Source organism: Pecten maximus, chromosome 12 (genome assembly GCF_902652985.1).
Source record: "Pecten maximus chromosome 12, xPecMax1.1, whole genome shotgun sequence".
Lineage (NCBI taxonomy): Eukaryota > Metazoa > Mollusca > Bivalvia > Pectinida > Pectinidae > Pecten > Pecten maximus.
The window spans coordinates 37,688,237-37,810,132 of NC_047026.1; the positions used below are offsets into that span (position 1 = coordinate 37,688,237).

At 37.3% G+C, this 121,896-nt stretch overlaps 2 protein-coding genes across 2 annotated transcripts; one reads left to right on the forward strand and one right to left on the reverse strand.

Moving 5' to 3' along the window:
* Nucleotides 1–39,012: 39,012 nt before the first annotated feature.
* LOC117339392 (probable E3 ubiquitin-protein ligase HECTD2) lies at nt 39,013–105,162 on the reverse strand. Its single transcript, XM_033900954.1, has 20 exons — nt 104,875–105,162; nt 96,382–96,788; nt 95,632–95,734; nt 81,533–81,622; nt 78,212–78,273; nt 67,255–67,300; nt 66,789–66,898; nt 63,831–63,979; nt 63,470–63,593; nt 62,568–62,664; nt 58,601–58,708; nt 58,126–58,258; nt 56,874–56,962; nt 56,325–56,486; nt 55,242–55,316; nt 54,731–54,818; nt 51,249–51,355; nt 49,010–49,125; nt 48,277–48,417; nt 39,013–47,338 (listed from the first exon to the last, which is right to left on the reverse strand). Exons 1-20 carry the CDS (start codon nt 105,085–105,087, stop codon nt 47,218–47,220), a joined length of 2,541 nt encoding a protein of 846 aa, XP_033756845.1. The 5' UTR covers nt 105,088–105,162; the 3' UTR covers nt 39,013–47,217.
* Nucleotides 105,163–105,424: 262 nt separating this feature from the next.
* On the forward strand, nt 105,425–120,956 carry LOC117339480 (DNA cross-link repair 1A protein-like). Its single transcript, XM_033901090.1, is given in 11 exon segments — nt 105,425–105,913; nt 107,439–107,567; nt 109,603–111,021; nt 111,349–111,482; nt 112,663–112,781; nt 115,999–116,142; nt 117,175–117,320; nt 118,644–118,696; nt 118,698–118,799; nt 119,616–119,757; nt 120,105–120,956. Coding segments are annotated over 11 exon segments (3,042 nt in total). The 5' UTR covers nt 105,425–105,480; the 3' UTR covers nt 120,326–120,956.
* The last annotated feature ends 940 nt before the right edge of the window (nt 120,957–121,896 follow it).

Consider the following 121,896-nt stretch of genomic DNA (forward strand, 5'->3'; position numbering starts at 1 on the left):
ACCGATAAACCTACTATCCGGAATGTTTTACCTGTATACCGATAAACCTACATCCGGAATGTGTTTTACCTGTATACCGATAAACCTATATCCGGAATGTTTTACCTGTATACCGATAAACCTACATCCGGAATGTTTTACCTGTATACCGATAAACCTACATCCGGAATGTTTTACCTGTATACCGATAAACCTACATCCGGAATGTTTTACCTGTATACCGATAAACCTACATCCGGAATGTTTTACCTGTATACCGATAAACCTACATCCGGAATGTTTTACCTGTATACCGATAAACCTACATCCGGAATGTTTTACCTGTATACCGATAAACCTATATCCGGAATGTTTTACCTGTATACCGATAAACCTACATCCGGAATGTTTTACCTGTATACCGATAAACCTACATCCGGAATGTTTTACCTGTATACCGATAAACCTACATCCGGAATGTTTTACCTGTATACCGATAAACCTACATCCGGAATGTTTTACCTGTATACCGATAAACCTACATCCGGAATGTTTTACCTGTATACCGATAAACCTACATCCGGAATGTTTTACCTGTATACCGATAAACCTACATCCGGAATGTTTTACCTGTATACCGATAAACCTATATCCGGAATGTTTTACCTGTATACCGATAAACCTACATCCGGAATGTTTTACCTGTATACCGATAAACCTATATCCGGAATGTTTTACCTGTATACCGATAAACCTATATCCGGAATGTTTTACCTGTATACCGATAAACCTATATCCGGAATGTTTTACCTGTATACCGATAAACCTACATCCGGAATGTTTTACCTGTATACCGATAAACCTATATCCGGAATGTTTTACCTGTATACCGATAAACCTACATCCGGAATGTTTTACCTGTATACCGATAAACCTATATCCGGAATGTTTTACCTGTATACCGATAAACCTACATCCGGAATGTTTTACCTGTATACCGATAAACCTACATCCGGAATGTTTTACCTGTATACCGATTAACATATATCCGGAATGTTTTACCTGTATACCGATAAACCTACATCCGGAATGTTTTACCTGTATACCGATAAACCTATATCCGGAATGTTTTACCTGTATACCGATAAACCTACATCCGGAATGTTTTACCTGTATACCGATAAACCTACATCCGGAATGTTTACCTGTATACCGATAAACCTACATCCGGAATGTTTTACCTGTATACCGATAAACCTATATCCGGAATGTTTTACCTGTATACCGATAAACCTACATCCGGAATGTTTTACCTGTATACCGATAAACCTACATCCGGAATGTTTACCTATCGGAATGTTTACCTGTATACCGATAAACCTACATCCGGAATGTTTTACCTGTTTACCGATAAACCTACATCCGGAATGTTTTACCTGTATACCGATAAACCTACATCCGGAATGTTTTACCTGTATACCGATAAACCTACATCCGGAATGTTTTACCTGTATACCGATAAACCTACATCCGGAATGTTTTACCTGTATACCGATAAACCTATATCCGGAATGTTTTACCTGTATACCGATAAACCTATATCCGGAATGTTTTACCTGTATACCGATAAACCTACATCCGGAATGTTTTACCTGTATCCAGAATGTTTTACCTGTATCCGGAATGTTTTACCTGTATCCGGAATGTTTTACCTGTATCCGGAATGTTTTACCTATATCCGGAATGTTTTACCTATATCCGGAATATTTTACCTGTATCCAGAATGTTTTACCTATATCCGGAATGTTTTACCTGTATCCGGAATGTTTTACCTGTATACCGATAAACCTACATCCGGAATGTTTTACCTGTATACCCATTAACATATATCCAGAGTGTTTTCCCCTTTTACCGGAATTTTCTGCTCGTTTACCAGGGTTTCAATGGCGACATGGCCACAGCTACACTATACAACCAGCAGTTTCCGTCCTGTCACTCAATGCCTTTGAAGCCAGTGTTTTCTGTAAAGTTTACCAATAAAATCCGTTACCATGGTCCCATTCTGTAAACGTATTGCTACGAGGGAAAACCCAGTCAGACACTCGCGACGCGCTTATATCCGGGCCAACAAGAGTGATTTATACAAGTTGGTATAACTTGTTTCGCAATTTGTTTTGTAAAATAAATAATGTTTATATTTTAACGGGAACCTTGACTACTACATGTTGATAAATTTCAACAGGAGGTAAACAATTGTCGACTTTAAACGAAAATCCCCTTCCGAAAAACTTTTCTTTTATCACTCTTTACACAGCCATTCCGCATGCCAAACTTAAAGATCGCTTTTGTTCTTTTAGGATGGAAGCTTCCTATTCCAAGAAAGGCGAACGGTGTTATATACGGGATCAGGTTTCGATAAACATACGACTAGGACCCATGGAAATACACCAGAAACATTCATCGCTTACCTCCATCTTTATTTACAACGTAATCAGCAGACAGAGGTGTTTATTTTAATTTCTAAATTGTTAATTGTCCATGTCTAGATAGTAACAGCCCCTCTTTCGCTGCCTACAGTGTTAATATGTCCGAGTAGTTTTCGATATTAAAAGATTTGTTGCTATGATGACAATTTCTGTGACATTGTCGACTACTGACGGGAAATAATACAAGGTTTCAAGAGATACAGTTTGATAAGACCATGAGACCGTTTTTACGTTCGACAAAGTAGAAAGTAGTCACATTTGGGGGGGGGGGGGGGGGGGGGGTCTATTTCTTTATGCGATATGAAGTCAGACACACTAGATGCTTGATATGCATATTGGTTCGGTTGCCATCATGCTAATTATCATTTTAAGAATGTGAATTTACCCGCATTTGTCCTAAAATCAAATGACGGATGCTGTCGATGAAGCAGAAGACGCTTGACTTTCCGAAACGCCTGATCCTATCCCCCTTGTACTATTCCAGGGGTCTCCATGCCAACCCATACGTTCGTAGTTCCATCGATGATGTAGAATAACGGTTTCATTATTAGGTCGTTATTATGTTTTTTTTATGTTGACCATAAATCATGTACAACTTGTTATATTGGTTTGGTAGTTACATTTCCTCGTTTTCACGATAATATGATTCTGTAAATCAAGTTGTAAAAACAAATATCGAAATTCAATAACGCAATATTTTCTCTAAGAAATTCAATCAGATCCTAGGTTTTTTTCAGAACGTTTTTGATTAAAAAGGAGAAGTATATTTTGTTTTTAGGTGGGAGGTCATTTTGTTGTGTGTCTGCGTGGTTTGTTGATCACTGAACGTTTTAATTTTGCCGGCCTTAATACGTCTCAGAATCATGTCCTTTTATAATTTGGAATAATGCCATACTTTCTATACATTCACCTATTGGTATGATATACACCAATGGATAAAAAACAATACATGTTTATAGCATTATTATGGAATTATAAACAGTATTCTATGACGATACACAAGGAAGCTGCAAGATTACTGTGATTTAAGCTTTTAATTAAGACTTGTCAAAAACCAACTGTAAAAATGTCACCACTGCTAATGACAGATGCTAATCAACAAGTCGTGGCTGTATTTCGTGTCTCGTTCTCGACGTGTAAAATATGCCCGCGTCTGGGTACGGGTTGTAACTACGCTACACATTCTCATTCCGGGATAACATAACGCTGTCAACAACAGCATTCGCGCGGCAGTAATTGGTGTTATACGGGAGAAACCTTGAGCTAGTTTGGTTTTCAACCCCCGCTATTAGCGTTTTAAATTAATTTACAGGTAATAGAACTGCCATTTTTAAGCGTCTGCATGACCGTGAGCGGAACTTGACGACAATTACGTAAACAGATGTGCAGGGATTATGCGACTCGTTAGGAGATCTGTCGGAGTAAAAGAGAGGAAATGAAAGTGAAAAGACTGTTAAATCAGAAAGGGACCCCCGTGTGAGGCTACATTGTGCTAGAGATGAACCCATGGCTCCAAAGTCTGATATTTCTCAAATGATTTTAAAAAGGGCAATACAATTGTCATATTTAACCCTCCCGGTAACCATTCGCGGAAATTGCAGTCGTCAACACTCATCACCGATTTGACAAAGTAGGAAAATCAGGGTTTACGAGAAGTATATTTGGTCTATCATTGTCGAATACGGCAGGCGTACATGTACAGATAATTAACCTTCCCGTTTGTTATAGCATTGACATGTGTATTTATTTGGAGTATTTCTATTGGCATGAGCTATTTTTAATTAAAAAATAGATTCCTCGATGAAACGCACCAGTCATGTCTAATGTGGACGACTTTGTTTTAATATTTTCTGACAGAGAAAGGTTTCTATTTTGAAATATGCATCCTATCAAATTATATATATATATAAATATGTGTGTGTGTCAAGTAGTAATAACGACAGTACAGACAAGTAAATTGTCGAATTTTCGAGGCAATCTGCCCCTTTATCAAGACACAGGTAAATTACATACGATCACATATAGACATAGAACACGGAACAGTTACACAAATATCGTAGGTATAAACAACAAAAATATCGTAATGTTGTAAAAACGGTCCCCCTCGGCCGATACTTAATTCGGTTATACATATATCGCTTTGGTTTATGGTATATTGGTATATTGATTTGATTTGTTTTTGTTTTTTATTTTTCATTTTTATATTTCAGTAACACTAAGATAATAAAAACAAATCCGGTTCTGCTTTATACTGGTTAAACGATACTGATTCTATACAAACATTACTCCAAAACAATAGACAGAAATACACGGACTGCAGTAAGTGGCCCAACTCAATACACACAATTCAAATAAACAATTTTGGGTTTCCTTTCAAATAAACAATAAAACTGTTTGCTTTATTCATTGTGCTTCTTTCGTTCCATTACCAGAATGATAAATAAATATATTACATGTAACAACGTCTGAAAACGTCATTATAATTCAAAACAATACCGGGATAGTCATGTTAGACCCTTTAAATGACGCAAGGATAATTCGGTTTGCTTAGAATACCGCAAAATGGCGCTGATCTGACTTTACTTCTGGCCAGGGAGAAGTGGATCCATTCATGTTCACGAGACAATTTTTTCACGGGTATCCTTGATCCTAATTTGTGCCTGTCGGTCCTTTCAGGTTCAGCCAGTTGAAGCGATTGAAGCAGAATCATGTGATTGTATCCATTGGCCCGAGTCACATCACCAGTCATGTGTGGAGCGAGCGACTCGTGTAGTCGTGGTTCATTCCCTTTGGGATTTAGCGCATTCTGAAAAACATTTCAAATAACGTAGTTATAGAAAAATAACACAACACCAGTTCAATGGAACGGATCAAAGAATAGACAGGCCCGGCCCCCGGGACTTGGCTGAGAATGGGATATTTATGGTAAAGCAATAAGTCTAATTACTCCAGTCCTAAAACACTCAGCGCTATAGGTACAGTGACCCCGGTCATTTCACGACAACCAACACTTAGGTTACCCTGTTGGGCAATTAAACAAATGAGTGTACACAGATATACCACTTTATCTCATTGCTGTGTTTATCCATATCCGGTAATCTATGTACCAATGAGTGTACACAGATATACCACTTTATCTCATTGCTGTGTTTATCCATATCCGGTAATCTATGTACAAATGAGTGTACACAGATATACCACTTTATCTCATTGCTGTGTTTATCCATATCCGGTAATCTATGTACCAATGAGTGTACACAGATATACCACTTTATCTCATTGCTGTGTTTATCCATATCCGGTAATCTATGTACCAATGAGTGTACACAGATATACCACTTTATCTCATTGCTGTGTTTATCCATATCCGGTAATCTATGTACCAATGAGTGTACACAGATATACCACTTTATCTCATTGCTGTGTTTATCCATATCCGGTAATCTATGTACCAATGCCCGGATGTCACAATGTTATGACACTTCCTGTATTCTCTGTACCGATTTATACCAGCGTGTTCGGCTCACACATGGAATCTGGTCGGACAAAATGTGTCAGCGTCAGAATGTGACTGTATTCTATGGCTTTAATATTTCGTGCGGTGTACAATGAGATACGTTTAAAAGAAAATACATGTCATTTTAAACAAGAGATAGACATACAGAAAAAAAATAACTTGGTACTATATCACTATATTAATTCTATTTTGAGAATTGAGCGCTTTGGAGTGTTGGCACATTGAAATATCATGTTGGCACTTTTGTGTGTTGGCACGGTAAAATGTCACATTTGCACTTTGGCGTGGTGAAATTGTTTTGGAACTTTGGCGTGTTGGTGCAGTAAAATATCATAATGGCACTTTGGTGTGTTGGCACAGTAAAATGTCATATTGGCAAAGTAAAATAAAATAATGGCACTTTGCTGTGTTGGCACAGTAAAATGTCATATTGGCACAGTAAAATAAAATAATGGCACTTTGCTGTGTTGGCACAGTAAAATGTCATATTGGCACAGTAAAATAAAATAATGGCACTTTGCTGTGTTGGCACAGTAAAATGTCATATTGACACTTTGGTGTGTTGGCACAGTAAAATGTCATATAGGCAGTTTGGTGTGTTGGCACAGTAAAATATCATATTGACACTTTGGTGTGTTGGCACAGTAAAATATATTGGGAGTTTGGTGTGTTGGCACAGTAAAATATTATATTGACACTTTGGCGTGTTGGCACAGTAAAATGTCATATTGGGAGTTTGGTGTGTTGGCACAGTAAAATATCATATTGACACTTTGGTGTGTTGGCACAGTAAAATGTCATATTGGGAGTTTGGTGTGTTGGCACAGTAAAATATCATATTGACACTTTGGTGTGTTGGCACAGTAAAATATCATATTGGGAGTTTGGTGTGTTGGCACAGTAAAATATCATATTGACACTTTGGTGTGTTGGCAGAGTAAAATAGCATAATGGCACTTTAGTGTGTTGGCACAGTAAAATGTCATATTGGGAGTTTGGTGTGTTGGCATAGTAAAATATCATATTGACACTTTGGTGTGTTGGCACAGTAAAATGTCATATTGGCAGTTTGGTGTGTTGGCACAATAAAATGTCACAATGGCGCTTTGCTGTGTTGGCACAGTAAAATGTCATATTGGCACTTTGGTGTGTTGGCACAGTAAAATGTCACAATGGCACTTTGGTGTGTTGGCACAGTAAAATGTCACAATGGCGTGTTGGTGTGTTGGCAGAGTAAAATGTCATAATGGCGCTTTGGTGTGTTGGCACAGTAAAATGTCACAATGGCGCTTTGGTGTGTTGGCACAGTAAAATGTCATATTGGCACTTTGGTGTGTTGACACAATAAAATGTCACAATGGCACTTTGGTGTGTTGGCACAATAAAATGTCACAATGGCGCTTTGGTGTGTTGGCACAGTAAAATGTCGCAATGGCGTTTTGGTGTGTTGGCACAGTAAAAAATCACAATGGCGTGTTGGTGTGTTGGCACAGTAAAATATCATATTGACACTTTGGTGTGTTGGCACAGTAAAATGTCATAATGGCGCTTTGGTGTGTTGGCACAGTAAAATGTCACAATGGCGTGTTGGTGTGTTGGCACAGTAAAATGTCATAATGGCGCTTTGGTGTGTTGGCACAGTAAAATGTCACAATGGCGCTTTGGTGTGTTGGCACAATAAAATGTCATATTGGCACTTTGATGTGTTGGCATAGTAAAATATCATATTGACACTTTGGTGTGTTGGCACAGTAAAATGTCATATTGGCAGTTTGGTGTGTTGGCACAATAAAATGTCACAATGGCGCTTTGGTGTGTTGGCACAGTAAAATGTCATATTGGCACTTTGGTGTGTTGGCATAGTAAAATATCATATTGACACTTTGGTGTGTTGGCACAGTAAAATGTCATATTGGCAGTTTGGTGTGTTGGCACAATAAAATGTCACAATGGCGCTTTGGTGTGTTGACACAGTAAAATGTCATAATGGCGCTTTGGTGTGTTGGCACAGTAAAATGTCACAATGGCGCTTTGGTGTGTTGGCACAGTAAAATGTCATATTGGGAGTTTGGTGTGTTGGCATAGTAAAATATCATATTGACACTTTGGTGTGTTGGCACAGTAAAATGTCATATTGGCAGTTTGGTGTGTTGGCACAGTAAAATGTCACAATGGCACTTTGGTGTGTTGGCACAATAAAATGTCACAATGGCGCTTTGGTGTGTTGGCACAGTAAAATATCATAATGGCGCTTTGCTGTGTTGGCACAGTAAAATATCATAATGGCGCTTTGCTGTGTTGGCACAGTAAAATATCATAATGGCGCTTTGCTGTGTTGGCACAGTAAAATATCATAATGGCACTTTGGTGTGTTGGCACAGTAAAATATCATAATGGCGCTTTGCTGTGTTGGCACAGTAAAATATCATAATGGCGCTTTGCTGTGTTGGCACAGTAAAATATCATAATGGCGCTTTGCTGTGTTGGCACAGTAAAATATCATAATGGCGCTTTGGTGTGTTGGCACAGTAAAATGTCATATTGGCAGTTTGGTGTGTTGGTAAAGTAAAAAGTCACAATGGCGTGTTGGTGTGTTGGCACAGTAAAATATCATAATGGCACAGTAAAATATCATAATGGCGCTTTGCTGTGTTGGCACAGTAAAATATCATAATGGCAGTTTGGTGTGTTGGCACAGTAAAATGTCACAATGGCGCTTTGGTGTGTTGGCACAGTAAAATGTCATATTGGCAGTTGGTGTGTTGGCACAGTAAAATGTCACAATGGCGCTTTGGTGTGTTGGCACAGTCAAATATCATAATGGCACTTTGGTGTGTTAGTACAGTAAAATGTCATATTGGCAGTTTGGTGTGTTGGCACAATAAGATGTCATAATGGCACTTTGGTGTGTTGGCACGGTAAAATATCATAATGGCACTTTGGTGTGTTGGCACAATAAGATGTCATATTGGCAGTTTGGTGTGTTGGCACAATAAGATGTCATATTGGCGCTTTGGTGTGTTGGCACAGTAAAATATCATAATGGCAGTTTGGTGTGTTGGCACAGTAAAATATCATATTGACACTTTGGTGTGTTGGCACAGTAAAATGTCATATTGGCAGTTTGGTGTGTTGGCACAATAAGATGTCATATTGGCAGTTTGGTGTGTTGGCACAATAAAATGTCACAATGGCGCTTTGCTGTGTTGGCACAGTAAAATGTCATATTGGCACTTTGGTGTGTTGGCATAGTAAAATATCATATTGGCACTTTGGTGTGTTGGCACCGCAAAAATGTCACAATGGCACTTTGGTGTGTTGGCACAGTAAAATATCATAATGGCACTTTGGTGTGTTGGCACCGCAAAAATGTCACAATGGCGCTTTGGTGTGTTGGCACAGTAAAATGTCACAATGGCGTGTTGGTGTGTTGGCACAGTAAAATGTCATAATGGCGCTTTGGTGTGTTGGCACAGTAAAATGTCACAATGGCGCTTTGGTGTGTTGGCACAATAAAATGTCATATTGGCACTTTGGTGTGTTGGCATAGTAAAATATCATATTGACACTTTGGTGTGTTGGCACAGTAAAATGTCATATTGGCAGTTTGGTGTGTTGGCACAATAAAATGTCACAATGGCGCTTTGGTGTGTTGGCACAGTAAAATGTCATATTGGCACTTTGGTGTGTTGGCATAGTAAAATATCATATTGACACTTTGGTGTGTTGGCACAGTAAAATGTCATATTGGCAGTTTGGTGTGTTGGCACAATAAAATGTCACAATGGCGCTTTGGTGTGTTGACACAGTAAAATGTCACAATGGCGCTTTGGTGTGTTGGCACAGTAAAATATCATAATGGCGCTTTGCTGTGTTGGCACAGTAAAATATCATAATGGCGCTTTGCTGTGTTGGCACAGTAAAATATCATAATGGCGCTTTGCTGTGTTGGCACAGTAAAATATCATAATGGCACTTTGGTGTGTTGGCACAGTAAAATATCATAATGGCGCTTTGCTGTGTTGGCACAGTAAAATATCATAATGGCGCTTTGCTGTGTTGGCACAGTAAAATATCATAATGGCGCTTTGCTGTGTTGGCACAGTAAAATATCATAATGGCGCTTTGCTGTGTTGGCACAGTAAAATATCATAATGGCGCTTTGCTGTGTTGGCACAGTAAAATATCATAATGGCGCTTTGCTGTGTTGGCACAGTAAAATGTCATATTGGCAGTTTGGTGTGTTGGCACAATAAAATGTCACAATGGCGCTTTGCTGTGTTGGCACAGTAAAATATCATAATGGCGCTTTGCTGTGTTGGCACAGTAAAATATCATAATGGCGCTTTGGTGTGTTGGCACAGTAAAATGTCATATTGGCAGTTTGGTGTGTTGGTAAAGTAAAAGTCACAATGGCGTGTTGGTGTGTTGGCACAGTAAAATATCATAATGGCACTTTGGTGTGTTGGCACAGTAAAATATCATAATGGCGCTTTGCTGTGTTGGCACAGTAAAATATCATAATGGCGCTTTGCTGTGTTGGCACAGTAAAATATCATAATGGCAGTTTGGTGTGTTGGCACAGTAAAATGTCACAATGGCGCTTTGGTGTGTTGGCACAATAAAATGTCATATTGGCAGTTTGGTGTGTTGGCACAGTAAAATGTCACAATGGCGCTTTGGTGTGTTGGCACAGTCAAATATCATAATGGCACTTTGGTGTGTTAGTACAGTAAAATGTCATATTGGCAGTTTGGTGTGTTGGCACAATAAGATGTCATAATGGCACTTTGGTGTGTTGGCACGGTAAAATATCATAATGGCACTTTGGTGTGTTGGCACAATAAGATGTCATATTGGCAGTTTGGTGTGTTGGCACAATAAGATGTCATATTGGCGCTTTGGTGTGTTGGCACAGTAAAATATCATAATGGCAGTTTGGTGTGTTGGCACAGTAAAATATCATATTGACACTTTGGTGTGTTGGCACAGTAAAATGTCATATTGGCAGTTTGGTGTGTTGGCACAATAAGATGTCATATTGGCAGTTTGGTGTGTTGGCACAATAAAATGTCACAATGGCGCTTTGCTGTGTTGGCACAGTAAAATGTCATATTGGCACTTTGGTGTGTTGGCATAGTAAAATATCATATTGGCACTTTGGTGTGTTGGCACCGCAAAAATGTCACAATGGCACTTTGGTGTGTTGGCACAGTAAAATATCATAATGGCACTTTGGTGTGTTGGCACCGCAAAAATGTCACAATGGCGCTTTGGTGTGTTGGCACAGTAAATATCATAATGGCACTTTGGTGTGTTGGCACAATAAAATGTCACAATGGCACTTTGGTGTGTTGGCACAATAAAATGTCACAATGGCGCTTTGGTGTGTTGGCAGAGTAAAATGTCACAATGGCGCTTTGCTGTGTTGGCACAATAAAATGTCACTATTGCGCTTTGGTGTGTTGGCACAGTAAAATGTCACAATGGCGCTTTGCTGTGTTGGCACAGTAAAATGTCATATTGGCACTTTGGTGTGTTAGCACAGTAAAATGTCACAATGGCGCTTTGGTGTGTTGGCAAAGTAAAATGTCATATTGGCACTTTGGTGTGTTGGCACAGTAAAATGTCACAATGGCACTTTGGTGTGTTGGCACAGTAAAATGTCACAATGGCGCTTTGCTGTGTTGGCACAATAAAATGTCACAATGGCGCTTTGGCGAGTTGACACAGTAAAATGCCGTATTGGCACTTTGGCTCTTTGGCGTGTTGGTGCAGTGGAATGCCGCTTTGACACTTTGGCGTGTTGGCGGAGTGAAACGCCGAATTGGCACTTTGGCGAGTTGACACAGTAAAATGCCGTATTGGCACTTTGGCAAGTTGACACAGTAAAATGCCGTATTGGCACTTTGGCGAGTTGACACAGTAAAATGCCGTATTGGAACTTTGGCTCTTTGGCGTGTTGGTGGGGTGAAATGTCGGATTTACACTTTGACGTGTTGGCGGGGGTGAAATGTCGTTCTGGCGTGCTCTGTGTGTTGATGCGGAGAAATGTCATAATGGCACTTTGGAACTTTGGCGTGTTGTTGTGTTGTCGTGTTGGTGTAGTTGAACGTCGTATTGGCACTATGGCGTGTTGGCGTGATGGCATGTTGTTGTGTTGGCGTGTTGTTGTGTTGGCGGGGTAAAATATTGCATTGGCACTTTGGTGTGTTAGTGCCTTGTCGCGGTTTAAAAACGTGACAAGACAACATTTTATCTCTTAAACGGTTTGAGAGTGCGCCAAAGCGACAGCACGCCAAGAAGCCAAAGTGCCAACACGAGATGATCAGTCACCATATTAATTGTTGTCGAGATTGTCGTATTGTCTTCATTCGTCGCGATACTCTACCTCCGTGCTGATTTTTTCATATAAGCATCGTGCATTAAATATCTGTTTGTTTAGATATGTTACATTATGTAAATCCCACATTCTATTAGTTTTGTTGTTAACACCACTTATCAAGTATGTAATGTAAAAAATGTAAGGTTTATGGCACATGATAGCGACATCTCGGTAGTGGCAAGGTCGGTAAAGTTGGTAAAAGAAAATCCATATGATTCGCTAATACAGTGGTAACACATGTTCCTGATATGGGTATTCCGCAGTTAAAACCACCAGGGATCACGGACATTTTGCTAGAGGTACCCAAATCGTTCTTTCACTCTCTCCGTGAAGCAGGGAAGACTTTGATCGATCGGCGGTCATTCACAGAATTGTCGTAAAATGTGTTCCTGGTTTCCCTTGTACCAAAGAGGGTATTATTTCTTTCGATCCCTAAGGTTGAACATATAATATGGAAACCAAATTAATGGTGACAGTGAAATGATGATAAAACATTTCGATTGGACTCCCTAAAGTTAAAGTGCGGAAGAGAAACTTCAATCCTAGGTATAAAATTAAACGTCTAACTCTCATACTTCTGATGGTCTTCGTTACTCTTCTGTCATATTTAGACAAGTCTCTATATACAGTATTAACTACGAATACATTTTAGGAACAGAAAATGAACGAAATGGTTTATTTACTATTTGACCTCAAGTAAACAGTACCTTCTATAACTTGACTGTTTGATCTATGTTTGTGTCCTTTCTGGACATGTATTCTGTATAGTGTATCAGGACCTACCACAGGGACTTGGTGCGAATGTCCAACCCATGGTCTATATATATGCATAATACTCTAATACACATACATCTATATACACTATTGTATTTACATTTGTCTGGCATTGTCACTATATAGCCTGTTTGAGAGCTCTGGCATTGATATACGTTTAAATGCCATCCATCACGCGCTACACTTATCAGCGTATTAATACAACACAAACCGGAACTACAATATCCACGATAAACAAATTTAACGACTATTTTTTTTGTCTACATTATTTGTTATAAAAAATATGCCATTTGCGCATTACGTTGATAATAAAATGATTAACAAAATTGAGGTATTTTTTTTTTCTAATTTTCCATGTACTATTTTGTTTGCCAAAAAACACGCGACCATGTTCCGGCTATTCCAACGACTGCCAAAAACCTGCTGACTGTCGGTAAGGCGGGAATTATGAATTTTAAATATGAATTTTAGCATTTAAAAAAAAAATAAAAAAAGTAAAGGGAATGTAAATATAAGCGTTTAACGCACACTATGTTGTTTGCTTGCAAAGCTCTGACATTCAAATATATCATAAATACCATACAAAAACATGAACTGCTTAAATATATAGAAATGTATCAAGCTGACAAAACCTATATTATCACTGTAGTCATGAGCAATGGAAGTATCAGATTTCGTAGTGAAAATATATGAAGGTTTTGCCGGAACTACTTTCAATGATGCAGTCGCTTCGGCATGGGCGCAGTAATACCGGACGGATTACGTTTTATTATCATTACATATCTGTATCAAACTACACTGTTTACATAAAAAGGGATAAAATATTGTTTTAGGAGTTAATAAACACGAGCTGGAATCGATAAGTGTCGTTTATGATTTTTAATATATCTTTATATGTGAAACTATTTTGTAGCGTATTAGTATCTTAAAATGCGCACTTATCCCGATCAGCTGACTCGAGCAGTTATTTATATATTATTGATATATGTCGAGCAGTTATTTCTTTCCAGTAGGTAGTTAAAGAAACATTAATAAAAACATTTATTTAAGGTCCCATTTGAAATGAAATAAAAAGAAAATTCATTTGTTTGCCGTTTGTTATCAAATGTATTTCACGAGTATGACAGATTTTTTATTGGCACTAGTGAAAATATACGTGTATATATATAATAAAAAAAGTATATCAAAAACGAAAAACAATTGAATACCTTCTATATATGTAGGCTGTATGTTGGATACTTGTGCCAAATACCTATGTGTCAAGCTGATTGAACAAAATAAACCAAACCAAACCAAACCCTAATGGAGTACAGCGAGTTTTGTAAGAATATGTTAATTTGCCATTAATGGGGTTAATATATAAAGGCATATCCGATATCTGATAAGTCGTTGTTTTGTTTCTGATATCTAAACATTGAACAGAAATCCTACAGTGATCCTTTACAGAGATTTAAAATGCTCTTAAAGAAAGCAAGTTGATTACAAACGATAGTGTTTTCAATCCCAGCGAGGAAAATACAGGAGCCATGACCCCGTTACGTGATGTGACTTCAAGTGTTAGATAGATTTCCATTGTTTTATATATAGGTATATCTATACTCTACGTGGCCGTGTTAGTGTTAGAGTGCCGTACATTAAACCTCACTCACATAACCAGGAGAGGACGTGTGTGTCATCAGTCAGTATACCCCGGCCACTAATGGCGGATACTTGACTCTCTAGTGGACCCTGATTTCCTCCATATCAGATGTTTTATCCAATTCTCTCTGTATCCTCTCAAACATGGCCGGGGATCCAATCTCTCTAATGTGCATCAACATGTTTCCCGTAGAAAACGAGTTCACGTGATGACAGAATCGGAACTGTCAGCGGCGGTAAGTGACTGAAGAGTGAAACTCGTACGACAAACAGCCCAATTCTGTCGTGATTTCTGTAGTCCTTGAACGACTCCTTCCATTTTGGGTTATATTTGCACTCACAATGCGGAATTCCATAAAGGACGTCTGCCAGCTATCAACTACTCACAGCTCCGTGGTAAATGTTTCCTATGGATATCAACCACCATATCTGTGTCAGGGAACGATATATAGGTTACAATCAAATCTAGGTCAATTCCGGGTTAATTGGCAGTATCGAAATGAGAACTAGGGTGGTGAAAACAAGACATGCCAACAGTCATAGCAACAGTCATAGCAACAGTGCAACAGTCATAGCAACAGTGCAACAGTCATAGCAACAGTGCAATAGAGTTATAGCAACAGTGCAACAGTCATCGCAACAGTTATAGCAACAGTGCAACAGTCATCGCAACAGTCATAGCAACAGTGCAACAGTCATAGCAACAGTGCAACATTCATAGCAACAGTGCAACAGTCATAGCAACAGTGCAACAGTCATAGCAACAGTGCAACAGTCATAGCAACAGTGCAACGGTCGTAGCAACAGTGCAACATTCATAGCAACAGTGCAACATTCATAGCAACAGTAATAGCAACAGTGCAACAGTCATAGCAACAGTGCAACAGTCATAGCAACAGTGCAACAGTCATAGCAACAGTGCAACATTCATAGAGCACGTCTGACTTCTTATTGAGATAATTGCTGAATGATATCGTTAAATCAATCACAAAATGTCCCCATGGTCGTCACCATCCAGCATCTCTCGTAACCTTATGTTGTTGGTTTTTCCGTCAGTAATCGACATCTGTCCCGGAAATCGTGATGACGTTTTAGGCCACAATACTGTAGCATCTTCACGTTAGTATGGGATTCCAAAAACGACAATGTCCAACTGCCCACTGCTTCCTGGATACTGCTTTCTGTGTATACCAACAGACCAACCACCATATTTGTGTTTTCCATGAAGGCGGGGCAATATCTTTAAGAGGCGAGTAAATTTGGGAGTTGCCCTTCTTCCTAGACAATTTCCTAGGAGGTTTATGTCCCCTTGACACTGCCTTGCCTTTGGCCTTGAGTGAGCGTTCATTCTTGTGAGGAATGTTTTGGGTTCTGTCTCCTGTCTGGTTTATACCAGACTCTCTAGAAATGGCAAATTAAATTCCTTTTTAGTTCTCAGCATTTTTGGAAGCAGGAAATGCTGGTTCACTTGTTGTCCACTTCTTGTTGTCGTCTGCTGTTTAGCTTCAGTAGGGTAGCACTATAATGTCGGTATCTGTTTCGCGTTATCAAAATTAGATCAACACGTACATATTTAAAAATGTACCTCAGCGTTGCATCTTACACACAAAGGATGCCGTCCTTACGTGACCATAGCTGTTGGTAGGACGTCACAGTGCAAATCAAATGTGAGCACGATTTCTTGTGGTGGTGCATTGCGCGATCATCACACAACTTTAACCCCGACGGGTAAATAGAAATGTAGTTTAGACCCGTGTCAATTACATCGATGACGTGTTTAATGGTAAATCGTGCTTTGTGTCTAAGTCAAAATCCAAGTTATGTAACGTTCTCAAAGGAAAAACCGAGGTAACACCGATATACAATGTATATGTTGATATGGGTACAAAGACACATGGAGGAGTTTTCTTTTCAAACATGAACACGCTGATATACTTCATAAGTTACACTGATGATGTCCTTGTTGTATTTGAGATTTGTGGTGCTGATTCTAGTAAGCAAGAAGAGGATGTCTGCTTGTGAACTACATGATTTATACTGCAAGTTGTTTAATTGATACACCATCGAAAATAAACCATGTGTACAATATTGTGAATTTGATGATATACCATAAGTAGAACAGTTGAAAATCATATTGAAAGTTTTTACTCTATAAAAATACCCTTAGTTTTACAGATGATTCTTAAATATTGTAGTCAAACAGTCAAATTTGCCTATAAACTCCAATAAAGGAACTACATGTACAGAAGAAATGACATTTTCATTTGCTATGTACCACAATACCTAATTTATAGACGGGTGATTGACAGGCCTTAAACACGAAAGCTTACAGATTATGTATAGTACTATGGTGGTCTGACATATAGGTCTAGAGTGGTCCTCGGAAAGCTTACAGAATAAGTATATAAGTGTGGTGGTCTGACATATAGGTCTAGAGTGGTCCTCGGAAAGCTTACAGAATATTACAGAATACGTATTGAACTATGGTGGCCTGACATATACACTATAGAGTGGTCCTCGGAAAGCTTACAGAATAAGTATAAGTGTGGTGGTCTGACATATAGGTCTAGAGTGGTCCTCGGAAAGCTTACAGAATAAGTATATAAGTGTGGTGGTCTGACATAGGTCTAGAGTGGTCCTCGGAAAGCTTACAGAATAAGTATATAAGTGTGGTGGTCTGACATATACATGTAGGTCTAGAGTGGTCCTCGGAAAGCTTACAGAATAAGTATATAAGTGTGGTGGTCTGACATATAGGTCTAGGGTGGTCCTCGGAAAGCTTACAGAATAAGTATATAAGTGTGGTGGTCTGACATATAGGTCTAGAGTGGTCCTCGGAAAGCTTACAGAATAAGTATATAAGTGTGGTGGTCTGACATATAGGTCTAGAGTGGTCCTCGGAAAGCTTACAGAATAAGTATAAGTGTGGTGGTCTGACATATAGGTCTGACAAAAAATCTGCTGACTGTCGGTAAGGCGGGAATTATGAATTTTAAATATGAATTATAACAATTAAAAAAATAGAGTGGTCCTCGGAAAGCTTACTGTATAAGTATTGAACCCTTGATGTTTAGTGACACATTTACATCACTTGTTACTGAGGCTGGAGTGTGTTTTCCTCTGATCAGTCATTCAGTTGATTTAATATCTTAAGATCAGGAACCAGTTAATATATATGTATTTGGACATTGCATCGTTTGTAGTAACATTAATATTTATCTAAATCAATTTTGCTCAGAACATTAAAATTTGTTTTAATCGGTTGTATATTGCCAGGACCCGTGCTGGAACTTCAAAGTAAACACATGGCGGAACGCACGAATTTTAAGTAAATCGAAACTGCACGAGTAATTGTATGGTATGTTTCCAATCTAATAGTGTGTGGGCATGCTAGGTCTACACTGACATGCCTGCAATTACATTGCATGAAATGTGGACACTCTATTTGAATAACACACATAAAAAAGAAAATTAAATTAAATGGAAAAAGAACAAAAAATTATCAGCATCCAGACGGAATTGGCACATTTGGCTTTCTCGTACTGTCGTAAACGACAAGTTAAACATGTATAGCAGGAGGAATGTGTTCCTATCAGATTAAAATATTCCCCCACTTTACCGGGTATTTACTTTCATAGTTCCCGCATCGTATCATTATCCAGAGGACAATTGTTAAATACATCAAATACCGTACCGATATACAGTACTCATAAGATATAGTACTCCCCACATCGTACTCGTTAGATATAATATTCCCCACGTCGTACTCATTAGATATAATACTCCCCACATCGTACTCATTAGATATAGTATTCCCCACATCGTACTCATTAGATATAATATTCCCCACATCGTACTCATTAGATATAGTATTCCCCACATCGTACTCATTAGATATAATATTCCCCACATCGTACTCATTAGATATAATATTCCCCACATCGTACTCATTAGATATAATATTCCCCACATCGTACTCATTAGATATAGTATTCCCCACGTCGTACTCATTAGATATAATATTCCCCACATCGTACTCATTAGATATAGTATTCCCCACATCGTACTCATTAGATATAATATTCCCCACATCTTACTCCTTACATACATGTATAATATTCCCCACATCGTACTCATTAGATATAGTATTCCCCACATCGTACTCATTAGATATACTATTCCCCACATCGTACTCATTAGATATAGTACTCCCCATATCAATACCCCGTACTCATTAGATATAATATTCCCCACATCGTACTCATTAGATATTATATTCCCCACATCGTACTCATTAGATATAGTATTCCCCACATCGTACTCATTAGATATAGTATTCCCCACATGGTACTCATTAGATATAATACTCCCCACATCGTACTCATTAGATATAGTATTCCCCACATGGTACTCATTAGATATAATACTCCCCACATCGTACTCATTAGATATAATATTCCCCACATCGTACTCATTAGATATAGTATTCCCCACATCGTACTCATTAGATATAGTATTCCCCACATCGTACTCGTTAGATATAGTATTCCCCACATCGTACTCATTAGATATAGTATTCCCCACATCGTACTCATTAGATATTATATTCCCCACATCGTACTCATTAGATATTATATTCCCCACATCGTACTCGTTAGATATAGTATTCCCCACATCGTACTCATTAGATATAGTATTCCCCACATCGTACTCATTAGATATAGTATTCCCCACATCGTACTCGTTAGATATAATATTCCCCACATCGTACTCGTTAGATATTATATTCCCCACATCGTACTCGTTAGATATAGTATTCCCCACATCGTACTCATTAGATATTATATTCCCCACATCGTACTCGTTAGATATTATATTCCCCACATCGTACTCGTTAGATATAGTATTCCCCACATCGTACTCATTAGATATAGTATTCCCCACATCGTACTCGTTAGATATAATATTCCCCACATCGTACTCGTTAGATATAGTATTCCCCACATCGTACTCATTAGATATAGTATTCCCCACATCGTACTCGTTAGATATAGTATTCCCCACATCGTACTCATTAGATATAATATTCCCCACATCGTACTCATTAGATATAGTATTCCCCACATCGTACTCATTAGATATAGTATTCCCCACATCGTACTCGTTAGATAAAGTATTCCCCACATCGTACTCATTAGATATAATATTCTCCACATCATACTCGTTAGATATAATATTCCCCACATCATACTCATTAGATATAATATTCCCCACATCGTACTCATTAGATATAGTACTCCCCACATCGTACTCATTAGATATAGTATTCCCCACATCGTACTCATTAGATATAATATTCCCCACATCGTACTCATTAGATATAATAATCCCCACATTGTACTCATTAGATATAGTATTCCCCACATCGTACTCATTAGATATAATATTCCTCACATCGTACTCGTTAGATATACTATTCCCCACATCGTACTCATTAGATATAATATTCCTCACATCGTACTCGTTAGATATAATATTCCCCACATCGTACTCATTAGATATAATATTCCCCACATCGTACTAGTTAGATATAATATTCCCCACATCGTACTCGTTAGATATAATATTCCTCACATCGTACTCATTAGATATAGTACTCCCCACATCGTACTCATTAGATATAATATTCCCCACATCGTACTCATTAGATATAATATTCCTCACATCGTACTCGTTAGATATAATATTCCTCACATCGTACTCATTAGATATAATATTCCCCACATCGTACTCATTAGATATAGTATTCCCCACATCGTACTCATTAGATATAATATTCCCCACATCGTACTCATTAGATATAATATTCCCCACATCGTACTCGTTAGATATAGTATTCCTCACATCGTACTCATTAGATATTATATTCCCAGATCGTACTCATTAGATATAATATTCCTCACATCGTACTCATTAGACATAATATTCCCCACATCGTACTCGTTAGATATAATATTCCCCACATCGTACTCGTTAGATATAGTATTCCCCACATCGTACTCGTTAGATATAGTATTCCCCACATCGTACTCGTTAGATATAATATTCCCCACATCGTACTCATTAGATATAATATTCCTCACATCGTACTCATTAGATATAATATTCCTCACATCGTACTCGTTAGATATAATATTCCTCACATCGTACTCGTTAGATATACTATTCCCCACATCGTACTCATTAGATATAATATTCCCCACATCGTACTCATTAGATATAATATTCCCCACATCGTACTCATTAGATATAATATTCCACACATCGTACTAGTTAGATATAATATTCCCCACATCGTACTCGTTAGATATAATATTCCTCACATCGTACTCGTTAGATATAATATTCCTCACATCGTACTAGTTAGATATAATATTCCCCACATCGTACTCGTTAGATATAATATTCCTCACATCGTACTCATTAGATATAATATTCCCCACATCGTACTCATTAGATATAGTATTCCCCACATCGTACTCATTAGATATAATATTCCCCACATCGTACTCATTAGATATAATATTCCCCACATCGTACTCGTTAGATATAGTATTCCTCACATCGTACTCATTAGATATTATATTCCCAGATCGTACTCATTAGATATAATATTCCTCACATCGTACTCATTAGACATAATATTCCCCACATCGTACTCGTTAGATATAATATTCCCCACATCGTACTCGTTAGATATAGTATTCCCCACATCGTACTCGTTAGATATAGTATTCCCCACATCGTACTCGCTAGATATAGTATTCCCCACATCGTACTCATTAGATATAATATTCCCCACATCGTACTCATTAGATATAGTATTCCCCACATCGTACTCATTAGATATAGTATTCCCCACATCGTACTCGTTAGATATAGTATTCCCCACATCGTACTCGCTAGATATAGTATTCCCCACATCGTACTCGTTAGATATAATATTCCCCACATCGTACTCGTTAGATATAATATTCCCCACATCGTACTCATTAGATATAATATTCCCCACATCGTACTCATTAGATATAATATTCCTCACATCGTACTCGTTAGATATAATATTCCTCACATCGTACTCGTTAGATATACTATTCCCCACATCGTACTCATTAGATATAATATTCCCCACATCGTACTCATTAGATATAATATTCCCCACATCGTACTCATTAGATATAATATTCCACACATCGTACTAGTTAGATATAATATTCCCCACATCGTACTCGTTAGATATAATATTCCTCACATCGTACTCGTTAGATATAATATTCCTCACATCGTACTCGTTATACATACTATTCCCCACATCGTACTCATCAGATATAATATTCCCCACATCGTACTCGTTAGATATAGTATTCCCCACATCGTACTCGTTAGATATAATATTCCCCACATCGTACTCATTAGATATAATATTCCCCACATCGTACTCATTAGATATAATATTCCTCACATCGTACTCATTAGATATAATATTCCCCACATCGTACTCATTAGATATAATATTCCCCACATCGTACTCGTTAGATATAATACTCCCCACATCGTACTCGTTAGATATAGTATTCCCCACATCGTACTCATTAGATATAGTATTCCCCACATCGTACTCGTTAGATATAATATTCCCCACATCGTACTCGTTAGATATAGTATTCCTCACATCGTACTCATTAGATATAATATTCCCCACATCGTACTCATTAGATATAATATTCCCCACATCGTACTCGTTAGATATAGTATTCCCCACATCGTACTCGTTAGATATAATATTCCCCACATCGTACTCATTAGATATAGTATTCCCCACATCGTACTCGTTAGATATAGTATTCCCCACATCGTACTCATTAGATATAATATTCCCCACATCGTACTCGTTAGATATAGTATTCCCCACATCGTACTCATTAGATATAATATTCCCCACATCGTACTCATTAGATATAGTATTCCCCACATCATACTCGTTAGATATAATATTCCCCACATCATACTCATTAGATATAGTATTCCCCACATCGTACTCATTAGATATAGTATTCCCCACATCATACTCGTTAGATATAATATTCCCCACATCATACTCATTAGATATAATATTCCCCACATCGTACTCATTAGATATAATACTCCCCACATCGTACTCGTTAGATAAAGTATTCCCCACATCGTACTCATTAGATATAATATTCCCCACATCATACTCGTTAGATATAATATTCCCCACATCATACTCATTAGATATAATATTCCCCACATCGTACTCATTAGATATAGTACTCCCCACATCGTACTCATTAGATATAGTATTCCCCACATCGTACTCATTAGATATAATATTCCCCACATCGTACTCATTAGATATAATAATCCCCACATTGTACTCATTAGATATAGTATTCCCCACATCGTACTCATTAGATATAGTATTCTCCACATCGTACTCATTAGATATAGTATTCCCCACATCGTACTCATTAGATATAGTATTCTCCACATCGTACTCATTAGATATAGTATTCCCCACATCGTACTCATTAGATATAGTATTCCCCACATCGTACTAATTAGATATAATATTCCCCACATCGTACTCATTAGATATAGTATTCCCCACATCGTACTCATTAGATATAATATTCCCCACATCGTACTCATTAGATATAGTATTCCCCACATCGTACTCGTTAGATATAATATTTCCCACATCGTACTCATTAGATATAGTATTCCCCACATCGTACTCATTAGATATAGTATTCCCCACATCGTACTCATTAGATATAGTATTCCCCACATCGTACTCATTAGATATAGTATTCCCCATATCGTACTCATTAGATATAGTATTCCCCACATCGTACTCATTAGATATAGTATTCCCCACATCGTACTCATTAAATATAGTATTCCCCACATCGTACTCGTTAGATATAGTATTCCCCACATCGTACTTATTAAATATAGTATTCCCCACATCGTACTCGTTAGATATAGTATTCCCCACATCGTACTCATTAGATATAGTATTCCCCACATCGTACTGATTAGATATAATATTCCCCACATCGTACTCGTTAGATATAGTATTCCCCACATCGTACTCATTAGATATAGTATTCCCCACATCGTACTCATTAGATATAGTATTCCCCACATCGTACTCGTTAGATATAGTATTCCCCACATCGTACTCATTAGATATAATATTCCCCACATCGTACTCATTAGATATAACATTCCCCACATCGTACTCATTAGATATAATAATCCCCACATCGTACTCGTTAGATATAGTATTCCCCACATCGTACTCATTAGATAAAGTATTCCCCACATCGTACTCATTAGATATAATATTCCCCACATCGTACTCATTAGATATAGTATTCCCCACATCGTACTCATTAGATATAATATTCCCCACATCGTACTCATTAGATATAGTATTCCCCACATCGTACTCATTAGATATAATATTCCCCACATCGTACTCATTAGATATAGTATTCCTCACATCGTACTCATTAGATATAGTATTCCCCACATCGTACTCGTTAGATATAATATTCCCCACATCGTACTCGCTAGATATAGTATTCCCCACATCGTACTCATTAGATATAGTATTCCCCACATCGTACTCATTAGATATACTATTCCCCACATCGTACTCATTAGATATAATATTCCCCACATCGTACTCGCTAGATATAGTATTCCCCACATCGTACTCGTTAGATATAATATTCCCCACATCGTACTCATTAGATATAGTATTCCCCACATCGTACTCGTTAGATATAGTATTCCCCACATCGTACTCATTAGATATAATATTCCCCACATCGTACTCGTTAGATATAGTATTCCCCACATCGTACTCATTAGATATAATATTCCCCACATCGTACTCATTAGATATAGTTTTCCCCACATCATACTCGTTAGATATAATATTCCCCACATCATACTCATTAGATATAGTATTCCCCACATCGTACTCATTAGATATAGTATTCCCCACATCATACTCGTTAGATATAATATTCCCCACATCATACTCATTAGATATAATATTCCCCACATCGTACTCATTAGATATAATACTCCCCACATCGTACTCGTTAGATAAAGTATTCCCCACATCGTACTCATTAGATATAATATTCCCCACATCATACTCGTTAGATATAATATTCCCCACATCATACTCATTAGATATAATATTCCCCACATCGTACTCATTAGATATAGTACTCCCCACATCGTACTCATTAGATATAGTATTCCCCACATCGTACTCATTAGATATAATATTCCCCACATCGTACTCATTAGATATAATAATCCCCACATTGTACTCATTAGATATAGTATTCCCCACATCGTACTCATTAGATATAGTATTCTCCACATCGTACTCATTAGATATAGTATTCCCCACATCGTACTCATTAGATATAGTATTCCCCACATCGTACTCATTAGATATAATATTCCCCACATCGTACTCATTAGATATAGTATTCCCCACATCGTACTCATTAGATATAATATTCCCCACATCGTACTCATTAGATATAGTATTCCCCACATCGTACTCGTTAGATATAATATTTCCCACATCGTACTCATTAGATATAGTATTCCCCACATCGTACTCATTAGATATAGTATTCCCCACATCGTACTCGTTAGATATAATATTTCCCACATCGTACTCATTAGATATAGTATTCCCCACATCGTACTCATTAGATATAGTATTCCCCATATCGTACTCATTAGATATAGTATTCCCCACATCGTACTCATTAGATATAGTATTCCCCACATCGTACTCATTAAATATAGTATTCCCCACATCGTACTCGTTAGATATAGTATTCCCCACATCGTACTTATTAAATATAGTATTCCCCACATCGTACTCGTTAGATATAGTATTCCCCACATCGTACTCATTAGATATAGTATTCCCCACATCGTACTGATTAGATATAATATTCCCCACATCGTACTCGTTAGATATAGTATTCCCCACATCGTACTCATTAGATATAGTATTCCCCACATCGTACTCATTAGATATAGTATTCCCCACATCGTACTCGTTAGATATAGTATTCCCCACATCATACTCATTAGATATAGTATTCCCCACATCATACTCGTTAGATATAATATTCCCCACATCATACTCATTAGATATAGTATTCCCCACATCATACTCGTTAGATATAATATTCCCCACATCGTACTCATTAGATATAGTATTCCCCACATCGTACTCATTAGATATAATATTCCCCACATCGTACTCATTAGATATAGTATTCCCCACATCGTACTCATTAGATATAATATTCCCCACATCGTACTCATTAGATATAGTATTCCTCACATCGTACTCATTAGATATAGTATTCCCCACATCGTACTCGTTAGATATAATATTCCCCACATCGTACTCGCTAGATATAGTATTCCCCACATCGTACTCATTAGATATAGTATTCCCCACATCGTACTCGCTAGATATAGTATTCCCCACATCGTACTCATTAGATATAGTATTCCCCACATCGTACTCATTAGATATAATATTCCCCACATCGTACTCATTAGATATAGTACTCCCCACATCGTACTCATTAGATATAGTATTCCCCACATCGTACTCGCTAGATATAGTATTCCCCACATCGTACTCATTAGATATAGTATTCCCCACATCGTACTCATTAGATATAGTATTCCCCACATCGTACTCGTTAGATATAATATTCCCCACATCGTACTCGTTAGATATAATATTCCCCACATCGTACTCATTAGATATAATATTCCCCACATCGTACTCATTAGATATACTATTCCCCACATCGTACTCATTAGATATAATATTCCCCACATCGTACTCGCTAGATATAGTATTCCCCACATCGTACTCATTAGATATAGTATTCCCAGATCGTACTCGTTAGATATTATATTCCCAGATCGTACTCATTAGATATAATATTCCCCACATCGTACTCATTAGATATAATATTCCCCACATCGTACTCGTTAGATATAATATTCTCCACATCGTACTCATTAGATATAGTATTCCCCACATCGTACTCATTAGATATAGTTTTCCCCACATCAATACCCCGTACTAGTTAGATATTATATTCCCCCACATCAATACCCCGTACTAGTTAGATATACCGGTAATATTCCCCACATCAATATCCCGTACTCGTTATATATCATAATCCCCACATCAATACCCCGTACTAGTTAGATATACCGGTAATAATCCCCACATCAATACCCCGTACTAGTTAGATATACCGGTAATAATCCCCACATCAGTACCCCGTACTCGTTAGATATACCGGTAATAATCCCCACACCAGTACCCCGTACTCGCTAGATATACCGGTAATAATCCCCACATCAATACCCCGTACTAGTTAGATATACCGGTAATAATCCCCACACCAGTACCCCGTACTCGCTAGATATAGCGGTAATAATCCCCACACCAGTACCCCGTACTCGCTAGATATACCGGTAATAATCCCCACACCAGTACCCCGTACTCGTTAGATATACCGGTAATAATCCCCACACCAGTACCCCGTACTCGCTAGATATACCGGTAATAATCCCCACATCAATACCCCGTACTCGTTAGATATACCGGTAATAATCCCCACACCAGTACCCCGTACTCGCTAGATATACCGGTAATAATCCCCACATCAATACCCCGTACTAGTTAGATATACCGGTAATAATCCCCACACCAGTACCCCGTACTCGCTAGATATACCGGTAATAATCCCCACACCAGTACCCCGTACTCGCTAGATATACCGGTAATAATCCCCACACCAGTACCCCGTACTAGTTAGATATACCGGTAATAATCCCCACATCAATACCCCGTACTAGTTAGATATACCGGTAATAATCCCCACACCAGTACCCCGTACTCGCTAGATATACCGGTAATAATCCCCACACCAGTACCCCGTACTCGCTAGATATACCGGTAATAATCCCCACATCAGTACCCCGTACTCGCTAGATATACCGGTAATAATCCCCACACCAGTACCCCGTACTCGCTAGATATACCGGTAATAATCCCTACATCAATACCCCGTACTAGTTAGATATAGCGGTAATAATCCCCACATCAGTACCCCGTACTCGTTAGATATACCGGTAATAATCCCCACACCAGTACCCCGTACTCGCTAGATATACCGGTAATAATCCCCACACCAGTACCCCGTACTCGCTAGATATACCGGTAATAATCCCCACATCAATACCCCGTACTAGTTAGATATACCGGTAATAATCCCCACACCAGTACCCCGTACTAGTTAGATATACCGGTAATAATCCCCACACCAGTACCCCGTACTAGTTAGATATACCGGTAATAATCCCCACACCAGTACCCCGTACTCGCTAGATATACCGGTAATAATCCCCACACCAGTACCCCGTACTCGTTAGATATAATATTCCCCACATCAATACCCCGTACTCGTTAGATATAATATTCCCTACATCAATACCCCGTACTAGTTAGATATACCGGTAATAATCCCCACACCAGTACCCCGTACTAGTTAGATATACCGGTAATAATCCCCACACCAGTACCCCGTACTCGCTAGATATACCAGTAATAATCCCCACACCAGTACCCCGTACTCGCTAGATATACCGGTAATAATCCCCACACCAGTACCCCGTACTCGCTAGATATACCGGTAATATTCCCCACATCAGTACCCCGTACTAGTTAGATATACCGGTAATAATCCCCACACCAGTACCCAGTACTCGTTAGATATAATAATCCCCACATCAGTACCCCGTACTCGCTAGATATACCGGTAATAATCCCCACACCAGTACCCCGTACTCGCTAGATATACCGGTAATAATCCCCACACCAGTACCCCGTACTAGTTAGATATACCGGTAATAATCCCCACACCAGTACCCCGTACTCGCTAGATATACCGGTAATAATCCCCACACCAGTACCCCGTACTCGCTAGATATACCGGTAATAATCCCCACATCAGTACCCCGTACTCGCTAGATATACCGGTAATAATCCCCACACCAGTACCCCGTACTCGCTAGATATACCGGTAATAATCCCTACATCAATACCCCGTACTAGTTAGATATAGCGGTAATAATCCCCACATCAGTACCCCGTACTCGTTAGATATACCGGTAATAATCCCCACACCAGTACCCCGTACTCGCTAGATATACCGGTAATAATCCCCACACCAGTACCCCGTACTCGCTAGATATACCGGTAATAATCCCCACATCAATACCCCGTACTAGTTAGATATACCGGTAATAATCCCCACACCAGTACCCCGTACAAGTTAGATATACCGGTAATAATCCCCACACCAGTACCCCGTACTCGCTAGATATACCGGTAATAATCCCCACACCAGTACCCCGTACTCGCTAGATATACCGGTAATAATCCCCACACCAGTACCCCGTACTCGCTAGATATACCGGTAATATTCCCCACATCAGTACCCCGTACTAGTTAGATATACCGGTAATAATCCCCACACCAGTACCCAGTACTCGTTAGATATAATAATCCCCACACCAGTACCCCGTACTCGCTTGATATACCGGTAATAGTCCCCACACCAGTACCCCGTACTCGCTAGATATACCGGTAATATTCCCCACACCAGTACCCCGTACTAGTTAGATATACCGGTAATAATTCCCACATCAATACTCGTACTCGCTAGATATACCGGTAATAATCCCCACATCAATACTCGTACTCGCTAGATATACCGGTAATAATCCCCACACCAGTACCCCGTACTCGCTAGATATACCGGTAATAATCCCCACACCAGTACCCCGTACTCGCTAGATATACCGGTAATATTCCCCACATCAGTACCCCGTACTAGTTAGATATACCGGTAATAATCCCCACACCAGTACCCCGTACTCGCTAGATATACCGGTAATATTCCCCACATCAGTACCCCGTACTAGTTAGATATACCGGTAATAATCCCCACACCAGTACCCCGTACTCGCTAGATATACCGGTAATATTCCCCACACCAGTACCCCGTACTAGTTAGATATACCGGTAATAATCCCCACATCAATACTCGTACTCGCTAGATATACCGGTAATAATCCCCACATCAATACTCGTACTCGCTAGATATACCGGTAATAATCCCCACACCAGTACCCCGTACTCGCTAGATATACCGGTAATAATCCCCACACCAGTACCCCGTACTAGTTAGATATACCGGTAATAATCCCCACACCAGTACCCCGTACTCGCTAGATATACCGGTAATATTCCCCACATCAGTGCCCCGTACTAGTTAGATATACCGGTAATAATCCCCACACCAGTACCCCGTACTCGCTAGATATACCGGTAATAATCCCCACATCAGTACCCCGTACTCGCTAGATATAATAGTCCCCACATCAGTACCCCGTACTCGCTAGATATACCGGTAATAATCCCCACACCAGTACCCCGTACTCGCTAGATATACCGGTAATAATCCCCACACCAGTACCCCGTACTAGTTAGATATACCGGTAATAATCCCCACATCAGTACCCCGTACTCGCTAGATATACCGGTAATAATCCCCACACCAGTACCCCGTACTAGTTAGATATACCGGTAATAATCCCCACATCAGTACCCCGTACTCGCTAGATATACCGGTAATAATCCCCACACCAGTACCCCGTACTCGCTAGATATACCGGTAATAATCCCCACACCAGTAACCCGTACTCGCTAGATATACCGGTAATAATCCCCACACCAGTACCCCGTACTCGTTAGATATACCGGTAATAATCCCCACACCAGTACCCCGTACTCGTTAGATATACCGGTAATAATCCTCACATCAGTACCCCGTACTCGATAAATACAGCCCACACTCGGTACTGTAACAGTATTACTTTCGTTAATTTTACAACTTCGAAGTAACATCAACTTATGTTAATCACTCTTGTTGACCTAAATAGAAGCACGCGATGGGTCTTATAATTAGTTTGGGAGTATCCGGAGTACCCAGTGAAAACCCACGTTCGTGGTCCGGAAGGTGAACCCATATCTTTTTACATTGTATCAATGTATCGAGGCCGTCCAGGTGAATGGCTTTGTGTCGGCCGTACACGCGTATCCTGTACCAATTAGACAGTACTGCAACGGTATGATATGTACAAAATTTGTATTTCACTTCTTCGAAATGGTTAATTAGCTTTCTGCATGTTAATCCGTTCGGAATAATTAACTGATTATTCCCTACCAGTAGGGCTTAATGGTCACTACGTTGGTAGTGATAAACTGATTAAGCTCGTTACAATTGCGTGTGGTCGGGCCAAGGTGTGGATATCCATGCAGTAAGAACGATAACTCGTTTAGAAACAGCAAACTGAACCAGTGTTACCGACGACGCCTGTATGAATGTCGATACATATTACATGAACCTAAAATTGGTCATGCAAGAAATATCTGTAAAATGATAGCCGGCGCAGAACAGATTAAACTGTTTGCATTATGAAATATTTTACATAACTAGAGACCCACGGCGTTGTGGGAGCCTGTCGTTGGTTCGAGTTCCGTTTAAGTAAAAACGTAACTCGGAACCAACTTCAGGCTCCCCGGCGTTGTCTGATATAACATATCAACAGATTTATGTATACTTGCGTAATCCCAATACGAGGAAGGCCTCAGAACTCATCGGCCGTTCTTCACGCAACCCCTGTGCACAAAAATAAAGATTTTCTTCACCTTAATATTTCCCAGAAGACTCGTAAGAAAAAATACATATCTAATCCTCGATATTCCAGGAGTTACGTCATATCTCACCCTCGATACTCCAGTAGTGACGTCATATCTCACCCTCGATACTCCAGGAGTGACGTCATATCTCACCCTCGATACTCCAGTAGTGACGTCATATCTCACCCTCGATACTCCAGGAGTTACGTCGTATCTCATCCTCGATACTCCAGGAGTGACGTCATATCTCATCCTCGATACTCCAGTAGTGACGTCATATCTCACCCTCGATACTCCAGGAGTGACGTCATATCCCATCCTCGATACTCCAGGAGTGACGTCATATATCATCCTCGATACTCCAGGAGTGACGTCATATCTCACCCTCGATACTCCAGTAGTGACGTCATATCTCATCCTCGATACTCCAGGAGTGACGTCATATCTCACCCTCGATACTCCAGGAGTGACGTCATATCTCATCCTCGATACTCCAGGAGTGACGTCATATCTCACCCTCGATACTCCAGGAACACGAGTAGTTGTTGTGTCGTTAACGTTGCTTTGCTGTCGGCACATTTTTTCTGTGTGTCCGACTTTAACCAACAAGAGTCCCGTCCCAACCTTGACCCTTACACTAACTGGAGCTTATCGATACGTACACGGTACTTAGGAAGCTTTCATATGTTTCCCATTATCTAATATATATATTGTTTTGTGTACCGGGATTTTAATATAAACAGTTATCGATAATGTTTAGTTATGTGTATGTAAGATGTATGTTAACTACATTTCAAGTAAAACCGAGATGTGTTACACAAATCTGAAATACTGGGTCCCTGCGTCATGTATTCACAGTATATCATATTTATAGAATTCTGGCCCTACCGTGTGGTAAATCGGAAGCATATTTTATCGCCGTACTGAAAAGCTCGCAAGAGGAGACCAACTCGAAATTGTATATTGAACTGTGCGACTCGTGTGTTCGGTCCATGTGTTACTGTGTATGGATTAGGAAAAAACGCGAACACTGCCCGAAAATAACCTGATGGCTTTGACGAAATGAAAATAGAATTTCTGTTTTAAAATTGAAAAAAAAATACATCAGGGAGGAAAGACTTGATCAGTACGGACATATACAAAGTGTACATTGTTTGTGGGTCAATTACTTCTGGACCAACTATATGCCTATACTGTGTGCTGATGATGTAACCGTTCTGACCACCAGTGCTGACGACCACATCAGCGCTGACGACTTGCAGACCGTTCTCGACCTGTCGGTCGACCAAAGCGAAAAAGAGAGACGTATTCTTCAGCCAAATAAGTTTTGCCATACTACATGTAACAGTACAAACTGGAAGAAGGCAGAGTACAACTTATTTGAACACTTTCAGTACCATATAAGTAACAGTGAAGTCGAGATTGATTACGATGCTAAATGCACAAAGAGTTAGGAATAAGATACAAAAGGCTAGAAGCAGACTTTGTATAGCTTGAAGCTTGGACTGTCAGAGAAAATGGATTAGACCAAGCCACGGTTCTGCATCCTCGTCAGAGTGTACTTAAAGTGTGTGTCTCAAGAAGTGGGGTCATGAAGCGCCTTTGAATTTCCAAACATCTGCTGCCACTGCCATTGAATACTGCTGATGTACATACATGTAACTGTTCGTATTCTATCGGGTATACTCTTATTTGAACCATTACCAGAGTGACTACGATGTCTACGGAGTCACAGATTACATACAGACAGCTCAAATATCTCATGGTTCGCGACGAATCCCGATTGCGTACGATTTGCCAAGCCCGAAATTTTTCTCCAAAAAATATACGTACCCTCTAATAGGGAACAGCTAGGACTTTCGAAATAAGATCACGTGATCAACACACTTCACTGATTAACACACTTCACTGATCAACCTCGGCATCTCCGGTTCCATCCAGACTCACCACACGCCCCGTTGCCGTTGACCACCGCAGATTTCAAAGTTTGGTTTTGAATTGTTTAATGTCCTATCAACAGCTATGGTTATTTTATAACGGTCTCCTCCGTGTGAGAAACATGAGTGTGGTGGGTGGGTGCGGTATGAGAAACTGTGGTATGTTCCCCGCCTTGTAATAGTACGAAACTGATGCCTACTTTGTAGTGCTACCTCACTGAAACATACTCACAGTGTGCACCCTCACAATTGGGGATGCGGTATTGTGGGATATATGGGGTGTCGGCACCGAAGCGGCAGGGTGACCAAGAAGGGAAGCAAAATTATTTATATCTTTTTTCTAAACGTACCTATTTTACTTAAATGATGTGCACGGGTTGAGGGAATGTTTCGGTGACTTAATTGTCTAAAATAGTTATTACAATTCCCTGCTGAATCATAATGGGCTAACACTCACGGACAATGTCAGTATCTATACTAAATTTTTGTTGTACATACGAGCATTTTCTTCAAATACATATCTATTACATGTCTGTAGAATAGGATTTCCCGCATCTTAGGAAGTAATTAGAGTTATGCGATATAATTCAAGTACACTGTTATGGTTTTATGTTAATGTCGCCTTTAAGAAGTAAAATGTGATTTTTATGGCGAAATATCAATGTGGGTAATGGGGTTTCGTCACTATGAATGTAAAAATGTTATGTAGACTTACAAGGGTATCTATTTATCTCACAATTACTGGTATATGTTATATAATTATGTTTTTGGTGCCTTTACGGCAATAGTATGTATTAGAATTCATTCATTAAATAATCATGATTTTGTTATGCATTTTGAACTCATTCTGGTGTTTTTTGATTCTGGAAAACACATCTACATTTATGTACATTCGTTCACATCCTAATTCAGAAAATCAACTTATTTTACAATGTACATTATGTAATTAATTCATTCATTCATTTATTATTTCATTCATTCGTTTATTCGGTAACTCATTCATTTATTAGCCCACCATCATCCGTCCGTCCGTAAACAATTCTTGTTATCGCTATTTCTGAGAAAGTGCTGAAGGGATCTTTCTTAAATGCAGATTGCATTTTGGGACCGATCGGAAAACAACATGGCCGACAGGCAGACATTATTGCTAAATCTCAAATTTCATATATATTTTCCTCTTGTTTGAAAGGACTGGAGGGATGTTTCTCAATTTACACAGATTAGTAAGAGGAAGGGAAAAGTAGAGAAAAGATCAATATGACATGGAACCTATAAAGATCATTCAATGGTGGGCGCCAAGATCCCTCTGGGATCTCTTGTTTTGTAATTCGTTCATTCTGTACCAATCAATAGTAAAGAAAAATGTTTTAAATAACTGTTAAAGATCATTATACTATCAAAAACCTTTATAATAATATGGTCATCTTTACCCTTCCACTACTCAACTTTACTGTCGGACTCTTGTATTCCTTGTGGAATCCGTCGGCTGGGTAACACAGAACCGTACCGTCGGCTGGGTAACACAGAACCGTACCGTCGGCTGGGTAACACAGAACCGTACCGTCGGCTGGGTAACACAGAACCGTACCGTCGGCTGGGTAACACAGAACCGTACCGTCGGCTGGGTAACACAGAACCGTACCGTCGGCTGGGTAACACAGAACCGTACCGTCGGCTGGGTAACACAGAACCGTACCGTCGGCTGGGTAACACAGAACCGTACCGTCGGCTGGGTAACACAGAACCGTACCGTCGGCTGGGTAACACAGAACCATACCGTCGGCTTGGTAACACAGAACCGTACCGTCGGCTGGGTAACACAGAACCGTACCGTCGACTGGGTAACACAGAACCATACCGTCGGCTGGGTAACACAGAACCGTACCGTCGGCTGGGTAACACAGAACCATACCGTCGGCTGGGTAACACAGAACCGTACCGTCGGCTGGGTAACACAGAACCGTACCGTCGGCTGGAGAACCGTACCGTCGACTGGGTAACACAGAACCGTACCGTCGGCTGGGTAACACAGAACTGTACCGTCGGCTGGGTAACACAGAACCGTACCGTCGGCTGGGTAACACAGAACCGTACCGTCGGCTGGGTAACACAGAACCGTACCGTCGGCTGGGTAACACAGAACCGTACCGTCGGCTGGGTAACACAGAACCGTACCGTCGGCTGGGTAACACAGAACCATACCGTCGGCTGGGTAACACAGAACCGTACCGTCGGCTGGGTAACACAGAACCGTACCGTCGGCTGGAGAACCGTACCGTCGACTGGGTAACACAGAACCGTACCGTCGGCTGGGTAACACAGAACTGTACCGTCGGCTGGGTAACACAGAACCGTACCGTCGGCTGGGTAACACAGAACCGTACCGTCGGCTGGGTAACACAGAACCGTACCGTCGGCTGGGTAACACAGAACCGTACCGTCGGCTGGGTAACACAGAACCGTACCGTCGGCTGGGTAACACAGAACCGTACCGTCGGCTGGGTAACACAGAACCGTACCGTCGGCTGGGTAACACAGAACCGTACCGTCGGCTGGGTAACACAGAACCGTACCGTCGGCTGGGTAACACAGAACCGTACCGTCGGCTGGGTAACACAGAACCATACCCAACTGTTGAGGGGACGTTGGATCTCCCACCTCCCGTATATTCTTTATAATAGCTATTTTTGTTAAACGACATTATCCTATCAAATACCGAGAGGTAGCATTAGAATTCCGAACACATAAGATATAGTAAAGCATGAGGGATATTTTTGTACTATGGATGATTCCGTAATAGCCGCCATACAAAAACAGGTTGCGCATGGTACCAGAAATCTGGTATATTAAATCCGTGGATATTTGTAGGGAGTACTATATAGCATTGTTTAGGTTTTAAGCAATAACAGGAAACAAATTGTAAACCAATATATTTTATTGCAAGGATACTGTTGAATGTTCCGAGCTCTCTATACAAGTGATCAAACAATATTGTAACACAGTAACATAATCCTAATACTGAAAACACATAACAGTAATATAATCCAGGACAGGGGTAGTGAACTTTAACATATATATATTTTCTTAAACATAATGTTTATCTTTTGTACAAGTGCAAGACATCATTTCATATTTTTGCCATGGTGATTCTGCTGATTCAGATTTAAATGAACTATTCTAATATTTTTTATTCCTCAAAATATTACATAGTTAGACTCTGTATATGCAGGATACACAAACATGTACAGAGAAGGATATCAAAAACAATTATTTGTCATAGAGGTGAAGTGTGAAATAAAATGTTACGTTTTTATGTCCCAAATAGCCAGGGTGATATGAGTACGGGTGTCTAGGGGACACCAACAACCAGGGTCATACGGGGACAGGTTTCTAGGGGACACCAACAACCAGGGTCATACAGGACAGGTTTCTAGAGGATACCAATAGGCAGGGTTATACGAGGACAGGTGTCTAGGGTACACCGACATTCTAGGTCGTTTTTCATTGAGCCTGAAATCAAAACAACAGACAATACCCACATAATAATGAATGTTTTGTGGTAATGTTTTATAGTAATGTTGTTGCAGTGTAGTGATGCCATGTTAACGTTTTGTGTCAATGTTGTAATGTTTTGTGGCAATGTTGTAATGTTTTATGTCAATGTTGTAATGTTTTATGTCTATGTTGTAATGTTATGTGTCAATGTTGTAATGTTATGTGGTCAATGTTGTAATGTTTTGTGTCAATGTTGTAATGTTTTGTGTCAATGTTGTAATGTTTTGTTTCAATGTTGTAATGTTTTGTGTCAATGTTGTAATGTTTTGTGTCAATGTTGTAATGTTTTGTGGCGATGTTGTAATGTTTTGTGTTTTGTTGTAATGTTGTAATGTTTTGTGTTTTGTTGTAATGTTGTAATGTTTTGTGTCAATGTTGTAATGTTTTGTTTCAATGTTTTAATGTTTTGTGGCGATGTTGTAATGTTTTGTGTCAATGTTGTAATGTTTTGTGTCAATGTTGTAATGTTTTGTGGCGATGTTGTAATGTTTTGTGTCAATGTTGTAATGTTTTTTGTCAATGTTGTAATGTTTTGTGTCAATGTTGTAATGTTTTGTTTCAATGTTGTAATGTTTTGTGGCGATGTTGTAATGTTTTGTGTCAATGTTGTAATGTTTTGTGTCAATGTTGTAATGTTTTGTGTCAATGTTGTAATGTTTGGTGCCAATGTTGTAATGTTTTGTGCCAATGTTGTAATGTTTTGTGGTGATGTAATGTTTTGTGTCAATGTTGTAATGTTTTGTGTCAATGTTGTAATGTTTTGTGGTGATGTTGTAATGTTTTGTGTCAATGTTGTAATGTTTTGTGTCAATGTTGTAATGTTTTGTGTCAATGTTGTAATGTTTTGTGGCGATGTTGTAATGTTTTGTGGCGATGTTGTTATGTTTTGTGGCGATGTTGTAATGTTTTGTGGTAATGTTGTAATGTTTGGTGCCAACGTTGCAATGTTTGGTGCCAATGTTGCAATGTTTGGTGCCAATGTTGTAATGTTTTGTGTCAATGTTGTAATGTTTTGTGGTGATGTTGTAATGTTTTGTGGCGATGTTGTAATGTTTTGTGGCGATGTTGTTATGTTTTGTGGCGATGTTGTAATGTTTTGTGGTAATGTTGTAATGTTTGGTGCCAATGTTGTAATGTTTGGTGCCAATGTTGTAATGTTTTGTGGTAATGTTGTAATGTTTGGTGCCAATGTTGTAATGTTTTATGTCAATGTTCTAATGTTTTGTGTCAATGTTGTAATGTTTTGTGGTACGATGTTGTAATGTTTTGTGTCAATGTTGTAAGGATGTGTGGTAATGCTGTGTGGCAATGTTGTAATGTTTGGTGCCAATGTTGTAATGTTTGGTGCCAATGTTGTAATGTTTTGTGTCAATGTTGTAATGTTTTGTGTCAATGTTGTAATGTTGTGTGGCAATGTTGTAATGTTTGGTGCCAATGTTGTAATGTTTTGTGTCAATGTTGTAATGTTTTGTGTCAATGTTGTAATGTTGTGTGGCAATGTTGTAATGTTTTGTGTCAATGTTGTAATGTTTTGTGTCAATGTTGTAATGTTTTGTGTCAATGTTGTAATGTTTTGTGTCAATGTTGTAATGTTTTGTGGTAATGTTGTAATGTTTTGTTGTAATGTTTTTGTAATTTTTTGGTAAATGTTTCGTGACAAGACCTTTGATCCATTCCTAGCTTGTGATGAGCCTCTCATATGTAGTAAGTGCTGCCACCTACTATAAAAAAACATCCCTTCATAATGACTCTGGCTGTTGATGTGGCAATAAACCCGGCAAACAAATAAACAAAACAACTAGTTAAATGGACACCAGGGCACACACATAATTTATATCAACAAGTTTAACAGTGAAAATTAACATGCAGTTTTACCCAGTTATGTGACTAGTTAGGCATCCATTGAGGTTAAGAAACAAACTGGATTTAAAACAACATATTTGAGAAATGTTTATGACATAAACACAATTTTTACTTACAACTGAGTAAGATAACTGTAACAATGGTTCAATAATGTACGCTACAGCTCAAAAGTCTGTTTTCAACTTAAAGATCTTGCATTAAAAAGAATCAGGATACTAAACAGGAAACAACCTGGAACACAAGTTCTTACAAAAATGGGAGCTATTATATAAATAATGAAACAACACAAAAGTGATCCCTTCGTTTTTTTTCATGAACTGACTTTGATTGTTAATCAAAAGTAGTTACTATGTACCGAGCTCATCTGAGAGAACTGGAGACAGATTTCAATTCTAATTAGGTTAATATTTTAGGCTTACCTCTAGTAAAATATGTTAATTAAGATACATGAACTTAATGTTTTACATATGCAGTTGATTGGTAGTAATATGTGATATTGATTGACTGATTACGTTTAACGGCCTGTCAACAACTATGGTCATTTTGGGCATAACAATATTGAACTAGTAATAAAGGTGTCTATGTACATGTCAAATGGGAGTTAAAATAGTGCTGATAAAATGTAAAAAACAAATTAAAGCAGATGATAGGCTGAAAGTTGTCAATATCATTATGGTGTGTGAAACTAGAATATCTGTACTTAATGTGATTTTTTGGTTACAAAACAACGGTAGGAAATGTATTTCAGTGTAGATATAATATTTTGTGTAGAAAACAATGGCTACAAATGTACATTTGTGACACTAGTACTAGCTGAGATTCTATACAGCGACATACATCCTGCTCAGGAAAAGTCAGATCATTAAAAATAACAGAAATATTGACTATACATTACATATATATACAATAGGATTGTTATTCTATATTCATGGTTAAAATATGAGGACAGCATTAGTACTATGATTCCTGGTAACATGAGTCACAGTGGGTCAAATTGATTATCATTAGAGAACAGAATTATACAAATGATCTTTTGGGAGTTTAAATACAAAATAAATATAGTGATCTTTTTAAACAAATACTTTAATATTTCTCATTTCATATGAAGAAAGACTAGTATGATTCATGATTGTAGCTTTTATCATTCATAATTTTACTTATTTTGTGCTCTTTCGAACGTGGTACTGTATACAGTGAAAAAATAAAAGACCAACAGGCTTGATCCAAATTTCTGCTTGTTTTGAAGTAATTTGAAGTACTCAATTTGGCTCAGCCTTTTATATTTCTAAACTGAGTAACAATTACGGTTATAAGAAAACATTTCCTCTGTTCATGTGGAATTCGTCATCAAAAATTTCTTTTGTGGTTCGATTGTTAGTCAGCCATTATTTTTTTGTCAAATACTTTTGTTTCAGAGCTGTCATCAAACTAAAATTTAAAGTTCATTTGATAATAAACATTTAATTTTAGTTGGATTGCACAGATCTTGTACTGATATTGAAAGCTGGATTCTGTTGTTGTATGAATTTTATAAACATCCAGATCAAATATGCTTTTTAACACAACTATAACCAATTAAAATAGTAAATCATGAATGGACTATTATTAGAAAAGTTTACATGATGTTGCTTTTTTGTCAAGTTTGATCGAATTCAGATATTTGGAAATGCAATAATTTTTTTGGAAAGTATGACAGCTAGGGCCAATTAACAAAAACCAGATTTAGGTATACTTTAGAAGTAACACATTTTCTGATATTAATCTGATATTAATTGGTTGGAAATATTCCCAAATATAAATATCAAAACAAAAATTGTGTTATCAACAAGAGATATTGATGGTATATAATGATCCACAACAGACACAGTGACAAAAAGTATAAACATGAAGTATAAACAACTGGTAGAACACATGACTGTTGTTACAATTCCTTCAGATATCACCTACCAGATATCTGTACTACATTCTTTCATCAATAAAGATTTGAATATAACTTCAAACTTTGTACATTTATACTTGTACTTATATTAATAAAATTATAAATGAACTTACAAGTTTAAAGATAGCAATAAACAAAACAATAGATTATAGTGATTCCTAATGAACTCTGAAATTATCAAACATTATATGGTTCTGTAACAATAGAACAACAGGTAAAATACTTCAAACCTGTCTTTATCGACAACATGTCTTTTATCGACAACATGTCTTTATCGACAACATGTCTTTACTGGATAAAGTGAAGCCGAAATTCCTTAAATTTTTCCCAAAGGAAAGCATTCTTCAATTCTGTAATGCTTAAATTCCTACAGAAAAAAATAAGTTAAAGAATTTCCTTAAGGAATATTGATATGAAACCTTGAGGGCCTGAGATGTCAGATGTCAGCAAAGTCAGGTTACCGGTTAACTCCACACTTTTTATTTTGGTTCTCATTAATCGGTGTCTGAACTCCACATTAACATCACGTACTATATATACATACAAACATAGACCTGCGAAGGATTATAAAGACCGTGGTACTCCAGTGACTAGTCCTGTGTGACCTCTGTCCACACTAGACCTTCGATGGATTATAAAGACCGTGGTACTCCAGTGACCAATCCTGTGTGACCTCTGTACACACTAGACCTTCGATGGATTATAAAGACCGTGGTACTCCAGTGACCAATCCTGTGTGACCTCTGTCCACACGAGGCCTTCGATGGATTATAAAGACCGTGGTACTCCAGTGACTTAAGTCATGTGTGACCTCTGTCCACACGAGGCCTTCGATGGATTATAAAGACCGTGGTACTCCAGTGACCAATCCTGTGTGACCTCTGTCCACACTAGACCTTCGATGGATTATAAAGACCGTGGTACTCCAGTGACCAGTCCTGTGTGACCTCTGTCCACACTAGAACTTCGATGGATTATAAAGACTGTGGTACTCCAGTGACCAGTCCTGTGTGACCTCTGTCCACACTAGAACTTTGATGGATTATAAAGACCGTGGTACTCCAGTGACCAGTCCTGTGTGACCTCTGTCCACACTAGACCTGCGATGGATTATAAAGACCGTGGTACTCCAGTGACCAGTCCTGTGTGACCTCTGTCCACACTAGGCCTGCGATGGATTATAAAGACCGTGGTACTCCAGTGACCAATCCTGTGTGACCTCTGTACAAGGTCAAATTTTGTACATATTTACACCAACTACGTACTAAAGTTCGGTAGTATATAAAATGTATTCAAGTGAAATGTACCATTTGGTTAACTTAGAACACAAACTGAATGAAAAATGTGTTTTATCTCAAAAATAATATAAATATCAACACATGAATCATATATTGATGAATAACAGTGAACATTTAATTATTATGTATTAACCAATTAAACACTTATGACACTATTAAATACATGTCTATACTCCATCTCAGCTGGACCTTCCTAGTAACAACACATGTACAGTGTATCACACAATACTTAAAAAGTTGCAGGTACTTCAAGACAGTTTAACTAATTCTTTCATCTATTCTGAACATTTAAGAAAAATAATTTTATAAAATCAACAAATAAAGAACTTATTACTGTGTAAAAAAAGTTTCATTTAGCAATTTAACAACAGTGTGTTTAAAAAACGTCCTCAGCTATATATAATAAACTCTGACAAATCTATCAACAAATCTCCAATGTAAAAATAGATCATATCAATGTTATCACAGTTATACATTTTACCCTTTATCCCTACAACTCCTTACATAAATCTTCACCTGTTGTTTAGGTCTGTACCGAGAGTACCATCAGACAACAGATATAGACTTTACAGAGGGTGATTCTAAATAACATTAATCATCAAACTCTGGAACAATCAGGTGTGTAATAGCTGACACCTTCAAAATAAATATCACTTCCTCAAATTGATTAAATAAATGAAAATAATAAAATATCTCCTGAGAATATCAGCCTCTCAAACTGGACGGATCATGATTATTATAGTTGTAAACAACAGAATACTGTAAACAAAATTTGTATGACTTACATGACCTGTATATTAGGTATTATAGTTCACTTTCTCTTCCACATAAAAAGCGCTCCCCTAATTCAAAACACAATCACAAAAAATCTCAGGTGCACAAGCTGTAACAGAAATGTTGACACTTGACTATTTTTTTACTAAATCGTAATCCTTTCAATTTTTCATTGAAACTTGTATCAGGAAACCTGTTAAACAATCATATGTTAGAGATATTATAATCCAAACACGACAGTACTTAATTTATACAATCATATGTGGAAAGGTTATATTCCAAACATGACAGTATTTAATTTATACAATCATATGTTAGAGACATTATATTCCAAACACGACAGTATTTAATTTATACAACATTGAAATATGAGTGTTTCTGCAGGAGATGGATACATGCAATAACATTGGAAAAAACTTTCATTTTTTTTCCAGTGAGAGGATCACCATGCTTATTACTTATATACATACATGTACTGTAGTAAAACAGCAAACATATGAACATCAGCTTGCTAATCTGTTAAAATACTCACTACCTATGACACCTGGTGAAAAGTCAATATACATTGTACATTTTATATACAGAATGTACATAATCTATAAGTATATGTAAGCTAATGGCACGTACACACAAACCACTACAGTATACATTAATGATCTACCTGGTACAAACCAGTACAATACATCTCCTAACTGCCCCGCGATTTATTGCACAATATATGAAACAATTATAACAATTTCTCTTATATTTCCTGAAAAAAATATCTGCCTGCAGAATTTTAGTACAACAAACTTTTATTGCTATTCATTAAGTTCTTAACTAGTTAAAGGCACATCAGACATGTTTCAATACTGTAAATGATATGTCGTAACAGTTTTTATTTTAGTTAGGAAACACAACTGAAAGGACAGACATCAGACAGAATTGTACTTTATACATCAGAAATGTTTTACTGTATAATATAGTTTTTGTAGAGTTCAGTACAGTACAGTACCCTTAGTTACTAATAGTACCGGACGTCATGCTTATATCTCAACAGTCAACTGCATGACCTTCCACCAATTTTCCTATATAGAGCAAGTCTCTAGAATTATACAATAAATCAACTCTAACATTCATGTTCATGCAATTATACTGAATTTACTCATAAAAACTTGTTTGTTAAATTCAATATTACACTTATATGAATTCCTCTATATATATTATCTTATTTGAAATAATTCATCAGTATTAATTTCCTTATATAAACCCAAACTCAAGTGAAATTTATCAGACAGTAAATGCCATTGCTTATGTGACCATTATGGCATCTGAACCCATATATGAGACAAGATTGAACTCCCCTCACATTGTATCATTGTTCAGGGTAGGTGAGCTTCAACTCAGAAAACAATAAGAAAATGGAAACATTGAACTATCTAGATATGAATGCCACAGACTTGACGTCAATATAATGTCTGTACCAGGCTGACTATACACACTATACATTGAGACAATTAAGAGGTCAAATAATAAAAAAAAAACAGAATGCATTTTAATGCTTATATATACATATCAAATAAACTTTAAAAAATGTGTTTTACTTCAAACTAAATATTTCCAATATTGTGGCATTATCACACAAACAGACATTGGTAATCTCTACTGACAGTATTCTACTTATACCTAACAATATACTGAACACATCAAAGTAGGAACAATTCTAGAAATAAAAAGTCTACTGTAAAACTCAGTAGCTAACAGATTTCAAACTTCCTGGGAAGCTCTGAAATTCTTTCCTCTATCTACAATATTCTCTATTGTCTCCAAATACATTGTATGTAATACCGATGTTGATTTTCATTCCAGTTACATTTAACTTTCAAAATAAAGGAAAGACAAAGTGTATGGGAGAAAGTGTCATTCATCTGCAGCTAAAACAGATAAATTATACATTCATATACTGTACATGATTGATACTATACATGTATTAATAATTATACACTTGTTTTTCATTAAAACGCTTTTTTCCTATTAAAAGAAATTTTGTTGAAGGCCGCTTCCCTCCCCTTTCCCATAAACTTGAAAGAAAATAAAAAAAAATAAAAATAGGAATTTGATGTCTAATACAATCATTTTGAATATCAAGTTTTGCCATTTTTTATACATGTATTATTCATGGTTGTCTTAAAAAAATGCCATGTTCTTTGAAATATAATACTATATAACAGAGGTTATCTTCATGATCTCGTATATAGAAGTAAAACCCACAAACAACAGAACAGATTCACCACTCTTGGTCATCCCAATTAATCAAACTTAAAAGGCTCACATAGCCTGGTGCTTTTGCCTTGTATGTTTTACTTGGACTTTAGAACTTGGGAGTTCTTCCCCTCCATCAGCCTGTGGAGATCTCCAACTTTAGAATTTGTAATTCTCCTCCTCTCGATCGCCAACTTTAGAACTTGGGAGTTCTTCCCCTCCATCAGCCTGTGGAGATCTCCAACTTTAGAATTTGTAATTCTCCTTCTCTCGATCGCCAACTTTAGAACTTGGGAGTTCTTCCCCTCCATCAGCCTGGGTAGATCTCCAACTTTAGAATTTGTAATTCTCCTCCTCTCGATCGCCAACTTTAGAACTTGGGAGTTCTCCTCCTCCATTGACCTGAGTAGATCTCTCACTTTAAAACATAAGAGTTCTCCTCCAGCAGCCTGTGTAGATCTCTCACTTTAGAACACAGGAGTTCTTCCCCTCCATCAGCCTGTTAAGATCTCTCACTTTAGAACATGGGAGTTCTCCCCTTCCATCAGCCTGTTTAGATCTCTCACTTTAGAACATGGGAGTTCTCCCCTTCCATCAGCCTGTTAAGATCTCTCACTTTAGAACATGGGAGTTCTCCTCCTCCATCAGCCTGTTTAGATCTCTCACTTTAGAACATGGGAATTCTCCTCCATTGACCTGTTTAGATCTCTCACTTTAGAACATGGGAGTTCTCCCCTTCCATCAGCCTGTTAAGATCTCTCACTTTAGAACATGGGAGTTCTCCTCCATCAGCCTGTTTAGATCTCTCACTTTAGAACATGGGAGTTCTCCTCCATCAGTCTGTTTAGATCTCTCACTTTAGAACTTGGGAGTTCTCCTCCTCCATCAGCCTGTTTAGATCTCTCACTTTAGAACATGGGAGTTCTCCTCCTCCATTGACCTGTGTAGATATCTCTCACTTTAGAACGTGGGAGTTCTCCCCTTCCATCAGCCTGTTAAGATCTCTCACTTTAGAACGTGGGAGTTCTCCTCCTCCATCAGCCTGTTTAGATCTCTCACTTTAGAACATGGGAGTTCTCCTCCTCCATCAGCCTGTTTAGATATCTCACTTTAGAACATGGGAGTTCTCCTCCATCAGCTTGTTAAGATCTCTCACTTTAGAACATGGGAGTTCTCCTCCTCCATCAGCCTGTTTAGATCTCTTACTTTAGAACATGGGAGTTCTCCTCCTCCATCAGCCTGTTTAGATCTCTCACTTTAGAACATGGGAGTTCTCCTCCTCCATCAGCCTGTTTAGATCTCTCACTTTAGAACATGGGAATTCTCCTCCTCCATCAGCCTGTTTAGATCTCTCACTTTAGAATATGGGAGTTCTCCTCCTCCATCAGCCTGTTTAGATATCTCTCACTTTAGAACATGGGAGTTCTACCTCCTCCATCAGCCTGTTTAGATCTCTCACTTTAGAACATGGGAGTTCTTCCCCTCCATCAGCCTGTTAAGATCTCTCACTTTAGAACATGGGAGTTCTACCTCCTCCATCAGCCTGTTTAGATCTCTCACTTTAGAACGTGGGAGTTCTCCCCTTCCATCAGCCTGTGTAGATCTCTCACTTTAGAACATGGGAGTTCTCCTCCCTCAATCATCTCCCACTGAAGCTCTCCTTTACTTATATATTATGTCTGTGTATCTGGGTGAGTAGTTATAACGGAGGTGATAACTCTCATTCTATAGGTGGTGAATCTTGTCTAATGCACACTGGTGTTATTATACAGACTAGGTGAATCATAAATGTTTGTACATGACTATAGTTATACCAGAAGGTTGAGTTTTAATTAAGGAATATCAAATACTCCATCCCTGACTCATTCATTGTCCCATCACGTAAACTGTGATCATTCCAATCCAAATCCCTCTGCATTGTGGATAGCTGTTACGAGCTTTGTCTTGAGAACCTTACGACTTCGGTAAGCTGGTAGAACAAGCTGGTTGAAACACGTATGGGACATTGGAAGGCTGCAACAAAAGGAGATAATCACAATCCGGAATACAAGGGAGACAACTTCAGACAACTAACATCACTAACATCAGAAAATACTAATTCCATATAGCATGTACTTTTAGCAAGATGCAAATTTTAGCTAATTTAGGGACTAGTTTTGAAATGCTAATATACAACGTATGATTGGCTAAGAATTTACCTCACTTTTATCCCTATAAATACAGTACAAACACTCTTACCTGGGACATATACTAAGTTGGGGGTCAACTCTGTGTTTGGGCAAGTTTGAACCCTCGAATAGTTCATTTAGTTTCCCAAACTTTGTAGAGTGTCATCTAAGGAACCTACCAAGACTGTATATCTTGAATTTTGGCCATTTTGTTGATTACAAGGTGTTATTTTGAGTGTTTTAATAAATTTGACACATGTGACCTTGAATATAGGTGAAGGTTATTTCTTTTCGAAAAATTTGTCAGGCATCATCCCAGGAACACAAACAAAATATCTTGTTTCTAAGATTTTTAGATATTCAGAAAAAGTTGTTCGAATACGTCAACAAAGTTGACCCTGTGACCTTGAGTATGGGGTCAAGGCCATTTACATTAGCAAACTATCTGCTGTCATCCAAGGAACCTATCAATAATGAATTTTGATTCTAGGCTTTTTAGCTTATCAGAAGATGGGTAAAGGTCTTCTTTTATCAAGTTTGTGGGGCTCCATGCCAGGAATCTACCAGCCAAACACATGTATATTGATTCTACGCCTTTCAATTAATCGGAAGTCATTTGAGTGTTTTAATAAAGTTTACACCTCTGACTTTGAATATGGGTCAAGGTCATTCATATTCACACTTTGTTTGGTGTCATCTAATTTTACAACAATTCTTTATTTTCCTAGGAAACAATTAAATCAAAGAATTGTAAAATATTTTGCAAACTATGTAACGACTTACAGATCAGTTCCTTCGATGCGTGAAATTTTGAAGGTCATTTCTGCCATGCCTCCGATAGGGATCCTGTCACTCCCAGTAGTAAACAACAACAGTTTCTTCTGCATGTCAAATGTCATAGATAAGACAGCATCCCAGAAATACCTAAAACAGACAGCATTTATAGTGTTTTAATCTAGTTAAATCCTTACACATGCTTCACCTGGGAAAATACTAGGGAATAAAGGGAACACTATGGCGCTATAGGCAAAGATACCATGTAGATGGAGTTTGAATTTGTGACGTAACCCTTATTTGACCTTAGATTTGTATGGACACGGCGCTGATGAAGCAGAAGATGCTTACCCTTCCAGAACACCTGGCCTTATTCTCCTCGTACATTTTCAGCAGTTTCCATGCAAATCTAAATATTTAACCCTCGTTTAATCAATTTTAATTTTGAATTAAAGTTTGGTTATTAAACATTTACAATGGCTAATGCAGATTAAAATGGTTCCTCCTTGATAAACATTTACTGCTATCAACAAGCCATTTATAACATATTCTACTTGACTTTCACTTCTAATCAATCCAAACAGACTTAAAACGTTTGTTATGGAAGTATTAAGAAATGGAGGGACTGATGAATCTGTCAAGTTCTTTCCAGTACGTTGAAAACAGAATTTGATTGATAAGGTACTGACCAAAACTCCTACCTACCTACGTTGTATGTTTTAACCTGTGTACTAATATCTACCTGACTGTTGGGTCCTGTACATTGTAGCCGTCATATGTTGCTACTTTTCTTAGCTGGTTCATGTCTATCTGAGGATTTCCACATACCAACATCTCCACTTCCTGTGGCCTCAACATCTGTAAAGAGCAAGAATAGACCATGTATACACACAAAATGTCAAGGTCAAGGTTAATATGATGTATACAGTGTCACTAGACATCAATGTCAAGGTCATCTTAATATGATGTATACAGTGTCACTAGACATCAATGTCAAGGTCATCTTGTTAATATGATGTATACAGTGTCACTAGACACCAATGCCAAGGTCATCTGGTTAATATGTTGTATACAGTGTCACTAGACATCAATGTCAAGGCCAAGGTTAATATGATGTATACAGTGTCACTAGACATCAATGTCAAGGTTATCTGGTTAATATGATGTATACAGTGTCACTAGACATCAATGTCAAGGTCATCTTGTTAATATGATGTATACAGTGTCACTAGACATCAATGCCAAGGTCATCTGGTTAATATGATGTATACAGTGTCACTAAACATCAATGCCAAGGTCATCTGGTTAATATGATGTATACAGTGTCACTAGACATCAATGTCAAGGTCATCTGGTTTATGTAAACAGTGTTTGGTTTTGTTTTGTTTAATGTCCTATCAGCAGTTATGGTCATTTAAGGACAGTTTCCCTGTATGCCAGATGCGTGCATGTGGCGAGTGCACAGTAAAGCGACGGTTGTTTGATTGAAGGTCAAGGTTGTTTGAATGCTGTGAACAATGTCACTACACAACATGGTCAAGGTTGTTTGAATGCTGTGTACAATGTCACTTCAAAGCAAGGTCAAGGTTGTTTGAATGATGTATGTACAATGTAACTACAGTGGACCCGCGATAATCCGGATGCCGATAGTCCGGAAAACTCGCAGTCCGGACGGAATAGCACTGGAACGGATTTCCGTAACGTTATTTGTACTCACCAGTCCGGAAATTCGGTTTCCGATTCCGGAAGCCCATTTTGGGAACGGAAAGTACTTTTCATTAGTAAATTTCCCCCGATAATCCGAATGATTTTTTCACCACGAGGAGAGAAAAATGTCGGGCAAGTCACCCGTGTCGACAGCTGTACAGACTATCGCTTGACACTGTGCATAGTCATAGCGACCGCTGCCAGGTCATAGCCCCGGGTGTTTACCTGTGTTACAATGTAGCTCTAGATCTGTTTTTATAACGGTACATTGCTTTTCTTTACGATCGACCTAAATGCTACAGTATTAAAGGGTTTTATATTGTAGACTGGTCTTGCTTTTATCAACTTGACGTACAATATCTATTATGGTTATTTTACATAGTGCTATTTCGTAGTTAGCAATAATTAATTCACTAACATACAGTATGTGATACGATACTTAATCAATCACAAATGCATGTAATAAATTTATTATCGGTAATTAACATCACTAACAATTGTATTGGGTAAACAAGGATATCGGCTTGTAACACCGTTACGTGTAATGACGACTCATTGAAAGATGCATGTTATTAATTACACACATGGTACATTTACGTATTAAGCAGTGATCACAAGATCGTACATTGTACATAGTGGGTCTTTCATTTCAGGTATTTAACGTTTGTAATTTCTACTCGTTTGTGAACCTCTGGGACGTAACCCATGTGTGTTGTTTGTAGGTCACATATGCCCGCTATAAATAAAACAACTTTCACTTCACATGTTCTTTTAAAAACATTGTTTATTTTTTAGTTTCTACAAAATAAAAGAAAACAAGAATCATATCAAGAACATAAGTATATTTATTTTTTAAAAAGACTGACAATTAGACGTGTTTATGAAACGTCATTAAAACGTCCCGTATTGTATAGAGTAAAGGGAGATAACTCTTACACAACAATTTTTTTTGACCTGGTAGACGAAATTCGGTAGTCCGGAAAACTCGTAATCCGGACGGTTTGGGCTGGGAACAAAGGTGTTCGGATTATCGAGGGTCCACTGTACACAGCTAGGTCAAGGTTGCCGATAGTTTCTATTGGAATCTGGTATATGGAATTAATATGAAGGTCTATTTACCCTCGGTATCATACACTGTATTTCCCTTAGGGCAAGCCCTTTGGTAACATGATATTTTCGGGTCAATAAACCTTCATATTACCCTGTTACCAGGGCCATGAATACATATAACTATCATGATACATAAAATATACCAATGAAGCATGTATACTTACAATGAGAGCATTTGAAGCACAGACGCTATGAAAACCATGGTAGAAAGCCTTAAACTGAGAATAAATAGACTTGTTGATCACCCAGTCTATATACAGCTGTACATATTCTGAAAATAAAAAAACAAGTGTAAAGGTACTAGAATTCAACAGAAAATATAACATTGGTTGTATAATCATTTTTCACAATACTGTTATTATAATGGACCCTATTATGGCCCATTAACATTCACTGAGATGCATATCAAGGTCAAATTATTGATATTGACAGAATAAATGCATGTGTGCAATTTTAAAACACTTCAAACAAATGACTCAACCAAGTCCATATTACAAAAGTGATGAATTCTAGCTTCAAACATTCAAACAAATGACTCAATGATTGGGTATCACGAAAGTTTTGAATACTGGCTTTAAACATTCGAACAAATGACTCATTGGTCCTGTATTTCAAAAGTGATGAATATTTTTTATAAATGACACAATGGTTAGGTATCACAAAATTTATGAATACTAGCTTCAAACATGCCGAACATGTTAATGTGACGAAGTCAAGTCACTGTCAGACATAATGAATTAGTGGGCAAGTTAACACCACATGTACATGTCTTAGATATCCCTGTAACACTAAAAGAGGGTCAAGGTCATGACTTTGAACAAACATAAACAGACATACAAGCTTATTACAGGCCCAAGTGAATAGTATGATCCAGAACTTCTTGCTTATCAAGTAGTTATAACTTAAATATTTTGAAATAACTACATATATATGACCGATATACTCTTCAAATATTATCACATTCATTCCTTTGCATGCATACTCTGGCCAATACGATAAATCTTGACCCAAGGTCTATCAGATATTGATTGCTTTGATCAGAGATCACAGGTAGACATGCACCTGTGTGCCAACAGGATAACTGACTCAGACTAACCAAACAGTAACCAGATAACTGACTCGGACTAACCAAACAGTAACCAGATAACACACTCAGACTAACCGAACAGTAACCAGATAACCGACTCAGACTAACCAAACAGTTACCAGATAACTGACTCAGACTAACCAAACAGTAACCAGATAACACTCAGACTAACCAAACAGTAACCAGATAACCGACTCAGACTAACCAAACAGTAACCTGATAACACTCAGACTAACCAAACAGTAACCTGATAACTGACTCAGACTAACCGAACAGTTACCAGATAACTGACTCAGACTAACCAAACAGTAACCAGATAACTGGCTCAGACTAACCAAACAGTAACCTGATAACACTCAGACTAACCAAACTGTAACCAGATAACACACTCAGACTAACCGAACAGTTACCAGATAACTGACTCAGACTAACCAAACAGTAACCAGATAACTGACTCAGACTAACCAAACAGTAACCAGATAACTGACTCAGACTAACCAAACAGTAACCAGATAACACACTCAGACTAACCAAACAGTAACCAGATAACTGACTCAGACTAACCAAACTGTAACCAGATAACTAACTCAGACTAACCAAACAGTAACCAGATAACTGACTCTGACTAACCAAACCGTAACCAGATAACTGACTCAGACTAACCAAACTGTAACCAGATAACTGACTCAGACTAACCAAACAGTAACCAGATAACTGACTCGGACTAACCAAACAGTAACCTGATAACTGACTCAGACTTACCAAACAGTAACCAGATAACAGACTCAGACTAACCAAACAGTAACCAGATAACACTCAGACTAACCAAACAGTAACCAGATAACCAACTCAGACTAACCAAACAGTAACCAGATAACTGACTCAGACTAACCAAACAGTAACCAGATAACTGACTCAGACTAACCAAACAGTAACCAGATAATTGACTCAGACTAACCAAACAGTAACCAGATAACTGACTAAGACTAACCAAACAGTAACCAGATAACTGACTCAGACTAACCAAACAGTAACCAGATAACTGACTCAGACTAACCAAACAGTAACCAGATAACTGACTCAGACTAACCAAACAGTAACCAGATAACTGACTCAGACTAACCAAACAGTAACCAGATAACTGACTCAGACTAAACAAACAGTAACCAGATAACTGACTCAGACTAACCAAACAGTAACCAGATAACTGACTAAGACTAACCAAACAGTAACCAGATAACTGACTAAAGACTAACCAAACAGTAACCAGATAACTGACTCAGACTAACCAAACAGTAACCAGATAACCGACTCAGACTAACCAAACAGTAACCAGATAACAGACTCAGACTAACCAAACAGTAACCAGATTACTGACTAAGACTAACCAAACAGTAACCAGATAACTGACTCAGACTAACCAAACAGTAACCAGATAACACTCAGACTAACCAAACAGTACCCAGATAACCAACTCAGACTAACCAAACAGTAACCAGATAACCAACTCAGACTAACCAAACAGTAACCAGATTACTGACTCAGACTAACCAAACAGTAACCAGATTACTGACTCAGACTAACCAAACAGTAACAGATAACTGACTCAGACTAACCAAACAGTAACCAGATAACTGACTCGGACTAACCAAACAGTAACCAGATAACTGACTCGGACTAACCAAACAGTAACCAGATAACTGACTCAGACTAACCAAACAGTAACCAGATAACTGACTCAGACTAACCAAACAGTAACCAGATAACCAACTCAGACTAACCAAACAGTAACCAGATAACTGACTCAGACTAACCAAACAGTAACCAGATAACTGACTCAGACTAACCGAACAGTTACCAGATAACTGACTCAGACTAACCAAACAGTAACCAGCTAACTGACTCAGACTAACCAAACAGTAACCAGATAACTGACTCAGACTAACCGAACCGTAACCTGATAACTGACTGTATAACATCTAAATCATAATTATACTGTACATAATGGTAAACACATGCTGTTTGGTTACAGGACAATGTACAACTCACTGAAACAACAGATATCAATTTCAGGTTTACAAATTTTAATTGTTAAACTTCACAAAAATATATCAACAAGCCCAACAAATGTACTGGTAAAGTACAGAACTTGTTTGTAAACTTTCTACACAAATACATTTATACATTTGTTTGTAAACATTTGGCACAAATACATTTATATATATTTGTTTGTAAACCTTCAGCACGAATACATTTATACATTTGTTTGTATACTTTCTACACGAATACATTTATACATTTGTTTGTAAATATAAATATTCGCTGGGTACTTCTTTTGGCCCCAAATTTAATGACTGCAAATATAGTGAAATTTGAATCCCACACGACCATATAACCAACGATACAGTGTTTTATCACGAGTAGAACCCTAGAATTAAAAGATACAGAAAACATTTGTCTATCACAAGTTTTCATCATTTGGACAGAAAAACAGTGTAAAACTGATAATACGTAATCAAAGTATGCTGAAAGTGAAATTATAATTACAAAATAGTTTACCTGCTCTGTTGCTATTGGTTACAGGGATATCAACACCACCAGTTTTGAGATCAACTGTCCTTACATCACCGAACTCCGTCAGAGAAATCTGAAACAGATCATAGCTGTTTATTACCTCTCGGCAAAGTCTGAAATAGCTTGACCACAATTGCATATTTCAAAATAATCTATTTCTCTTATATCCCGAGGTTCAACACTACACTGAATCATTACAGTAACATCTGATTCCAAAAACCAAAATCAACATGATTAACACATACATTTAGAATCATTTCTACAAGTTATTTACAGATGTAAGCTACCATGATATGTATGCCCCCTCTATAAAAATATCATTAACAAAAAAAACCATTATTTTTACAGTAATATGGCATATGTCATATAACCGTTATGACATTGTTGGGTCAGGCCCGCCAATGCATACCATTGACATAAACTTTGTCCAGCTTTTCTGATAAAACCTCAGTTGTATTCAATTGATATAGGATGTCAAGATTTTTTAATCAACTACCTGAAATGTCATACAGAAATCCTCCTCAACGTCTCCTTCGTAACTCAGAAGGTCCTCTAGTCCACCAGCCACACCCTGTAACATACATATTGTGCTCCACATCAATGCTCATTAATAAATCACAAAAACACCAGTTCTGTTTTTTACCTGTAATAATAGTCCTGAGAGTAAAACCATACATTTTGACTAAAGTTATTAGTTGTTTGGGAATGGTGCTGTAGGACAACATTTTTTTCTTTGCATTTTGATTGAACTACAATCAACATGGATAGATTTGTCACCAGTGTGAGTTTTATACAAATATTTTGAGATAACTTGCTCCTGCAGATTACCCTGTTGGTAATAACTGAATGTTCTCTTTTAAGAAAAGTAAAAATTCACATACATATGTACACTTTACAGGTATTTCTGGAGATCATTATTGGTGACCAAAGACCAAATACGAAAGCTGGATTATGTCCTTTGCACTTGCTGTCTGACTGACACACAAGTAAAATCATGTTTTCAATATATTTTATGACATTCAAATTGTCCAGACAATCTTCAACATAGCCTCAACCACAAAAAGTACTTATTACTACATTCAAAACCCATCGTGGTACATAATATAGTTTGAAATTAAATATCCAAAATATCTGTGAATGATATCACTTTAAAGCCTTTAGCAGAAACATCAGTACATCTGACAGCAGAAACATCAGTACATCTGACAGCAGAAACATCAGTACATCTGACAGCAGAAACATCAGTACATCTGACAGCAGAAACATCAGTACATCTGACAGCAGAAACATCCGTACATCTGACAGCAGAAACATCCGTACATCTGACAGCAGAAACATCTGACAGCAGAAACATCCGTACATCTGACAGCAGAAACATCAGTACATCTGACAGCAGAAACATCAGTACATCTGACAGTAGAAACACCAGTACATCTGACAGCAGAAACATCAGTACATCTGACAGCAGAAACATCTGACAGCAGAAACATCCGTACATCTGACAGCAGAAACATCCGTACATCTGACAGCAGAAACATCTGACAGCAGAAACATCCGTACATCTGACAGCAGAACTTACCGGTTGTACAAGTTTGAAGTCCTCCAGAGTTACTTGTGTCACGCCTACAACAGCGTTAGGGTTATTGTAAGGCACCACTGCCGGACTCAGAAGCTTTTTGTAGCAGCAGGCTGGGAACCGTATGTCCAGATTAATGCTATTATAAACTGCTAGTCCCATCAGCTAGGGAAGAGTTAAGGCCCTTTGGGGAACTTTTCTGTGTTTATATATCTACAGCATCAAACTTGTCCTATTTCTTTTTTTTTCTTTTTTTTTTGCAAATAGCTTTATTTCTGTTGATGGAACATACATAGAGAGTTTTAAACTTGATAAGATGGAATTTCACTGATCATGATTGTACAATGGTTATTTGATATTTACCATGTATTCAGTTTTACAAACAAATATACAACGCCTGAGCTTAGCAATAAGTCAGATAGTTCAAATAGCCAATATATCTGCATGATTTCATTTCAAATAAACATTATAATCAACAATACTTATGAAATAAGAAAACTTATACTAAAATCTTGTTTCATTAAAACAATCAATCACAAGAGAGAAGGATACAACTCCCATGAGGTTGAACTCCTGGTAACTCTCGCATGGAGCCGAACTGAACCAGTGAACTCCAGCCTTTTTTTCGTACGTAAACATTCCTGTTTGAAAATAAAATAAACATCATATCCATTTAGAGGTTCAGCACTGGGATATACACACTAGAATTCCCCCCACCATTCAGGGCTTGATCTATGAAGACTTGTTGACAGGGGTCAGAGTTGTAGTGTTGAATCTGGGATCTTTATTGTAGAAACCATGGCATGTAGGGCGAGGGGGAGAAGGGGAGAGGGGGAAAGGGGGAGAGAGGAGAGGGGGAGAGGGGATGAGGAGAGGGGGAGAGGGGGTGAGGGGGAGAGGGGGAGAGGGGGGAGGGGGAGGAGGAGAGGGGGGAGGGGGAGGAGGGGGGGGGGAGAGGGGGGGAGCGAGAGGGAGGGGGAGAGGGGGAGGAGGGGAGAGGGGGAGGGAGGGGGAGGAGAGAGAGGAGAGAGGAGAGAGGGGGGTGGAGAGGGGAGAGGGGTGGGTAGAGGGGATGAGGGGCAGAGAGGAGAGGAGAGGGGGGAGAGAGGGGGGAGAGGGGGAGCACGGGGGGACGGAGAGGGGAGAGGGCTGGGGGGGAGGATGGGGAGAGGGGAGGGAGGAGAGGGAGGCGGAGGCGAGAGGAGAGGGGGAGGGGAGCGGGGTATGAGGTGGAGAGGGAGGAAGGGGAGAGAGGGAGAGAGAGGAGTCGGAGAGAGGGAGGGAGAGAGGAGAGGGAGAGGGGGAGAGGGGTGAGGGGGAGAGGGGGGTGAGGGGAAGAGGGAGAGAGGGGGAGAGCTATTGTGTCAAAATCAGAATTGTTCAACCCATATAAGTGTACAAGATCTGTCAAGCAGTTTCATTGAACAATCTGTAGGTCTTAGATATTGATCTTTATACGTTTAGATATCATATTTGTGTCTATGTACTAAGGACATCGTTTTTATTCATCTGTGTTCATGTACTGTAACAAGGAAAGTGTGCACTTTTGAATCCTTGACAAGAAGCATTCTACATTATGGAAATTTGATATATTTGGAATCCAATTATCAATGTAGAAATGCGATATACTATATTTTCAAGTTTTCTGTAATGACAGTTAATTTGAAAAATAATTATTTTTACATTATCTTAACATTATTTCTACATTATTTTTACCATTACTTTTACCATTATTTTCACATACATCATTGTGAGAGTTATACTGCCTGCCTCCTGACTTGGGCAGCTCGGCTACAACACTTACCGTAATCTGACTGAAATATCTGTCTAATGAGAAGTAGGAACCATTCCTTAGTCAGGCCCCCCATGTCGAGTCCTGCTTCCCCCATAAATGTCACCTTCAACTTCTTCTTCAAGTCATGTTGCTTCCTTGCAATCTGTACAACCAAGTCATAAATTGTGACTTCCAACCAAACAAACACTGTTCACAAAGGCCTATTTCCGTACCCAATGTAAAAATGTCATCTGTCTGTAAAGGACACTTTTCTCTCGTCAGTCAAGTGTCCTTTATAAACAGGTTACACTGTATTTACATGGAAACAAGGTACAATAAGCTTGGTGTAATATGTGCCTTTTAATAGCTTTCGGGAATTGTTATTTCAATACAAGGAAGTAAGGGGTGAGGAATCCAAAAATATATACATCAGATCAAAAATAAGGTAAAATAAAATATCTAAAACTTGAATATAAACTCATACAAGTTAAAATGAAGTCATTACCTCATTTAGGGAATCCGACACAATATGGGATCGTCTCACATTGAGATTCAAAAACAGCATTCCGACATCTGGTAGTTGTCGCCTCTGTACCTTAGCAACCAAGCTCCTCTGTAACAAGTGTAATGAACAGTTCAAGTTTCTATGTGAAAATATCATGCACTGGATATATTTGACATCTTAGAGTATCTCAAAGCTGTTACATCCAGTGATAGATACCTTAATACTCTATTATATATAGATATGTAGTGTTGATGTCAATAAAAATTAGATTATTTTTTTCTCAAAAAGATTATGTAAGTGTATACATATCAACATGATAATCATCTGTTGTTGTGTTAACTTACCCTGGCCATGATAATCATCTGTTGTTGTGTTAACTTACCCTGGCCATGATAACCATCTGTTGTTGTGTTAACTTACCCTGGCCATGATAATCATCTGTTGTTGTGTTAACTTACCCTGGCCATGATAATCATCTGTTGTGTTAACTTACCCTGGCCATGATAATCATCTGTTGTTGTGTTAACTTACCCTGGCCATGATAATCATCTGTTGTTGTGTTAACTTACCCTGGCCATGATAATCATCTGTTGTTGTGTTAACTTACCCTGGCCATGATAATCATCTGTTGTTGTGTTCTGTGTTAACTTACCCTGGCCATGATAAACATCTGTTGTTGTGTTAACTTACCCTGGCCATGATAATCATCTGTTGTTGGGTTCTATGTTAACTTACCCTGGCCATGATAATCATCTGTTGTTGTTGTGTTAACTTACCCTGGCCATGATAATCATCTGTTGTTGTGTTCTGTGTTAACTTACCATTGCCATGATAATCATCTGTTGTTGTGTTAACTTACCCTGGCCATGATAATCATCTGTTGTTGTGTTCTGTGTTAACTTACCCTGGCCATGATAATCATCTGTTGTTGTGTTAACTTACCCAGGCCATGATAATCATCTGTTGTTGTGTTAACTTACCCTGGCCATGATAATCATCTGTTGTTGTGTTAACTTACCCAGGCCATGATAATCATCTGTTGTTGTGTTAAGTTACCCTGGCCATGATAATCATCTGTTGTTGTGTTAACTTACCCTGGCCATGATAATCATCTGTTGTTGTGTTAACTTACCCTGGCCATGATAATCATCTGTTGTTGTGTCTGTGTTAACTTACCCTGGCCATGATAATCATCTGTTGTTGTGTTCTGTGTTAACTTACCCTGGCCATGATAATCATCTGTTGTTGTGTTAACTTACCCAGGCCATGATAATCATCTGTTGTTGTGTCTGTGTTAACTTACCCTGGCCATGATAATCATCTGTTGTTGTGTTAACTTACCCTGGCCATGATAATCATCTGTTGTTGTGTTAACTTACCCTGGCCATGATAATCATCTGTTGCTGTGTTAACTTACCCTGGCCATGATAATCATCTGTTGTTGTACATGTGTTAACTTACCCTGGCCATGATAATCATCTGTTGTTGTGTCCTGTGTTAACTTACCCTGGCCATGATAATCATCTGTTGTTGTGTTCTGTGTTAACTTACCATGGCCATGATAATCATCTGTTGTTGTGTTAACTTACCCTGGCCATGATAATCATCTGTTGTTGTGTTCTGTGTTAACTTACCCTGGCCATGATAATCATCTGTTGTTGTGTTAACTTACCCTGGCCATGATAATCATCTGTTGTTGTGTCCTGTGTTAACTTACCCTGGCCATGATAATCATATGTTGTTGTGTTAACTTACCCTGGCCATGATAATCATCTGTTGTTGTGTTAACTTACCCTAGCCATGATAATCATCTGTTGTTGTGTTAACTTACCCTGGCCATGATAATCATCTGTTGTTGTGTTAACTTACCCTGGCCATGATAATCATCTGTTGTTGTGTTAACTTACCCTGGCCATGATAATCATCTGTTGTTGTGTTAACTTACCCTGGCCATGATAATCATCTGTTGTTGTGTTAACTTACCCTGGCCATGATAATCATCTGTTGTTGGGTTAACTTACCCTGGCCATGATAATCATCTGTTGTTGTGTTAACTTACCCTGGCCATGATAATCATCTGTTGTTGTGTTAACTTACCCTGGTCATGATAATCATCTGTTGTTGTGTTAACTTACCCTGGCCATGATAATCATCTGTTGTTGTGTTAACTTACCCTGGCCATGATAATCATCTGTTGTTGTGTTAACTTACCCTGGCCATGATAATCATCTGTTGTTGTGTTAACTTACCCTGGCCATGATAATCATCTGTTGTTGTGTTAACTTACCCTGGCCATGATAATCATCTGTTGTTGTGTTAACTTACCCTGGCCATGATAATCATCTGTTGTTGTGTTAACTTACCCTGGCCATGATAATCATCTGTTGTTGTGTTAACTTACCCTGGCCATGATAATCATCTGTTGTTGTGTTAACTTACCCTGACCATGATAATCATCTGTTGTTGTGTCCTCTGTTAACTTACCCTGGCCATGATAATCATCTGTTGTTGTGTTAACTTACCCTGGCCATGATAATCATCTGTTGTTGTGTTAACTTACCCTGACCATGATAATCATCTGTTGTTGTGTCTGCGTGAACTTACCCTGGCCATGATGATCATCTGTTGTTGTGTCTGTGTTAACTTACCCTGGCCATGATAATCATCTGTTGTTATGTTAACTTACCCTGGCCATGATAATCATCTGTTGTTATGTTAACTTACCCTGGCCATGATAATCATCTGTTGTTGTGTTAACTTACCCTGACCATGATAATCATCTGTTGTTGTGTCTGTGTTAACTTACCCTGGCCATGATAATCATCTGTTGTTATGTTAACTTACCCTGGCCATGATAATCATCTGTTGTTATGTTAACTTACCCTGGCCATGATAATCATCTGTTGTTGTGTTAACTTACCCTGGCCATGATAATCATCTGTTGTTGTGTTAACTTACCCTGGCCATGATAATCATCTGTTGTTATGTTAACTTACCCTGGCCATGATAATCATCTGTTGTTATGTTAACTTACCCTGGCCATGATAATCATCTGTTGTTATGTTAACTTACCCTGGCCATGATAATCATCTGTTGTTGTGTTAACTTACCCTGACCATGATAATCATCTGTTGTTGTGTCCTCTGTTAACTTACCCTGGCCATGATAATCATCTGTTGTTGTACATGTGTTAACTTACCCTGGCCATGATAATCATCTGTTGTTGTGTTAACTTACCCTGGCCATGATAATCATCTGTTGTTGTGTCTGCGTTAACTTACCCTGGCCATGATAATCATCTGTTGTTGTGTTAACTTACCCTGGCCATGATAATCATCTGTTGTTGTGTTAACTTACCCTGGCCATGATAATCATCTGTTGTTGTGTTAACTTACCCTGGCCATGATAATCATCTGTTGTTGTGTTAACTTACCCTGGCCATGATAATCATCTGTTGTTGTGTTAACTTACCCTGGCCATGATAATCATCTGTTGTTGTGTTCTATGTTAACTTACCCTGGCCATGATAATCATCTGTTGTTGTGTTCTGTGTTAACTTACCCTGGCCATGATAATCATCTGTAGTTGTACATGTGTTAACTTACCCTGGCCATGATAATCATCTGTTGTTGTGTTAACTTACCCTGGCCATGATAATCATCTGTTGTTGTGTTAACTTACCCTGGCCATGATAATCATCTGTTGTTGTGTTAACTTACCCTGGCCATGATAATCATCTGTTGTTGTGTTAACTTACCCTGGCCATGATAATCATCTGTTGTTGTGTTCTATGTTAACTTACCCTGGCCATGATAATCATCTGTTGTTGTGTTCTGTGTTAACTTACCCTGGCCATGATAATCATCTGTAGTTGTACATGTGTTAACTTACCCTGGCCATGATAATCATCTGTTGTTGTGTTAACTTACCCTGGCCATGATAATCATCTGTTGTTGTGTTAACTTACCCTGGCCATGATAATCATCTGTTGTTCGGAGTCTTTCTGTAGGATAGATCTCTTTGCTGATATACTGAGGATGAAAGGGTACTGACAGAACGAAAACCTTAAAAACAAAAATACAAAAATATTAAACTCAAAAATAAAGAATGAAAGCATGAAACACATAGTATGACAGTTAACCATGTATAAAAACAGAACCATGTATATTGCTAAAGGTTACTTTGAATCAAACTGTACGTATGGCTACTGTGATGACTGTATCTTCATCTGACTAAGGTATGTCATTGTAACATTTAATTCTGTAAAGATTCATAAGAATGGATCACCAGTCCAGACACTACAATTAGTAGAAAAACTGCACTACAAACTTTGGGAGAAACACAAAGTGTTTGTTCAGTTATGTAATAATCCAAAGGTACAGCTGTCAAATTCTTGCATGTAAATATCCAAATGTACGGCTGTCAAATTCTTACATGTAAATTATATCTACTGTATAGTACAACACATTAAAGACGATTCCAATTAAGTGCTGATAATTATGATAGGGAACACGTTCAGCAGTTTGATATACCCTGAGAATTTGTGCAGATTAATTACTGATAAGACGCTAGGTGTCCAGATTAATTACTGATAAGACACTAGGTGTCCAGATTAATTACTGATAAGACGCTAGGTGTCCAGATTAATTACTGATAAGACGCTAGGTGTCCAGATTAATTACTGATAAGACACTAGGTGTCCAGATTCATTACTGATAAGACACTAGGTGTCCAGATTAATTACTGATAAGACACTAGGTGTCCAGATTAATTACTGATAAGACACTAGGTGAACTTAGACAGTGGACAACCATTACGATATTTTTCGGATGATAGATCTGAATATTAAGTGACAGCACACAAACTTACCCTGAACAGTGACTAGGGTTCTGCCAAGTGTAGTACTCAGCCATGAGATCCAGAAAGTCAAGACTACTGTTGTAGAAGTCAGCTATTGTCACTAACAGGGGACTAGACAAGTTGTTAGCAGCATCTACACAACAGTACAGAAAACTGATCAATTACAAATCAGTTAATTAGATAAACTTATTATATATAATGGATGCATCTGTATGGCAGATCTGTTGGATTTAAAAATTCCTATTTTTTACAAACTATTTTGCTCAGTTGATGAGTTCAGTGAAAAATTGATATTTTTATGTTTTTTATCTCAATATTTTTTCAAACGTGAGCATCAGTAATCAGATTTGTAGCTGCTTTCAATACTTACTTAACAATGCCATAACTTTGGTGGCACTTGGGATCCACCACGTACATTTAGCCAGGGGAGGTAAATCCTGTGGCTTAGTGGGGAACAATCGCTGTACGATGAAACTGTGTAAGCGTCGTAAGATTCGTGAGAACGTTCCTAATTTTAACCTGTAACAGATTGTTAACTTGGTAATACATGTGTCCCAGGTAGTATTCTCAGGTTGTTGATTCTTGTGTTTAAATTATAGCCTGTACACGCATTTGGGCCTGAAAAGTGACAGCTACCTGTAGGACCATAATGTTGATTAGCCACCATCGTCAACCATGATGTTGATTAGCAAACATCGTCAACTATGATGTTGATTGTAAACCATGATGTTAATTAGCCACCATTGTCAACCATGATGTCAACTAGTGATTATCGTCAACCATGATGTTAATTGACACCATTGTCAACCATATATTAATTAACCAGAATCATCAACCATGATGTCAACTATCAGCCATCATCGTCAACCATAATGTCAACTAGCCAGCATCATCAACCATGATGTTACTTAGCCATCATCTTCAACCATGATGTTAATTGCCACCATTGTCAGCCATGATATCAATTTTTTGAATTAGCCACCATTATCAACCATGATGTCAACTAGCCACCATCATCAACCATGATGTTGATTAGCAACCATCGTCAACCATGATGTCAACTAGCTACCATTGTCAACCATGATGTCAACTAGCCACCATCGTCAACCATGATGTCAACTAGCCACCATCGTCAACCATGATGTTGATAAGCCACCATCGTCAACCATGATGTTAATTAGCCACCATCGTCAACCATGTTAATTAGCCACCTTTGTTAACCATGTCAAAGTTCCGCAATCAGAAAAACTAGCTACCATAATCAGAGAACTCTTCAGTGAACAGACTGACCAGGACAACAGACTGATCGAGACAACAGACTGATCGAGACAACAGACTGATCGAGACAACAGACTGATCGAGACATAAGACTGATCGAGAGACATAAGACTGATCGAGACAACAGACTGATCGAGACAACAGACTGATCGAGACAACAGACTGATTGAGACAACAGACTATTGAAAACAGACTGTCACTGACTGTATTATAGTTGCACCAGTGATCGAGACAACAGACTATTGACAACAGACTGTCATTGACTGTATTATAGTTGCACCAGTGATCGAGACAACAGACTATTGACAACAGACTGTCACTGACTGTCTTATAGTTGCACCATTGATCGAGACAACAGACTATTGACAACAGACTGTCACTGACTGTATTATAGTTGCACCAGTGATCGAGACAACAGACTATTGACAACAGACTGTCATTGACTGTATTATAGTTGCACCAGTGATTGAGACAACAGACTATTGACAACAGACTGTCACTGACTGTATTATAGTTGCACCAGTGATCAAGACAACAGATAGCCCGAGTTTTCTCTGGCCCTGTCACCATGTCTGGTGTAGCCCGAGTTTTCTCTGGCCCTGTCACCATGTCTGGTGTAGCCCGAGTTTCCTCTGGCCCTGACACCATGTCTGGTGTAGCCCGAGTTTTCTCTGGCTCTGACACCATGTCTGGTGTAGGGCCAGAGCGCACTACTATATGAAAATTTGGAATTATCCGACACCGTTTGGTGTCGCTAAGAATTTGGTGCAAATACAATAAAATCGGGTGTGACATAACACCTACCTTACATATATGGATAAATGAGATATTTATTTATCCCAGAACACCCATTTAGTCCCATCTAGATGTTTTATTCCGTCCGTATAGACCCGCCATTTTGTAAGTGACAGTACGACTAATCACCCGAATCGGAACGCAACGGACCGAAAAGACCACATATGATTTATTGTGTTTTTCTTCTTGCATTGTTTAAATAAAGAAAACTAAGCTTATTATTTCCCAAAACCTGTTATATTAAATTCAAAAATTCATTATTTATAAATTATAAGGGGTAAATATATTAAAATGTTGTATTTTTTCCTTTTCGCTCCATCGCACACTGATTAGAGTAATTAGGCCGCCCGCGACCTACATAGTTAGCAATATGGCGTCGAGCCAAGTATGAAATTTTGACTAGCATAAAGCGGGGTCTATACGGACGGAATAAAACACCTAGATACGACTAAATGGGTGTTCTGGGGTAAATAAATATCTAATTTATCCATATATGTAAGGTAAGAGTTATGTCAAACCCGATTTTATTGTATTTGCACCAAATTCTTAGCGACACCAAATGGTGTCAGATAATTCCACATTTTCATATAGTAGTGCGCTCTGGCCCTACACCAGACATGGTGACAGGGCCAGAGAAAACTCGGGCTAGACAACAGACTGATCGAGACAACAGACTGATCGAGACAACAGACTGTCACTGCATGACTGTATTATAGTTGCACTAATCGAATATAGTTGCCTGGAAAAATAGAGTTCATATGTTCTAAATAAGTAAATAAGTAAATCTAATTAAATAATAAGATCAAGATATTTTATATTTTATAACCAGACTACAGTATATTTCTCTTGTAGACCTGTATACATTTAATGGACAAGGAACTCCAAGACTAAACAAGCACATCTGGTATTGCTAAAGCAATACATGTCCCCTACTGGCGCCCACTAAAAAATAGTTGGAGTGATCTTTACCAAAAAACCCTGAAATTCAAAGTTTTTCAAGATACATATTATAATAATTTTTTATCGAGTGAAGTTTGTTTGATTGAAACCCCTCAAGGAATGAAGCCGCTATAGCTAGCAATGATACCATATGTACATATGTATGTGTACAAGACGGACAGAGAGGAAACCTAAAAGTTCACCTGCCTCTGGTTTCACCAGTTAAAAAGGGGACTAAAAATACAGAGCAAATTGGAACCCTTTCCTGTTGATAAGAAGAGTTATGCCCCTTTACAGCTCTGAAGACGTCAATTACCTCCTCATCCAATGAACCAGAAAATGGTGATCATGATCGTTGAGTGCAGCTATCTGCCGAAGTAGATGGGCAAATATCACAAAGGTTGACATGTTCTCAAACAGTGGATTCTGGAATATACAAATGTTTGATCAGACTATCAGTGTGTTAATTAAAAATAAATAATTACAATACATAACAAAATAATTAGTTATAAGTTGAACAATTCAATATATATTTCTTCTTTCTTTTGCTGGATTTTTTATTTATTGAGCAGTTCAGAATTGAGCATTGCAAGTAGTTTTTCTGTAGTAAATATAGATATTACTTCCCAAATATAGAATATGCCTTACACTACCCTAATCTGGAATAAAGTGATGGAGGACTGAAAATGATTTAGTAAAAATTATGGCATGAAAATCCCGTCTAAGACCAAACTGCTGTTTTTGTTAAATTTCAAGCCATTTAATTACTGTTGATGTTTTACCTGTAGGAGAACAAGGTACGCTCTCAGATCATCCTTCGTATGAGGCCTGAAATTACAAAATCCTTCGTGTCAGTGTATTATGGAAACAAAAATTGAAATAAATATTCACTTCTACATGTCAAAGACATCACAACATCAGCTTCTACTACAGTGAATTATTGTACCAAAATAATGATATACTACTGACCCAAGGTCATGTGACCATGAGGTTTTTACACCACCTTCCAGCGTCGATATGCCATAATGACCCTTGGCTTCTTGGTCATGTAGGTATAATCTATTTGTATACTACTAGTATCAGGCTGGCTGACTAATTTACAGGTAATTTACTACTGCAGGCTCCTAAGAGTGACCAATATGGACGTAAATATAACCTTTATGTGATAATTATACTAGCTAGCTTGTTAAATTTTACTGTTTCCTAATAAAAGAACATAATGACTATTAGAACAATGGAAACAGGTAAATTAGAACAATGGAAACAGGTAAATTAGAACAATGGAAACAGGTAAATTTCTTCGATGTAAAACGTATCTTCTTTAATTTTAATGGAAGTCTATAGTCACATGAGATCAATCATACAAAGTTAATTAGTACCTAATTAGGTAGTGAACTGACGGAGGATGTCTGTCTGTAATCCGTTAATAGTGGGACCGTGACATAATTCAAAGGTACAGTTTTATGCACTAATTTATAAAAGTAACTTCTAGACTAAATTAAATTGCAATAGATTTAATTTCCTGGATCATGCCATCGACTGGTCAAATAAACTATTACACCACATCTTACTGACAGAAGCTAAAACAGATTTAATCAAAAAAATTAACATACACGAAATATCAACACATCTGAAAAAAATTTAAAATCAATCTACAATGAAATTGGCTGGTAACACGATAGAACTTACATATGTATATCAAGCAATATTTCCAAAATTGGAGTGAAATGTAATAGTATAATCGTGTATTTAATTGTTTTGTGTAAAGGACATGTAGGTGGAGGTGAGTTTTTAATGAACACTATAATTATACATATATTTACTCTGGTAGCAACAGGTAATGTAAACTTATTTGTATACAGAACGTGACATCTTCCATCATACACAGGGTGTGGTCTAATGGTGGTCTAATGGTGGTGGTGGTGAGTTGGTGGGTGGGTGGGTGGGTGTTAATATGAGGGAATTGACTACAAGTCTATATATGGTCAGAAGGCCGATGACGAAACTGGCTTATGACCTTAGCTTGCTGTCACCATTTTTTGAAAGTGTTCCACAGATGAAGAATCCAACAGTATGGATGTGTCAACAATATTTAGAGTCACATGTGCATCTACAAGGTTACAGTTCATAAAATATCTAGTGAAGTTGAAGAGTCGTTGCTCCATACATAGAAAGGATACTTTTTGAACTATACACAGATTATATTGTCTCCCATTACAACAGCTTTTGACTTTTACCGTAGGCACCCGAGTCAAATTATCTAAACCAAAATCTATGACGAACCTACCCAAACTGATTGGGCCCATATGCCATTAGGGAAATTCCTGATAGGCCACACTAAGGAGGACATTTCCTTCGACTATAGGCCTTTTAATTTATCAAAACTAAACACTGATCTCTTTAATGATTCCTTTATATTGTACAGTATACCAAGGCCAATTTACACAACTTTTACCTTAAAAAGATACCTAAATTTTCCTGATCCAGAACTCTGCAATGACACTCACAATCAATAGTACCTTTTTAATCTTAGCCTATCCTACTCATTGAGCTGACATCTCTGTCCTGTTTAAAGGAGTTATCTATCTTTATCATAATGATGACGTGGTAAACCATTATTGATGACTTCACTGTTACATTCATTGTTGATGATGTCACCATGTCTAACATTATCACTGATGTCACAGTTAACAATATGTGGTGTCCTCATGCTTTAGGGGTACAGATATTCTCAGCTTTGTCCTGATAAAGCTCACTGTAGGGCTTAAGTTGACAATAAATAGATGATAACCACTGAGGTCCCGCTCAGCCCATTGTGATGTACCCCGCCTATTCTATACTACTTGTACTCAAGTTATACATACCGACTTTCACCATACCTTGAAGCATTGGCTGAGGAAAGTGTGGAAAACTGAGTGGACGGACAAACAGACAGACAGACAGACAGACAGACAGACAGGGAGGAAAGCTATAGTCCCCCACCCCCTGGTTTCACCGGTAGAGGACTAAAAATCAAATTAGGCTGCATGCATGGTGACACAGGCAGGGAGAAGATATGTGTGATATGCACATGTACAGTGAGTGACAACCAATATCATAAATGTACCAACTTAGCTATTGTGAAATTACTTAGCGTCTCACAAAAATTATTGCCTTTATCACATTAAAAAACCAACTTTTTTTTTCAAATAATTTTCAGGAAAACATAATAAAAAACATGATATAGAATTCTCTGTATTTTAAAGTGTTTTTTTTTTAAACTTGATTACTGTTGTCAATATAATACAGAAACTATAAAGTACATCAGAAATACCCCGGTAATATAAAGTACATTGGGAATACCCAGGTACTATAAAGTACATCAGAAATACCCATCAGGTACTATAAAGTACATCAGAAATACCCATCAGGTACTATAAAGTACATCAGGAATACCCAGGTCCTATAAAGTACATCGGGAATACCCAGGTACTATAAAGTACATCAGGAATACCCAGGTACTATAAAGTACATCAGAAATACCCATCAGGTACTATAAAGTACATCAGAAATACCCATCAGGTACTATAAAGTACATCAGAAATACCCATCAGGTACTATAAGGAACATCAGAAATACCCGGGTACTATAAAGTACATCAGAAATACCCGGGTACTATAAAGTACATCAGAAATACCCAGGTACTATAAAGTACATCAGAAATACCCAGATACTATAAAGTACATCAGAAATACCCGGGTACTATAAAGTACATCAGAAATACCCAGGTACTATAAAGTACATCAGAAATACCCAGGTACTATAAAGTACATCAGAAATACCCGGGGAACTATAAAGTACATCAGAAATACCGGGTACTATAAAGTACATCAGAAATACCCGGGGAACTATAAAGTACATCAGAAATACCCGGGTACTATAAAGTACATCAGAAATACCCATCAGGTACTATAAAGTACATCAGAAATACCCGGGTAATATAAAGTACATCAGAAATACCCGGGTACTATAAAGTACATCAGAAATACCCATCAGGTACTATAAAGTACATCAGAAATACCCAGGTACTATAAAGTACATCAGATATACCCGGGTACTATAAAGTACATCAGAAATACCCAGGTACTATAAAGTACATCAGATATACCCGGGTACTATAAAGTACATCAGAAATACCCGGGTACTATAAAGTACAACAGAAATACCCGGGTACCACAAAGTATATCAGAAATACCCCAGTCATATAAAGTACATTGGGAATACCCAGGCACTATAAAGTACATCAGAAATACCTGGGTACTATAAAGTACATCAGAAATACCCGGGTACTATAAAGTACATCAGATATACCCATCAGGTACTATAAAGTACATCAGAAATACCCAGGTACTATAAAGTACATCAGAAATACCCAGGTACTATAAAGTACATCACCTAAATACTTTACATAAACACTAGGTGATGAATGTGGTCAAGCTAGCTTAAATAAGTGACAGACTACATCGTAATACACCAACACTTTCTCCTTCTTACCAATGCATCCGGCTGTCTTCTATCCTTTTGGTTTTAATAGAAAGTTTTAATAGAAAACAATGACTCATGTTAATGAGATAGGTATATAATAGATTCTGATCACTACTACATTGTAGAGAATTATAATGGCTGAAACAATGAATATTTTTAATCAATCAATTTCTCTAAACTTGGTTATGATACAAAATAGGTCACAGACGCTTAATTTTGGGAAGTATATATACAATCTTAAGTATATATTCTGCCACTACTGTAAATAAGCCCAGAGAATCAACACTTCAATTTGACCTAAATTTACAGGCTGGGAATAAACTGCTGGACAATGAAATAGAAGTGGTAGGTGGGTGGGCTTATTGTAGGACAACCAAGTAGACTTTGGTACATGTATATTTATCCAGAACATGGGTGGTTAACTTGTTAACTAAAAGATTCAAAAGGTGTCAGAATTTTGATTATTTGTTACAAGTTATACAGTTACTCCATTATCATATTTAATGAAAACCAAAAAAGACCCCCGGTTCTATAATACAAGATACAATGTATATAGAAAAGTGAGAGTAATGATCCTGAAACAGTTCTATACTTCATTGAGACCCAATACAGATGGTACCATTGTTTGTGATTATACTGACCTATCCTAGCCACAGCACGTCATCAAAATACATTATCTCAATTTCAGGGCTCAAGAAACATCAAATGTTTGTAAGATAAAGGTATTTTTTCAATCTTCCCAGTGAAATTCTACGCCAACAGAGCCCAGTTATAATGTCTGCAGGTAACTATGTTCTCTGAGCTACATAGTGTATTGATCGGAGTACACACCGACGTAACACGAACGCACCCTTATAAATTAGTTATCTATACACCATATACGGCTGTATCATCATCATCTTAATTCAAACAGGTGTTTTTACAGTCTCACAAATTCAGAAAATGTTGTGTGTGGTTCAGATTCTCTATACATATATTTTGTTTTGATGACGGTGGTAAATGTTGTGTGTGGTTCAGATTCTCTATACATATATTTTGTTTTGATGACGGTGGTCATCGCCAATAGATTGGGCCATACAATGATATATAAAGGACTTCTAACGATTCTCATAAACGGGTCAAAATTGTAGAGTCCAGGCCAATAAATAGTTAACAAATACCTGTACCAGCAAATTAAAATGTCATATGATTTAGAACATACCCCCTGCAGGTACATGTAGATATACTCAGATGAATAAAAAACAAGACTTTCATAATTATAAAGCATCATTAATAATTCTTTTAGTTTTTTCCCCAAATGAACAGAAGAAATACTTGTAATAAGTATAGTTCTCATATAAGGATCCCTCTTTATCAACATCAAAAGTTCTCTAGTTTACTTCTGATCAGAAACCTGGCATTGTTCATGATAATAGAGGTTGGTTGTGGTTGGCTTTTTTTTTTTAAGCTTTTTAGTAACTTTATCTCCTCTGAAGGTACTTTTGTATGTCAACTAGATATGATTAGGCTAAAAACTTTAAATTACCAGTTTTAAGAGGATATATGTTCATGGAAATCCGTTAGTAATATTGCCAGTTCATCAGTTTAATAACGTGAGTTGTAAACCTCAGCCAATGGACCATGTTACATAATAATCCCATCTACAGATGTCAGAACTCTTCAGTTATAAATTATAAAATCACATTTAGAAAGGTTTGTCTTAAAACAATGACATGGTGGAAAGTAGTATCACCAGTAATCTCAGAGAAATCTGTATAACCTTATCAATCTGAGCTGATACAAGGGCGATTATACGACAACTCTAACACTAAGTTAGGGCAGTACAACAAAGGAGTGTCATGTTATTATACTGCTACCTACAACACAATGGAAAGTTCTACACATACTTAAACAAACTTACTGGGTACTGCTAAAGAAATAAATGTCCCCTACTCCCAGTGACCTTGACCTTGACACAAAAACTTCTCCAAGATATTATGGTCCTTTATCATTTTGGGAAGTTTGATCAAAATCCTTCAAGGAATGAAGCTATAACAGCTAGATCTAGAGTGCTGATAAACTTTGGTGTTACATACATTACCTAAAAAACAGACAGAGAGGGACCTATATGGTAGGGACTAAATCAGAGCCATTCTTAGGAGAGGGACTTATATGGTAGGGACTAAATAAGAGCCATTCTTAGGAGAGGGACCTATATGGTAGGGACTAAATAAGAGCTATTCTTAGGAGAGGGACCTATATGGTAGGGACTAAATAAGAGCCATTCTTAGGAGAGGGACCTATATGGTAGGGACTAAATAAGAGCCATTCTTAGGAGGAAAAGGGTTACAGAAACAGTGGTAAATCATTATACCATCAGGTAGACATGAGGATCAGACCAAACGATGAGTGTTTATAGGGATGAAGGCTTATAAGGTTAAACACGGTAATAATGATAATTACCACAGGTAATAATGATAATTATATACTACAGGTAAATCATTATAATAGAGGAGAGGGATGGCGGTTTATTAGGTTAAACACGGTAATAATGATAATAATATACTACAGGTAATAATGATAATTATATACTACAGGTAATCATTATAATAGAGGAGAGGGATGGAGGTTTATTAGGTTAAACACGGTAATAATGATAATTATATACTACAGGTAATAATGATAATTATATACTACAGGTAAATCATTATAATAGAGGAGAGGGATGGAGGTTTATTAGGTTAAACACGGTAATAATGATAATTACATACCACAGGTAAATCATTATAATAGAGGAGAGGGATGGCGGTTTATTAGGTCAAACACAGTAATAATGATAATTATATACTACAGGTAATCATTATAATTATATACTACAGGTAAATCATTATAATAGAGGAGAGGGATGGAGGTTTATTAGGTTAAACACGGTAATAATGATAATTATATACCACAGGTAAATCATTATAATAGAGGAAAGGGATGGAGGTATATTAGGTCAAACACGGTAATAATGATAATTATATACTACAGGTAAATCATTATAATAGAGGAGAGGGATGGCAGTTTATTAGGTCAAGAGAGATGGAGATTAATTAGGCTATATACCAAAAGTTACCATTATATGAGGTTTAAGACCAAGGAAAGGATAGAATGTGTTTCAGGTGGAGATTTATTAGGTTAAATATAGTATTTGAGGTTGAGATTTTTTTAAATCCTGTTTCGACCTATAACATTTAAATTATGCAACATCAATAATTTTACAACATACTAGATATGAAATAAAAAAGAAGTAAAAGCATTTTCTTGTATCAAATACTGCTTAAGGTAAATCTTGGGTAGATCTGAAAATCATTAATACTGATAAATACATTCTTATCAGATTAATTAATGAGGTACACTCCAGCATCGTAAACTAAAGGCTTAGTTATGTAGATATCCGTATCCTGGCTGAAATCAATACCACCCTTTCAGGAGTGATAAAGGGATTAATATTTTATTTCTAAGCAGCTATTCTTGATGTCTACAAACCCAATGGATCCTGGAGACTCTGTATGTACTGACAGACTCTTGCTTGTTTTTTAATGTCAGATATTATTAAATTTTGTAACAGAATGATTACCACGCCCACAGAGCTGGTGTACTTTAACACATTACATCATAGTAAAAGTGCATCTGATTAGTTCTGAAGGGTGATCATGTAAAATCACTGAATTACAGTGGACCCGTGATAATCCGGAAGCCGATAGTTCTGAAAACTCGCAGTCCGGACGGAAATGCACGGGAACGGATTTCTGTAACGTTATTTGTACTCACCAGTCCGGAAATAAGGATTCCGATTCCGGAACCCCATTTTAGGGAACGGAACGTACTTTTCATTAGTAAATTTCCCGCAATAATCCGGAAAATTTTTTCACCACGCGGAGGGAAAAAATGTCGGGGCAAGTCACCCGTGTCGACAGCAGTACAGACTATCGCTTGACACTGTGCGTAGTCATAGCGACTGCTGCCAGGTCATAGCCCCGGGTCTTTACCTGTGTTGCAATGTAGCTCTGTTTTTATAACGGTACATTGCTTTTCTTTATGACCTAAATGCTACAGTATTAAAGGATTTTAAGTACACTATAGACTGGTCTTGCTTTTATCAACTTGACGTACAATATCTATTTTAGTTATTTTACATACGGCAACTTTAAAAGGAACACATATTGCTATTTCGTAGTTCGCAAGAATTCATTCACTAACATACAGTATGTGATACGATAATTAATCAATCTCAAATACATGTAATACATTCATGATCGGTAATTAACATCATTAACATTTGAACACTAAGGAGGGTTCGGTTACATTTGTATTGGGTAAACAAGGATATCGGCTTGTACTGTAACACTGTTACGTGTAACGAAATATAAAACAACTTTCACTTTACATGTTCTTTTAAAAACATTGTTTATTTTTTAGGTTCTACAAAATAAAACAAAACAACAAGAGATCCCAGAGGGATCTTGGCGCCCACCATTGAATGATCTTTATAGGTTCCATGTCAGATTGATCTTTTCTATACTTTTCCCTTCCTCTAAGTCTTACTAATCTGTGTAAATTCAGAAACAGCCCTCTAGTACTTTTCAAACAAAGGGAACCTATATAACAAATTTAAGATTTAGCGATAATGGCTGTCTGTCGGCCATGTTGTTTTCAGATTGGTCCAAAAATGCAATACCAGGGACCAAGGGGAACCTACATATGAAATTTGAGAAAGATCCTTTCATCAATGTCTAAGAAATAGCAATAACAAACTTCAATAGTCAAAATAAAAGATGGCTGCCTGTCGGCCATGTTGTTTTCTGATCGGTCCCAAAATGCAATATCCTTATAAGAAACCAAGAGGAACCTACAAATGAAATTTGAGAAAGATCCCTTCAGTATTTTCTGAGAAATAGCGATAACAAACTTCAATTGTCAAATCCAAGATGGCTGCCTGTCGGCCATGTTGTTTTCCTATTGGTCCCAAAATGCAATATGCATAACTAGGCACCAAGGGGAACCTACAAAAAAATTTGAGAAAGATCCCTTCAGTGCTTTCTGAGGAATCGCGATAACAAACTTTAATTGTCAAATCCAAGATGGCTGCCTGTCGGCCATGTTGTTTTCTGATTGGTCTCAAAATGCAATATGCATAACTAGGCACAAAGGGGACCTACATATGAAGTTTGAGAAAGATCCCTTCAGCACTTTCTGAGAAATAGCGATAACAAACTTCAATTGTCAAAATCAAAGATGGCTGCCTGTCGGCCATGTTGTTTTCCAATTGGTCTCAAAATGCAATATGCATAACTATGCACCAAGGGGAACCTACATATGAAGTTTGAGAAAGATCCCTTCAGTACTTTCTGAGAAATAGCGATAACAAACTTCAATTGTCAAAATCAAAAATGGCTGCCTATCGGCCATGTTGTTTTCCGATCGGTCTCAAAATGCAATATGCATAACTAAGCACCAAGAGGAACCTACACGTGAAATTTGAGAAAGATCCCGTCAGTGCTTTCTGAGAAATATAGATAACAAACTTCAATTGTCAAAATCCAAGATGGCTGCCTGTCGGTCATGTTGTTTTCCCATTAGTCTCAAAATGAAATATGCATAACTAGGCACTGAGGGGAACCTACATACAAAATTTGAGAAAGATCCCTTCTGTACTTTCTGAGAAATAGCGATAACAAACTTCACTTGTCAAAATATAAGATGGCTGCCTGTCGGCCATGTTGTTTTCTGATTGGTCTCAAAATGCAATATGCATAACTAGGCACCAAGGGGAACCTATATATGAAATTTGAGAAAGATCCCTTCAGTGCTTTCTGAGAAATCGCGATAACAAACTTCAATTGTCAAAATCCAAGATGGCTGCCTGTCGGCCATGTTGTTTTCCGATCAGTCTCAAAATGCAATATGCATAACTATGCACCAAGGGGAACCTACATATAAAATTTGAGAAAGATCCCTTCAGTACTTTCTGAGAAATAGCGATAACAAACTTCACTTGTCAAAATCAAAGATGGTCCCAAAATGCAATATGCATAACTAGGAACCAAGGGGAACCTACATGTGAAATTTGAGAAAGATCCCTTCAGCACTTTCTGAGAAATAGCGATAACAAGAATTGTTTACGGACGGAGGGACGGACGGACGGAGGGACCGACGACGGACGCAGGGTGATTTGAATAGCCCACCATCTGATGATGGTGGGCTCAAAATCATATCAGAAACAAAAGTATGTTTATCTTTTAAAAAGACTGACAATTAGACATGTTTATGAAATTTAAGTATGTCATTTAAACGTCCCGCATTGTATATAGTCAAGGGAGATAAATCTTGCACGACAATTTTTTAGACTTGGTAGACGAAACTCGGCAGTCCGGAAAACTCGTAATCTCGACGGTTTGGGCTGGGAACGAAGGTGTTCGGATTATTGAGGGTCCACTGTATTGTATAACTTCTACATAATCATGAGAACATGACAATATCTAATCATTTTTGTTTTCTTCTGTTATACAATTGTATTACATACTCAAATTCTATTAATGTATTGATGTTGTACATGTTTTGATGTATTTGCCCATCCACAATTCATACAAAACATTCAGAAAGCAAAACATTAAGAAAAACAAAGAATAATTGTAAATTAGAACAATAATACTGTATAATATTAAAAAAAAAACTGTCCATTTCAATGCAATGGCTAAAACATAAAATGTACTGAAGATGTTATAATTACTAAATATATTTGGTAAAGGACATTCAGTACTTGATCAGGTTTGGCCTTATTGTATTGGTCAACAATTAAGTCTTACACAATTACAATTTAATAAAACTTAATGATCTACTAAAGTTATACATTTGTGGTGTGTTTTTTGATTGTTTATTTTTATGTGTTTTTTGTGGTTTTTTTTGTTGATGTTGTTTTGTTTTGGTTTTTTTTTTTTTGGGGGGGGGGGGGGGGGGGGGAGAGGGAGAAGAGGGGGGTTAATAGGGAATGATAAATTTCATATTTTTACATTTAAGAAAATACACATTTTGATCCAAATTTATTTATCAAATGTATTGATTTCTTAACTGATATGTTATAAAAATTATCATAAACAATAAAAAAAAAAACTTTAATTTCATCTATTAAGAGTATAAATACAAATTCAGACCCGCTGACATTGACAACAGGATATTGCTAAAATAACTCACTTTTTGTCCTTTAGCAGACTGTTGATGATAGACTTCAACACACATTTCTGGATATCCTGAGGCTGAAAGAGTCATACATACATTAAACAGGGTGAAGTTTGTGTTGATTTCTCCAGTTTTTATCTGTCATACATACATATAGTCATACATATAGTCATACATATAGTCATACATATAGTCATACATACAGTCATACATAGTCATACATACAGTCATACAAGAATAAGTTCATCTATTAAGGTCCATATAGTATAATTACAATCATAGAACGCATGACATATCTAATACAGTCGATAATTATCATACTAATTCTATCGTATAGCATAGTGTCTGATGATACAGTCCAATCATACATTCATACAACTATACATCAGTATACATGTATCATACATAGTCATACATTATCATAAAACAGTCATTCTCATATGTATACATACAATATTACTACATGTATCATACATACATAAGTCATACATTAATCAGTCATACATAGTCATAATACGTCATACATTAGTCTCATACATACAGTACAATACATTAGTCATACAACATTAGTCGTAGTCATAGCATATAGTCATATACATATAGTCATACTCGTCATACATATAGTCATCTACGTCATACTACAGTCATACATACGTCATACATAGTCATACATAGTCATACATATAGTCATACATTAGTCATACATAGTCATACTAGTCATACATAGTCATACATACGTCATAATACAGTCATACATAGTCATACATATAGTCATAAATATACAGTCATACATACAGTCATACATACAGTCATACATAGTCATACATACAGTCATACATAGTCATACATACAGTCATACATAGTCATACATAGTCATACATACAGTCATACATAGTCATACATACAGTCATACATACAGTCATACATAGTCATACATACAGTCATACATAGTCATACATAGTCATACATAGTGTCATACAGTCATACATAGTCATACATATAGTCATACGTACAGTCATACATACAGTCATACATATAGTCATACTAGTCATACATACAGTCTATACAGTATTAGTCATACATAAGTCATACATACAGTCAACTAGTCATACATACAGTCATACATAGTCATAACACAGTCATACATACGTCACTATCATAATAGTCATACATAGTCATACATATAGTCATACATAGTCATACATATAGTCATACATAGTCATACATAGTCATACATACAGTCATACATATAGTCATACATACAGTCATACATAGTCATACATACAGTCATACATGTAGTCATACATACAGTCATACATATAGTCATACGTACAGTCATACATACAGTCATACATAGTCATACATAGTCATACATATAGTCATACATATAGTCATACATACAGTCATACATATAGTCATACATACAGTCATACATAGTCATACATACAGTCATACATATAGTCATACACACAGTCATACATATAGTCATACGTACAGTCATACATACAGTCATACATATAGTCATACATACAAGTATACATACAGTCATACATACAGTCATACATACAGTCATACATAGTCATACATAGTCATACATACAGTCATACATACAGTCATACATACAGTCATACACAGTCATACATACAGTCATACATAGTCATACATACAGTCATACATAGTCATACATACAGTCATACATACAGTCATACATAGTCATACATACAGTCATACATAGTCATACATACAGTCATACATACAGTCATACATAGTCATACATAGTCATACATACAGTCATACATACAGTCATACATAGTCATACATACAGTCATACATAGTCATACATACAGTCATACATAGTCATACATAGTCATACATACATTCATACATAGTCATACATACAGTCATACATAGTCATACATAGTCATACATAGTCATACATAGTCATACATACAGTCATACATAGTCATACATACAGTCATACATACAGTCATACATACAGTCATACATACAGTCATACATACAGTCATATATAGTCATACATACAGTCATACATAGTCATACATAGTCATACATACAGTCATACATATAGTCATACATACAGTCATACATACAGTCATACATACAGTCATACATACAGTCATACATACAGTCATACATATAGTCATACATACAGTCATACATAGTCATTTGTACAGTCATACGTAGTCATACATACAGTCATACATAGTCATACATAGTCATACATAGTCATACATACAGTCATACATACAGTCATACATACAGTCATACAGTCATACATACAGTCATACATACAGTCATACATATAGCCATACATACAGTCATACATATAGTCATACATATAGTCATACATAGTCATACATACAGTCATACGTACAGTCATACATACAGTCATACATACAGTCATACATATAGCCATACATACAGTCATACGTACAGTCATACATAGTCATACATACAGTCATACAGTCATACGTACAGTCATACATAGTCATACATAGTCATACATACAGTCATACATAGTCATACATACAGTCATACATACAGTCATACATAGTCATACATAGGCATACATACAGTCATACATACAGTCATACATAGTCATACATAGTCATACATACAGTCATACATAGTCATAAATACATACATCAAACAGGGTGAAATTTGTGCTGATTTCTCCTGTTTTTATCTGTCATATAGTCTTCCATCTTAATTTTGAAATCTTTAACTTTCTCTGTGACATAATTTTTTTTATCAAAATAAGCCAATAGTACCAGTGGATTGATATTTTGGACAAACATGATGTACTATAAAATGATGATCCACAAACTTAAGTTTTAGTTGAAAATGTAAATGACAAGAGGCCCATTGGCCTTAACAGTAGACACCTCAGTTAATTTGACCCTTTTTGGCCCCGTCCATCAGCCCAGGGGGTCAGTGCATATAGTATCAAGCTTTCATACCATGCTGATAATGTTAACCAAGTTGGAATGAATTCCAGTAGAAATCAAACAAATGAGTGAATGACTGTTAGAGTCTAAAATGTGATGTCCCTATTATATAACTATAGTAAAGTGTATCCCTCCACAGGAACATACGTGAGGTCAAAGGTCATGAGGAATATACGTGAGGCCATAGGTCATGAAATTTACAATTTAGAATTTTGGTAAAGCACCTTAAAGACCCTTCCATCTATGAAGAGCGTTTGTAATGAGAACGTAAGTAAATTTAACAGATTTGACCTCTGTTATATAATAAATATACATGCAGACTTAAAGTAAACTAATAAATATTAGCTATAGACAAAAAAATACTTACCAGATTTGGCAGCAGGTCATAAACAAAGTTGATCAATTCTAACTTTAGGCCAGACTCTTCCAGTGTTTTGTATTCCTTGTCAGGATCTCTCTGAAGTCAAAAATAAAAACAACATCAATAATGTTAATCAAAATACCTGTTATTTTATGTAGATAATTCCATATACTGTTTAGTAACAATACAATGTGCTGACATGTACAGTATGGTGTAGATGTTAAAAAGTCGGCTTACTGAAGGAGGGCTGAGACATCGTAAAGGAGGAAACACATACAAATCTGGTCAACTTTGGAACCAAAGGTATTCCCAACTGTAAAAAGGGTAGGTTAAGAAAATACTAAATACCTACATCTATAATGGGTATCTACTCAAACCAAATACAAGTAACAGCTGCAATATATTCCTTTTAAAAACTAGGGTACCATGTAAGCATTGGAGAACAATATGCAGCCATAAGATGCCGACATGGCATCAATATTTATCAAATATGACAAGATTAAAATACTGATGGACAAAAACAGATTTTTGTACAAGGTTATATAAAAATACTGAAAAAAATCAAGGGCACAAAGTCAACAGATTTTCAAAAGAAATTGTTAAATCAAAATGTCCCAACTTAGATATTTTTTTCTGCAAATGTGACAACTTTTTTTGTGCATGTCCAAAGTATTGGCTCACATCAGTGTACAATGTAGTTTCAACAATTGAATGAAAACTGTAGTTAATAATGTTATATTCAATAATGTCTGGTGAATATTCTGTCTACAAGAACTCACATACTCATATCCGACAGACACACAGACAGACGGACAATTAAACTCACATACTCTTATCCGACAGACACATAGACAGACGGACAATTAAACTCACATACTCTTATCCGACAGACACAAAGACAGACAGACAAACTCACATACTCTTATCAGACAGACACAAAGACAGAAAGACAATCAAACTCACATACTCTTATCCACCAGACACAAAGACAGACAGACAAACTCACATACCCTTATCCGACAGACACAAAGACAGACAGACACAACTCACATACTCTTATCAGACAGACACAAAGACAGATAGACAAACTCACATACCCTTATCCGACAGAAACAAAGATAGACAAACTCACATACTCTTATCAGACAGACACAAAGACAGATAGACAAACTCACATACCCTTATCCAACAGACACAAAGACAGATAGACAAACTCACATACCCTTATCCAACAGACACAAAGACAGACAAACAAACTCACATACCCTTATCCAACAGACACAAAGACAGATAGACAAACTCACATACCCTTATCAGACAGACACAAAGACAGACAAACAAACTCACTTTCCCTTATCAGACAGACACAAAGACAGAAAGACAAACTCACATACCCTTATCCGACAGACACAAAGACAGACAGACACAACTCACATACCCTTTTCAGACAGACACAAAGACAGACAGACACACAGACAAACTCAGACAGACAGACACACAGACAGACGGATGAACTCCCCAATAAGACAAACACACAGATACATATCCTTATACTCCTCTAACATAGAATATTCTAAGGCTGACTCAAAACTAGATCAAAAGTTTTGAATTGTTTCAATAGGTATATATACATGTAGTACTTATAGTGGCACAAACAATGGAGGAGCCATGACTGGTTCAGGCTGACTGATCAGCATAGGGGCTATTCCTATCAGATGATAATATATATTATAAATTTTTAAAGCAGATATATTGTTTTCCATGCTTAATTGCTGATGGAGTACTTGTGTACATTCAAAAGGATTCTCCACATCTATCTGGGAAAACGTTCCATAGTCATTCATTATTTATATCTTAATAATGTAGAATGTATTGTCAATTAAACATAAGAGCTATATATGTATATATATTATATACATAATTGTGTATTTTTTTTTCAAGCATAGCAAACCCCTGGAACCCAATCTAATTTTACACTTGAGTGATTTTATGAAAGCAATAGCCTAAAAATACACTCATTTTGGTTAGGGCCAATATTTAGATATTAACTAATACTAGAGATGTCAGAATGGTCAGTTTTTTCAGAAAATCTTCTGAGTGATCATGAGTATTGAGTATCCAGTTATAATCAGTAAACAGTATAGACTGGTACCCACCATGCTAGTGAATTTATATAACAATGTATTAGATTTACATCATGTTCACTACTGATTTGATTTATACCTATGTTTATCCAATGATCATCAAGCATTCCAGGACAAAAGTCACTAATGTTTCGTCACGCATTCCAGGACAAAAGTCACTAATATTTCGTCACACATTCCAGTAGGAAAGTCACTAATATTTCATCAAGCATTTCATTACAAAAAACACTAATGTTTCATCAAGCATTCCAGGACGAAAGTCACTAATGTTTCAACAAGCATTCATAGCCAATGAACACAATCTGATGGACAATGCACGATAGCCTGTTACAGAATTGGCTGACAATAAGTCTGGTTGCTGTAAAAGTTCTTTCAGTGGCATGGATGTTGTTGAAATGGTTGACAAATATTTTTTTTCAAAGACAGCAAGCAAAGCATTCTTAAAGCTGTGTTCTCCTTGACCAACATTCAACACAAACATAGGTTAAATCAATTACCTAGAGCCCCTAGGGGTCATAATGTTGGACTATAACAGCATGCTAATGATGCTAGCTAGCGAAGGATGAAAGTTTGTTCAAATAAATGACCTTAATTTAATTGTTGGGTTCAAATTTGATAATTCTTTTAAAAAAATCTTCAAATACATGCAATTCATAGATTCCTCTGAATAATAAGAAACAAGAAGCCTACCTAATCCTAATCATTGGATTATTAAATCAGCTTTTAAAGTCATGTGATTTCAATCTTGACAAAGCCTTTTCTTCTTAGGCTGTAAAAAGTGAGTTTAAAGTTTAAAAAAGTTTATAACTGAACCTCTCCAAGAAAACTAAGTCTGGCTGAGACAATCTTCCCTGTGCCATGTCTATTTTGAATGTATCACATGTATATAAATGTTCCAATGTTTTCAGGTCCCAAATTGAATTCACTGATCTTAATGTGATAATTAACACTTTTTTATTTTTATTGTCACCAGTGAAAGAGAATGAAATGAAACAGAACTGTTGGTTTGAATTCTGACCTGCAAAATATCTAACACATTTGTAGTAATCGGGTTGAAACACAACAGACAGCCTTGTCAAACACCACAGACAGCCTTGTCAAACACCACAGACAGCCTTGTAAAACACAACAGACAACCTAATGTCAAACACCACAGACAACCTTGTCAAATACCACAGACAACCTTGTCAAACACCACAGACAACCTAATGTCAAACACCACAGACAGCCTAATGTCAAACACCACAGACAGCCTTGTCAAACACCACAGACAGCTTTGTCAAACACCACAGACAACCTTGTCAAACACCACAGACAGCCTTGTCAAACACCACAGACAACCTTGTCAAACACCACAGACAGCCTTTTCAAACACCACAGACTGCCTAATGTCAAACACCACAGACAACATAATGTCAAACACCACAGACAGCCTTGTCAAACACCACATACAACCTTGTCAAACACCACAGACAACCTTGTCAAACACCAAAGACAACCTTGTCAAACACCACAGACAGCCTTGTCAAACACCACAGACAACCTTGTCAAACACCAAAGACAACCTTGTCAAACACCAAAGACAACCTTGTCAAACACCACAGACAGCCTTGTCAAACACCACAGACAACCTTGTCAAACACCACAGACAACCTTGTCAAACACCACAGACAGCCTAATGTCAAACACCGCAGACAAACTTGTCAAACACCACAGACAGCCTTGTCAAACACCACATACAACCTTGTCAAACACCACAAACAACCTAATGTGAAACACCACATACAGCCTTGTCAAACACCACAGACAGCCTTGTCAAACAACACAGATAACCTAATGTCAAACACCACCGACAGCCTTGTCAAACACCACATACAGCCTAATGTCAAACACCACAGACAGCCTTGTCAAACACCACAGACAACCTTGTCAAACACCACAGACAACCTAATGTCAAACACCACAGACAACCTTGTCAAACACCACAGACAACCTTGTCAAACACCACAGACAACCTTGTCAAACACCACAGACAGCCTTGTCAAACACCACAGACAACCTTGTCAAACACCACAGACAGCCTTGTCAAACACCACAGACAACCTAATGTCAAACACCACAGACAGCCTTGTCAAACACCACAGACAACCTTGTCAAACACCACAGACAGCCTAATGTCAAACACCACAGACAACCTTGTCAAACACAACAGACAGCCTTGTCAAACACCACAAACAACCTTGTCAAACACCACAGACAGCCTTATCAAACACCACAGACAGCCTAATGTCAAACACCACATACAACCTTGTCAAACACCACAGACAGCCTTGTCAAACACCACAGACTGCCTAATGTCAAACACCACAGACAACCTAATGTCAAACACCACAGACAGCCTTGTCAAACACCACAGACAGCCTAATGTCAAACACCACAGACAACCTTGTCAAACACCACAGACAGCCTAATGTCAAACACCACAGACAACCTTGTCAAACACAACAGACAGCCTTGTCAAACACCACAAACAACCTTGTCAAACACCACAGACAGCCTTATCAAACACCACAGACAGCCTTATCAAACACCACAGACAGCCTAATGTCAAACACCACATACAACCTTGTCAAACACAACAGACAGCCTTGTCAAACACCACAGACTGCCTAATGTCAAACACCACAGACAACCTAATGTCAAACACCACAGACAGCCTTGTCCTACACCACAGACAGCCTTGTCAAACACCACAGACAACCTTGTCAAACACCACAGACAACCTTGTCAAACACCACAGACAACCTTATCAAACACCACAGACAACATAATGTCAAACACCACAGACAACATAATGTCAAACACCACAGACAGCCTTGTCAAACACCACAGACAACCTTATCAAACACCACAGACAACCTTGTAAAACACCACAGACAACCTTGTCAAAACCACAAACAACCTTGTCAAACACCACAGACAGCCTTGTCAAACACCACAGACAACCTAATGTCAAACACCACAGACAACCTAATGTCAAACACCACAGACAGCCTTATCAAACACCACAGACAGCCTTGTCAAACACCACAGACAGCCTTGTCAAACACCACAGACAGCCTTGTCAAACACCACAGATCTAGACAGCCTTGTCAAACACCACAGACAACCTTGTCAAACACCACAGACAACCTTGTCAAACACCACAGACAACCTTGTCAAACACCACAGACAGCCTTGTCAAACACCACAGACAGCCTTGTCAAACACCACAGACAACCTTGTCAAACACCACAGACAACCTTGTCAAACACCACAGACAACCTTATCAAACACCACAGACAGCCTTGTCAAACACCACAGACAACCTTGTCAAACACCACAGACAACCTAATGTCAAACACCACAGACAACCTTGTCGACCAGGACAGGTATAGATTCACACACATAAACATTAAAGGAATTAGTCCAGAGTTTTACATATATATACATATACCTTCCAATTATAATACTCAAACATATTCTGAGAAATTATTGAAGTTTGACAATTTGGCAGCTATTTTTAATCCACAGTTTATAAATACAGCAAAAAAACAAATCCTCATCAAAGCTCAATTTCAGATTCATTACTAAATGATACAAATAACTATTTATCAAAACATTTATCATTTTATGTTGATAATTAATAAATCAATTGATCTGACATGTTGGAGGCTTCATAATTGCCTGTAAAACATGACCATTGTAACCTAGACCAGATACACAACACCAGTACAGCTATCCTCTAACCTGCTAACATACATGATATTGATTTGAAACTTTCTACTTTGTATTGATAAATTTACTCAAGTCCGTTGGGTACATCCACCCGACAAAGAGTCTGGGTCCGGTGGCTGTTGATCAATACACCATACTGTAGATAATAGGTGTGTCTGTATAGAGTACCATTGATTACTTATATAAAACAGATCATTCTTACACCCTGCTAAAATGTCACAATGTATAAACAGTCACATATAACATTTCACACTACCTTGTATATTGGATTTTTAGTCATCAGAGCCAAAACCTTTAAGCCATTTTTTTTTTGTCAATATATTAAACGAGGCTCACTTGGCCTGTATAGCTCACATGTTCTACATACTACCTATGAAGAGAAGACTTTGTAGGAAGATTAACTTCATGTAGCGCTATATACTAAAGTGGATTTAGTTCAATGATGAAGATTTTAAAATATTCCTTCAGTCATAAGTGTGCAGCACATCTGATGTATCAACCCTGTGATTCATGGCTATAATACATTTTCAGACTTTAAAGAATATCAGCATTTTTGACCCCTGCAACCTTAAATGTAGGTCAAGATTATTCATTTGAAAAACATGATAATCCTTCATTGACCTAGCATGTTATACTGGCCAGATATCATGATCCTAGCCCTCTTATTGATTGAGAAATTAGTTAAAGATTTAAGTCAGTATTTAACCATTTTTATCTTGAATATAACAGTCAAGGTCATCGGTTTGAATAAATGTGGTAGCTCTTTATCCTAGCATGCTATTAGATGTTAGAAGGGGAGAGTTGATGCCCGATGAAAGCCACACCACAACATTTTGTCATGGTCAGGTGATGTGTGACGTTTACAGGGTCCGTATCAGTCACTACTGATGATCCAAATTGTCTAACATATAATTAGTTTTACTCAAGTCCTCAGTGCAAAAATATACAGAAATATACAGCTGACCTGGCTGTGATTATGTAATATACATCAAGTACCAACTAGCTATACAGTTGAAATATAACACAATGATTGCTCAGTTCCTCTGAGTAATCCTACAGTATAACTACAAATATACATAAACAGAGAGCTATTTATATTAACAAAACAGAATAATATCCTTCAAGAAATACTGAGTGCTCCCTGACCAAAATAAATCTTCCCTATCTGGGGTTTATTCAGTGTAATATCACATTATACAACTATAATTACTATAAGGGTAAAAGAGTTTCAACACTCATTGACCGAGTGAGCACTCACTGCTACTGAGTGCTCACTTTTACCGAGCGCTCACTTCACCGAGTACTCAATGCTACCGAGCACTCAAAATACTGAGCACTCACTGAGTACTCACTTCTTACTGAGCACTCCCTAGCATATCTATAACGTTATGCATGTATGTACAACTCTGTGCTCTCAGACACTTTCTTATGAACCACGGGCAGACCCAAGGCTACTGATATTAATCAACTTACAACTTATGTGATGTACCGATCACATAGACTTACTAGAGTCCCCACGGAGAAGGGAGGCCTTATTAATTACTCAGGCACATCTGCCTCCGTACGTACTCTACCGTAAAATACGTTGATATAGGGAAGCCTTATTCAGGCACGTCTATATATATGTATTATTACCTTCTTGTCCAGCCTTATCGCGTTTGTGTCTGAAGAAGAAGTCGAACCCTAACTAGCTTCAACCGTTGCCTTTTATACTCTCGCGAAAGTGGAAACTAGCGCCCCTTATTATCAAATCGGTATCGATAGAAAGCTCCTGAACCTCCTAGGTGTATATTACTTAGAACCGTCTACTTGACGTCGAGACTAATAAACAAAGTGGAAGACGGACAGTCCGGAACGACAGGTAACACAACAGTGGTTCACCACAGGTGCATTTATCATTAAGAGATCACAGAGGGATCGTGGCATCCACCATCGAATGATCTTTAAGTTCCATGTTAGACAGATCATTTTTTACTTCTCCCTTCTTTCCCCTTTCATAATTCCTGTACTTCTCAAGAAATAGCGATAAATTTCAACTGTCACAATCAAAGATGACCACCTGACAACTTGGCCATTTTTTTTTTATATCAGACTCAAAACTGAATTGACACAACTAGGGACTAATGGAACCTACATTTGAAGTTTGATAATCTTTTTTCCGTGTTTTTTGAGAAATAGTGATGACAATGATTTTTTACTCATGGATGGACCACAGACTTTGGACAATTGAAAATTTATTGTAGCATTATCTTTTCTTGTCTAATAAAATAAAACTAAAAACATCATCTAAATATCCAACAAGAGGCCCAAGGGCCTTAACGGTCATCTGACTCTAAATTAAAGACCCTTATACTATTGTAGTATGCGTTCTCTATAGCAGGTATAGTGGCACTGTGGGCCATGATGGCCATCTTGGAATTTGGATCAAACCGAAAAATAACAACAACACTTGATCAAGACTCAGGATCATTTCTGGTAAGTTAGAGCTGAATCCCACAGGTGGAATTTGAGAAGAAGTTTTAAATAGGTGTTGTTCAGGAAAACCATGATTGCGCAATCATGTTACAAAATGGTCGCTGTGGCTGCCATGTCGAAGTTTTTATGAAGTCGAAAAATAACAACAGTTTGTTGGCTCTCCTTCCTTAACATCCTCACCAATTTCCAGCTCAATCACACCAGTGGAACTGGAGGAGAAGCTTAAAATGTGTTTTTTTAAGATGATTGCCATGGCGGCCAACTTGTATTTCTGGCCAACCTGAAAAATAACAACACTTCCTCAGGACTATCCCAGCATCATTTCAGGCAATTACAGCTGAATCCTACTGGTGGAATTTGAGAAGAAGTTTTAAATAGGTGTTGTTTAGAAGAACCATGTTTGCGCAATCATTTTACAAAATGGCCGCCATGTCGAAGTTTTTACGGGGCCAAAAAAATAACAACACTTTGTTGGCTCTCCTTCCTTAACATCCTCACCAATTTTCCAGCTCAATGGCACCAGTGGAACTGGAGAAGAAGTTTAAAATGTGTTTTTCAAGATGGTTGCCATGGCGGCCATCTTGGATTTCTGACCGGCCTGAAAAATAACAACACTTCCTCAGGACCATCCCAGGATCATTTCAGGCAAGTTTCAGCTCAATCTCACCAGTGGAACTTGAGAAGAAGTTTAAAATGTGTTTCCAATATGGCGGCTGTGGCGGCCATCTTGGATTTCAGACTGACCTGAAAAATAACAACACTTGGTCAGGACCATCCCAGCATCATTTCAGGCAAGTTTCAGCTCAATCTCACCAGTGGAACTTGAGAAGAAGTTTAAAATGTGTTTCCAATATGGCGGCTGTGGCGGCCATCTTGGATTTCAGACTGACCCAAAAAATAACAACACTTGGTCAGGACCATCCCAGCATCATTTCAGGCAAGTTTCAGCTAAATCCCACTGATGGAACTTGAGAAGAAGTTTGAAATGTGAAAAGTTTACGCACGGCGGACGGCGCACGACGCACGGCGCATGACGACGGACGAAGCATGATGACTATAGGTCATCCTGACCCTTCGGGTCAGATGACCTAAAAATAGACAGCTGACCAGAAATACATAAAGCAATAAAATCCAATTTTGATTTGATGACCAATTCTATTTATCAGAAACTCCTCATATTATAATACATAAATATCAACACACACTGAGTCACTGAATCAATTTATACCAATGTACAATGTACTAGATACTCTTGGTGGTCCTGATGGGCATGTAATAGCATGCAGTGATGTAATGTGGGTGGAAACTGTTCTTCACGGAGAAAACCCACGTCATAAGCTCAGACAGGTGATGGTCCATATCCAGAGCCAATTGTTGATTAAAACAGTCTGGCCGCCTAATGATTTAGTTAAATGATTTATACATACTTTGGCGTCATCAATTATACACACAGTAAAGGTATTAGAGGAACTTAGAATAGCACTCTACCTGTCTCACCAAACATCCCTTCTATCATACTGATATCATGTGAAATCAATATTTGAAATAGTCTTTTTAAGATATAGTCATTTTCCATGAAGCCAGTGTATACAATATGTATATACATGTCATTTGTGTTGCTAAGTTACTTATCTATTTATTAGCACAATGTATCATATACACTGTGTTGGTGATCCGAAGATATACATTTGAATTTCCTGTCGTAGTTGTACCGAGAGAAATATATATAATATATGTATAATTCGTATCCATGTATGTAAATACATTGTGATCCAGGTATTCATATCATCTTATAGACGACTTCTACAATGATCATGTCAGGGTATCGGGCCGACCATCACTGCACCATTGAAACATTCTTTTTTAAGAACGCCGATGTGGCGCAGCGGTATAAGCTGCGGGTATTTCTGGCTAGGCGATTGGGTGCCGTAGATCGTGAGTTCAAGGCCAGGTCAGGGCACAAGTCAAAAAGTTGTCTTCCTTCGTCATTTGTGTTGCTAAGTTATACATGTCTATATATATATATACATATATACAAAACTCAATTTTATGTAGAGTATATATATTTTATGATACTGTATTTGTTTATTATGTTTAAAAAAAACCAAATCCTCTTCATAACAAATATCAAGGAACATGCTAACAGATCCTGCCCATATTAATTGCACTCACCATTCAAAAGTGTATTTTTCGAAATATCTATTTATACTAAATGACAAAATCTACTGACATAATTATATTAGTTTGAAGTTTGAAATAGATTAATGAGTGGACAGTACTTTACCCACTAATTTTTTATAGTGTTGGTTGTTTGGAGAACTCACGTTAAAGGGCTTGTATTTTAATTAAGTTCATCTTATTCTGGCAATAACAGGTCTTCAATCAATAACCAGTTGATGTTATAATTACAGAATCTTAGCAGCAATCTTACCAACACAATAAAAGGCCTAACAAAACATTTAAACAACTATAATTATGCCCAATACTGTACACATATCACTTTATACTGACAATGGATGAACCAGTCCTCCCACTCCTATAAAAGTTGAGCACTAAGCAGAGTAGCAAATACAGGGTACTATATAGACTCATATATTGGCCAGGGAACAGAATCCAATGTCTTCCTCACAGGAGCAAAGGCTCAACTAAAGGCTGAAAGTGAGGCTGTGTGAAGTGAGGCAGTGTCGTGTGAGACAGTGTCGTGTGAGACAGTGTCATGTGAGGCAGTGTCATGTGAGACAGTGTCATGTGAGACAGTGTCGTGTGAGACAGTGTCATGTGACAGTGTCATGTGACAGTGTCATGTGAGACAGTGTCATGTGAGGCAGTGTCATGTGAGGCAGTGTCATGTGAGACAGTGTCATGTGTGACAGTGTCATGTGAGACAGTGTCATGTGAGACAGTGTCATGTGAGGCAGTGTCATGTGAGGCAGTGTCATGTGAGGCAGTGTCATGTGAGGCAGTGTCATGTGAGGCAGTGTCATGTGAGAAAGTGTCATGTGAGGCAGTGTCATGTGAGACAGTGTCATGTGAGACAGTGTCATGTGAAACAGTGTCATGTGAGGCAGTGTTATGTGATGCAGTGTCATGTGAGACAGTGTTATGTGACAGTGTCATGTGAGGCAGTGTTATGTGAGGTAGTGTCATGTGATGCAGTGTCATGTGAGGCAGTCTCATGTGAGGCAGTGTCATGTGAAGCAGTGTCATGTGATGCAGTGTCATGAGACAGTGTCATGTGATGCAGTGTCATGTGACAGTGTCAAGTGAGACAGTGTCATGTGAGACAGTGTCATGTGAGACAGTGTCATGTGATACAGTGTCGTGTGAGACAGTGTCGTGTGAGGCAGTGTCATGTGAGACAGTGTCATGTGAGACAGTGTCATGTGAGACAGTGTCATGTGAGGCAGTGTTATGTGAGACAGTGTCATGTGACAGTGTCATGTGACAGTGTTATGTGAGACAGTGTCATGTGAGACAGTGTCATGTGAGGCAGTGTCATGTGAGACAGTGTCATGTGAGACAGTGTCATGTGAGACAGTGTCATGTGAGGCAGTGTCGTGTGAGACAGTGTTATGTGAGACAGTGTCATGTGACAGTGTTATGTGATACAGTGTCATGTGAGACAGTGTTATGTGAGGCAGTGTTATGTGAGACAGTGTCATGTGACAGTGTTATGTGAGGCAGTGTCATGTGAGACAGTGTCATGTGAGACAGTGTCATGTGACAGTGTTATGTGAGGCAGTGTCATGTGAGACAGTGTTATGTGATACAGTGTCATGTGATACAGTGTCATGTGAGGCAGTGTCATGTGAGACAGTGTCATGTGAGGCAGTGTCATGTGAGACAGTGTCATGTGAGACAGTGTCATGTGACAGTGTTATGTGAGGCAGTGCCATGTGAGGCAAAGTCCAAATTTTTTTTTAGAAAGAGTAAATATTAAAGATCCCAAACTTAGTTGCCTCTTACGAATCATGCAATGGGACAGCCTCTACATGTTAGTTTGCATGCCCTTTTTGTGCCTGCAGGGCTCAAATAGTCAGAGGGAGTAGAAAATACAACACTGTGCTTTACTGATGAGTTACTTGACAACTTAGTCCCAGTCAAAACTATTTACAATATAGAACAAGCATAATATACTAAAATATAGAACAAGCATTCATTTCATTTGACATCTTGTTACCTCATATAATTGGTCAAGATCATTCTTTTGATCAATTTCATATCCTTTTTATTTCCAAGTAATTCATATTTGTCTTCAGGTTTCGTATTTGACAAAATGGTTTAATTTTTTAACACATCTCACTATGCAAGGTACAAGATAATCATAAATACATGCAAGCATGTACTTACTTTTATCTTAACACTACAAATCTCATTATAGGTTATCACTTAACACTGCAAATCTCATTATAGGTTATCACTACACTACAAATCTCATTATAGGTTATCACTACACTACAAATCTCATTATAGGTTATCACTTAACACTACAAATCTCATTATAGGTTATCACTACACTACAAATCTCATTATAGGTTATCACTACACTACAAATCTCAGTATAGGTTATCACTACACTACAAATCTCATAACAGGTTATCACTACACTACAAATCTCATTAAAGGTTATCACTACACTACAAATCTCATTATAGGTTATCACTACAAATCTCATTATAGGTTATCACTACACTACAAATCTCATTATAGGGTATCACTACACTACAAATCTCATTAAAGGTTATCACTACACTACAAATCTCATTATAGGTTATCACTACACTACAAATCTCATTATAGGTTATCACTTAACACTACAAATCTCATTATAGGTTATCACTTAACACTACAAATCTCATTATAGGTTATCACTACACTACAAATCTCATTATAGGTTATCACTTAACACTACAAATCTCATTATAGGTTATCACTTAACACTACAAATCTCATTATAGGTTATCACTACACTACAAATCTCATTATAGGTTATCACTACACTACAAATCTCATTATAGGTTATCACTACACTACAAATCTCATTATAGGTTATCACTACACTACAAATCTCATTATAGGGTATCACTTAGCACTACAAATCTCATTAAAGGTTATCACTACACTACAAATCTCATTATAGGTTATCACTACACTACAAATCTCATTATAGGTTATCACTACACTACAAATCTCATTATAGGTTATCACTACACTACAAATCTCATTATAGGTTATCACTACACTACAAATCTCATTATAGGTTATCACTACACTACAAATCTCATTATAGGTTATATCACTACACTACAAATCTCATTATAGGTTATCACTACACTACAAATCTCATTATAGGTTATCACTACACTACAAATCTCATTATAGGTTATCACTACACTACAAATCTCATTATAGGTTATCACTACACTACAAATCTCATTATAGGTTATCACTACACTACAAATCTCATTATAGGTTATCACTACACTACAAATCTCATTATAGGTTATCACTACACTACAAATCTCATAACAGGTTATCACTACACTACAAATCTCATTAAAGGTTATCACTACACTACAAATCTCATAACAGGTTATCACTACACTACAAATCTCATTATAGGTTATCACTACACTACAAATCTCATTATAGGTTAACACTACACTACAAATCTCATTACAGGGTATCTTTCTTAAACTACATACTAACCTTGAACACAGCGTTAATCTCCACAAAAGAATTAAATGTTGTTGAATAAAATTCCAAAACCACTTTCCAACTTCCAGTCTCTTTGGCGTACTTAACATCCTCTCTGAAATATCAACAACGAATGAAACAGATGACTGTAGAGACTTAAGAGAGTTATAATGTGTTCTATCACAGCTAGTGTTTCTGATCCTCAAGTCTGCAGATAATAACACATTTTACACCTAATTAACACATATCAATCTATTTGATTTGCTTGTTAATTACGATAGATTTGTTCTATTTTTATGAAGATATTAACAATATTCCAAACTTATGGTTTAGTGGTCATAATGAAGAACTGAAGGTTCGTTACGAGCCATTGCCATAACATGAATGTGTACGTACATTTGTACGGTAGGATAGAGAAGATGGGATAACACAACTAAAACAAAAGAGACTATGCTGACATTAAAACAAAAGTGTAATTCTAACTCAAAATTGATGGAAACTCTTGGAAAAGTACAGGGAGATAAGACCAGGCGTTCTGGAAGGGTAAGCTTCATCTACTTCATCAACTACATCTGCCATTCAACCCTTGGCCAGATCTATAGATCCAGGTTTAATCATATTCTCAAAATGAGAACTAGGTTGGTGACAACTTATGCCAAACCCGAGCAACCCATTGTATTGTTCTGATTAAGTATTCAATATTATTCTGTATGGTCGAATCTAAAGGGGTTCTCATGGCCAATTTGCTAATTTTGTACTGACCTGATCTGTTCAATAGTCTTGGTTCTGACAGGATATGCAGTCTTGCTCTGGATTGGATTAGGACTGAGCCGGTTTTTGCTGGTACTGCGGATGCTGTTGGTTAGCGTAATCGTAGAGGAACCTGAAGGAGCCCGGTGTGACCGCCCCGGACTGAGTATGGTAGAACTGTTACTTTTATCTGACCTGTAGGACACTGGACGACTAGAGGGTGTGGTGGTCAGGTGACCTTGACTGTCAATGGGAGGTAACTCAGTCTTACTGCCAGAAGTATTTTCAAGCAAACTTGATGAAGAACTTTGACTATCGGCAGGTGACAAGTCTCTTTGATGTTTACCTTTTCGACTTGGACCCATTTTTTGGAAAAAGTTGGCTATTGAATTTAATGGTCCTTGCTGTTTATTTTTTTCCTGAAAGAAAAAAAAATGAATCTCAAAATTGGTCAATGGAATTTATACATAAACATATATATATCTTGCCACTCTCAACAACAAACAACTTACACAAGGTAGTTTTAGTACTGTAGCCATATATGCTGTTAGTTATAATTCTAAGTAACAAAAGGCCATAACTATTGTTAGAACATTTATTTGGTTCGGTTTGGTTTTATTTGTTTTAAACATCCTATCAACAGCTATGGACCTCCCATGCCTGCGATATGCATGTGTGTGGTGAGTGCGTATGTGTATTTTGGGAGGCTGCGGTATGTCTCCTTGTGATAGGCAGAACTTTTGCCAATTTATAGTGCTTTCTCACTGAAACATACTGCCCAAGACACCCAGCAGGACACCCCACCTGGTCACATTATACTGACTCTGGTATATGTCTCAGCCAGGGGACAGAACCCAAAGCCTTCATCACAGCAGCGAACGCTCAACACAAGGCCTACAGTGAGGCATTGTCCAGGGAGACATAATTAGGAAGAATAAAGTTACTAAGAAAGAAGAGAAAAGATAAGATCCCAAATTTAGTCGCCTAGCTCTTACAATCATGCAATGGGGGCAGCAGGTACAATTCTTATGTCCTACCGGCAGGGCAGCATTTATTGGGACTGGGACGGGGAAAGTGCTACCTTGTACATCATCATCATTGCATCAAGTCAAAAATCATTTACACAGCAACATAATTGATATCTGAAATGAAATCTATGCAGTTTTAGTGTATGTACAGTAAATGTTGTCTAGATCGAGAAAGGGGCTTTCTTTTAGAATTTGTAAAAAAAGTGTATTAATATATTTGAACATTTTCATTTTAACAAAATGTCAGTCAAGCACACAGTTTAATTTGGTAATTAGTCACTATAATCCCATGTTTTGAAAGTGTACTAAATTTTGTTTGAATCTAATACTACATCATAATGACAAAGTCATGTATAACAATAATTAGGCTGTAGATATATATACGTCAATTTCATTGATTTATAATACACAAAGCCAAGTGCAAATGTCAGGCTTAAAGATTTTACAGTGTATGGCTAAAAATAATACTTAACCATGACTTGTATTAGTAACGTACCAATCAATGTTGTAAATATTATCCCAGAGCTACAAACTAACATCAGCTAACTTAAATTGCCATATTGACATTTGTATGAATTCTATACAAAAAAAATGGAAAGATATACCCTGGGTTATATATTTACATGGATGACACTAACAAACATTTTCTACAGCTACATATACTTAGCTTCAAAAGAGTCACTTTCCTATTAGACAGTTATACAACAGATCTTTTTCTCACTGGTTTGGGATTTTGGCTTCAAAATGAAATAATTCCAACTGGGAATGGGGCCTGGGCCCATTAATGGCCCAAAAAAGCCCTCAGAAAAAGCCCTGTAATAGGTTATCAGGGACTTTTACGGCTCTATAATTAATACACCTTTTGAAAGCGTCCTGAGAGGAATGAGTGTCCCGTGAGGAATGAGTGTCCTGTGAAAATTTTTTCACGCCCCGCAATTCGTTAAGTGATATTTTAAAATATTTTTTTCTGTATCATAGAGATGAACATCTAACCGATTAATATGCCAAATTTAACTTAGATGGGACGTGTGCATATAATGCTAATGTACCGCCAAAGTTACGATGCATTACACATGTGAGCGTCCCGAGAGGAATGAGTGTCCCGTGAGGAATGAGTGTCCTGTGAAAGTTTTTTCACGCGCCGCAATTCGTTAAGTGATATTTTTAAATATTTTTTTCTGTATCATACAGATGAACATCTAACCGATTAATCTGCCAAATTTTACATGGATTGGACGTGTGCATATGATGCATTTTTTACGATAAAGTTACGGTGCAGTGCACATGCGAGTGTCCTGTGAGGTTTTTGCACGCCCCGCGATTCGTTAAGTGACATTTTAATATATTTTGTTATGTATCATATAGATGAACATCTAACCGATTAATATGCCAAATTTGACTTTGATTGGACGAGTGTATATTATGCTAATATACCGGCAAAGTTACGATGCATTACACATGTGAGCGTCCTGAGAGGAATGAGTGTCCCGTGAGGAATGAGTGTCCTGTGAGAGTTTTTTCACGCCCCGCAATTCGTTAAGTGACATTTTCGAATATTTTTTTCTGTGTCATACAGATAAACATCTAACCAATTAATCTGCCAAATTTAACTTGGATGGGACGTGTGCATATGATGCATTTTTTACGACAAAGTTACGGTGCAGTGCACATGCGAGTGTCCTGTGAGGTTTTTGCACGCCCCGCAATTCGTTAAGTGACATTTTAATATATTTTGTTATGTATCATATAGATGAACATCTAACCGATTAATATGCCAAATTTGACTTTGATTGGACGAGTGTATATTATGCTAATATACCGGCAAAGTTACGATGCATTACACATGTGAGCGTCCTGAGAGGAATGAGTGTCCCGTGAGGAATGAGTGTCCCGTGAGGAATGAGTGTCCTGTGAGGAATGAGTGTCCTGTGAGGAATGAGTGTCCCGAGAGGAATGAGTGTCCTGTGAGAGTTTTTTCACGCCCCTCGATTCATTAAAAGATATTTTAAAATTATTTTGTCTGTACCATACAGATGAACATATAAACTATTAGCATGCAAAATTTGACTCTGATTGGACGAGTGCATAATATGCAAATATACCGGCGAAGTTACGGTGCAATACATATATGTGAGTGTCCTGTGAGGAATGAGTGTCCTGTGAGAGTTTTTGTACGCCCCACAATTCGATAAGTAGTACTTTTTGTTAACTCCTTCTGTACCATACAGATGAACATCGAAAATTTATTCATTTTCGGTGCAGTGTCCAGTGCGGTTTTTGCACACCCCACAATTCGTACATATACGCGATGTCTATTACTATCAACAAGTACATTTTAGCAAATGCTACGAAAAACAAGTAATAGATTTTAAAATGCATGATATTTGTTTGTTCTATACTTCCTGCCGCTTGACAAATCGGAGAGCAATGTTACAAAGATATTACAAAAATATTGAATTGGTGACCTTTAGTCTTTATTTTGTCAAATATTGTAATTTTGTATTTGTTTTGGGAAAGGGCGTTGATAAGTTGCAAAAACTTGTGCCAAATCCCCCTGTACTTTTTGTCAATAAAATATATTTGGATAAAATAAATGCTACGACGAATTTACAGTAAGTTTAAGGTGAGTGTCATGTCAGTTTTTTGCACGTTTTGTTGAATTGATAGGCGTGTAATAGATATGAATATTAACTAATAGTATAACTATTTTGAAGTCATCACTGAGTAAAGGGTAAATAGGTTAAGATTTTTGCGCTGCTCTACGAAATAAAGGCCTTAAATTTTAAACGTTAAAAACAACTGTTATTGGTAATGTACGAAAAGCAGTACTGCCGTCAATTATATGTTTAAATGTATTTAAACTTTAAAGTGCGTTAACTATGTAGACAGTGTATTTGCACTTTTACTAAATACGTGTAATTAGAAATTACATTAAAAGTTAAGACTGTGCATTTTCTTGGTGTACATGTTGATCGTGAGCGTTAGTTAAATATTGAAGGATTTTACTTTTCATTATATTTTATTAACCATAATTATTTGTTTACATCGTTCCTTTTTCAAAGGTAATTAACAGTACAGTGTATATGAATTGATTGGTGATGCCAACTAACTCACTTTATATACATATACATGTATAATTATTATATACGGACTTGGGGAGAAAATACGTATATTGTAGGCGTAATAAAGTTAATTCTTGTAGAATTCTTATAAACGGACTTAGGGAGAAAATACGTATATTGTAGGCGTAATAAAGTTGATTCTTGTAGAATTCTTATAAACGGACTTTGGGAGAAAATACGTATATTTCGAGCATGATAAAGTTAATTTTTGTATAATTATTATATACGGACTTGGGGATAAAATACGTATATTTCAGGCGTAATAAAGTTATTTCTTGTATAATTCTTATAAACGGACTTTGGGCCACACCAAATTAATCAGTTGTTCGTCGGGAATCCCGCTCCAAAAATATCAAAGTCGAGAAAAAAATAAAAATAATTTTTTCCCGCACCTCCGGAAAAATCGTCAAATCCGGATTTTTTTTTCCCCTTTTCCGACTTCTTTTTCCGGTTATTACAACACATTTCGACGCTTGAAACGCCGACCCAAACAAGCGTTTCGTTGATACCTGATGCAGAGATGAAAAAAAATGGCGGAAAGGCCCCGGCCTAGCACGAGGATAGTTACTCCAATAACATTAGAGGTTTTTCACGACAGGAAAATTTTGACAGGCTGTCATGTAACGATATCCACCAATGTAATCAGGTGGAATAAGACCTCATATACGTATAGGAGTAGAGGATAGTCTGCTGTAAATTCTTGGAATAGTATGGGTATTTCTATAGTAAGTGTACAGAGGGGGTCGGGTGCACTAATGTAAATACAGCGATCGAAGCGGAGAACAATGAAACGTTTTATGACCTTTTTATCCGCAGTATTAACTACCACCTTGGTTTAAACAGTATTTTATTATCAATGGTATATACAATACATGGGTCATTATATACAATAATTGGAAACTACCACCTTGGAAATTTTTTGTAATGTGGTAACAATCAAAGCATTTATTTTATTTTGAAGAATGATATTTTTTGTTAAATAAGGTCAGTACCTATGTGATATTTTTTTTATTTGTATTCCATAATAATAATCAGAAAATGTGGAATTATTTTATTCCAATTTCATCATTTCACAGTTGTCCTCTTGACTTAGTATTAGGGCTATTCCATTAAAATATCTAAATGACCCCAGGATTCCAAAACAATTCACCTCTGTCCATGGTTAGATTTCGCTCCAATTACTTCTGTGTATTAAAATTAATTAAATAAATTCTTTGGGTGGTACCCCTAAAACAAACTGGACTCCTGGGGTAGGGTAGATGTTTTACTGGAAAAGCCCTTAGTTTTACTGTTAAATACAAGTCAATTATATTTGATAGATGCTGAATTCCCAGCCATATACATTTTAATGATTGTGTTTCTAATATGCCAATTTTCTGTTGTTTTATATGGTATTATTATTTTTGTTCCAGATAATTATATATGATATAGTGATTTTGTTTTTTCTGTGCCAATTTTCTTTTGTTTTATACATTATTTTCTATTATACCGGTATTTGTTCCATACAAATGAGAGAACTGTGTTAAGTTTGATTTGATCAAGTAGATCAGGTATTAAATTGTTGTTGGATTTTACATACAATTGTTTAGTTATTTGTGTATGAAATCACTTCATGATATACATGTACTTGAATTGATCACAAATAGACACAAACATCTGTTCAATATGGTATTCAGTTTATTTCCAACATTTAATGAAAAAAAAATAATGGAAAAAAATATCGCTCGCACATCATTTGAACGCTTCGCCTCTTCAAATCTCTAAATGGAAATTTTTTGCTAGAAAAAAAAATTTCGCTCGCTCGCCCCAATTTTTTTTACCAGTTTCCCGAAGAACAACTGATTAATTTGGTGTGGCCTTGGGAGAAAATACGTATATTTCGAGCATGATAAAGTTATTTTTTGTATAATTATTATATACGGACTTGGGGATAAAATACGTATATTTCAGGCGTAATAAAGTTATTTATTGTATAATTCTTATAAACGGACTTAGGGAGAAAATACGTATATTGTAGGCGTAATAAAGTTAATTCTTGTAGAATTCTTATAAACGGACTTGGGGAGAAAATACGTATATTGTAGGCGTAATAAAGTTAATTCTTGTAGAATTCTTATAAACGGACTTTGGGAGAAAATACGTATATTTCGAGCATGATAAAGTTAATTTTTGTATAATTATTATATACGGACTTGGGGATAAAATACGTATATTTCAGGCGTAATAAAGTTATTTATTGTATAATTCTTATAAACGGACTTAGGGAGAAAATACGTATATTTCGAGCATGATAAAGTTAATTTTTGTATAATTATTATATACGGACTTGGGGATAAAATACGTATATTTCAGGCGTAATAAAGTTATTTATCGTATAATTCTTATAAACGGACTTTGGGAGAAAATACGTATATTTCGAGCATGATAAAGTTAATTTTTGTATAATTATTATATACGGACTTGGGGATAAAATACGTATATTTCAGGCGTAATAAAGTTATTTATTGTATAATTCTTATAAACGGACTTAGGGAGAAAATACGTATATTGTAGGCGTAATAAAGTTAATTCTTGTAGAATTCTTATAAACGGACTTGGGGAGAAAATACGTATATTGTAGGCGTAATAAAGTTAATTCTTGTAGAATTCTTATAAACGGACTTTGGGAGAAAATACGTATATTTCGAGCATGATAAAGTTAATTTTTGTATAATTATTATATACGGACTTGGGGATAAAATACGTATATTTCAGGCGTAATAAAGTTATTTATTGTATAATTCTTATAAACGGACTTAGGGAGAAAATACGTATATTGCAGGCGTAATAAAGTTGTTTCTTGTAGAATTCTTATAAACGTACTTTGGGAGAAAATACATAAATGTACGTATATTTCGAGCATGATAAAGTTAATTTTTTGAATAATTATTATATACGAACTTGGGGATAAAAAACGTATATTTCAGGCGTAATAAAGTTATTTATTGTATAATTCTTATAAACGGACTTTGGGAGAAAATAGGTGTATTTGTATTTCTTATATAACGGACATAGTTTTGAAGTTTGAGCAGTTCAATCACCAGTGACCATGCCTGCGGCAAGGTACCCGAGGTTGGCACGGCGCCACAGGACACTCACTATAGTTAGCCTAGTACACACTGTATTCGAAAGGTAAACAAAATCACGGGGCGTGCGAACACCTCGCAGGACACCCTGCAATGTAACTTTGACGGTGCATTTATATACCGGTAATATGCACTCGTGCAATCAAGGTCAACTTTTGCATGGTAATAGGCTCAATGTGCATTTGTATGATACAGAAAAAATAATTCTAAAATATCATTTAATGAGTTGCGGGGCGTGCAAAATCAATCACAGTACGGTACACTCATTCCTCACAGGACACTCGTATGTTTATGGCACCGTAACTTCGTGTTCGCCGGTACATTTGTATAGTATGCACTCGTTATATCACTGTCAAATTTTACATGTTAATAGGTTAGATATTCATCTGTAGGATACAGAAAAAATAATTCTAAAATATCATTTAATGAATTGCGGGGCGTGCAAAAACACTCACAGGACACTCATTCCTCACAGGTCACATTCCTCGCAGGACACTCGCAGTTTTATGGCACCGTTACTTTGTCTTTGCCGTTACATTTGCATGTTATGCACCCGTCCAATCAAAGTCAAATTTTGCATGTTAATGGGTTCGATGTTCATCTGTATGATACAGAAAAAAATATTTAAAAATATCACTTAACGAATTGCGGGGCGTGAAAAAACTCTCACAGGACACTCATTCCTCACAGGACACTCATTAGGCTCAATGTGCATTTGTATGATACAGAAAAAATAATTCTAAAATATCATTTAATGAGTTGCGGGGTGTGCAAAATCAATCACAGTACTGTACACTCATTCCTCACAGGACACTCGTATGTTTATGGCACCGTAACTTCGTGTTCGCCGGTACATTTGTATAGTATGCACTCGTTATATCACTGTCAAATTTTACATGTTAATAGGTTAGATATTCATCTGTATGATACAGAAAAAATAATTCTAAAATATCATTTAATGAATTGCGGGGCGTGCAAAAACACTCACAGGACACTCATTCCTCACAGGTCACATTCCTCGCAGGACACTCGCAGTTTTATGGCACCGTTACTTTGTCTTTGCCGTTACATTTGCATGTTATGCAACCGTCCAATCAAAGTCAAATTTTGCATGTTAATGGGTTCGATGTTCATCATATTTCTGCAAAATACTCATATAATTTTCACCAGTAGACATGACAGAGCTTTTCGACAAAATAAGATATTATATAATATGATAACGATTCTCACCTTATCCGGGTCAGGGAGTGGGTGCTCATCTCGAGTCCCTCTCCTCTGACCCCGGGCACGGGGTGGTCTGCCTGCTTCATCCCTTCTGTAGAAATTACCACAGTTTGGACAGATGGTTCTGTTTGATCCCGGCTGACATTTAACTGTATGGTCACATGTCTGGCAGGTTACGGTAGATCCTCCTCCATTTGAACGGGTAGTTGCCATAGGCATTTCTATATATACATATTAAATACAGCCCATTCTCATTTTCAAGTGAGCACCGCTTGTTACCGTCCTTTTCTCTCCATTTTGGTTTACATTAGTGACGAAATATATCTTACGAAATATATCGTAAATAATAACAAACGAAACAATCTGGAAAAAATATTAAAAATCAAAAGAGAACCTTTTATGTTACTCGAAAGAGTATTCGATTATAAGATATAACTCATATATAGTAATTAATCCGTGATAAACATTTTTCCTATTGTTAACTAATTTCACTTTTTTGAGTTGATCCGTATTTTCTATCAACCAGAGTAACTCTCCTCAAAAGGAGATACAAATATTAGATCGGCGGGAATGACATATATTTAGGTATACATTAGCTTATAGCACTCAGAAATGAAAAGAAGCGTCCCAAAATTGCTAATTGATGACGACAGCGAAGATGAAATATGGGGGTACAAAAGTCTGAAGCGTGAGAAACGAGATCCTGTGATAAAATCCCAAAATGACAGGAGATCACAGGCTCGATTTTCAGGTCGCGCTGCTTCTGGACGTTTAGGCAATAACAAAAAGCTACCGACGAAAGCCCAGGAAAAGGATATAATAGAACCACACAAACAGTTAAAGAAACAAATTAAAAAAGAAGACAACAGAAGTAAATATGCCGTTAAATGTTCTCGGACGAATGAAAAAACACCCTCAAAAAAGTGTCGTCCAGAGCTGATTGAAGGATTTTGCCCTCATTGCCAAGTTCCATACTCTGCTCTTAGCTTCAAATCTCCCACATGGCATATCAATGAATGCCTGGTAAGAGAGATGGCAACTAAAGGTAAGACAAATCCCACACATGATATATCAATGAATGCCTCGTAAAAGAAATGGCAACGAATTCAAAAGGAAAGACAAATACCACAAATGATATATCAATGAATGCCTCGTAAGAGAAATGGCAACAAATTAAAAGGTAAGACAAATCCCACACATGATATATCAATGAATGCCTCGTAAGAGAAATGGCAACAAATTCAAAAGTAAACAAATCCCCCACATGGCATATCGATGAATGCCTGGGAAGAGAGATGGCAACAAATGGTAAGACAAATCCCCCACATGGCATATCAATGAATGCCTCATAAGAGAAATGCCAACAAATTAAAAGGTAAGACAAATCCCCACATGGCGTATCAATGAATGCCTGGGAAGAGAGACGGCAACAAATGGTAAGACAAATCCCCCACATGGCATATCAATGAATGCTAGGAAGAGAGATGGTAAGACAAATGCCCCACATGGTGGTTCAATGAATGCCTTGGAATTGGAATAGAGCTCATGGCAACAAAAAGGTAAGACAAATCTCTCACATGGCATATCAATGAATGCCTCAAAAGAGATATACCTGCCACATGGCGTATCAATGAATGCCTCGGAAGAGAGATATGGTAAGACAAATATCCAACACGCCATATCAATGAATGCCTTTGAAGAGAGATCATGGTAACATATGGTAAGACTAGGATACTGATGTAACTTGAAGTGGTTACTACCTTAGTATTAAGCTGGCCACCATGTTTATTGGCCAATGCATATGACATGCAGGTCAGTAAAAATTTCAAGAACATGTACACTCTATTATTATGAGACAATTGGCATAGGATCGGATTGCCCATTGCTTTTTCTCTTTCAAAATGTCGTCCTAACACAAACAAAACAATATATTTTTTTAACATATCCTTCTACGATTCTCGAACTGTAATATGCGATATGAGGCGCTGATAGACGATCCAGTGTTATATTAGTACAAGTTAATCAGGCTGAAGTGTACTGTAACACTTACAGAAACAGAGTCACATTGAATTTAGTCATGATATTACCTTTAATATCCTCATGTTACACTGACTCATCACATCACATTGAAAATCCCTCTTTACTTATGTGACATTAGAAATTACACTAAATTATCCACACTCTTGGGAGGATGTTCAGATTTTTGGGGTTAGCACAGTGACTATAACTGTTTAGCCATGCCAGACACAATACACATAGAGTGAAGCTTTCTTCATGACTAAGCAAAGGCATTGTCACATTGGTTGTGTTTTCTTGGAAGCTACATCCAAATTATACACAAAATCCACTTCATAATATTCTGTCTTATAGACTTGGCTGTCATATTAGTCCTATTTCATCTTGATAGTGTTTTATTGGCTGTTCCATTTTCTTGTTGATTATAATTAGCCTTGGAGAGTCATTGATTAAAAAGGCAAAATATTATTTTTCAAAGTTTGTTCTTGGCTGATGAAAATTGAGTTATATTTGTTTAATTTTTTTTACATTTATATGAATTACGATTACTACAGAATGTCCCGCTGGATTGTCGTGTGATAACACCCTGCCAAGTCACTACTGGAAGTTCTCTCATTGGCAGCTGGCACAGTTACGAGGAAGTGGTAAGAGGATAGCCACCTCTGTCTTGGATCATCAGAAAGGTAATCTAAGGTCTAATATGTAGATCTACCAGGCTAAATTTCTGTTTAGATGTACTTTAACACTATAATCCTGGTTAAAATCTATTCAGGGACAAAATCTTTCAATATTCCTTAACTTTTGTCAGATTTTCTTTTTATCCTGGCTGTTAAGATATTGATCAAGGTCAAATAAATCTAAAGATTTTCCATTGAATATTTAGTCTCATCTACTCTATTTGATCAACTGATTCATTCAGTAATTAATATGCTATATTATGTTCAGGTCAAATTATTGCCTCTTTAAATTTATCCTAGCCATTTATTTTGTTTGTTTTTTTAAATATTTGCGTCAGATCTCTGAAAATTTTCTTTTATTAATACTGTAATATTTTTTTTCTTTTTAATACTCAGAGATGTATACTGTGAAAATACTTGAAAATAAACCCTAATGGGATTTAACTGACGGCTAGCTGGACTAGTGATCATTCTGTATCACTTTGGAGATAGTTAATCTGAGTAAAATAGATAAATCGCTCTGCACTATACACTACATTTTTAAGATCTGATGATGGCCGTTTAGATTTCATGTTCATATGACCTTTCAGCCAACCATTCAGCTCAATTGGCAACATTTTACCAGCATTTGGTTTTCCTTATTAAAAAGATAGTATCCGAAAGTCCTGAATGTCAACCAAACAAAGACAGCTGCACCCATTGCCATGTCAGAGACACTTTTTAATTGGCTAAAACTATACCGTTGTATGGTAAGCAATGAGGTCAACAGAACATGACCCCTTACTGGTCACAGTGAGATCTTGGTGATTTGTATTTTAATCAGACTGGAGACAACTTGTAAGAATATCAGTTATATCATTGTAGTACAGAGCAACCCGCTTATTTGCATAGCCCTTTTTCCATGACAAAATATGCAAATAACCGGAGTATTCGTATAGGCGGAGTTGGGTTTTGGCCCCTCTTATACACTATGTAGATCGTCAGGTAGGTACTCAAAACGGGCGCTATATGATTGTTTACGTTATTTGCATTAAAAACATATTTTAAAAAAAACATTATTTAAAATATAAGAGTAAATACGAAATAAATGGGTTGTTATTCTTTGTAAATGTACAAATATTTGCATATACATTTGTACTTCATCGTTTACTAGGCTACTTGTCACTCCGAGTCTGTGGGTCCGAAATCGGTCATACACGCGTGGGTTGGCACTACGATGTACAATGTGATCGTTTCAATAAACATTCATTATCGTCTTGAGATGTGTTTTGTTCCTGCTATGAGTATATTAGTTGTTTGATCATAGATGATGAACTGCTTAAGCAATAGACTGTCTTAAATGACCGTGAGATGTGCATTGTCGTTTGGGTTTGTTTTGGAAAATGGCACACACACACAAAGAGTTGTCGTTCCTTACACATATGCCCCCACAATGCAACGCGCCTAGTAAACAATCATGGCGATCGCAACCTGCCTCAGCGAGTGTTCAAGTCAGGTTTGGATCGATGCTATAATAAATAAACAAATCTCATCAAAAGATGAGACATATCAATATTTTATTCAGTAATTCTTCTTCACAATGCTACTGATATGGTCTGGATAATAACTAAATGTCGATATCGATGCATCGAACATAACCTGTTTTGACGAAGTGGGAACCAATGATTAGATAACGTTGTACATCGTGTCGAATCAATATGTAAGTTAAAAACACTTTTCATAAAACTTTTATTACGGGAAAATCACAAAAATACCCTAAAATCAATTAAAATTTTTCGATTTTTTTGGAATTCTTATATGCATATAAGCGGGAGTCGGTGTTTTAGTCGATGCAAATACACGGGATTAAAATACAAAGATAAAGAAGAAAAAAATCGGGACCTGAGAATTTTATGCAAATAAGCGGGATATTCAAATAACCGATATGCAAATAAGTGGGCTCCTCTGTATATAGAAAACATCTCCTAGTTAATAACAAGAAGAAAACATTCGTGATATATTCTAAGTATTACCCCTTTAAACAATATTTTGTATTTTGTAGATGAACAACATTCTTCTCGTGTGAAAGTAAATTTGTTTGATGAGAATCAGCCTGGACATTCCAAAAATTTAAGCAGCGAAAGTAAAAATAGTGATGTCACTACATCAGACCCACAAGATCCAATTTATAAGACAGTAACAACACTGTCAACAGTTCCTGTTCATAATCATCAAAATAGTCGAAACACAAGCATTACAAGTGAAAATTATAGAGAAACAGATGACGAAAAAGATCTGGATGAAATGCTGGCGAATGCATTTGGTGAAGACTCTGAAGACTCGACAGGCTCAACTTCTTCAGCCCTTTCTATTATAAGGAGTGATCAAACATCAAAGTCCGACAGTAATGTAGTCATAACTAAGGAGACATTTGGTCTTCAGTTAGATGAAGGAATCAGTTTTAGTCCACAGAGTAGTCCTAGAGGAGAGCTAGAGAGTCCAGTATCGGTGAAGTCTTTTTCTCAAGTAAGTCTAAATAACTATGTCAAACTTGATAGTGACCTTAAAAAGATTTCCTCTTCTCCATCTCAAAACCAGCTGCCACTTAAAACACCAACCAAATCTAGGCCTTCATCAGCAAGGAAATGTTCAAACAAGAAATCTAACAACAGAAGTGTCGAGAAAACAGCTGATTCTGAGTCCCCGAGAATGGCATCTTCAGGTAAAAAGACAAGGAGAAATACCGGAAAGAAAAAAACTGAAACTGGTGACATTGCTGAGGAGTCACCTGGTACCAATCAACCATCTGTGAGATCTTTTTTCAAATCTTTAAATGCCAAAAAAATCCTTTTCAAAAAATCTGGTGAGAACACCAGTTTATTACATGACAGTAATTGTGTACAGGTGACACCAGTAAATACCATGAAAAGATCTGACTCAGACAAAGAGAAACACAATGGACAAGTCTGTATAGGCGAAACAGCGGTGATAGATGGAAATTCAGACAAAGACGATCCCAACTTTGTATGTGACCATCACAAAACTGCAAGAACAGAGGTCAGGTGTAAAAAAGACCCTGACCTAAGCAAGGTAAAAGAGGAAATGCCTAGATCTGACAAAATTGTACAGAAGTGTACGGCAAAGGAAAACACAGACAATGTCGCACAGAAGTGTACGGTCAAAGAAAACAAATCTCAGACAATGGCAAAGAACAACAAAAATGCTTTCAGTGTTTTGATGGACAAGTCTAAATCCCAAAGTGCCAGTCAAAGTACAACTTCTCCAATTGAGAATCGTCCAGGTAAAGTGGATGCCATGGCATTAGTGATGAAAGCCAAACAGTGGGGCAGGGACAGAAACACTGTGGTACAATCAACATCAACTAAACCTGAGGATGATCAAATCAATCTGAAAATTCCCAAACCAGAGAAAAAACAATGGGGTGGACAGCGACAGTGTCCTTTTTACAAGAAAATGCCTGGTAATTAATGTATGGATTTTGAACATGTCTACCTAATTTGAATTTATTCAGAGTGAGAGGAATTACCTAGGTTATTCACTTAGATTTGACAAAATAAATCAAATGTTAAGTTGTGCTCAAAAATAAAAAAACGTATCATGAATTTTAATCACATATTGCTGAAATATTCACATGTTTAATGTAATCACTGGAAAATCTGGAAAGTAGATTTCAATAGATCTTTATTTGATATTTGAGAAGAAAGATATCGATGCTATGTGAAAAATTTGGCTTAACAAATGGTGAGAAATTGTCAGTTGTTATCTAATTTTTTTTTTCATTATTTAGGTACAGGAATTACTGTGGATGCATTCAGCTTTGGAACAATACCAGATTGTTCTGCTTACTTCCTGTCGCACTTCCACTACGATCACTACAGGGGCTTGACAAAGAAGTTCAAACATCCAATCTACTGTAGTAAGGTACAACTCATCTGTATCAGCTAATGTCTGAAGTTCAAACATGAGTAAGGTACAAATCACCTGAATCAGCTAATGTCTGAAGTTCAAACATCCAATCTACTGTAGTAAGGTACAACTCGCCTGTATCAGCTAATGTCTGAAGTTCAAACATGAGTAAGGTACAAATCACCTGTATCTGCTAATGTCTAAAAAGTTCAAACATCCAATCTACTGTAGTAAGGTACAAATCACCTGTATCTGCTAAAGTCTGAAGTTCAAACATGAGTAAGGTACAAATCACCTGTATCTGCTAATGTCTGAAGTTCAAACATCCAATCTACTGTACTAAGGTACAAATCACCTGTATCTGCTAAAGTCTGAAGTTCAAACATGAGTAAGGTACAAATCACCTGTATCTGCTAATGTCTAAAAAGTTCAAACATCCAATCTACTGTACTAAGGTACAAATCACCTGTATCTGCTAAAGTCTGAAGTTCAAACATGAGTAAGGTACAAATCACCTGTATCTGCTAATGTCTGAAGTTCAAACATCCAATCTACTGTACTAAGGTACAAATCACCTGTATCTGCTAAAGTCTGGTTAAGTGTAGACAGATTTATTGACTTGTGTGCTATTCTATAAAATATTTAGAAGGAAAACAAAATAAGCCAAAAATTTCTATTCTTTTATATGGATATTGACCTTAATACTCAACTTCGGATATAGTCGCCCCTTAACTTACGAGATTTTCAGAAAAATGTGAGTCCGAAAAACATGTATACTGTGAATACACGATGCAGAGACCCAGTAGAAGTAAAACTTTTAGGTTGATGTGTGTCAGACTTGCATAACACATATCAGTTTTACTTGAAATATAGTTACAGACATCCGACATTAAATTTCAGGGGTGATAACTCCCGTGGAAAGCACAAGTCATAATCTGCAATTCCGTTTTTTGTTATGAGGTTATGGATGTTCATTAATATAACACCATTATTTTTGTTAATATTTGTATAATTAATGTTCAAGCATTGCCCTAACTGTATAACATGAAACATTCATGTTTACTTTCTTCCATATTTTGGAGCTTTCAAATTATTTAGTGGGTTTAAACTTTCTTGATTATGTGTTGTGTTTATATTTTCATGTTTTAACGTTTCATGTTATACAGTATTGAACATTGAGGTATGTTTTATACAGATAACTGCAAACCTGGTAGAACGAAGACTAAAGATAGACAGACAATACTTGCATGCCCTTCCTATGGATTGTCCCACTGTTGTAGAAGGAGTAGAGGTCACACTGCTGGAGGCAAACCAGTGAGTATTATAAACATGCCTTTATTTATTAACCACTTCTGTCTGTCGGTCCATTCTTTAGTAATTAATCTAAATTGGTCTGTCCGTCCGTTCGTCCGTTCACGATTGATCATGTTTGCTTCAACTCACCCATGCATACCCGATACTACTTGAATCAGCAGGGACTAAAAGAAAATCTGAGCACAGGTAAACGTTCTTTGTTTCACACCTGATTACATTTCATATCTCATGTTGTAAGACGATTGGGGAACTCGATAAGTCCCGAGTGGTCCGAGTGCAACTGTATTGAAAATTCTATAAGGAATTTTTTGATTTTACAAACAAGGAAAAGGATATTTCTTAAAATCATTTCGGGCGAATTTAAAATGGGGCGAATATGTTTTGTGTTGCTCAAGGACGAAAATAACCTGGGTGAAAATTACCAGGTATACAGTATATGACTGGTATAATTACCTATATTTGTCAATCTGTCTGTCCATGTTTGTTTGTTTGTTCGCTGAGTTTATTGCCACATAAATAGGGTCTCCCTGTAGAAGTTGGTGTCCTGTACATCTATTACATGTAGAAGTTGGTGTCCTTCTGTACATCTATTACATGTAGAAGTTGGTGTCCTTCTGTACATCTATTACATGTAGAAGTTGGTGTCCTGTACATCTATTACATGTAGAAGTTGGTGTCCTTCTGTACATCTATTACATGTAGAAGTTGGTGTCCTGTACATCTATTACATGTAGAAGTTGGTGTCCTTCTGTACATCTATTACATGTAGAAGTTGGTGTCCTTCTGTACATCTATTACATGTAGAAGTTGGTGTCCTTCTGTACATCTATTACATGTAGAAGTTGGTGTCCTGTACATCTATTACATGTAGAAGTTGGTGTCCTTCTGTACATCTATTACATGTAGAAGTTGGTGTCCTTCTGTACATCTAATACATGTAGAAGTTGGTGTCCTTCTGTACATCTATTACATGTAGAAGTTGGTGTCCTGTACATCTATTACATGTAGAAGTTGGTGTCCTTCTGTACATCTATTACATGTAGAAGTTGGTGTCCTTCAGTACATCTATTACATGAAGGATTTTTTTCCAGACAACTAGTACAGTTTTTATCTAATTTTTGTGAAAGATAACTGATATTTAGTCACCACACACCACCTGTGCTCACTGTTGATCTGTACATTTCTATTGCAGTAATTTCTTCTTTACTATGTTAGCCGACAGAATCTTGACTGGACAACTCTTTGTTACACAGGTGAGATGACTGGTTATACTGTTGATGAGATGACAGCTTACATTGTTGATGAGAGATGATGCATTGACGGGTTACACGGTTGATGAGATGACGGGTTACTCAGTTGATGAGAGATTATATGACGGTTTACACAGTTGATGAGAGATGATGCATCGACGGGTTACACGGTTGATGAGATGACGGGTTACTCAGTTGATGAGAGATTATATGACTGTTTACACAGTTGATGAGAGATGATGCATTGACGGGTTACACGGTTGATGAGATGACGGGTTACACGGTTGATGAGAGATGATGCATTGACGCGTTACACGGTTGATGAGATGACGGGTTACACGGTTGATGAGAGATGATGCATTGACGGGTTACACGGTTGATGAGATGACGGGTTACACGGTTGATGAGATGACGGGTTACTCAGTTGATGAGATGACGGGTTACACGGTTGATGAGATGACGGGTTACACGGTTGATGAGATGACAGGTTACACGGTTGATGAGATGACGGGTTACACGGTTGATGAGATGACGGGTTACTCAGTTGATGAGAGATTATATGACGGTTTACACAGTTGATGAGATGACGGGTTACACGGTTGATGAGATGACAGGTTACACGGTTGATGAGATGACGGGTTACACGGTTGATGAGATGACGGGTTACACGGTTGATGAGATGACAGGTTACACGGTTGATGAGATGACGGGTTACACGGTTGATGAGATGTCGGGTTACACAGTTGATGAGATGACGGGTTACACGGTTGATGAGATGACGGGTTACACGGTTGATGAGATGACGGGTTACTCAGTTGATGAGAGATTATATGACGGTTTACACAGTTGATGAGAGATGAGAAGACAGCAGGTTATAAGGTTTACAAGAGATGATGGGTTACACCGTTGTCGAGAGATCAGGGGTCGACATTAACTTTTTTCTGCACTTGCCCCTTCGGACAAGTGATAAGATAAATTCACTTGTCCGCATGAAATAATCACTTGTCCTACATGTGTTTCTACTTTCTATCTGTTATGTGTAAACAGCGAGATGATTTATTATAAAGTAGAGGTAAGCACTGTAAGCCTTAATTTCGACTCATAATAATTACTAACAACAATAAAACAGTAAGAAAGTATTATTACAAGTTATTTAAGTTTTACCAAACCATCCTTTTTTTCACCTGAAAGCAGATGAATGAAGTACTCTAAAATAATTAACCTTTCATGGAGAACTGTTCGACTAAACTATAAACAAACTTACTACTGTGAAAACATTAAAACATGTCACCGTTTTCTAGGGCACGGCAGTCTGCTTCATCTGTAGCCTCCTTAATTATATCAAAACTGATTCATTTTTATTACGATTCCAGCAGACGGTATCTGTCGTAGTATCAATGCTCTCACATGTACAGCATTCGCATGCGTTTCAAACATACTAGTGATACCGATTACATGTTTTCGAGAGCCCTCGGAAGTCTACCATCATTTCTATGTAGTTCCGAATGAAGCTTTAATAAGCATGATCAACTCACTTCCGTTCGATGGTTAACACAATTTAAAGGAGTTTTTACTCATTTTACAGTGAGTATTGAATCAGTTTTGACTTCAGAATATAACATCAATAAAACACAATGACAGATTTTTTACTTGTCCCGTCGGACAAGTACTTTAATGATTTCACTTGTCCGACATCAATTTCGTCTGGTACCAGACAATCGGACAAGCGTTAATGTCGACCCCTGGAGATGATGGGTTACAGGGTTGACATCTTTATTTCATACTTGATGTAGGTAGAATGTAATGGGAGATGAGACTACGGGTTACATGGTTGACACAACGACTGTGATGTCACAACTGCAACAAGGGTGACGTTGATATTTTGACAATGTTGGGAACACAGTTCTCGACAATATTACTGTTTCAAAAGTTTTTAGTGTGATTCATTGTTTGTTTCATGCATTCAGTTGCCCAGGTTCTGTGCTGTTCCTCTTCAAGCTGAAGGGAGGTAGAACGTACCTCCACACAGGAGATTTCCGTGCATGTACAGAGATGGAAAGATACCCAGCTCTGAATGGTGTCCATATCAACCAGTTATACCTGGATACAACGTAAGACTGGCTACATTGTTTTGTTACCTCCCTTTTTAGGTCACCTGAGACAAAGTCTCAAGTGACCTATTATTATCGCCTTTTGTCCTTTGCCATGCGTTGTCCTTCGTCCGTCCGTAAACAATTTACATTTTTGACTTCTTCTCCAAAACCCCTAAACCAAATTCAATGAAATTTTGCAGGAAGCTTCTATGGGTAAAGGTCATCCAAAATTGTAAATTATATGGTCCCCACCCCCCCAGGGGCTGAGGGGCGGGGTTAAAAGGGTCAAATTGACTAAAACTTCAAAAACCTTCTTCTCTACTCTCAGATAGTGTAGAATCAAACTCTCTTCATAGATGGAAGGGTCTTAAGGTGCTTTACCAAAATTTTAAATTTCATGACCCAGGGGTCTCACGTTTGCCCCTGGGGAGGGAGTAAACTTTACTATAGTTTATATAGGGAAATCACATTTTTGACTTTCATTTGTTTTATTTCTATTGGAATTCATTCTAATTTGGTTAACATTATCAGCATGGGATGACAGTTTGATGGCATGCACATGTTGGCCCTGACTGAAGGGTCAATTAAATTAACTGAAATATTTCAAATCTCAGGTGACCGTTAAGGCCGATGGCCCTCTTGTCTTATCTGTTTACTACAATGTAAAAGCTGCTTTAACGTATGCATGCTAAAACTATATGTTTAGAACACATGCAGACATATGGAGGAAACATATTTACATGCTTGTGTACATGATTACTTTAATTGTAAATACATTGTGCATGCATGGGAAATAAGTTTTAGAAAAGTTTAAAAAAAGTAGATATCAGGATACAATTTTAAGTTCAATACTTCTGCCGAAATTGTTGAATGAAAATGTTATTCAGGAAAGTATAACTAAATCTCATGATGCTATGTCAACTGCTTTCTGAGACATTGGTAAATAAACTGAAAACTCATCTTGAAAATCCAACCCATGCAGATTGACATTTCTTTGTCGCTCCTTCGAGGAAGAAAAGATTGTAATAGATGTTTTTTCTTGAAACTTAGTTACTGTGATCCCTCCCACACCTTCCCTCCACAACAAGATGTCATTGACTTCGCTGTGTCCACTGTTCACAAGAAGTTGAAGGAAAATATGAAGACCCTTATCATCTGTGGCAGCTATACCATCGGGAAAGAGAGGATATTTACAGGTAAGTAACGGGTAGATGACTGAGGACGTTAAAATCATCGGTAAAGAGAGGATATTTACAGGTAAGTAACGAGGAGATGATTGAAGACGATAAAATCAGTTACACTATCAGTAAAGAGAGGATATTTACAGGTAAGTAACTGGGAGATGTTTGAAGACGATAAAATCAGTTACACCATCGGTAAAGAGAGGATATACACAGGTAAGTAACGGGTAGATGACTGAGGACGATAAAATCACCGGTAAAGAAAGGATATTTACAGGTAAGTAACAGGTAGATGACTGAGGTGATAAAATCAGTTACACCATCAGTAAAGAGAGGATATTTACAGGTAAGTAACTGGTAGATGACTGAGGACGATAAAATCATCAGTAAAGAGAGGATATTTACAGGTAAGTAACTGGTAGATGACTTAGGCGATAAAATCATCGGGAAAGAGAGGATATTTACAGGTAAGTAACTGTTAGATGACTTAGGTGATAAAATCAGTTACACCATCAGTAAAGAGAGGATATTTAGAGGTAAGTAACGGGTAGATGACTGGGGACGATAAAATCATCAGTAAAGAGAGGATATTTACAGGTAAGTAACTGGTAGATGACTTAGGCGATAAAATCATCGGGAAAGAGAGGATATTTACAGGTAAGTAACTGTTAGATGACTTAGGTGATAAAATCAGTTACACCATCAGTAAAGAGAGGATATTTAGAGGTAAGTAACGGGTAGATGACTGGGGACGATAAAATCATCAGTAAAGAGAGGATATTTACAGGTAAGTAACAGGTAGATGACTGAGGATGATAAAATCATCGGTAAAGAGAGGATATTCACAGGTAAGTTATCTCCTACCTATAATTTAGTTTTTCTACCCGGCATACCTCTGGGGTATCCATACTCAAAGTGAAGTTCCACACTAAGATAACCCACTGATCTCCATCTGATGTTGGCTCCTCCCCCCTCCAAAATAATACATTATGGTACATTTATAAGGTATATTTAGCCTTCTTGTGATTGTTGTCGGAAGTCAAACAATCCTCAGTGATATGGGCTTGATGATCATGGTGTATGTAGTCACATGACTGCTGGGATCATGCTACTGCATTGGAATGTAACAGCAATATTCATTGGCTAAGATGACACCTTTTCCACACAAAATGGTGGCACTTTTATTTTAATTATGATATTAGAAGCTTCACCATTGTCAATAAATAATAGATTCACTAACTAAATAGTAAATATATATATACATATATAAGTTGTACTACCAAAACTATTATGAAGAGTGTTATAGAAAGCTTTGGACATTAAGTATTTTTGTTTCAGCTATAGCCAAGGCCCTGAACAGTAAGATATGTGTGACTCGGGAGAAGAAAAGCAGTACTTGATTGTCTGGAAGATAGTAAGCTACAGGAGATAATTACTCTCAGTCCTAATGAAGCTAAAGTTCATGTCCTCCCCATGGCCAAGCTTAATCAGAAGGTGAGAATTCGTCATACTCGTATAATATTTATCACATAACTGGCCTGTCCTTCTGTGTAATACAACTTATATGTATACATATATATATACACACAGAAGTAGAAGGGGGAAATCTACAGCAGGAGAGTTTCTCAAAGACCCAAGGTCCTGCTACGTTCAAATGTGTTGTGGTTCAGACTACTAGGCTACAGGAAAATACCTAGTGGTATACAGGGACGTTTTAAATAAAGTAGTAAACAGAGGAAAAAGAGTTGCTGCTCATCTTTTCATTTGCCATCCATATTGTAAGATACATTATATCATAATATAAACATGTGTATATAAATACATGATTGTACATGTCTGTGTTGAGAAAATGTCTGTGTTGAGAAAGCATGTTCCTCAAGTCTTCTTTAGAAATTTATTTGAATGTTTTAACTTATGCATTCTCATAAATATGATTTACCTTGGTATGTGATAAACAGAATCATTATTATCAGTGCCCTTATGGATTATGTGGTAGTTACCTGTGGTTAAATTACTGTATATTATCAGGCCCTTATGGATTATGTGGTTGTTACCTTTGGTTAAATTGAGTATACTGTATATCATCAGGCCCTTATGGATTATGTGGTAGTTACCTGTGGTTAAATTGTGTATACTGTATATCATCAGGCCCTTATGGATTATGTGGTAGTTACCTGTAGTTAAATTACTGTATATCATCAGGCCCTTATGGATTATGTGGTAGTTACCTGTGGTTAAATTACTGTATATCATCAGGCCCTTATGGATTATGTGGTAGTTACCTGTGGTTAAATTACTGTATATTATCAGGCCCTTACGGATTACATGGCTACGATGAAGAATTACGCAGAGGTTCTAGCCTTTGAACCAACTGGATGGACCCACAGCAACAAGATTACCTCCCTGGATCAACTCCGACCAAAGTTCAGCAGGAACGGTATACACATATATGGTAAGACTATAGTGTTAAGTGAGTCTATTTGTAGACTTTTTCCCCCCAATGTATTTACATGAGAAACTAAAAAAGGAACTTGAAGGAGAACCAACACTTCTATCATTTCAAATGTTGATAATCTTCTTGGATGTTTAAAGGCCTTTATTTTCTATTACAATGTAGTATTGGTATAATAGCCAAACATTTTGTCGCCAAATTATTGTGATGTTTGAATTTTTTGTTGGTATTATATCCTGGAATATTATGTTAGAAAATCTCATTTCTGTGTAGGTGTTCCCTATACAGGAAAGTTTTATAGATATAAACCCTGGAATATTACTCCAGAAAATCTCATTTCTGTGTAGGCGTACCCTACAGTGAACACAGCAGTTACCTGGAGATGAAGCGTTTTACTCAGCATCTGAAGCCAGACAAGATCCTTCCAACAGTCAACAATGGGAATTCCAGAGCCAGGACAAAAATGGAGGAGTTGTTTAAATCCTGGATGGAAGAGGTGAAGATGAGCAAGAAAAATCAGAATCTCAGTGGATCTAAACAGGGTACATTGAGCTCCTGGACGACATAAAACTGAGGAATATTATATATTATTGGGCTGTTACGGGTGTCGTCTTCTAATGACCTTGCTGATAAAAACATTTTAATATTAATGTGCACTGTTTTGCACATTACCCAATTCTTGGCCATCAGACTTTATATCCATAATGTGGAATGTGAGAAGAATCTGTGATGTCTGCAGTATCAGGTTTGATAATTATGTGTGGGAAGGGTAATTTTTTAAAGTGTTAGATCAGTTTTTTTAGTAAATGATACTAACTTCTATTCAAAAGTATGTGTTAACAAATTGTAATCAATTTTAACAAAACTTTTCAAGGAGATTGTGATTTATATCTAATACTGACAAAGTGTTGACCCTTTTTTATATGATAATCCAAATCACTTGTGAACACATGGTGACAAAACATAGGTCTGAAACTGCATGTATGTTTATAGATCTGTATTATTGTATTGTTTTTTAGGGGGAATTTATGGTGTTTATTTGATATTATCTCTTTAGCAGTAAAATATCAGGTAAAACCAAACAGATATTAAAAGAGAAGCATTTATATATTTTCATCCACTGTACATAATACTTGTTATTTATCGTATTTATATTACTGGCATGTATTTCATGGTAAATAAAATAATTGATTTTGATAGTTGGTTTGTTACTGGTTTATCATCTCCTTTCACTGCGGTCGCTGTGTTCAGGCGACGTGGGGAGGCTGGTGGTCGAGTGCCTCCGGGGGCTGGTGGTCGAGTGCCTCCGGGGGCTGGTGGTCGAGTGCCTCTGGAGCCTGTATTCCCCTCAGGTAAGACTTTCCCTATCTATCCAGTACGTCCACAGGGCCGAACAGCTCCCTGGGACAGACATGGGCGCGGCTGGGTGGTCCCTCTCCGGTGTCGAACACCATATGACCTTGACGATTCACAGCGTTTTCTTTTATGTATACCTGTCCAAACATATTAAGGTAATCTCACCTATACAGCCAAAATCACCTATTGCCAACTTTTAACATTTTACACTTTTTAAGTTCCACTAGTGGGTTTCAGCTCATATCTGTCTGAAATGGTCCCGAGATGATCTGTACCAACAGTCTGAAATCCAATATGACTGCCATGACCACCATCTTGAAAAATACATTTTGAAACTTCTCCAGTTGGTGCTTTTGAGCTAAATATTGCAGATGGCAGAAGGGTCACATAGTTCATACATATAGGTCCTTTGTGCTGAAGAGGCAGGGGCCCATTAAGGCAAACGGGTAAATCCATTAAATCACTACTAGCTATAAAGAACTTAATAGCTTTTGACCATATTTGGTCAGGAGCATCCATAGACGAAGGGCAACAGATTTTGCATAAACTTGTTACTCTTTGCCAGTGGAGTGGGGTAGAGGAATGGCATTTAAATTGCTTCTAGTCACAATTGAGTGAAGATGTATTTTGATATTTAAATTGGTCCGAAGCATCTTTTGAGGAACATTTTGCATCAATGAGTGAATGGATTTTGAGAAATTTGCTCAGAAGCAACCTTGGGCAAAGTGGAACAAATTTGCATAAATGGTGACATTGGCCTCCCTGGGACCAAAGTGGTGGGCC

Bases quoted from the DNA above. Each gene is read 5' to 3' on its own strand.
- LOC117339392 (XM_033900954.1), bottom strand. From the start codon at position 105,087: ATGCCTATGGCAACTACCCGTTCAAATGGAGGAGGATCTACCGTAACC. The intron at 67,301-78,211 runs GTGAGTTATTTT...TTGTAATTTCAG, and splicing joins AGTCTGCTAAAGGACAAAAA to GCCTCATACGAAGGATGATC. The intron at 51,356-54,730 runs GTAAACTATTTT...TTTTATTTTCAG, and splicing joins AACCAATAGCAACAGAGCAG to AATATGTACAGCTGTATATA.